We start from the raw sequence: 102,821 nt of genomic DNA, 5'->3' as shown, positions 1-102,821 counted from the left end.
TCCCTCCTCCCTCTCCAAGAAGCACTTCCTGTTTGCCAGTCTTCTGTACCTACCATTATTTTCTACTGTTTATAGCTCTTGGTGGTGGCGGTTTAGTCGCTAAGTTCGTGTCCGACTCTTGGGACACCACGGAGCCTGCCAGGCTCTGTTTCACGGGCTTCTCCAGGGAGTGGGTAGCTATTTAACTTTAATCAGCACACTCCAGGGTGGGTAATTAGCATTTGAAAGGTTAATCAGAAGTCTTCAAAGTTGGAGGCACAAGTGCCTAAAATGCTGCTGCTGCTGCTGCTGCTGCTGCTCCTGCTAAGTCGCTTCAGTCGTGTCCGACTCTGTGCAACCCCATAGACGGCAGCCCGCCAGGATCCCCTGTTCCTGGGATTCTCCAGGCAAGAACACTGGAGTGGGTTGCCATTTCCTTCTCTAATGCTTGAAAGTGAAAAGTGAAAGTGAAGTCGCTCCAGTACTCTTGCCTGGAAAATCCCATGGATGGAGGAGCCTGGTTGGCTGAAGTCCATGGGGTCACTAAGAGTTGGACACGACTGGGCGACTTCACTTTCAATTTTCACTTTCATGCATTGGAGAAGGAAATGGCAACCCACTCCAGTATTCTTGCCTGGAGAATCCCAGAGGCGGCAGAGCCTGGTGGGCTGTCGTCTATGGGGTTGCTTGGAGTCGGACCCGACTGAAGCGACTTAGCAGCAGCAGCAGCAGCAGACTATTGGACAGGCACTTCTGTCTTTGCATAAATGTGGTAGGTCTGTTGAGTCTAGCAGAGGGACACCCATCAAAGTGGCTCCTTTGGAGTCTAGACTTCTGTTTTGTACTTTGTCACAAAATATTGTCTGTGTGCTATTATTTTGTGTACCTGCTTATTGATAAATATTTATGTAGTACTATTCTGTCTGAGATTTGCTTACATTGTAGGACACTATCTTGGGCCGAGGGAGGAGATGAGTACCTCTCACCCATCTTCAGTTGTTGAAATCTGCCAGCATTTACTAAAAGGACCTGATGATTGTGAAGGCCAAGTGCTGCTTATATTCATTCACGATATTTCTTGCATTTATCATTTCCTATCGACTTGCACTGCCACTATCTGAGCTGAGGTATTGACCCTGAATTACTTTAGTAACTTCTATGCTGGTCACCTCTCTGTCAGCCTCACCACAGCCTAACCCACCACGCGGGGGCCCTGACCCCTGACAGATATACTCTGCAGACACTCTGTGTCACTTCTTGGATTAAAATCATGTTATACAAACTAGAAAAATTAAGCCCAAACTTCCTAATCTGGCAACTGAAGCCCTGAGGGGGATGTTCTAAGCCCCAAGCCCTCGCCTGGTGCCATTTATCTGGAAACTAGAACTAATAGGGTCAGTTCTTGGACGTCAGCCACATGGATAGCCAAACACTTGGATATGAAACAGCCACCTGGGAACTATTTCAGTGACAGAATTCAAGCTGCAGTTGCTGATGACAGTGTAATGATCCTAACTGGGACATCCATTCTTCCAACACTTGCTTCTCTGCAGGCAAGATCTGTGTGCTCCAGGCCAGGAATTTCACCAGAGGAGTTAGTTCAGATTAAGAACACCTGTTGAAAATAGAATCATAATTTTTTTAAAAAAGAGGGGCAGCACCCATGGCAGGGGAAATGGATGGTCTTGCCATTTCAGTCCTGTGTAGAAAGCGGGTCACAGATGGCTCCTACATTATTTCTAATTAGTTCTCATTTATTTTTCTCCTACTTCTTTCAATTCTTCAATCCTGTTCTATGGCTAAATCTCCAGTACTCTTGCCTGGAAAATCCCATGGATGGAGGAGCCTGGTGGGCTGCAGTCCATGGGGTCGCTAGGAGTTGGACACGACTGTAGCAGCAGTAGCAGCAGCAGGGCTAAATCAACTCAGGTTCTCCATAAGCAATCTTCTTGGCCTGATTCTTTTTTATTTCTATGTAATACTTTGAGATTACAGTTATTTCACCTCAAACATATAATGAAATCTTTACAAAAACACAATGATGTAAATATTTTCATCACCATTTTATAGATAAAGTATCCAAGATCCGGAGAAACTACACTGTCCCAGTGCAGGGACTTAAACCTTGGTCTTTGGGCTTAAAGTCCCAGGCCATCAAGTACAACTTTCTACCATTCCCCTTTACAGGAAACACAGTCTCATTGTTGCTGTTCAGAGTAAGCAGGGAAAGGATTACAGTGTTTAGTCCTGGTACACTTACTTTAATCATCTGGAAGATCTTTAGCCTACACACCCATACAGTCCAGATCAATTAGTCTCCTCTGCAGTGAGTCCCAGGTAGATTGTGTGCGGTTTAAAAGACCCTCCCTTTCACCTCCCCAGTGATTCTAACATGAAGCAAGGGTTGAGAACCACTGAGTTATTAGTTTCATTAGTGTCGTGATTCTCCAAGTGTTAGAAATGCAGATTATCAGGACCTACAGCCCCCCAGGCCAACTGAATCAGAAACCCAAAGCATAGACCCCAGATTTTCGGATTATGTATCAGAAAGCTCATGACTGACTTCATGGAAGTTTATTTCTAGAAGTAGGTGTTCCAGAGCAGATGTGCTCCTCAGTGTTAAAGTTCTGGATTCCTTCCCCCTTGTTGCCCTTCTATTCAGGGCATAGCTCCCTCCTCAGTTCAAGATGGCTGCTTAATTTCCATCTGTCACTTCTGAATTCTCATCAACAGGAAGAAGGAAGTACAAGAGACAAGAGTATTCCCCCTCACCCCTATTTTAATGACACTTCTTAGAAGCTGTATAAGATATTTCGGCTTATGTCACACTGACCAGTATTTAGCATTTATTGAGTCTGGGAAATGTGCCATGTTTTTGAGTGGCCACAACCCCATCCAAAAACCAGAGTTGTCTTTCTGAGAAATAAGGGAGAAAAAATAATAGGTGACAAGAAGCAGTCTTTTCCAGAGCTTAGCTAACTTAACTAACTTTGCATCTCCTGCCTCTCCTGCATTGCAGGCAAAGTCTTTACCACTGAGCCACCAGGGAAGCCCTCTCTACTGTATCAATGATGATAGATTTTTGATCATGTGGTTGAACCACAATTTAGTGAACGTTTTCCTTAATTTTAAAAGTTGAGGATGCATTTGCTTTTTACTATTGAAAATACTATAATGGTGAGCACTTAAGCTCATTGCATTTGTGATATTATTACATTTCTAATTATTATTTTGATAGATTCCTAGATGGGTAAAAGAATATGAATGTTTTTAGGACTCTTAACTAATACTGCTGATTTTCTTGCCAGAAAGGAATCATTCTGTGTTACTGCTGCCAATGAACTACATTTTCAGCTGCAGAATATTTTGTCTTTGAAAGTTTTTTTTTTTTTTTTTTTGCTAATTTTCCTTTGACATTTAAAATAAGTTTTTTATTTTGGGCTGTGCTGGGTCTTCATTGCTGCATGGGCTTTCTCTCTAATTTCGACAAGCAGGGGCTACTCTAGTTCTGGTGCGTGAGCTTTTCATTGCGGTGGCTTTTCCTGTTGCAGAGGACAGGCTGTAGAGATTGCGGGCTTCAGTAGTTGTGGCGCACAGTCTTAGTTGCTCTGCGACGTGTGGGATCTTCCTGGATCAGGGATCAAAACTTTGTCTCCTGCATTGGCAGATAAATTCTTTACCATTGAGCCACAAAGGAAGCCACTTCTTTGACATTTTGGAAATAATGCAGGGATGGGCATCACTTGCATTTAGTACTTCCATGATGAGAGATATCCATATTTAGATAAATTGCATCTAAACTGGTTATGAACAGTGTGCCACAATTTCATGAACAGATTTCATTGATATGTACCACTAGATGCAACAGTGCCAGGATATGCTATTCTTCAATTTAAAATTTTTTCTTTAAAGTTTTTCTGGCTTTAAATTAATGCTAATGAATTTCTTTTCTTCAGTTACATTTTCAGTCCTAAAGAGCACAGATATGTATTCCTTACAGTACCTAGTCTAGTGTAATAGTGTAGTAATGAAGCTTCCATTGATGAATCAAGCAAGGCTAAGGAGATGGTTTGACATTCTAACTCCTATTCTGTAGCTCATTCCAGTTGGCATCATTCTCCAGGTCACTGGGGTCCCTCCTACCTTGATAATATTTGTGCTTATACAAGCTCCAGATCTTTTGCTCTCTATCAAAGTATTATCTTCTAAAGTTTCAAATTCCTGACTTCCTACTTTCCAAGTAACCTACACTCTGGTACTTTGATCTATACTCATATTTCAATGAAACTAAAAAAACATGTAAGTTCCTTTTTACAGTCAAGCCATTAGACCCTCTGGCTCAAGTCTGTTTCCTAAGCATCTTTCTACTTATAGGCAGGCTCCAGAGATTTAGCCTGCTTACTTCTCTTCTTTCCAGCAAGCATGAATTTTTACTTCTAGGCTGCTTTGGGAAACGTGTTATCTCCTAGGTTTCTAGTGAAAAGGCCTGGGGTGAGTTAAAAACTATAATTGTTTCTGAATTACTTCATCTCTCCTACATGTTTCAGCATGTCTGGGCAAACTCACATCCAAACAGGGGACAGGAGTTTGAGGGAGAACTAAATTAATAATGGCCGTGGCCATGTTTGTATTCTTTTTCCTTAGAAGAAGAGAATGGGAATAGCTAAAGTGGCATTAGTTAACTGTAAGAAAGATTTGTAGGTCTAGGGTATAAATGTAAATAACTTATGGAGATCTATAATAGCCTCAAGCGGAATATATCTCTGTGACAAGTCATTCTCCTCAATGTCTGAATCTCCCCACACCAGCTCAAAGGTATATGGAAAAAATGTCATAAGGAGACTATACTGATTTACTTGGTTGTGACTGCCCCTTCAACAGGTTAGATATATATGCAATTCAAAGATGTATGTGTATTATCCTGGCTCTTTGTGAAGAGTCGTAAATAGGCCCAGAGCCAAGAAACACTTTCAGGCATTGTTTTTGTCTTTTGAGTAATGTTTCCTACCATGTTATGGTTTACATGGGCATTCAAATCCAACAATAAGAACAAATTTATGCTTTACAATCTTCTAATTATTGATGACAAAGTCAAGAGATGGTTCTGCAAGTCATCTGTTATTGTTCAGTGGCTCAGTCATGTCCAACTCTTTGCAATCCCATGGACTGTAGCACACCAGGTTTCCCTGTCCTTCACCATCTCCCAGAGTTTGCTCAACCTTAAGTCCGCTGAGTCAGTGATGCCATTCAACCATCTCATCCCTTCTCATCTCCTTCTCCTGCCTTCAATTTTTCCCAGCATCAGGGTCTTTCCAGTAAGTTGGCTCTTTGCATCAGGTGGCCAAAGTACTGGAGTTTCAACTTCAGCATCAGTCCTTCCAATGAATATTCAGGGTTAATTTCCTTTGGGATTGACTGGTTTGTTCTCCATGCAGTCCAAGGGACTTTTAAGAGTCTTTTCCAGCACCGCAGTTTGAAGGCATCAATTCTTCGGTGCTCAGCCTTTTTTATTGTCCATCTCTCACATTCGTACATAACTACTGGAAAAACCATACCTTTGACTATGGACCTTTGTAGGCAGAGTAACATCTCTGATTTTTAATATGCTGTCTAGGTTTGTCATTGCTTTTCTTCCAAGGAGTGAGCATCTTTTAATTTCATGGCTTCAGTCAAAATCTGCAGTGAGTTTGGAGCTCAAGAAAATAAAGTGTCACTGTTTCCATTGTTTCTCCATTTATTTGCCATGATCTAAAGTTTTTTTGAATGTTGGGTTTTAAGCCAGCTTTTTCACTCTCTTTCACCTTTATCCAGAGACTCTTAAGTTCCTCTTCACTTTCTTCTATAAAGGTGGTGTCATCTGCATATCTGAGGTAATTGATATTTCTCCCTGCAATCTTGATTCTAGCTTGTGCTTCATCCACCCCGGCTCGCAAGGTGTACTCTGCATATAAGCTTATAGCCTAATTCTTCACATTTTAACTTCAAAAACAGGTTTAATTTTTGGTACTGCTGATAGGCCCAATCTTAGAAATTGTTAAAATATAATGCTTCCTTGGTAGCTCAGATAGTAAAGAGTCTGCCTGCAATGCAGGAGACCCAGGTTCAGTACCTGGGCTGGGAAAATCTCCTGGAGAAGGGAATGGAAACCCACTCCAGAATTCTTGTCTGGAGAATTCCATGGATAGAGGAGCTTGGTGGGCTACAGACCCTAGGGTTACATATAGTCAGACACTACTGAGTGACTCTCGCACACAGACACACACACACAATGGAAAACAGTTACCAATATATTCAATTATTAAAGATAATCAGTGACATTAATAATAAATGTTTTATATTATTGCAAAAAGTGGAATAGCTTTCTATTAATTGAGCAAAGGTGTTATGTTTAAAAATAAAATTCACAGTTGAACACTGCTTATATAGACTCAAAATTACTACTCAGTAGTGCCATCTGTAAAAAAATTCCTATTTGAAAAATACATACTAAACTACCAAGCTCATTCTGAAACAAATCTGGGATGAAACACACATTTAAATCTGACTTTAAAATAAATTGACTCCAATTGTTATGGTTTGAATTTCTCTTAAGACAAAATAATTCAAGGAATTAGATCTGGTAGACAGAGTGCCTGAAGAACTATGGACAGAGGTTTGTGACATTGTACGGAAGACAGGGATCAAGACCATCCCCAAGAAAAAGAAATGCAAAAAGGAAAAATGGTTGTCTGAGGAGGCCTTACAAATAGCTGTGAAAAGAAGAGGCGTGAAAGGCAAAGGAGAAAAGGAAAGATATACCCATTTGAATGCAGAGTTCCAAAGAATAGCAAGGAGAGATAAGAAAGCCTTCCTCAGCGATCAATGCAAAGAAATAGAGGAAAACAGTAGAATGGGAAAGACTAGAGATCTCTTCAAGAAAATTAGAGATACAAAGGGAACAATTCATGAAAAGATGGGCACAATAAAGGACAGAAATGGTATGGACCTAACAGAAGCAGAAAATATTAAGAGATGGCAAGAATACACAGAACTATGCAAAAAAGATCTTCATGACCCAGATAATCAGAATGTTGTGATCCCTCATCTAGAGCCAGACATCCTGGAATGCGAAGTCAAGTGGGTCTTAGGAAGCATCACTACGAACAAAGCTAGTGGAGGTGATGGAATTCCAGTTGAGCTGTTTCAAATCCTGAAAGATGATGCTGTGAAAGTGCTGCACTCAATATGCCAGCAAATTTGGAAAACTCATCAGTGGCCACAGGACTGGAAAAGGTCAGTTTTCATTCCAATCCCTAAGAAAGGTAATGCCAAAGAATGCTCAAACTACCACACAATTGCAGTCATCTCACACACTAGTAAAGTAATGCTCAAAATTGTCTAAGCCAGGCTTCAACAGTACATGAATTATGAACTTGAACAAGGTGTTCAAATTGGATTTAGAAAAGGTAGAGGAACCAGAGATCAAATTGCCAACATCCACTGGATCATCGAAAAAGCAAGAGAGTTGAGAAAAACATCTGCTTTATTGACTATGTCAAAGCCTTTGACTGTGTGGATCACAACAAACTGGAAAGTCCTTCAAGAGATGGGAATACCAGACCACCTGACCTGCCTCTTAAGAAATCTATATGCAGCTCAGGAAGCAACAGTTAGAACTGGACATGGAAGAACAAACTGGTTCCCAATCAGGAAAGGAGTACATCAAGGCTGTATATTGTCACCCTGCTTATTTAACTTATATGCAGATTCAGTTCAGTTCAGTTGCTCAGTCATGTCCGACTCTTTGTGACCCCATGAATTGCAGCACGCCAGGCCTCCCTGTCCATCACCAGCTCCCGGAGTTCACTCAAACTCACGTCCATTGAGTCCGTGATGCCATCCAGCCATCTCATCCTCTGTCATCCCCTTTTCCTCCTGCCCCCAATCCCTCTAAGCATCAGAGTCTTTTCCAATGAGTCAACTCTTCACATGAGGTAGCCAAAGTACTGGAGTTTCAGCTTTAGCATCATTCCTACCAAAGAACACCCAGGGCTGATCTCCTTTAGAATGGACTGGTTGGATCTCCTTGCAGTCCAAGGGACTCTCAAGAGTCTTCTCCAACACCACAGTTCAAAAGCATCAATTCTTCAGCGCTCATCTTTCTTCATGAGAAATGCTGGGCTGGATGAAGCACAAACTGGAATCAAGATTGCTGGGAGAAACATCAATAACCTCAGATATGCAGATTACACCACCCTTATGGCAGAAAATGAAGAACTAAAGAGCCTCTTGATGAAAGAGGAGAGTGAAAAAAGTTGGCTTAAAACTCAACGTTCAGAAAACTAAGATCATGGCATCTGGTCCTATCATTTCATGTCATATAGATGGGGAAACAGTTGAAACAGTGACAGCCTATTTTTCTGGGCTCCAAAATCACTGCAGGTGGTGACAGCAGCCATGAAATTAAAAGACACTTGTTCCTTGGAAGAAAAGCTATGACCAACCTATGAAGCATATTAAAAAGCAGAGACATTACTTTGCCAATAAAGGCATGTCTAGTCAAAGCTATGGTTTTTCCAGTAGTCATGTATGGATGTGAGAGTTGGACTATAAAGAAAGCTGAGTGCCGAAGAATTGATGATTTTGAATTGTGGTGTAGAAGACTCTTAAAAGTCCCTTGGACAGCAAGGATATCCAACCAGTCCATCCTAAAGGAAATCAGTCCTGAATGTTTATTGGAAGGACTGATGCTGAAGCTGAAACTCCAGTACTGTGGCCACCTGATGCGAAGAACTGGCTCATTTGAAAAGACCCTGATAAGATTGAAGGAGGGAGGAGAAGGGGACAACAGAGGATGAGATTGTTTGATGGCATCACTGACTCAATGGATGTGAGTTTGAGTGAACTCCGGGAGTTGGTGATGGACAGGCAGGCCTGGTGTCCTGCAGTCCATAGGGCTGTGAAGAGTCAGACATGACTTGAGTGACTGAACTGAAGACAAATTAGGGTTTCAGTTCAGTTGCTCAGTTGTGTCCGACTCTTTGCAGCCCCATGAATTGCAGCACACCAGGTCTCCCTGTCCATCACCAACTCCTGGAGTTCACTCAAATTCATGTCCAATGAGTCAGTGATGCCATCAAACAATCTCTTCCTCTGTTGTCCCCTTCTCCTCCTGCCCCCAATCCCTCCAAGCATCAGTCTTTTCCAATGAGTCAACTCTTCGCATGAGGTGGCCAAAGTACTGGAGTTTCAGCTTTAGCATAATTCCTACCAAAGAACACCCAGGACTGATCTCCTTTAGAATGAACTGGTTGGATCTCCTTGCCGTCCAAGGGACTCTCAAGAGTCTTCTCCAACACCACAGTTCAAAAGCATCAATTCTTCGGCGCTCAGATTTCTTCACAGTCCAACTCTCACAAACCTAATTACTTTTCTCCCTTGGTAACATCTGGATGTCCTTCACTAAAATGCTAGCTATTGTAGCATGGTGGTTTGTTGGGTAGTATGTAATTTGTGTATGTGTGTGAGTGCTCAGTCTCATCTGACTCTTTGCAACCACAGGCCACCACTAATAATCTTGGGGAGCTTTGTGTTCAGTGGATCATGGATTTGAATTTTTATTGTAAACTGTTATGGACGTTCTGGTTTTGAGGAAGAATAAAATTATCATGATACCAACATTCTTTGAATAAACATCATGCTTTTTTGGACTGGTAATTTAGAGGAATGTTTTTCACCTTTAAGTATGTTATTTGCTCAGTTGTGTGCAACTCTTTGCGATCCTTGGACTGTAGTTACCAGGCTCCTTTGTCCATAGAATTCTCCAGGCAAGAATACTAGAATGTGTTGCCATTCCCCTCTCCAGGGGTCTTCCCAACCCACGGATCAAACTGGATCTCCTGCACTGCAGGCTGAGTCTTAACCATCTGAGTTATTTGCTAATAATTTCCAACACCAAGGACCCATCTTGTCTACATTTCTCTTATGCAGTATGTAAACTCTTGAAGAGGAATACCATTGCAGCCCTGTGATCAGAAAAGTGTGGGAAAATGGAGCAAAAGCTCAGTTCTATTTTTTTCTTGCCTTTTACAATCAGAATTTTAGTTTGCACTCTTCTAGAGGGATGAACAACATATCCCTCTTATCTACAATATGTTTGTGATTTGCTAAACAGTTTTTGTCTTGTCTTACAACTTTTTTTTTAACCTTTTCAATTTTTATGAAGCAAATTAATGGAGTTAAGCAGGGGCAAAGGTATAGGAGCAGTAGGCAATCATTCCTAGATACTGATATTAACTCCATGTAGAATGCTTGACATCGTCATTAGATCATGTTCCATGAAATTAGGGGCCTGTGAACATACCACGCCCTGCTATTTCCCCAGCATATTGTACATGGCAGAATTCAAATGTTTCTTCCATGAATAAAGAATTCCTTTACATCGTGAGAAAACCATCTGCTGCCCTAAAATAACTGATATACTTAGGTAATTTATCTTGGATGTAATTTTTAAGGAAAGTAGGATATGATATAGTTGACAAATAATGAACAAGAATTTATGTTGTTGGTTGTCCTTGCTCGTTGGTAAACAGTATGACAATAGGGAGGTCACTTTAGTTCTCTGAATCTCAGTGAATTAATTTATGAAATTAAGGGACTGGACTAGATGAAACCAGCTAGAAAATTCTAAGTCATTTAAGTTTCAAATTGCTCCCTAATTCTGAAATCACTTAGTGAGATTAGGTCAAGACCACAAAACTTTCAATTTGTAAATAACAGACAATGAATATTAGAAAATTTAAAATTTTTAATAAATGTGCTTTGTTCACAAAATGTGAAAAAATACAACAAACACAAACATACATTTTCAGGTAAGCCACCTCCCACCACTTGGCAACTACCATATAAACCACTTGATCTAGTCATAATCCTGAAGAAACCAAGCAAATGATCATTTGTTTTTGAAACATCAAATTGTTTTGGAGAATACTGTCGTGAATGTGACAGGAGGCCCTTTAACTTTATATCCAAATGAAATCATTTTCAAGAGTACCCATACAGTATTAGAAGGCTCTATGGACTTCTCTTGTCATTATGTAGAGAATCTGGCTCCAAGCCACAGGAATGCTTACACTTTAACATTTATATGTTAAATTGGCTTTGGTGGATATTAATACATATTAGTTTAAATTCTGCGCCAACCTAATTTTGAAGATGAATTTACAGTAACAAATGAGATTTATATATCCAAATGAACTTATACTAAATCAGAGTATAGGTTTTTATAAAGAGATATTTCTTTAGAGTACTATTTAAAATACACCATGCACACTTTGGAGCATAAGCAGAATCAACATCTGTAAACAATCAGAAGATTTTATAGCACCAACATTTTAGCTGTAACACAAAGGCTAAATCCAAGGTCAAATACTTATACCAGTCTCTCAAAAGTACGGTTTTACTTTCAAAGCACTTTTGTTTCATATGTTGTTTTCTTTGCCCTTAAGATGGCATTTAGCCCAATCACAGAAAATGACTGTATGCTAAAGGGGGTACTACCAACACACATTTCTATGTTACCCTGAACACAGTACTTTTTTTTTTTCCCCTCCTTCTTTTGGGTGAGCTACAAGATTTGACCTGTAGTACTTAACTGGAAAGAAAGTCCTATTTTTTCTTTATAATTAAGTAATCTTAGTTATTGAAAGTAAATGCAAAACTTCAAGTTACTCCTGGCACATTTGAGCAACCAATATTTATTGCATTTACTCAACTGACTTTTAGGTTAATTACAATCTTGTTACTTTCATTAATTTAGAATTTGAAATTTAATTTGAAATACTGGGTACACATACTCAGCCATTTATATCTTACAGGGTAAATTTTGTATTTCTAAATAAAGTTTGACATTCAAAGTCAACTACAGCAATTCACAATAAGCACAAAAACACTTTTACCAGAGTAAAGAAGTGCAGTTTATGAATTTAGGATCAACTACTGAAAATGCAAGTTTCCTTTAAAAACACACACACATAACATTAACCATGAAATCTGAAACTGTGATATTTCAGTGCAAAAACCTCAGTATGAGGTAATTTTAATGTAATAACCACTTGAAAAAAAAAATCCACACAGTGGCACTCTTAAAAATGATAGTTTACATGACAATTGCTGGCTGACAAGACAATGTGGACTAAATATTCTTAGCCATTTAAACATTTAAACTGATCTTGTCTTGTTGGACATATATTTCTCCTTAATCATTTGCTTCTGATTCAGAAACACAGAAAGGCATTTATCAATGCGGAAAGGGAAAATTCCCACAGCCAACTAATGTTTATATATTCAAAGACAAATTTCTGCTAGGGCTTTAGATAGAAACTAGAATACCAAAAGGTCAAAACCATTTTATGAGATTACCAGCAGAGGGTTAATTTAAAATTTTCTATATAGTTTCCAGACTTGTAGTGCAGCACCTCCTTAACGGAAAGGTGAGGACCCTATTAAGGTTGGTCTAGGTAGAACATAAGCTCTCTTACAAGTGCAAACCCTTTCACAAAGGTGAGTTAGGTCAGTATCGAGTATTATATTGTTCCTTGCTTAAATAGAAAATTTTGTAATGAAACCAAAATTTAAAAAAGTAAAAGTGAATTCTCACAGTTAAATATACTTACCACCAATGCCCAAATCAACAAGAAGGATATGGAAACTCTATTTTGGCAATGGTGTTCACTGTACTGTGCTAATCAAATTAGAATACATACATTAGGGGAAATAGATCCCCAATGTCTGATGTTGCCAAATGAGCAAGAAAGAAAAAGAATCATCATCAATTCCAAAAGGTCTAGGGAATGCTGAATCATCAAAGCCAAAATGGCTTTCTATAACAGGTAACAATTTAGTTAGAAAAAAAGAATAAGATAAGTGCATCACAAAACTACTAAACCAATCTATCTCTGTCACATTTAACTTGTGAGTCATCAAAGTGCAATCTACAGCTTTCTACATACATATTTTAGTTTCTCATTGCAATGGTTTAAGTCAACACTGAGAGGATGAAAATAAAAATACATAGCAAATTATGCTTCATTTTTCACAATAGCACTAAAGAGAAAAAGGTACCTTTCTATAATATCTTAGTGCTAAATGCTAAGTAACAGTGGTTTCTGCTAGGACAGGAGTCACTCTGCATGAAACATTAAGCTTTCTCTATAAGAATAAATTTTAAAATCCAGAAGTAGAAAAAAATAGCAAACTCTGTAAACCTTTGCATTTCTTCTATGCAAACCAGGTTTTAAGTACTGAGTTCATGTTAGTATTTCTGATTAGTGTAAGCAATTAAGTTTAGGAATCTGGACTGAAAGGGTCTTTTGCTTTTATATTAACTTAAAAGTAATATGGGGTCTTCTAGCTCATAGAAAGGAATAGAGCTGGCTTGACTTTCTCCAGAATCTGAGTCATATGGAGCATCAGGGAGCTCTGTGAAACCATATGCTAGTTGTTCATCTTCTATATCTGATCGAACGTAGCAGGAAGGGTTAGAATATTCCTCATCTTCTATACTGTTGAAATCTTGAGGAATATATAACATCCCTGGGTAGTTCCTACTAACCAAGTCACTTGTGGTTTTTAGGGAGGTTTTTCTAAATGCCATCAGATGCATATGTGAAAATTTTGAATACTTGAAACGTTTAAAGCCCAGGGACTCTATAGCAATCTTCCAGCTTTTCATCATCATAGCATGACGGTTCTGATGGGAGGAATCAGGTGTGATGATAAGCAATAAACCATTTAACACTAACAGTTCATGGGCTTTCTTGCAGCAAATCCATCGCTGGTAAGGTGATGGAAAATAAGAAAGAAGAAGAGAAAAAACAACCACATGGAAAAGTTCTCCAGGAAGAGAATCAATAGGGTTTTTCAGCTGCTTCAAAAAGGCATCTATAGCATCTTGCGCAAGCTGGAGTGGTTGCTGAAGCTGCAAGTTCAAGAAGTCACATTTATATACACTCTGCAAAAAGAAAAAAACAAGGCATATTGATAATTTTAAGATTACTTGCATCGAACTACACAAATTTTAAACCAAACTATTTCACAGCATTTCTATATAATTCAAGCTTTAAGTATGTACCTTTCATGTCTAAATTATTCCACTTACACAGTTATTCAACCAAAACTTTTATTCAGAAAAATCTCAGAGAAATTAAGCCTAGAGAATTTCTAGTCATCATTTAAAACAATGTATTTCTGAGAAACAGTTAAAAATACTTTTAAAATATATATATTTTTAAAATATTAAGGCTTTTTTGAAATTTAACTTGGGTAAGAACTTACAGGGATGATTTATTGCTATACTTAGCCATACTTATATTCACTTAAACATTTATAGTTACCTAAAACAGGCTAGTATAAAAATAACTTTAAACAAAAAATACTATGAAATGAAGATGAACCAAAGAAGTCAGAGGACAATGAAAGTGGATTTATAAATTCATAAAAAAGCAAAATACCAAATCTTTTTAAAGTCATGTAAAGCATCTTTTCAATCCTTAACTTTAACCATCTCAAAAGTAGTTTTAATAATATATCTATTGAAATAAACTACACATTAAATTTAACTGAGTCAAGTGACCGTGAAGTACACTACAAGAAACAGCACTGCATCATTTGCTGAATATTAAAATTGTATGAAAATAATCCAGAATAAGAATGCAGTTTTAAAATTAGATAAAAGTAGCTATCCTTTTAGTTAATTATAGTTAACTATCAAAGTTAATTATCAAAGATATGAGCTAATACCTTAGTCCCTTGTTAGTGTATAGACAAGCTGGTCACATTAGCATCTGGACTATCTATCAAGAAAAGCAATACATAAAGTTCTATTATATGGAAGAAGATTGTTTTTCTTCTTTTGTTTCTTTTGGAGGGGAGACTGGGATAGCTTTATTGAAGTATAATTGACGTACAACCTGAAGTAATAACCAACACATTTAAAGTGTATGTTTTTAATAAGTTTTAATGTTTATACACTTTTGAAACCACTACTGTAATCAAATTAAGAACAGATCCAACACTCTCTAAAGTTTTCTTGTGCCCCTTACATAGCCCTTCCTTTTATCCTCCCTGTTCTTTCCTGTCACTAGGCAATCACTGATGTGATTTCTATCACTATAGATCAAGTGTATATTTTCTAGAATTTAACATAAGTGGAATAGTATAGAATAATGTACTCTTATTTTGCCTGGCTTCCTTCATACAGCACAATTATTTTGAGATTCATTCTTTTTTTTTCATGTATTGATAATTTATTCCTTTTTAATAGCTGAGGTATGATACTATATAAAAGATATACCACGGTTTGTTTTTCCATATACCTTTCATAGATAACTTAGTTGTTTCTAATTTTTGGCAGTAACAACTAGAGCTGCTATGAGCATTCCTGTCTTTGAACAGACATGTTTCAATTGTCCTGGCAAATATCGAGGAAAGTAGTGGCTGGATCATATAGCATGTGCATGTTTAACATTTAAAGAAACTCCAGAACTATTTTCAAAAGTGCTTACACTGAATTTTACATTTCTACCAGAAGTTTATGGGAGTTCCAGTTTCTCCACCTCCTCCTCAACACTTGGAATGGCCAGCCTTTTAAATTTTAATCATAGTCATAGGTGTGTAGTAGTATACTGAGGTTTGATTTTGGCTCTTCCTAATGAGTAGTGATGTTTACCTGGGTATCTACTTTGGTGAAGTATCTGTTCAACTTTTTGCGTGCTGAAAAATAACTAGATTGTTAAAAACCTATTTTCTTGTTGAATTTTGAGAGTTCTTTATTATAGATTCAAGTTCTTAATCAGATATATTGTTTGAAAATATTTCTCTCAGATTATGTCTCTTCATTCTCTTAATGATGTCTTTTTTTAAATTGTAGTATTGTTGATTTACAATATTTTATTATTAATAGTTTCAGGTGTTTAGCATAGTGATTCAGTATTTTTATAGATTATATATCCCATTAAAAGTTATTACAAAATAATAGTTATATTCCAGAGTGTTGTACAATATAGTCTTGTTGCTTATCAACTTTATATATAGTAGTTTATACTTCTTCATCATATACTCCTATCTTGCCCTTGTTCCCTTCCCTCTTCCCCACTGGTAACCACAAGTTTGTTTTCTGTATCTGTGAGTTTGTCTCTGCTTTACTATATACATTCATTTATCTTTTAGATTCTATATATAAGTGATAACATATAATATTTGTCTTTCTCTGTCCACTGCTTCACTTAATCTGATAATTTCTAGGTCTATCCATGTTGCTACAAATGGCATTATTTTATTCTTTGTTATGGCTAAGAAATATTCCCATTGTGCATATATATCACATCTTCTTTATCCATTCATCTTGTTGATGAACACTTAGGTTGCTTCCATATCTTTGCAATTGTAAATAATACTGTTATGAACATTGGGGTGCATGTATGTTTTCTAATTGGAGTTTTCTCCAAACACATGCCCAAGAGTGGGACTGCAGGATCATATGGTAATTCTAGTATTAGTTTTTTAAGGAACCTCCAACAGAGAGTAGGTGGGTTCCCTTTCTTTCACACCCTCTCCAGCATTTATTTCTTGTAGACTTTTTAATAATGGCCATTCTGACTGGTGGGAGGTGATACCTCACTGTAGTTTTGATTTGCATTTCTCTAACAATTAGTGATACTGAGCATCTTTTCATGTGCTTGTTGGCCATCAGTATGTCTTCTTTGGAACAATGTCTTTTTAGGTCTTCTGCTCATTTTCTGATTGGGTTTTTAAAAATATATGTAAAGTTGCATGAACTGTTGTGTATTTTAGAAATTAATCCCTTATCAGTAGAATCGTTTCCATACATTTTCTCCCAGTCCGTAGGTTCTCTTTGGTTTCACTTATGGTTTCCTTTGCTGTGCAGAAGCTTTTAAACTTAATTAGCTCCCATTTGTTTACTTTTGTTTCTATTTCCATTATTCTAGGAGACAGATTAAAAAAATATTGTTGTGATTTATGTCAGAGAGTGTTCTGCCTATGTTTTTCTCTAGGAGTTTTATAATATCTGGTCTTATATTTAGGTCTTTAATCCATGTTGAGTAGATTTTGTATAGATGTTAAAGAGATTGAGCATTTTTTTGAACATTAAACCAGTCTTACACTCCTGGAATATATCAAACTTTGCCATAATATATTATCCTTTTTGAAATATTGTTGGGTTCAATATGCTAAAATTTTGTGGAGAACTTTTGTGTTTATGTTCATGGTGGATATGACCTATAGGTTTTTGTTGTTTTGTAATGTCCCTGGTTTTGTTATTGGGGTAACTCAGCAGTGGCCACAGGACTGGAAAAGGTCAGTTTTCATTCCACTCCCAAAGAAAGGCAATGCCAAAGAATGCTCAAACTACTGCACAATTGCACTCATCTCACACACTAGTAAAGTAATGCTCAAAATTCTCCAAGCCAGGCTTCAGCAATATGTGAACCGTGAACTCCCTGATGTTCAATCTGGTTTTAGAAAAGGCAGAGGAACCAGAGATCAAATTGCCAACATCCGCTGGATCATGGAAAAAGCAAGAGAGTTCCAGAAAAACATCTATTTCTGCTTTATTGACTATGCCAAAGCCTTTGACTGTGTGGATCACAATAAACTGTGGAAAATTCTCAAAGAGATGGGAATACCAGATCACCTGACCTGCTTCTTGAGAATCTGTATGCAGGTCAGGAAGCAACAGTTAGAACTAGACATGGAACAACAGACTGGTTCCAAATAGGAAAAGGAGTGCGTCAAGGCTGTATATTGTCACCCTGCTTATTTAACTTCTATGCAGAGTACATCATGAGAAATGCTGGGCTGGAAGAAGCACAGGAATCAAGATTGCCAGGAGAAATATCAGTAACCTCAGATATGCAGATGACACCACCCTTATGGCAGAAAGTGAAGAGGAACTAAAAAACCTCTTGATGAAAGTCAAAGAGGAGTGAAAAAGTTGGCTTAAAGCTCAACATTCAGAAAACATCATGGCATCTGGTCCCATCACTTCATGGGAAATAGATGGGGAAACAGTGGAAACAGTGCCAGACTTTATTTTTCTGGGCTCCAAAATCACTGCAGATGGTGACTGCAGCCATGAAATTAAAAGACGCTTACTCCTTGGAAGGAAAGTTATGACCAACCTAGATAGCATATTCAAAAGCACAGACATTACTTTGCCAACAAAGGTCTGTCTAGTCAAGGCTATGGTTTTTCCAGTGGTCATGTATGGATGTGAGAGTTGGACTGTGAAGAAAGCTGAGTGCCGAAGAACTGATGCTTTTGAACTGTGGTGTTGGAGAGGACTCTTGAGAGTCCCTTGGACTGCAAGGAGATCCAACCAGTTCATTCTAAAGGAGATCAGGCCTGGTGTTTCTTTGGAAGGAATGATGCTAAAGATGAAACTCCAGTACTTTGGCTACCTCATGCGAAGAGTTGACTCATTGGAAAAGACTCTGATGCTTGGAGGGATTGGGGGCAGGAGGAAAAGGGAACGACAGAGGATGAGATGGCTAGATGGCATCATGGACTCGATGGACATGAGTGTGAGTGAACTCCGGGAGTTGGTGATGGACAGGGAGGCCTGGCGTGCTGCGATTCATGGGGTCGCAAAGAGTCGGACACGACTGAGAGACTGAACTGAACTGAACTGAATGGCCTCACAGAATACGCTGAGAAGTGAAGTCATTTGAGCCTGGAGTCTTCTTTTTTATGTGGAAGTTTTTAACTGCCAATTAAAATTTATTTAATACATTGTGAGCTATTAAGGTTATCTATTTCTTTATGAGTGAGCTCTGGTAGTATGTGTCTTCCAATGAATTTGTCCATTTAATTTGTGGAATTTATGGTGTATATTTTTTTTTGCAATATTTATTATCCTTTCTTTTAATATTAGTAAAATATGTAGGATGTCACATGTTTCTCTTTATGTCCTAATTGGTATGCTGAGTGATTTAATCAGTTTTATTGTTCTTCTCAAGTAGCATTTGCTTTCAATTTTTTCCCTACTGTATTTCTGAAAGTTTTTCATTTCATTGATTTCTGCTATAATCTTATCTTCTTTCTTGTATTTTGGATTTAGTATGGGCTTGTTTTTTTTTTTTCTAGTTGAAAATTGATGTCATTGCTCTGAGACATTTCTTATTTTATAATAAAGGTGTTTAGTATTATATAATTTCCTTTAAGTACAGTATTACTTTATTTTTAAATTTATTTTTTGGCTGAGCCACATGGCATGTGGGTCAGTTCTCTGACCAGGGATTGAACCTACGCACCCTGGATTGGAATCATGGAGTCTTAACTGCTGGACTGCCAGGGGAGTCTCTCTAAGTACACTTTAGTGATTTTAGAGGCATCCTATGCATACCTATGTTTTTGATAGCTTATATTTTTATTTATCTTCATTCCAAAATATCTAATTTTCTTAGTGAGTTTTTCTTTCACTGATGTTCTAATTATTCCATCAGTTATTGAGAGAAAGTTGATTAAATCTTCAACTATAATTTTATAAATGTCTGTAATTGCTACTTTATCAGTTTTTGGCTTATGTATTTTGAAGCTTTTATTAGATGCATAAATGTTGAAGACTGTTTTGTACTATTGATGAACTGATCTTTTTATCATGATGAAATAAGCACCTTTATTGCTAGTGATATATTTTACTCTAACATCTACTTTGTCTGATTTTAATAGTGCCATTCTAAGTCTTTTGACCATCCTACTTGTGTGGGATGAAGTGCATTTCCTATAGGCAACATGTATTTGAATCCTGTTTTTTTATCCAGTCTGACAATTTCTACCTTTTAATTGGGTGGTTAAGCCATGTCTATTTAATGTGATTATTGGGAAACTTAAGTTTAAAGGTATAATCTTGCTATTTATTTTCTATGTTTCCCATCTGTTCAATGTTTCCTTTCTTCTCTATATGCCATCTTATGGATTAAAGAAATTTCTTTATGATCCTTTTTATCTCCTTTGCTAATTTATTAGCTGTAACTCTTTATTTTACTAGTTGCTTTAGAATTTATAGTCTACATCTTTTACCTATCATAATATCTTACATCTTTTACCTTCACATAATATCTTACCACTTAATATGTAGTATAAAAACCTATTACTATACATATAGTATATTTCCCTTTTTCCTCTCTTGTGCTATTGTTATCATACATTTTTATATAGATTATAAACTCAATTTTACAGTTGACTCTTGAACACACACCCCGAGTTTTCACTGCACAGGTCCAATTAGACACGGGGTCATTTTTAAGAAATATACAGTCAGTTCTCTGTATCTGTGGACAGAGAACCCAGGGAAGACCTGACTCTAAGGGCTTGAGCATCCAGATTTTGACAGCTGTGGTGGTGGTGGGGTGTCCTGGAACCATTCCCCTGGGATGCTCAAGGCCAGCTCTGTTATTAGCTTTTATCAAATTTGGAAGAATTCTGACCATTATTTTATTTCTTTTATTCTCTTCTCCCCCTTTTTGAGGGAACTCCAATTGTGCTTATATCTGGCCACTTGAAATTGACTCACTGTTTGCTGATGGTCTTCCATTAAAAAAAAAATGTCTGTTTACTTTTGGGTAGTTTCAACTGTTATGTCCTCAGTTTAACTTCTGTAATATCTAATGTACTATTAGTCCCATTTAGTACATGTTTCATATCATACACCATAGTATCCATCTTCAGAAGTTATATTTGGCTATTTTTAATTATCTCTCATGGCTCTACTTTTTATACATATAGAATATAGTTATAACATTCCCATTAATGTCCTTGTTTCCTAATTTTAACATCTGTGGCAGTTCACAGTTGCTTTCTGTTAGAAGACTGATCTCATTGTGGGTCCTATTTTCTTGCTTCTTTACTTGGCTGATTACTTTTTTATTGGATGTCATGTATGGTGAATTTTACTTTGCTGTGTACTGGATTACTCTGTACTGCTATAAATATTCTAACTTTGTTCTGGGATGTATTAATAGTTGAATTATCTGGAGACAGTTTGATTTTTTTGGTTCTTGTTTCCAGATTTGTTTCATGGGACTAGAGCAGCCTTCAGTCGAAGGTTAATTATTCTCCACTACTGAGGCAATTATTAATTATTCTCCACTACTGGGCATCCCTTGTAGCTCAGTTGGTAAAGAATCTGCCTGCAATGCAGGAGACCTGGGTTCGATTCCTGGGTCAGGGAAGACCCCCTGGAGAAGGAAATGGCAACCCACTCCAGTATTCTTGCCTGGAGAATCCCATGGACAGGCTACAGTCCATGGGGTTGCAAGAGTCGGACACGACTAAACCACCACCACCACTGAGGTAAGGCAGTTTTGTGTACTCTACCCAAGACACTGTGATTCTTGAGGTTTTCAGTGTGGCTAGGGGGAACAGGTACTGCTTTCCAGCCTGTGTGAGTGCACCAGACGATATAACCCTTAGATCTTTGAAGTGGTACACCCTCCAGGTTCATATAGTTTTCTCACAGAAATGTACCGGTAAGTACTCAGTTGAGTACACAAGAATAATACTTTGCAGACCTCTGGAATTTTCTCTTTGTGGAGCTCTCACATCTTTGGTACTTTGTCCATGAACCCTAGCTGTCTTGATATCCCACGCCTTTCACCTCTGCCTCCATAATTCAGGGTTACCAGGTGTGCTCTGCTTGGGATCCACTGTTTGTGCCACATACTGGAAACTCTCTGAAGGCTACGTGCTGGTAAAACTGTATGCCTCATTTGTTTTTCCATCTCTTGGGGATCACTGTCCTTCATTACCTGATGTACAGTCTCTTGTATATTATTCTGAATATTTTGTCAACATGTTAGTTGCTGCAGGCAGGAGGAAAGAGGATCAGACTGGTCCCTGTCACTGCATCTTGCTTGGAAGTATAAGTCCCTTCCTTTTGTTTTAAAATTAGTTATAGGGTTCTGGGAACTATAAAAGTCTGATTCTACTACTAAACTTATGTTCTTCTGCCTTCCTTAATGGCTTTGCAGTTGAAAATTTATAGCCCTATCTATAAACAATTTAATATTTTAAGAATAATATTTAAGCTTGAGGTTTAGATTAAATGGTTATCATGTCTTAGCAGTCACTGAAGGATATCTCTAATGTGTGTCTTGAGGAAGGAAGGGGAGAGAATCCATGTGCAAATCCACCTGCACTTTAAACTATAACTCTGGGACTTCCTCTGTGGTCCAGTGGCCAAGATTCTGTGCTCCCAAAACAGGGGGCCCAGGGAACTAGATCCCGTGTGCCACAACTAAGACCTGGCATAGCCAAATAAATAAGTAAATATTTAAAAGAAAATAAAATAAGACTATAGCTTCTGATGGCACAGGAATTCTCTGCAAAGTATTTGTCTACCTTTATAAAGCAGAGATAATAGTAAAGGTTTCTAGCATTTTCTTGTCAATGTTAGTCATAAAGATTTTCAAGCTCATTAAAATTAAAGAATAAATTCATTTAAAAGTTGACACTTCAGGCAGGAATTTTTCAATTATAACAGCAAACTTTTCTTTAGCACTTACTATATAACAGGCCCTTTGCTAGGTGCTTTAAGTACTTTTTCTCAAGTAAACGTGACAATCTTATAGGTATGGTCCATTACAAACTTCACTGAACAGATGAGAAAACTGAGGCTCAGACAGTCAAAGTGAGATTGAAAGTAAGATTTCTTTTTCTTATTAAAGTTCTTATGGAGTACTTAATAAGCCAGGCACTCTTCTAGATCCTGGGAGCATAATGGTGGGGATAAAAAAATTCTCTGACCCTAAGAGTTTATACTGTTTATACTGTTACATAGCAATAAAAATTAGTAAAAAATTTTTTGTACCTGGTGCCATATCAAAAGTTAAGACTGTAAAAGTTATGAATTTATGTCACTGAGGGAAATAAATCTAATTTTAAAAGCAGAGGAAACATTCTTTGTAAAGTTAAAGTAGTTTTATCTACTAAGTACAAATTTGGCAGTCTCCAAGACCCTGCTCTTTACTATTCCATATTAGCTGTACATCACAGTACATTTCAGAAAGAGATGCATTTAAAAAATGAAAATAAAAAATCAAAAGCTGAAACATTACACCTATCTGGGAACTTTGCAACCTACTACAATTTCTTGACTCCAATGACAGATGATAAACAAGAAACAAAACAACAAATATGGTATTGGTCAAATAAGTATTAGTTAAAGAAATGCTCAAATTTTCATAGACTATACATTTATTTTTGAATAGAAAGAGCCTCTTATCGACTTGTACATAGGAAATATATTTGCTATTTCAGGAATGTAAAGATAGTGCTTTCCTTAGTATATATAAAATGTTCAAGTCTCAGAACAAAACAAACAGAACTATGCATACCTCTACAGCAGGTACAATGTCTATGCCAACAGTTAGAAATTCTTCAAACTTCAGAAATGGGTTAAAGCAGCTGCCAACGTCAAGTAATCTGATCTTTCCTGAGGTTTGTAGCAACCTAAAAATAGATTATTTTCAGTGTATGCCTTTTATAATATGAAATAAAATATAAGAAAAATTCAAACGTTTGAGAATAAAAAAGATACATAGACTATTGGCTTTTTGGTCTCAGGATCCCTTTACATGTTTAAAAATTACTGAGGGCCTTGAAGAACTCTTTCGTTTATGCAAGTTATATCTACCAATAATACCATGTTTGAAATTAAAACTCAGTGGTTTAAAAACATTAATTCATAATGAAAATCTAAATTAGAAAGGTAATAAAAGTGAGTTATTGTTTTACATTTTTACAAGTCTCTTTAATGTTTGGCTTATTAGAAGACGAATGGATTCTCTTTATCTGCTTTTCATTCAAGCTGTTGTAATATCACATGCCATGAAATTTCTAGAAAACTCAACCCTAGATTCAAGACAGACTGAAAATAGAAAAGGCAAATGATATTTTAGTATTATTATGAAAATAATTTCCTCCCCAAAGAGACCCTGGAAGGCTCTCAGATTCCCAGATCGCATTTTGAAAACTATAGATGAGAGAATCCATTCACAAATTAATTCTCAGTTGCCAATATGATGATGTCAATGACTTAAGGACCAAAGAGAAAAGCTGTTATAGAATAGTATTTTTGGGTGGGATGATTTGGGAGAATGGCATTGAAACATGTATAATATCATATATGAAACGAGTCACCAGTCCAGGTTCAATGCATGATACTGGATGCTTGGGGCTGGTGCATTGAGACAACCCAGAGGGATGACGGGGAGGGAGGAGGGAGGGGGGTTCAGGACGGGGAACATGTGTATACCTGTGGTGGATACATGTTGATGTATGGCAAAACCAATACAATATTGTAAAGTAATTAACCTCCAATTAAAATAAATAAGTTTATATTAAAAAAAATTTAAAAAAGAAAGTGAACAAATATCTAAAAAAAAAATAGAATAGTACTTTTTAAATAATGAAAAAATTTTATTTTGTGCAGGAGCATGCCTCATTCACAAAAGTAGTAGGAAAAAAGAAGGTGATCAAACTATACATGATCATTAAAGTTAGTCAAATGCAGCTAATATGGATCTGAAGAAGTGAAGTGAAGTTAAAGTCGCTCAGTCGTGTCCAACTCTTTGTGACCCCATGGGCAGTCCATGGAATTCTCTAGGCCAGAATACTGGAGTGGATAGCCTTTCCCATCTCTAGGGGATCTTCCCAACCCAGGGATCAAACTCAGGTCTCCCACATTGCAGGCGGCTTTTTTACCAGCTGAGCCACAAGGGATCTACAGAGCAGCAAATAAGGATGAAGGAAAACAGTGGAATTTTGTTGGTCTAGTTTTCAGATGGTAAAGCAATAATAAAAACCTACTTCAGACATGCATTTTCAGTGATATTTAGAAAAATTTTCTGAAAAAATTATGAGTAGATACTGGAAACATAAAGGAAAGAAATACAGTGAAATAACTGAGTAAATAAATGGAATCTTGGGTTCTTTAAAGTCTATAGGGCACAAAAAAATCTGCCCAGCTTCTGTTCCTTATACCTTGGCTAGTATACTGCCATAGGATTCATTAGAGAGGTGTTAAACTATACTAGGTTAAGCTCCTAGAAAAGGCACTATAAGTCAAAATAATATAAAGATTTTTTTTCATAAATGAATGTAATAAATAGGGGTATGTTTTTAATCAAGAGCCTGATGTCCTAACATTTTATAGAAATGACCAGAATTACCATCTGATCATAAATAAACTATACAGGATCAGTCTGGTACAGGACATGGCAGGTTATAGTACTGTAAAAACAGTATGAACATATTAAAATATTTTTATCAATAAAATTTTATTTAAAAACTCATCTAAAGAGGGGGTTATGGGGTATAAAGAAATAAAAGAATTAGCACTCTCAGCAAAAAGAGCTGCTCCTTGGGCTCAAGAGGTAATTTTCTGTACTGCAACAAAATCAAGAAGTCAATTATTGTGTAGTCCAAGTGACTTGTATAACAATCATCTGTAAAGCTGAATTAAATTTAGTGATACTTGAAATATCACAATACCCTAGCTCCGAGGAAGAAGGTGACAAGCGAACTTCTGTGGTATAGGTTGCAAGCTGTCAAATGGGGCAAAAGACTGAGTAGATATAAACCATGGAAATGCCTGGCATATAGTTGACATTTACTGCTGAATTAACAAATATGAATACTCAAATCATAACCAGTTAGACTAAATGAGAACCTGTAACAATATGTAATGCTAAATACATCACTAGATTGCCATTCTAATCTTTACATGGAGCTATGGTTAAGAACAGGAGTTCTGGAATCAGAGACTTAAAACGTGATTCATGTCTCCATATCACACAGTTCTTTATCTGTGCGATATGGAGACAACAATGATAGACAACAATGATAAACTTAAGAGTTGTTTTCAGGATTAATGAAATAATACATTTATAATGTTTGACCTAATATGTGGTACATGGTAAATGCTCAAAAAAGTGGTAGATATAACATCCTGTTATATTATAAAATCCTATGTGGTTTGTCCACTAATGACCTTCCTAAACATAGTAAAAGCAGAATTTGCCTTACACTATTCTGATAGATCTAGTAAACTAGGTAGAAAAAAATTTGTAATAGTTTTTTAAAAGGTGCCTCTTATAAACTTTCTACCTGAATAGAGTACTCTGAATCATTTAAGTTGATTCGACATTAAATATGAAAGTGAAAGTCACTCAGTTGTGTCTGACTCTTTGCAACCCCATGGACTATACAGTCCATGCAATTCTCCAGGCCAGAATACTGGAGTGGGTAGACTTTCCCTTCTCCAGGGGATCTTCCCAATCAGGGATTGAATCCAGGTCTCATGCATTGCAGGTGGTTTCTTTACCAGCTGAGCCACAAGAGGAGTTTCCCTGGTGGCTCCCAGCTGTGGTCAGTGCCCCTGACACTGTGACAGGCCACAGTCAACCCACGTCTCTGCCAGAGACTCCTGGACACTCACAGGATAGTCTGGATCAGTCTCTTGTGGGCTCACTGCTCCTTTCTCCTGGGTCCTGGTGTACACAAGGTTTTGTTTGTGCCCTCCAAGAGTCTCTGTTTCCCCAGTCCTGTGGAAGTTCTGTAATCAAATCTCACTGGCCTTCAAAGTCAAATCCATTGGGGATTCTCAGTCTTTTTTTGCCAAATCCTCAGGTTGGGAAGTCTGTTGTGGAGCCTAGAACTTTCACACCAATGCGAGAACTTCTTTGGTATAATTGTTCTCCAGTTTGTCTCTTGCCCACACAGCAGCTCTTCCCAGATAGTGGATGGTGATAGTGGTAAAGGACCTGCCTGCCGACACAGGAGGTGTGGGTTCAATTCCTAGACTGGGAAGATCCTCAGAAGAAGGAAATGGCAACCCAATCCAGAATTCTTGCCTGAAAAATTACATGGACAGAGTAGCCTGGCAGGCTACAGTCCATGGAGCTGCAAAGAGACACTTTTTAATACAACTTAATATAATGGAATAACTTAATAACATTGTTCAGTCATTAAGTTATGTCTGACCCTTTGCAACCCCATGGACTGCAGCATGCCAGGCTTCCCTGTCCTTCACTATCTCCTAGAGTTTGCTCAAATTTATGCCCATTGAGTTGGTGATGCTATATAACCATCTCATCCTTTGCTGCCCTTTTCTCCTTTCACTTTCAATCTTTCCCAGCATCAGGGTCTTTTCCAGTGAATTGTCTCTTCGCATCAGGTGGCCCAAGTATTGGAGCTTCAGCTTCAGCATCAGTCCTTCCAATGAACATTCAGGGTTGATTTCCTTTAGCACTGACTGGTTTGATCTCCTTGCTGTCCAAGGAACTCTCAAGAGTCTTCTCCAACACCACAATTTGAAAGCATCAATTCTTCAGTGCTCAGCCTTTTTAGTGGTCCAACTCTCAAATCTGTACCCAACTACTGGAAAAACCATAGCTTTGATTGTACAGATCTTTGTTGGCAAAGTGACGTCTTTGCTTTTTAATATGCTGTCTAGGTTTGTCAAAGTTCTCCTTCCATAAAGCAAGCGTCTTTTAATTTCATGGCTACAGTCATTGTCTGCAGTGATTTTGGAGCCCAGGGGGGAAAAAAAAACCTGTCACTGCTTCTATTTTTTCCCCTTCTATTTGCCATGAGGTGATGGGACCAGATGTCATGTTCTTAAGTTTTTTGAATGTTGAGTTTTAAGCCAGCTTTTTCACTCTCCTCTTTCACCGTCATCCAGAGGCTCTTTAGTTGCTCTTCACTTCCTGCCATTAGCATGGTATCAACTGCATATCTGAGGTTGTTGCTTTCAGTAATACACAATCCATTTCAAATTTCTTTGGTTTAGCTCTGCAATTGTTTTTTTTTTTACATCAAACATATATTTACAGTTTAAACACTAATCACACAGTGAATAGAACATCAAATAAATACTACCCAGGTCAAGAAATAACACTCTGCATCCTAGAAACACAATCTTCCCTGACAACATTCCCAAACCCATTCTATAAAGGCAGCCACTCTCCTGGTTTTAGTGATAAACATTCCCTTGGTTTCCTTTTATAGTCTTCCTACCATGAATGTTTTCTGAGTAACAGTTTCACACTACACATTTGCTTTTGTGACTTTATTCTTTCACTTAATATAAATTTGTGAAGGTCATCTGTATTTCTATAATTTAATTCAGATTCATTGCTGTGTGGTAGTACCTTTTACATAACACATCCCATTGTGATTTTGATGAGAATGGTACTGAGTCTAAAGATCATTTGGGAAGAATTAACATCTTTACAATATCAAGTCTTCTAATGCATGGACATGCTATTATTCTCCATCTACTTAGGCTTCTTTCATTGTCTCCAAATAGCTTTAACAATTTCTCTAAAAGGTCCCATGTATATTTTATTGGATTTATATTTCTTGTTAGCTCAAGAAATTTCTTGTTAGCATCATTTTTTGATGCTATTACTGCTTTCCCCCTATGGATAAACCCTCTTATTTTTTTTTTAAAATTAATTTTTCATTGTTGGTTACAGAAATGCAACTCATTTTGTATAATGATTTGTATCAAGCAGCTTGACTAAGTTTCTGTTATTTCAACTGCTAATCTGTATATTATTTTGAGTATCCTAGTCTAGGCACATAGTTATATGAAATCTGTGAGAAACAACATTTCTTATTTCTTTTCTTGTCTACCCATCCACCCACCCACCCATCCATCTATTTTTTGCCTCACTGCTTTTCCCAGGACTTCTGTTGTTGTTCAGTTGCTAAGTCGTTTCTGACTCTTTGCAACCCCATGGACTAGAGCACACCAGGCTTCCCTGTCCTTCACTATCTCCCAGTGTTTGCTCAAACTTTAGGCCTCTAATACAGTACTAAACAGGACTAATACAAGCAGTTACTATTTTCAGTCTCAGGAGAGACATTAAGTATAAGTTCACCATTAATATATAATTCACTATTAAACGCAATGACTGCTGCAGGTTTTATATAGAAATCTTGATAAAGTTGAAGAACCTCTTATACTTTGCTAGTTCCTTTTGTTAAAAAAAAATTTCACAGAAATCTATGTTGGATTTTATGAAATGCACTCTACTCAGCTACTGAGATATGACTTTAATTTGTTTATGTGATACAGTACACTCAATTCTGTAGTGTTAAATCAAGCCTGTATTATTGGGAATAATCTGATTTGGTTTTGATAAATTATTCTTTTTATATATTAAAGGATTTGTTTTATATATGTATATATAGCTGGTTCTATCTGTGGTGGTTCTGGTCTATAAAGTCATCACAATCACTGAACCATGCTCCTAAGGGAAACAGAAGATTATGCCTCTGATTACAATACTTTAATTATCAGATCAACATATAACTTGGATTTACGTATATTTCTGTTTAAAAATACCTTATTTAATATATATTACAATGCATCAACACTGAACTCACAACCAACACCATTATAACTCATGCCTAGGGGAGGCATATCTAATACAATACTTTCTCTGTAAGGCATAGTACAGCCTTGTTTTTAGATATACTTTGTTTATGCTTAGGGGTCATTTAAAAAGTAAAATCAATAAAAAGTGCAAAAAATGTACTCTAAATAGACTGAAAAAGGGACATTTTTATACTTGAGACTTGAACAATGAGGAAGAGCTTGCCTTGCTCAACTTCAGCTAGGAAGGTGTATGTCAGATGACTTAAATTTTTCGCCACACTGAGCATGTTCACAAATGAGACTGAAAATACCAAGGGTACTGATCTTGGAATTAAATTTTATTGATTAGGTGAATTTGCAGATATGGAATTTTTGAATGAAGATAAACAGTGTACACACACACACACATATTTGCATCTATGTTCATAAGTGACACCAGACTATAATTTTCCACTCTTGTACTATCAAGAGTTTTCATGTAAAGGTTATGCTAGACTCTTAAGGTGAGTGCAGGAGTATTCTTTTCATTCTATTTTTAAGAGTATGTGTAAGAATAGACTTCATTTTCCCTTTAATGCTTATCAGAATTTGCTGGTAAAGCCATTTAGGCCTAGAGTCTTATTTATGAAAAGATTTTTAACCACTAATTTAATTTCTTTATTATTAACATCCACAAAGTTATTCAGTATCCTTCTACTATCTTTTAATGTCTTCAGTATGTATTGCTATATTCACCCTTTTTAATATTGAAATTGGTTATTTGTGACTTTTGTTTTTTGGGATGTACCTCACCCAGAGATTTCTAATTTTAATGGTCATCATAAAATTCCAGGTTTTATATTTGCTGACTTTTTCTACCTTCCTGCTGTTTACTTTTTTCACTTTTTTTGTGGGGAAGGAGCTTATTTGCTGAATTATCTTTGACTTTTTCTTTTTAATTCTTTAAAAATCATTGTATTTATTTATTCACCTTTGGCTATGCTGAGTCTTCACTGCTTTGCAGGTTTTTCTCTAGTTGCAGTGAGCAAGGGATCCTCTCTGGTGGTAGTGTGCAGGATTCTCACAGTGGTGGCTTCAGAGCCACCACAGAGCATGGACTCTGTGGTTGTGTTGCAGCTCTTGGGGTATAGAGCACAGGCTCAACAGTTGTGGCTCACGAGCTTAGTTACTCTGTGGCATGTGGGATCTTCCCAGACCAGGGATCGGACCCGTGTCTCCTGCACTGGCAGGAAGATTCTCTACCATTGAGCCATCAGGGAAGCCCATCTTTAACATCTTGAGACAGACTCTTAATTCATTAGTTTTCAGTTTTTCTTTATACTATAGCATTTAAGCTATAAATTTTCCTTTAAGTGATGCTATAGCTATACCCCAAAGTTTTAATAAAAAGCATTTTTGTGACATTTTTGGACAAAAATTCTTCACAAAAAATATTATTTAGTTGAAAATATTTTTTACTTTTTATTATAATTTTTCAGCTCATGGGTTTTTTGGGGAAGGTTATTTACTAATTTCTAAACCTTTGGGTACTTTCTAATTCCCATTTGGTACCAATTTCTTGCTTAACAGCATTGTCTGTATAATTCAACCCTTTGAGTCTTACTGACATTTGTCTTTTAAATTTTTATAAATTAATAACATTTAAAATATTTACTATAATTTTTAAATAACATTTTTGGTAAATGTTATCTGTACAGTATAGTTGAAATGAATTATTTTGTAGTTTTGGGGTACACTATTTTACATATGAGCCACTCTGGTGGCCTCAGAGGTTAAAGCGTCTGCCTGCAATGCAGGAGACTTAGGTTTGATCCCTGGGTTGGGAAGATCCCTGGAGAAGGAAACGGCAGTCCACTCCAGGACTGTTGCCTGGAAAATCCCATGGACAGAGGAGCCTGGTAGGCTACAGGCCATTGGGTAGCAAAGAGTCGGCCACGACTGAGCGACTTCACTATTTATTAGTAAATTCTCAAACTTAGCATGCACGCAGAGCTTAGAGTTTTTGTCACTTAGACTGGAATGGAAAGCATTTTCTTCAGAGCAGGGGTGTTCAATAACATTTCAGAGAAAGAATCAATATATGGGGCTGTTTAAGGCAGGCCAAGGGAAGGAACTGATTGGAAACAGGATTCATTCCCTGGGCCTGGTTTAACCTGCAAGTGAGCCAGGTGCCTCAGGCCAGAGGGGAGTACCTGGTGGCCTCAGAGGTTAAAGTGTCTGCCTGCAATGCAGGAGACCTGGGTTTGATCCCTGGGTCGGGAAGATGCCCTGGAGAAGTAAATGGTAACCCACTCCAGTATTCTTGCACGGAGAATCCCATGGATGGAGCAGCCTGGTGAGCTACAGTCCATGGGGTTGCAAAGAGTCAGACATGACTTCAATTACCTATTCTACATAGGGCTGTTAAGTTGTTATCTATGTTGTTCAAATTTCTACTGTGAATGTCTGCTCTCTGTTATTGAGAAGATCTCAAATTTTTTTTTAAAGAAGCAGAAAAATATCTCTATACATTGATAAAATAGCACCACCTTCAAACTGTTGTATAAAGATTAAATGAGTTAACTACACACTATACATAAGGACAAGGAGTAAAGAAGTAATAATTACCAAAAGTTTAGTACAGTTTTTTAAAAAAAAGGCTCTGGAAAGAGATAATAGAACTCTATTTTTACTGGTGCTTTACTACCAAGTGACCTTAGAAATTTTACTTACCCATTTTGTGTGTTTCCTCATATGTAAAATGAAAGGTCATTCTAATTCTAAAATTTTAGATCAGTTCTTGATAGAATAAAATATTACCTTCTTACTTATTTGAAATGTCTATATCAATATCCTGCTGAAAATAATCAAATAAACAAAAACTAAGACTTAAAAAAAAGTACACCTGCCTGAAACAGCCCCAGATGTTGATTCTTTCTCAGAAATGTTATTGAACACCCCTGCTCTGAAGAAAATGCTTTCCATTCCAGTCTAAGTGACAAAGAACTCTAAGCTCTGTGTGCATGCTAGGTCTGAGAATTTACTAATAAATAGTGAAGTCACTCAGTTGTGTCCGACTCTTTGAGACCCATGGACTGTAGCCTACCAGGCTCCTCTGTCCATGCGATTTTCCAGGCAACAGTCCTTGAGTGGATTGCCATTTCCTTCGCGCAGGTGGCTGCGAGAGCCGGCGCACTAGGCGCAGGCGGCCGTGAGAGGAGCTACCCTACGTCTGAGGTCAGGGGCAGCGGCCTAAAGTGCCAGGCTGTGACGGTGCAGAACAGCCGAGAGGAGCTACTCTGAGTCTGAGGTCAGGGGCGGCAGCTGGGAGGAGCCACCCACGCCCGAGGCCAGGGCTGGCGGCCTGGAAGAGCATCCCGAGGAGCCCTGGCTGAGCTATCCCACGTTGAAGCGGCTGTGCTTTGCTGGAGCAGCTGTGAAGAGATACTCCACGCCCAAGGTAAGAGAAACCCAAATAAGATGGTAGGTGTTGCAAGAGGGCATCAGAGGGCAGACACACTAAAACCATACTCACAGAAAACTAGTCAATCTGATCACACTAGGACCACAGCCTTGTCTAACTCAATGAAACCAAGCCATGCCTGCGGGGCAACCCAAGATGGGCGGGTCATGGTGGAGAGGTCTGACAGAGCATGGTCCACTGGAGAAGGGAATGGCAAGCCCTTCAGTATTCTTGCCTTGAGAACCCCATGAACAGTATGAAAAGGCAAAATGATAGAATACCAAAAGAGAAACTCCCCAGGTCATTAGGTGCCCAATATGCTACTGGAGATCAGTGGAGAAATAACTCCAGAAAGAATGAAGGGATGGAGCCAAAGCAAAAACAATACCCAGTTGTGGATGTAACTGGTGATAGAAGCAAGGACCAATGCTTTAAAGAGCAATATTGCATAGGAACCTGGAATGTCAGGTCCATGAATCCAGGCAAATTGGAAGTGGTCAAACAAGAGATGGCAAGGGTGAACGTCAACATTCTAGGAATCAGCGAACTAAAATGGACTGGAATGGGTGAATTTACCTGAATGACCATTATATCTACTACTGCAGGCAGGAATCCCTCGGAAGAAATGGAGTAGCCATCATGGTCAACAAAAGAGTCCAAAATGCAGTACTTGGATGCAATCTCAAAAATGACAGAATGATCTCTGTTCATCTCCAAGGGAAACCATTCAATATCACAGTTATCCATCTATGCCCCAAACAATAACGCTGAAGAAGCTGAAATTGAACGGTTTTATCAAGACCTACAAGACCTTTTAGAACTAACACCCAAAGAAGATATCCTTTTCATTATAGGGGACTGGAATGCAAAAGTAGGAAGTCAAGAAACACCTGGAGTAACAGGCAAATTTGGCCTTGGAATGTGGAATGAAGCAGGGCAAAGACTAATAGAGTTTTGCCAAGAAAATGCACTGGTCATAGCAAACACCCTCTTTCAACAACACAAGAGAAGACTCTACACATGGACATCACCAGATGGTCAACACCGAAATCAGACTGAATATATTCTACGCAGCCAAAGATGGAGAAGCTCTATACAGGCAACAAAAACAAGACCAGGAGCTGACTGTGGCTCAGATCATGAACTCCTTATTATCGAATTAAGACTCAAATTGAAGAAAGCAGGGAAAACTGCTAGACCATTCAGGTATGGCCTAAATCAAATCCCTTATGATTATACAGTGGAAGTGAGAAATAGGTTTAAGGGCCTAGATCTGATAGATAGAGTGCCTGATGAACTATGGAATGAGTTCGTGACATTGTACAGGAGACAGAGATCAAGACCATCCCCATGGAGAAGAAATGCAAAAAAGGAAAATGGCTGTCTGGGGAGGCCTTACAAATAGCTGTGAAAAGAAGAGAGGCGAAAAGCAAAGGAGAAAAGGAAAGATATAAGCATCTGAATGCAGAGTTCCAGAGAATAGCAAGAAGAGATAAGAAAGCCTTCTTCAGCGATCAATGCAAAGAAATAGAGGAAAAGAACAGAATGGGAAAGATTAGAGATCTCTTCAAGAAAATTAGAGATACCAAGGGAACATTTCATGCAATGATGGGCTCAATAAAGGACAGAAAGTGTCTGGACCTAACAGAAGCAGAAGATATTAAGAAGAGGTGGCAAGAATACACGGAAGAACTGTTCAAAAATGATCTTCACAACCTGGATAATCATGATGATGTGATCTCTAATCTAGAGCCAGACATCTTGGAATGTGAAGTCAAGTGGGCCTTAGAAAGCATCACTATGAACAAAGCTAGTGGAGTTGATGGAATTCCAGTGGAGCTGTTTCAAATCCTGAAAGATGATGCTGTGAAAGTGCTGCACTCAATATGCCAGCAAGTTTGGAAAACTCAGCAGTGGCCACAGCACTGGAAAAGGTCAGTTTTCATTCCGATCCCAAAGAAAGGCAATGCCAAAGAATGCTCAAACTACCACACAATTGCACTCATCTCACACACTAGTAAAGTAATGCTCAAAATTCTCCAAGCCAGGCTTCAGCAATATGTGAACCGTGAACTCCCTGATGTTCAAGCTGGTTTTAGAAAAGGCAGAGGAACCAGAGGTCAAATTGTCAGCATCTACTGGATCATTGAAAAAGCAAGAGAGTTCCAGAAAAATATCTATTTCTGCTGTATTGACTATGCCAACGCCTTTGACTGTGTGGATCACAATAAACTGTGAAAAATTCTCAAAGAGATGGGAATACCAGACCACCTAACCTGCCTCTTGAAAAATCTGTATGCAGGTCAGGAAGCAACAGTTAGAACTGGACATGGAACAACAGGCTGGTTCCAAATAGGAAAAGGAGTGCGTCAAGGCTCTATATTGTCACCCTGCTTATTTAACTTCTATGCAGAGTGCATCTTGAGAAATGCTGGACTGGAAGAAACACAAGCTGGAATCAAGATTGCCGGGAGAAATATCAGTAACCTCAGATATGCAGATGACACCACCCTTATGGCAGAAAGTGAAGAGGAGCTAAAAAGCCGCCAGATGAAAGTGAAAGAGGAGAGCAAAAAAGTTGGCTTAAAGCTCAACATTCAGAAAACGAAGATCATGGCATCCGGTCCCATCACTTCATGGGAAATAGATGGGGAAACAGTGGAAACAGTGTCAGGTTTTATTATTTTGGGCTCCAAAATCACTGCAGATGGTGATTGCAGCCATGAAATTAAAAGACGCTTATTCCTTGGAAGAAAAGTTATGATCAACCTAGATAGTATATTCAAAAGTAGAGACATTACTTTGGCCGACTAAGGTCCGTCTAGTCAAGGCTATGGTTTTCCCAGCGGTCATGTATGGATGTGAGAGTTGGACTGTGAAGAAGGCTGAGCGCCGAAGAATTGATGCTTTTGAACTGTGGTGTTGGAGAAGACTCTTGAGAGTCCCTTGGACTGCAAGGATATACAACCAGTCCATTCTGAAGGAGATCAACCCTGAATATTCATTGGAAGGACTGATGCTTAAGCCGAAGCTCCAGTACTTTGGCCACCTCACGCGAAGAGTTGACTCACTGGAAAAGACTGATGCTGGGAGGGATTGGGGGCAGGAGGAGAAGGGGACGACAGAGGATGTGAGGGCTGGATGGCATCACAGACTCGATGGACGTCAGTCTGGGTGAACTCCGGGAGATGGTGATGAACAGGGAGGCCTGGCGTGCTGCGATTCATGGGGTCGCAAAGAGTTGGACACGACTGAGTGACTGAACTGAAGACTTAAAAATACTACTATCTAGTGAATTCTCTTGAGGTCTAAATTTCATGAAAATCTATTCTGTCAGATTGTTAATGGACATCTAAGAGCAGCAAAGCTCTAAGGGGCACTTTTTTCGATGTGTCATATATAGGATAAAAACTGTCATAATTACGGCACTCTGTCAGATACAATTCTAATGAACCAAAGTCTTTCACTGGAGGTAGAATGGAAAGGGACTCTTGTCACTTAGGATACCTCTGCTTGAGACTCTCTACCAGCAGTTCTTAATTTTTTGGGTAATATACTTCTTTGAGTATCTGATTAAATTTATGGCCATTTCCCCCTAGAAAACAATACATATATGATACACAAGTCACACTTTTCAGGGTGGTTCACAGACTCTGCTTGGATTATCTTGAGTTTCCATATTTATGCAGTGATGATGAAGACAAAGTTTTATAGAATCACTGTCTTGGTCTGGTACATTTTAGTGGCAAGGAACAGAAAACCACCTAAACTAGCTTAAGTAAAAGGCAAATTTATCTTAAATATGAAAAGATGCCTCACGGAATTCAACTTTAAGAAGTACAGTTGGTCTTCATGGGAACAGAAAAGGTATCAAGGAGATACTTTTTTGTCTCCTCTTTCTTTCCAGAAAACTGCCTCAGTTGCCTACAAAAAATTTCCTGACACTGATGATTAAAAGAGACATGGTTCTGTTAGGTTAGAATAGGAAACAGGAGTCCAGGATGGTGGTGGCTAAAAGACAACAAAGGGAAAAGCCCACGAAAATAGAACAAAGAGGACTGGAGAGAGGACCTCAGGGAGAACAAACAGCCTCCTGGCTAGCCCAATTTACATAGGGCAGGCCCAGGGGGAGGGAAAAACACGTGAAAAGAGGAGCCGAAGGGCCAGGGCTCCCTCCTTTCTTCAAGTCTTTTGGCTGGCATGCCCTCACGCCTCTAGGATGTATTTTCCTGCTATTTTCTAAATAAAATTGAGCTGTAACATGGAGTTGTAACACTGATCTAAGAGTTACATCAAGGTCTGTTCGAGGCCTGAGAGCTATAACACGGTCTGTCCAAGACCTGAGAGCTATAACATGGTCTGTCTGAGAGCTATGACATGCCAAGGGCTCGAACGTCCGTCACTTCAAATTTTTGCTGAGACAAGACAGAACCGAGGCGAATATACTTGCCTGACAGTTCTATACCCGTGAACTACACTATTAAAGTATAACTATTTTTCATTTCAGTTTAGAGTACTTAGTATTTATATACACAGTCAGGATATGGGTTAGATTAATACATAGCATCTGTGAACGCCTCTCTGAGTTTAGCATTCTTTGTTAGAATATGCTCTTTAAATTCCCTTCCAAGACACATATGACTCAGATAGCCTTTCTCAGGTTATACTTTTCATGCTTTCTCTCTCTTTCCATTGAAACCTAGGACTTATTACAGCTATATCACTTTCTACTGAAACATCTCTCTGAAAATAAACATCAAATTCAACCACAATATACAATTTGCCACCATTAAGAATGTTGAAAAGAAATGTGATGTAGGCTCTGTAACTTCATTAAACAGTTGTAATCAATTTTGTGGTCTACGGCAGCACTGCTGGAACGTGTTAGTGTTCTCTGGAGACTACTCTGAGGCATTTCAACACATTTTTCTAAATGTGCACTAGGCTGTAAGAAAGCAAGCCTTTTTTAGACACGCCAAATGTGATTCCAAAGAGACTGAGGAAAAACAAAGTGATTATGCCTTATGAGAAACAAAACAGAAAGAAATGGCTGAATTTACTAATGTTGGTAAGATAAATATTTAGAAGATATTAGTTTTTCTGACCAGGAAAATCTATAGAACAGATCAACAGTCTGATCAGTCAGGAAACAACTAGTTTTCTACAGGACAGCTAATTGAAATACAGTTAGACTGGTTTCTAATTTCAATATATAGGAATCCTCTTCATTTACATTCTGTAAAGTGATAAAACATACTGATTAAAAGACAAAGTTTGGTTAGAAAGTTTGTTATGGTTTCTCTACATTTTATCACCTCTTTCAAATGTTCATTTACATTCCTCAGTAAATTTTCACTTTGCTTTAGATAGATTTATGCAGAGAACCTTAAAACTGTATTATTTGGAAACATTTTAAAATTTAAGAATTCAGTCTTCAACTTCACTTAGTTTCTCAAAAGTGTTAAGTAAGAATCTTGCATGTAAAAATGTATAGGCTATTCATAGGATAACTTTCTATTTAAATTTCTTTCCTATGTTGATTTTTACTCAATACTGCCTTTGTTCTCTTTTCTAAATCAGTTATATTAAAAGACTGTATTTCTTTACTCCTGTCTACCTAGGCTGTTCAAATGATAACTTTCTATTTAAATTTCCTATGTTGAGTTTTACTTAACGTTACTTTTGTTCTCTTTTTCAAAATAGTTATAGTAAAAGATCACATTTTTTTATTCCCTCCCCCTCAATTCCCATCTTGTTGGTTAAGGAGCTTAATAAGGAAAATACTGGATTTTATTTCCTACAAAATTTTCTGTCTGGCATGCTGCCAGTGTCAACAACAGAATCTTGAACACCTCAAGACACTTTAAGAGGGAGCTATAAACTCTAAGTAAAATGTTTTGCTTGTTACATAAGAAAATCTGGCAATATTTACCCAAGTATACAGTTTTAAGCAGGTTTTCAAAGTGCTCTCTTCAAAGCCATCGGTGTTTCCAGAGTCCATTCAAGGGCCAGCAAAGACAGACGTGGGAGATACTGGGTGGTGACTGAAGAATCAAAGCTACTCCATTTTGTAAGGTTCCGGGAAAAGAGCCTTTGGAAATCCCCTGACCTCACCCCACCACCTGCGAACCAATCAGAACCCTTGGCCAGCCCGGGAAATTCGAGTCAAGCCCGGGAAAGGAGAACCAATCAGAACTCAACACCTAACCCTTCACCAGAAGGTGACCAATCAGACCCGGAGACTCCCGTTTTTTGAATTTTTCGCGATAATACCCTATATAAGCAATGTAATCCAGAGTTCAGGGCTCCTCCCTATAACTGCTGTGTCGGTATCGGTGGGAGCCCCAGCTCGAGCTTGGTAATAAAAACTTTCTTGCTTTTGCATCGGATATCGGCTCCCTGGTGGTCATTGGGAGATTTCTCGACTTGGGCATAACATTTGGGGGCTCGTCCAGGATCTCCCACCGGCTCCACGGGAAGACCGATCCGGAGAGTCATCTGCAGCCGGTAAGCTTTTTTCTGTCTTTCTTTTCACTCCTGGTAGGGCCTGGTATCTGAGACCGGTATATGACTCAGGCGGACGCACCGGAGAGTCACCAGTGGGGGTCGTTGGGAGACGTCCCCGACCCCAGCGTGGGGGGACGGAGTGCCCCTGTTCTCTGTAGATGATAGTGGGTGTATTTCTCCTGTCTCTCTTTCTGTTTGTGTGGCTGTTCGTATTGTCTGTGTTAATTTACCAACATCTGACTGATCCAGGGACGATGGGGCAACACCATTCTAGCCCCACACCTCTATCCTTGGTTACCGATAATTTTAAGGAGGTCAAGATGCGCGCTCATGACCTCAGTGTAGAAATTAAAAGGAATAAATTAATCACTTTTTGCAGCGCAGAATGGCCGACCTTCCATGTAGGCTGGCCCTCAGAAGGCACCTCTGACTTGGGAACTTTACACCGAGTCCGAGATATCATCTTCTGACCGAGGATCGGACACCCTGACCAAGTTCCCTTTGTCAGCACTTGTGTCTCCTCGGACAATTCATTTCCGAGTGTTAGACAAGAGCCCAGTTTCGGGCCCTGGAAGGGGTCCCTCTTCCTGCAACAAACGGCGACTCTGGCAGGGACTCTTCTTCGCTGAGACTGACATCCTGACCACTCGGGGTACTCAGGGGCCAGCTTGCCTGCCAATGGACCAGACCCAGCGGCCGCAACTGGGACCCTTTTGTCCCTGGTCTCCTCCTGACGCGGACAACTGGCCAGAGTGCCCCGACCGGTAAGGAACAAGAGACTTTATTGATCTCTCTCCCCTTCCCTCTCTGTTTCCTCTCCTTAACCCTTCCTATCCTTCCCTGTTTTTCTAGTCCCCCGGTCCTGGACGCAGGAATCTGGTCGAAGGGCCCTCAGCCTGAGCTGAGGATTGGAGACTGATCACCTCCTCTTGGCAGAGAACTCGAATTCTGGTTCTAATTTCTGGTAGGGCCGAGTTCCAGTCCTCCCTTCTCTGGAGGCCCAGGGAAAAGTCCCGTAATGCCTGGGTATCTGTAGGTGGCAGGAGACGTCTCTAAGGCCACCCCTTTTGCCCCCTCTCTCCTGCCTCCTCTCCCTTCTTTTTCAACCTGGCTTCCTTTCCTTCCTTGAAATCTTTGATGTTAGTACTTGGATCTGAAGTTCTCTGTCGCTATAGGAGGTTTTCTGAGAGACTGTATTTTTGTATTTAATGGCTTCTCTGGTGGAGCCGAGGTTAAAGCGTCTGCCTGCAATATGGGAGACCTGGGCTCGATCCCTGGGTCGAGAAGATCCCCTGGAAAAGGAAATTTTGCTTTGTCTGGCAACCATGTGGTTTAGACCTGCCGCCATTTTGTTAAAACTTGATTTTCTTTCCCTGTGCCTTGAGACCAGGGCTCTCAGGAACACTTATCTAGACCATCTCTAACTCCTGACACTGAGAGAAAAAAAAGACTTAAAGCTAGATCTTACACTGTGTCTGTCTAAATAAGTCTTGGTAATAATTTTGTATATGATCTCTATTTATTTGGCTTAAAAAAAGGTAAGCGCTTACAAATCAAGTAATTCTAAATTAAACAGTAAATTCCAGGTTTATGTAACTGGGAAATATTCAGTGTTAAATACCTGATATTAATGTTTGTTTGTTGACTTATTTAATATAGACATGTCTTAGAGTACTTAACGTTAAGTAAAATATTTTCATTGTACCTAGGTTTAATATGAGTTAAATATTATATCTGTTACAAGTTTGTCAACAAGAAAATTATCTCAAGTAAGAAAAACTTTGAAAAAAATGTAAATGAGATATGAGCATTTAGATAAACTCTATTAAAAATAATTATGCTTTAGGAATGTCTGTCTAAAATAGTCTGTCCAAACTGGGGTAACTTAAATTGGGTTGTGCTAAACTAAGTGATGGAAGTTCACTGACTAGCTAGCTCATTTCCAAATAGAGCAAAATTTTGAAACATTTATTACTGAACATTAGTTTCCTCTTACAAAGAAGCTAAAGAAATTTGGGACTGTTAATGACTAAAAATAAGCTGGCGCAAAAACTTGAATTTGGCTTTTCTCTCTGTTAGAAGGACACACTTTCTTCAGATGTTGAACTGCATTTGACAATAGATTTAAGTTCATTTGCTTCTTAAATGGTCTGTTCTGTATTTGCTTCTGAAATCCCATATTGTTACTTTGGCTGAGTGAATAGCTATTGTTTTACAGTGACCTATAGTCCCATCTGACTGAGTGCTCAAAACCTTTCTGATATTTGTTGACAAAACTTCCTAAATCATTCTATGAAACACTTTTGGCTTCTAGCTAACTTTGGGGTGCTTCAGAGGGCCCCCGAAGCACCCCAAAGAGAGATATTAAACTGCATTTATTTGGTTGGTTAAATTACATTAAAAAAAGATTATCAAATGAGTAATAAATCTGCTCATATTATAATATAAGGTAAAGTTACTAATACAGATATCCTAAAAATTATATGGAGTTTTTAACATTCTGATATGTCCTGGTATTTTAATGGAAAACCTGATGACTTCACAAAAGTTAGCAAAAGGACTAAATGAACCAGTGAATATGCTTATAACTTTTATGGTTTCTATCTGAAAAATTATGGGGTTAAATCTTATGTTTTCAGGGAGTAGCGGAAATCTTCCTCTCAAACTAATTATGACAATACTTAGGTAAAATTAAACATTATAAACAAAACAATTATATTTTCTATCTGACTCCTCCAAAAATTAAAAGTTCTTAGGTTTCCAGTAAGTTTATCAAATGAGTTAGAAAGGTTTTCTAATGGATACAAAATCTCAGGAAATTTTTGAGACCTTAAAAAGGGAAAAATTCACCTAGATTTGTTATGCAAAATCTGTGGTAAGCCTTTGGTGTGAGTTTCCCAGCCCTGTTTTATTTTAAAAGTTCAATCTGAGACTCTATAAATGTTTCAGCAAAATAAAAAGCCTATAATCAATTATGGTTATAAAAATCAGACCAAAATCAGTGAAAACAGACCTATTTTGCAAACAAACTAGCCTTAATTTGGTTATATTTAATAAAAATAAGGGTAACTTTAAAGAAAAAAAGATATTTCGAAATGTTAAATACCAGTTTGTTAATGGAGGTCTGCATCTAGTAAGACTCATCTCTTAGTTCTTTGCTGTTATATAATGTTAATGTAAAATTTAATTTAATTCTTGAAGAACACCCTAAGTTTGTTTCTGAAGCTTATCTCAGTAATCTATCTTTGGATGAAGATCAGATGCCTCATGACCTGCAACCAGGACTGGAAAAAGACATAATTTAAGGGACTGTCTCCAACATGGATGGAAGGACTTTTTTTATCAGGAGAAACTACACTACACCAGGATGAGAAGACGACGACATCAGAGGTAGACAGCTTCCCCAAGATGCTGGACCTGATTCGTATGATCATTTATGTTTTCTTGACTTCTTAGACCTTTGCATATAAGTCAAACGCTTTTCTATCATAGGCCTGATCCTATGCTAGTTTCAAAATCAATCCAATTGTTGGGTTTGTGGCCAGTAACCTGTGTCTAGTTCTGGGTTACCTTGGTAAATTTCTCTATTACCAGACTCTAACTGGTTGGCCCTGAGAAAATTTACTTAAAAAATTAAATCATACTAAAGATAATCAGTCTAGTGACACTAGAAAACTGGGCTATGTTCCTTATAGACGGTGCCAATATATAATTTCCCTGGAAGATAAAGATTCTACAGGGCAGACTAAGTCAGATAACCTGAAGATATACTAGGCTACATCTAATGGAAGTTCTTAACATAAGTATTACTTGTTACTTTACTAATACTGCTGGCTATGTTACTTGTATTTCACCTGTTTTACAAAATTGCTGTTTCTTACACTGTATGTGTGTGAGGCCTCTAATAAAATAATATATAGCCCCATATGAGATCGATGATGGTAACAGTGTAACTCTAGATATGGCAAGAAGCAACAAGAGGGAATATTCCCCTGGACCAAAAAGCTAGTAAGACAGGTGGTCCAGAGAATTTTAGATACTGTTTTATGGCCTAGTCCAGTAACAGCACATTGAGTGGCCTGTCTACCTGAGAATGGACACTCTCAGCACCATGGGATAAAATGGTCATGAACTGCCCCCCTCATAATCATGATCAAGTTTATGAGCAAAAAGGGGCTCTGCCAACTGAAGACTGACCCTCGCCATCTGCATCTACAAAGATTAAATCATGGCCGCTGCAACTGCTGACTTTCAACGCCCCTGAAAGGAGTTCAGGGTGAAAATCAGGAATGAGGCACTCTGTGCTCTGGGAAAAACTGGCAGAACAGGCCTTCAGATAGTTAGATCTTTTCAGGGAAAGATTTTATGAGTCCCAATTCTTGCATCTTCTCATACCTAGAGAAACAATGACGTCATTAACAGTGAAATCTGCTTTCGCTATTAAGGAAAAGTTTACAATTAAAAGTCAAAATAGAGTAGCTATGGTTCAGATATCCTGGGAAATAACTAGGTGATACTATGGGTGTACTTTCAGATTAGACCTTGTATTGCTAAACACTTGAGTTTTCTGAGTCGTGTCAGGCTTGGATGCCACCATTTTCAAAACAATGTCTGCTGAAAGCTAGCAACCTTACTTTATATAAAACTAGGCAACTGGCTACATGGCTACAAGTTTCCCGGAAGTGCCAGGTCCAGACTGGGTTTAAGATTTTAATCATATAAGACTCAAATCTAAAACCTGGAACTCAAATACTTCCAATTCAGTGACTATACTCCAAGCTGGGGCAGTCCTATGCCCCATTTTGACAGGAAGTTATCACAGTCATAGTTGCCTAGTTCCCTAAAATTAAAACTGAGCGGGACTCTGTGGGGCTCTGGAGTGCAGATCTGTTTTGTGTTCTCCATTTCTTATCTGTAGGATATAGACTTTGTTCAGCCTCCTTGGCCTTCGCTAAATTCCAAAGCCTGGATTCAAACAATTGCTAATCAGGGTCTACAAAAACAGAAACAATCAAAGGTTGGTACAGCCTCCAGACAGAGCCCTGGTTCCTACTCAAAAAAATATGCATAACAATGTCTTTGAGCCCCCATTCAGGTGGAAGATGGTAACTTCAGACTGAACACAAGATTCCTGGAGCACAGCTCTGTTGCCTCACCACCAGCCCATCAGAAGGGGTCACAAAGCCTGCAACCCTCACCCCAAATGTTGCCTTCTGTTTCCGGGGACCAGAGATGACCATCCTGTTAGGTCTCCTGTTTGGCCCTTGTCTATTTCATCTCTGAGAGGGGCCAACTAAATTGCTGTTACTACAAGGGTAGAAGCTGGTTTCAGATGTGGAAAACCCCAACTTAGATCAGGTAGAGAGAGACTTCTGCTCTATTAGGCAGGCCTACGCCCATGCACAGCAGGAAGAAGTTACAGAAGAAAGAGACCTCCGCCCCAATTCCCAAAAAGTATCTTGAGTATGAAGTCTCTCAGAAGGCCTATGTGCTGCGTTAGGGGAAGAACGTTGTTTTTATGTGAATCACTCAGGGGTAGTGAAGGAGTCCCTGGCCAAGATAAAAAAAGGGCTGAGTAAAAAAAAAAAAAAAGAAAAGAAAAATGTCTCAAAATTGGTTTAAATCCTGGTTCAACTCATCCCCCTGGTTCACAACTCTCATACCCTCCTTGGTGGGGCCCCTGATTATCTTGTTACTGCTACTCACCCTCAGGCCATGCTTACTAAACTAACTAGTGGCCTTCATTAAAAACTGCATCAACACGGTGCAGCTCATGATACTCAGATCCCAATATGCGGCCCTACCAATGGTCCCCTTAGCAGGAGACAATATAGAGCTGACCTCAGACCCATGATTGGGTCTGTCCTGGATCCTAGAGAAGGGGGGAATGAAGAATCAAAGCTACTCCATTTTGTAAGGTTCCGGGAAAAGAGCCTTTGGAAATCCCTGACCTCACCCCACCACCTGCGAACCAATCAGAACCCTTGGCCAGCCCGGGAAATTCGAGTCAAGCCCGGGAAAGGAGAACCAATCAGAACTCAACACCTAACCCTTCACCAGAAGGTGACCAATCAGACCCGGAGACTCCAGTTTTTTGAATTTTTCGCGCGATAATACCCTATATAAGCAATATAACCCAGAGCTCAGGGCTCCTCCCTATAGCTGCTGCGTCGGTATCGGTGGGAACCCCAGCTCAAGCTTGGTAATAAAAAGTCTCTTGCTTTTGCATCGGATATCGGCTCCCTGGTGGTCATTGGGAGATTTCGCGACTTGGGCGTAACAGTGACGACTGCTATACCTTTTGCCTGCACCACAAAGTGTCCTCTGAAGAAAATAGTCTATGGCTAAAATGCTGAAATCAATAATCCAGGCCTTATTACCCTACTGGTTTGATATAGAGGAACGGGAAATTAGATTTCCATACAGTATCTTCTTCAGGAGAAAGAAAAGAAGAAAATGCACTATTGAGAGTTAGTATGTAAAATAGCACTGTCACTCTGAATTCATGACATTCATATATATGAGAAATTTTTTCACAATCCAACTTTTAGGGGTGATAGAGAACAAGTAAGTGGGTAAAACTTATTACTAGATACCCTGGATCACATTAAAAATCATTTGGTTCCACCCATCTTCCTGTCTTAATCATTTCTTCAAGGAAAAGCAGAAAAAACTGTTAGACAGAAAACTTTTGATTCTGATTGATGGTGTGGTTTATTATCACTTATTAATATTTAGAGAATACCCAAAGCCAGGATTGAACCTGGGTCTCCCACTTTGCAAGCAAATTCTTTACGATCTAAGCTACCAGGGAAGTCCAGCATTTAGCAACTTGCTCTTAGCATTTCATATAGTCTGTTTCATTTCTGTATGTATCATAAATCCTTGAAATGATTCTTAAACATTACTGATTTTGATGGCATATGTAAAACCAGACAATAGCTTCTTCACATTAGGTAGTAAAGAACAAAAAAAATGTACTAGAAGGAGATTAAGTGTGTGTGTAAAGGTTGTTTATAGGCTAAACAATCTGCACTATGTAGATGAAGTCAGGCTTTAATAAAGAAAAGTGTTAGCTCAGGGAGTTAATGATTTATATCTGAAGGGACAGTTTTTCCCAAAGTGCATTTCACAAAATAGTCTCAGAAGATGCTTTTTTGTCGATAGGTCAAATGAAAACATAGTCTCTTTTTTGAAGAGCTACAGGCATGTAACCATATAATAGCTCTCTAATTAAAAAACTCAGTTTTAATGTCCAAATTTACTTTGTTGACAAACCCGTTTTTAAATTATGTCCTACTCATTTTACAGAATTTCTTGGGAAAACAAAACTTTGAGACTGGAGATAAGGAATGCATAAGAAAGGCATGGATATCTACTTTTTAAGCAAAACATATGAAAAAAACTGAAAGGATAACCCAGAAAATCCATAGACAGAGATCACAGCAGGCTTATGAAGAAGTTAAGTAGAAAGATCTCAGCCATGGCTTCACATGAATGCTTAGATTGCTGCCCTTATTGACAACATTTTTTGTGTTGCCATCATGGTGATCACTGTCATCATATAACAATGGCCACTATATCAGTAATGTAAAATTATTATGCTAAGTCGTTTCAGTCGTGTCTGACTCTGTGCAGCCCCATAGACGGCAGCCCACTAGGCTCCTCTGTCCCTGGGATTCTCCAGGCAAGAGTACTGGAGTGGGTTGCCACTGCCTTCTCCGAAAATTCTTATGAGTAGGTACTATTACTCTCATTTTACAGATGAGGGGAATGAGGCTTAGAGAAGTTAAATACATATTGAAGGTCATTTGCTAGTTAAGTGATTTCAGATGGAATTAAAATCTGATATGTAGTCTGAGTTTTTAACAATTATGCCCACTATGTCTCCCACAGAAGGAAGTACCAGTGTGGATACAACTTAACAGTTGTCCATGCATAAAATAAACATGCTATGGAAATATTTACTATAATCGTAGGTCCGCATTCTAAAAACAAGCTAATCATATGTATTAGTTTTCTATTATTTTGTAATAAACTACCACAAAGTTAATTTAAAAATACAACCTAATTTTGTAGAATTCAGGCATTCTTGGCTGGTACTCTGCTCTGGGTGTGATAAAGCTGAAATTAAGGTTTCAGCAGAACTAGGCTCTTATTTAAGAGTTTTGTGAGGGGAGAATCCAGTTCTAGGCTTATTCAGGTTGTTGGCAGAAACCAGTTCCATGTGGATGCAGGACTTTTTTTTTTTGCTGACTGGTCAGCTTCTAGAGGCTACCTGTACACCATGGCTCATGGCCCACCCCATTTTCAATGCCAACAATAGCACATTTATTCTTATGCTTCAAATCCTCCTGAGACACTCTGTCCCTCTTCTCTTATGTTGCATTTGGAAAAAGTTATTTGTTTTTAAGGGCTCATGTAATTAGATTAGACCCACCCAGATAATCTTGTCTTGGTCAATTGATCGGTAACATTACCAGAAAAAGACAGATATGGAGAGGGATTTTTGCCTCCTTCAGACCACTTTTAGACTCAAGGTGCAACATCTTGCAGATTTTAGACCTGCCAACCCCTACAATCATGTGAGCCAATTCCTTAAAATACATCTGTCTGTCTATATACACTCCCAAACACTATATTAGTTCTATTCCTCTGGAGAACACTAATACACACTTCCCAATAGAATCCTATGTATCTGGTGGTCAAGATTCCTATTTTCATGTAGGGCTACCCTACATGAAATGATGAAGAGATGAGAAGGAGTTTCAAAACACAGAGAAATACCACCGGCATATCCCTACTAACTGTTCCCTAGCAGCATACCATAACACACTGAGTTTCCTTGCTCCCACATAAGTCAACAGATAGACTGAATTATTGGTCTTAATCAAACTAAACCTCATGAAAGAGAAGCTTATCAAGGTTCCTGGCAAAGAAACCCAAAGGTTTAAGATACTCTAAAAATGCGAATGCAAGGGAGTTAGAAACAACACAACACAACAGATCTGACACTTCTATTTCTAGTAAAAAATTTTCAGCTAGATTGAAGCAAAAAAAAATTACTAAATCAGATCTGGCAAGATTAGAAAAATTCAAAATTATAAATAAAGTTAATTGAAATGCAGATTTATATTCACTCATGACCTTGTCCTAAGTGATTAACCTACATTTTTTAACCACTCAAAATTTTATGACTGGGCACGATTCTTTAAAGGCAAGGGTCTAGTGCTTGAGTGAGAATATACTTTATATGTAATAGGAATCTTAAGATACTTATTATAAGATCTTACTATACTCTTACCTGTCTTCTTAAAAATGACTTAATACCTTTTCTTGACATGAGAGATATTCATCATGACTGTTCATCATTTTTACAGATATATAGGACTCTATTCCTACAAAAAAAATTGCCTGTTTCTAGAATTATTTGTTTTCCTCTAAGATAGTTGTCTTTTCTCTCAGTGTCACATTTTGCTATTATGTAACAGACTCTTCCGTTTTCTTAAGGTTTCTAATCTACTATGCTTTGAAAAATTCTCCCCTTTATTTCCTCTTTTTCATTTTTGTGTATGAAGGCCTCCTTCCATGGCAATTACTTGAACTGATCTCATCTTTGTTCAGAGTGGTTAAACTCAAGTGGGTTAAAACTAGATACATTGTTTTTTATTAACCAGGGTAAGAAGCCAAAGAATAGATAGAGATATCAGATTCTCACCGTTTTCTCAAGATATAAAGTATCCCACACAATCCCTCCACCACCTGAGCCCCCCTTTTTAAAGCCTTTTCTTAGTCTGCTTCTAACATTTTAATCCTTTGTTTTTCTTATTAAGAGCACCCATAATGTTGTATTTATCCTCCTTTAGATACTGTGGGCCAACATCAAAGTACTCAATAGTACACAGAACTGAAAAGATATTGTAGGGAAAACAAGAAAATAAAGGAAACAAAGTACTACTAATTTCCGGATTCTAACCTCAATTAAGTTTTCTTTGTTCTAAAATCACAGTTAACTTAATCATGAGATTGGCACTATCTGGGGTTTTGGTTAAAATTCATTTTATGGTCTCTTTTAAGAGAATTCATTCATTCATTGATTTGATGTGTTTGCAACTCACTCTGGTACTCTTGCATGGAAAATCCCATGGACAGAGGAGCTTGGTAGGCTGTAGTCCATGGGGTTGCAAAGAGTCGGACACGACTGAGTGACTTCACTTTTCACTTTCACTTTATGTGAGTTGGGAAGATGCCCTGGAAAAAGACATGGCAACTCATTCCAGTATTCTTGCCTGGGAAATCCTATGGACAAAGCAGCCTGGCAGACGACAGTCCCTGCGGTTGCAAATAGTCGGATATGACTGAGCGACTAGCACTTTCTTTTCAATTTATGTGCAAGGTTACTGTGTTAAGCCCCTGAGTTAAAGCAGAGAATAACAGAATTTGAACATCTGCCCTTCTGAAGTACTCACTAGTACATGGTTTGGAAAATTATAATGGTTAGGAAGATTATTATAATGACTCTTGGGCAAGTTACTAAAGTGATTAACTTAATTCTTTTACAATTCTCTAATCTTTTCTTAAAGTTCTCAACCATTATTTAAGCCTAAAGAAAACCTGGCTTTTAGACACAGACACACATTCTCTTCTGATTTCATGACAGAGTAGATTAATTTACTGTGAATTCTGTCAAATATACAGACTTTCTCTGGTTTTCAAAACCATTTCTACCTTTGGGAATATGTATTCAATCTAGAGCTAATCATAAAAGTACCCAGATCCTGGGAAGAACAGGTTTTCCCACTTAGCAGTCCTTAATGCAAATAAACATTGCCTAAAAGCTTAGAGATTGTGTGAGGTAGACAATGTCATTCTGAAATACCTTACTACTCTACATTCATATTTATAGTTTAAAAGCTCTATGCTATGACCTCTACTGCTACTGGTTTAAAGTTAACATAGGTAACAATGTTTCTTTGAAGGCTAAAAACCACTGCATTGGCAAACTGAGGTAGAAAAGAATCCAGCTGGCTAAGGTTCTTCAACAACTTACATATTTCAAAGAAGGCTTCCATCCGAGGTTCACATTACATCTATGGTCATGTTCTTAAGACCACACTCTTAATTTTAAAATATTCTCCAGAAGTAAAGCAATTATTCTCACACTTTCTATATCATATTATTCAATTGTTTCCATATTTTTCTTTCACTTATTCAAATATATACTAATTACTGTATGCCAGGTAGGACTTCCCTGGTGGCTCAGACGGTTAAGCATCTGTCTACAATGTGGGAGACCCAGGTTCAATCCCTGGGTCAGGAAGATCCCCTGGAGAAGGAAATGGCAATCCACTCCAGTACTACTGCCTGGAAAATCCCATGGACAGAGGAGCCTGGTAGGCTATAGCCCATGGGGTCGCAAAGAGTTGGACATGACTGAGTGACTTTACCTGGTATGCCAGGTATTTCATAGGTACTGATGATATAGTTATAAGGCAAAGTTACTGACCTTAAATTTACACAGCAGGAATATAATTTAGGTAACTGCTCTATTAATAAAATAGCACAAATTATTTTCACATGCCTTTCTATAAGTAAAGCTGAACTGAGAATGGGAAATACACACAATATAATTAATACATAGTACTACACGAGGACTCAGTTCAGTTCAGTTGCTCAGTCGTGTGGAACTCTTGACTGCCACTTCAGAAAACATCATAAATAATATATGATTTGGGAACTGAGGTTATCTGTTCACTCCTCCACATACTGTTCTCAATAGGACTAATTTGGCTATTATCAGTATAGTAAGAATAAGCATAGTAACAATGTGTTATTAAATTTGGTGCAAGGAAATATTCAGAACTCTGTGTAACACTGGGACTAATCTAAAGATTCCAGCTCTGTCTATGGCAGATCCATGGGTAGGTAGTTTCCATGGGCAGGCAGTTTCCATGGGCCAAGTGAAGCAAGGAAATGGATGAGAATCAGGGAAAAGCCATGCCCTCCAGTGACCCAGCAGCCTGTGGCTACAATAGCTATTGCCTGGTGAAACAGAAGTGGTCAGGCAGGAGTGGGCTGAAACTCAAGAAAGCAGTTGTTTATTGATTACAGAGTTTCAGCTCCTATTTTATCTCTTTTAAACAGCAGCTTCCCCATAAGCTTCAAAGAAGGTTTAGAAAGTCAAAGACACTAACCCTCTTCTTCACCATAAATCCTGTCTAGGCCTAAGTACTAGATCTCAGAAGAATTTTATATTTCCTTTGTTTCACTTAACAGCAGTCTTCTAATTTACCGATACTTTTGTTTCCCCCTCTTAAATATGCTTTCAAACAATATTACAGCTATACTTTATCAAAAGAATGAGAGTGTAAGCAAAGTAGGGAAACTTAAATAACACGAGATGAAGGTATTTAAAAACTGGGATTCATGTTTTCCCCTGCACATGCCATTATCAGTTACACCACTTATTGCACTATTGTCTTCATGAAAATAACTGAAAAATTAAAATAATACTTTGATAACGAGCTTAGTTATCAGTCTTAGTACAATGGGGACAAAGATAAAATTCACTAAACCTGCTTAAAGCTGTGAATTTTCAACCTCCCAGTTTCATACTTACTGGGCATGCAAACAACAGAAAAGCTAAAATTAAACTGTGTACTCAATTTTATAATTATTAAAGAACATGTAAAACATACTGGAAATATATTATCACCAATGCTGATTAAAACATGAGGTATAATAATCTTATTTTTTAAGGGAATGGGAATGAAAGATCTCTTACAATTTTCCAACTTTCTCATATGAATCCACTTGATTCTTTTGAAAAGGAATTACCTGCCCATAAAGAGTTTCTAAGTGTCTACAGGTCCAATGCCATTGAGCACACTGAGAGTCTAAGTGAAATTAAATCTGTCCCACCTCTTTTCCCTTGCTCCTGTGTATATTTTGATGTACCAAAACTTTGAAAAAAAAATTAACACTCCTCCTTGGACAAATCATAAAACAGGGTATACTGATTCTGAAAAGCACAATATCTGTTTTTCTTATACTCAGCAAAAAAGAACTGAATTTAAATTAAAATGCAAATAAGCCAACTACTTTGGTGACTTAATACTGTTAGTATTTAAAAATAAGACATGAAAAACAATGGCTTTGCTCTGGGACCACCCTATACTTTTAAACTACCAAGTAAACAACCAAGAGTAATAAATACAGAAATATGAAGTTGAAGAAGTAAGCTAAGCCACCTACTACATTTACATACATTTACCCTCCTTGGTATTATGCTATATTTTTTAAAACTTCACTTTTCCATGTATCTAGCATAGAGTTAGAAATACAGAAGCATTTAGTAAATATTACTTTTTTGAATGACTGAAAACATACCTGCTTAAGTGTTCTGGTTGCTGGGGCTACTTTAGACTTCACCCTACTGGTGACTAGTTTTGCCTTTCAAATACAGACTTTCAGACTGTGTGTAACAAAATAAAAATTACAGTGCAAATTGAAGGTTAAACATTCCACCAGTTAAAATAAAATTTGTCTCAACTGACTTTCCCTCTTGGTAACTGGCTATGATGCTTCTAAATAAGACAATGAAGAATCCAACTATGTTCAATATACCTTATCATGAAATGTACTTTATCTGAAATCTCTGAAAACCACTACTATATGTTTAACAGTTAAAATATGCAGAGTAGTATCCTTAACCATGACTTACTACAGCAATATTTTGACACTATCAAAATGCTATGACAAAGAATGAGTTACACTTAGCAAAATGCAAGTGATTTAAAAATGGCAAAGAAAACATAAGTACCATCACCCTCCAACACTCCATATAAAATTATTAAATGAAAAAAATTAGTAAATGTTTTCTAAGATTCAATACCAAAAGAGCAAGTTATTCTAGTTAACTAGAAAAGATGGCATTAACTAACAAAAAATCCATTCTCTGAGTGTCATGAGTGATTTTAAAAATTTTGTACCAGAAAGACTTATCTACAAAAGGAGGGGGGATAAGAACAAAGCTTTCAAGTAAAGCATTTCCTCTGGAGAAGTACTATAGAGGGGACTTTTATTAAGAAAGTGATTTTCCTGGAGATAAGAAGGGGGTGATGATTTAAAACTGCACCAAAAACAACACAATTTATTCTTCAACCCACTCAATTCTATATATATACATATGCCTTCTGTTCCTTAACTTTAGCCAATTGCCAGCATCTCTCCATTCTCTAATTTAGTTAATGCTATTGTATTAGCATTAAAAATAAATTCAGTTAAATTCTACTTAGGTGATTCAAGATAATAAAAAAAATTTATAGACTTAACAAATACAATATAATACATGTGTTGTAGTCATTTGGGGAAACTCCTGAACTTCCCAAAAGACATTATCCTATCTTAACCTTTTCACTTGCTACCATGGTTCTCTTAAGAACATCTTCTCAATCTGTGTCCAATTAATGATTATCTTTAATTGGATAATCCATACTGAACTATTATGTTCATTATAGTTTCCTTTTCATTCCTATTATACATAAGCACTACCTAAAGTTCCATAACTGAGGTTTCTCTCTTCCTTTCTCTCCTTCTACTATACAGTTTTTCTCCAGACTGATTCAGGTGATATTCTGTATATCCAGATGATATTATGTATTTCCAACAATCAAAATAATCCCAGATGCAGATTATATTTCTATATCTATTTTCTGATTTTTAAAATATTTTCTTTGCCTGAGACTCACATTTTCAATAATATGCAAGATAATAAATATATCCTGTTGAATTCATTTATTTAACTTAACAAGTATCTATTGAGGACCTTGTATGTGTTTTCACTATGCTAGGAGCTGAGCTGCAAGGCAGATGTAGACTTTACCTTCACAGGGTTTACAAAGTGTGGTCTAAGAGGAAAGATAAACCATAAACAGAATAAGAAAAATATAATGCATTGGAGCAGGGGTTTTCAAACTTTTTGGTCTCAGAATTCCTTTCCACTCTTGAGTTACTGAAGATCTCAAAGAACTTTTGTTCATACAGATTATATCAACTGATATTTACTGTATAGAAACAAGCTGAGAAAAAAATTTTTTATTTAAAAAACAGCAAAAATAAAAATCATCATAGGTTAACATACATAATATTTTTGAAAAAAAATCTACTTTCCAACATAAAAATGTTAATGAGAAAAGTGACATTGTTTAACATTTTTTGTTGTTGTTGTTGCAAATCTGGCTAAATAGATAATAGCTAATCATGCCATGATGTTTTAGTTTGCCTTTTGTGTACTTCCCATTTCATCATATGACATAATAGATAATTACTCAAGAGTTACACTGAATACAATTTATAATTTTTATTGTCTCATCACCAACAACCTTAAATTGAAACTGGCCTTTTTTTTAAAAAAAATTGTGGGTTCATGATGAAGAATACAATGACTATTAATATAACTTGGTTTCACTGCCTAGATGCCAGTAATTTTATCTACCACTGCTTCTAACTATCAGTACAAATAGCAACATTGTAAAAAAGGCAAATACTATTTTAATATTAACATGAGATACTTCAAACTCACAGACCTCCCCAAAAGGGCTTCAGAGACTTCTAGAGATCCATGGATCATATTTTGAGATCTGCTGTTAGTTAGAGAAGTATGTAGCTTTGTTGATGATACCGAACCTAGGAGTAAAGGAAGTTCTTCCTCAGAGTGTTGAATGTTTAAGACTACGTAAGGATTAAAAGGAAATTATGCAGATTGAAGGGGTTAAATGCTGGCTTGTAGGAGGGAGGAAAAACACCAGGCAGAAGCTAGAATTTTATATGAATAAAAGGAAGATCAGTATTATCGAGTCATATAGTTAAAAAGAAAAGGTACTAAGGAAATGAAGGGTGCAAAGGTCAACAACAAAGGATTTTTTATGTTATGCTAAGGAACCTGAATTTTATCTCAGAGCAAAAGAAAATCCCTGAATGGTCAGGAGAGTTTGCCAAGTGAGCATCAGGTTTATGTTTCAGATAAAATTCTCAGGTTGAACTGTGGAGAATGAACTGCAGTAAAACTTGAAACAGGAGTCTATTGTAATTGCCCTGGTGGGAGAAGAGAACACAGAGGGGCAGACAGACTGAAATGATATTGATAACTCGGACACTATAACAGAATTTGGTGATACTAGATGTGCAAAGTGAGATAAGAAAGGAGTCAAGAATAAATCTTTAAGTTTTGAGCTTTGGCATACAGACGCATTTAATGAAAAAGGGAACGTTGGAAGAGGAACAAATTTGGGTGATTCAGTAGTAAAGGGGAAAATATTAGCTTGCTTATGATACAAAGGTATCTCACAGGCTTTGTCAACAAGAGGTAAATAACTCCATTGAAGTAACTCATTGATACAGAGAACTGTTAAACTTGCACTGTGCTGTGCTTAGTTGCTCAGTCATGTACAACTCTTTGTGACCCCATGGACTGCAGCCCACCAGCTCCTCTGTCCATGCAGATTCTCCAAGCAAGAATACCAGAGTGGTTTGCCCTGCCCTCCTCCAGGGGATTTTCCCCACCCAGGAATTGAACCAGGGTCTCCTGCATTGCAGGCAGAATCTTTACCAGCTGAGCTACCAGGGAAGCCTTGAGATAGCGAAGGAGTAAAGAAAAAAATCTCTAAGTTTCTAGCTTAGGCATACAAACACATTTAATGAACCAGGGAATACTGCAAGAGGAACAAATTTGGGCGATTCAGTAGAAAAGGGGAGAATATTAGCTTGCTCATGATATAAAGGTATCTCACAGGCAATAACACAACCAGAGAAGTTTAGCAGGCAGCTAGATATGTGAAGATCAGATCAGAGCTCTGATTTGGAAATACAGATTTGGTATCATCATCATATACATGGTAACCAAAATCATGGAAGTAAATTAAGTGCCAAAGGATGATATGAAAATGAAGAGTAGAGAACACAGGAACCACATGTAAAAGGGAAAAAAGGGGATGTGCTGCTATTAGGTTGGTGAAAAAGTAATTGTGCTTTTGGATGAAAAAGTAATTGTGCTTTTGCACTGTGAATTTTAGATCATTATAACTAGGCTCAAACACATCATTATTAATCAAAAGAGGAACAATTATAGTAAACTAATTTTTGCCAGTGAGAAATAAGTTTATTCCTACAACGTAAAAATCTGTCCTCTGGGATTCAATGAACTCTTGGAAAGTATTCTGCTTGTTCTGGAAGCATGTTCCCTGCAAAAAGTTGTCGAGATGGTTGAAGAAGTGGTAGTCAGCTGACGAGAGGTCAGGTGAATATGGAGGATGAGGCAAAACTTCATAGCCCGATTTGTTCAACTTTTGAAGCACTGGTTGTTGTCAGGCAGTTGGGCATGGTCATGGAGAAGAATGGGGCCCTTTTTGTTGACCAAAGTTGGCTGCAAGCTTTGCAGTTTTTGGTGCATCTCATTGATTTGCTGAACACACTTCTCAGATGTAATTGTTTCACTGGGATTCAGAAAGCTATAGTGAGTCACATGGGCAGGAGACCACTACAAGTGACCCTGATTTTTTTTGGTGCAAGTTTAGCTTTGGGAAGGGATTTGGAGCATCTTCTTGGTCTGATGACTGAGCTGGTTGTTGCCAGTTATTGTATAAAATCCACTTTTAATTGCATGTCACAATCCAATCGTTGCTGCACAGAATAAGAGAAGATGACACTTTAAAATGACAACTTTTTTGATTTGTAGTCAGCTCATGAAGCACCCACTTATCAAGCTTTTTCACATTTCCAATTTGCTTCAAATGAGGAATGACTGTAGAAAGGTTGACGCTGAGTTCTTTGGCAACTTCTCATGTAGTTGTAAGATCAGCTTTGATGATCCTCTCAATTGGTTGCTGTCAATTTCCAGTAGATGACCACTTCGCTTCTCATCTTCAAGGCTGTCATCTCCTTTGCAAAACTTCTTGGACCACCACTGCACTGTACGTCTGTTCGTTAGCAGTTCCTGGGCCAAATGTGCTGTTGATGTTGCAAGTTGTCTCCACTGCTTTACAACCCATTTTGAACTCTAGTAAGAAAATCACTGGAATTTGCTTTTTGTCTAACATCATTTCCCTAGTCTAAAATAAATATAAAATAAACAGCAAGTAATAAGTCATTAGCAAAAATACATAAAGTGAGAAATGTGAATTAAAATGACGTATAAAATAACCACATTTATTTAAGAATGCATTCCAGTATCACACAGCAAAGTTCAACAATGCAAAACCACAATTACTTTTACACCAATCTAATATTAAGAATGGACAAGAAATGGACTGATAAAAGGACATGTCCTTATATAATACATGTATTAAGATGAGTTTTTTTTTAAAAGATAGAGAAGAAATGGAAGAGGTTGATTGTTAATAACCACTAAATTATCATTAAGAATTATACAACAGGTAATAGGACATGCCTCTGTCAACCCTCGGAGAAGGCAATGGCACCCCACTCCAGTACTCTTGCCTGGAAAATCCCATGGATGGAGAAGCCTGGTAGGCTGCAGTCCATGGGGTCTCTGAGGGTCAGACACGACTGAGAGACTTCACTTTGACTGTTCACTTTCGTGCACTGGAGAAGGAAATGGCAACTCACTCCAGCGTTCTTGCCTGGAGAATCCCAGGGACGGGGGAGCCTGGTGGGCTGCCGTCTATGGGGTTGCACAGAGTCGGACACGACTGAAGTGACTTAGCAGCTGCCAACCCTATAAAGGGAATAACATTCACTGATATTTTAGGATGAGTTTTACTAGGCTTTAAGTAACTCATTCGGAGAAGGCAATGGCAACCCACTCCAGTAATCTTGCCTGGAAAATCCCATGGATGGAGGAGCCTGGAAGGCTGCAGTCCATGGGATCGCTGAGGGTCGGACATGACTGAGCAACTTCCCTTTCACTTTTCACTTTCATGCCCTGGAGAAGAACATGGCAACACACTCCAGTGTTCTTGCCTGGAGAATCCCTGGGACGGGAGAGCCTGGTGGGCTGCCATCTATGGGGTTGCAGAGTTGGACAGGACTGAAGTGACTTAGCAGCAGCAGCGGCAGCAGTAACTCATTAGAAAATGGTAAATTGTTAGTTAAAACACCAAAGACCCTATTTTCTAAATTACTTTTCTGTAATTCTACATAAGTCTAACTAGCTTTATATTTTTATTAGATCAAATTTAATTCAATTCTAATTACTAAGATAATAAACTGTTTTAGATAGTAAATCTTTAATTTACTATCTATTGAGGGCATAATATACAGAACTATAATAAAAATCTTATAAACTGAGTTCAACAGAATTTGGGGGGAATGTTTTATATCTTACCAAGGAAGCATATTTAGTTTAAGAAGCCCTCCAAAAAGAATTTTTGGTCATCATTTTTATATATACGGTCATATCCATTTCATCTAAGTTATCAAATTTGTGGGCATAGTTATTTATAATATTCCTGTATTATCCTTTTACCATCCATGGTATCAGTAGTGATTGCTTTCTTTCATTTCTAATATTAGTAATTTGTCTTTTTTTCTTGGTTAGTTTGACCAGAGGTTTATTAGTTTTACTGCCCTTCAAAGAACCAACTTTTGGTTCCACTGATTTTCTCCGTGGTTTCCCTGTTTTCTTTCAGATTTCATTAATCTCTGTTCTAATTTTCATTATTTCTTTTCTTCTTACTTTAGATCTAATTTGGTTTTGTTTTCCTAGTTTCCTAAGGTAGAAGCTTATATTACTGATTTTACATCTTTCTTCTTTTCTAATATATGCATTCAATGTTAAAAATTTCCCTCTAAGCCTGCTTTCACTAGAGCTCTTCTATTGTGATAAGATGCATTTTCATTTAGTCCAAAGTATCAATATTCAAAAATTTCTACTGTGACTTTTTATTTGACACATATGCTAATTAGATAGTCTACAAACATTTTGGGCCCTTCGAGCTCTCATTGTTATTGATTTATAGTTTAATTCTGTTGTGGTTTGAGAGAATACCTTCTATAGAATACCTTCTAACTCAAATCTTTCTGAATTTGTTAAGGTGTGTTTTACAACCCAGAATATGGTTTATTTATTTGGTAAATGTTTTGCAAAAAAAAATCAAACTTTTTAAAAGGCATCAAAGTACTTATTTCATATCATTTACAAGTATATATGTACAAGATGAAGCAGGATTGGGACAGAGCTATCTTACTATTAGAAAGAATGGCAGTAACTGGGGCTTGGGATAAAATTCAAAAAGTAACATCTTAATTCTGAACTATAGATGCTATTTAAAAAGTGACTCTAGCAACAATAAATTTTTGGTCTTCATAAAACGTAAGTGAAAAAAGACCAAAGGTATTTTTGCTATGTGAGAACGTATCTGAACCCAGAAATCAAAATGACTTTATTTTGGGTTAAGACGGGGGAAAAAGATAATCTTTGCTATCTACATTTGCAAGTAGCACAGTGATAAAGAATCCACCTACTAATGCAGGTGGATTCAGGTTCAATCCCTGGGTGGGGAAAATCACTTGGAGGAGGAGATCCCAACCCATTCCAGTATTCTTGCCTGGAAAATTCCATGGACAGAGAAGCCTGGCTATAATCCATGGGGTCACAAAGAATCAGACACGACTGAGCAGCCTGCTATGCAAAATCACAAGTCAAACAGATTCAGATAGCAATAAGCACATATAATCCTATAATAATATCTATAAATAAACATCTGACCTTTGACTAGTTCATCTACCTCTCTGAAAGTGTTATGTATAAGAGAGCAGAAATTCTCTTTGGGAAAACTGAGTATTATTTTGTATTGAGGATCACTTTATATTTAGATGCATATAGTGGTAGATTATTTATGATAAAATATAATGCAGAATGATTGTTTCAATAGCATAGGAAGAGCAGTTGACATAAAAATTTTTATACTATATGGTCTCTATTGTGTAAGAAATGAGGCCTATTAAAAGGACTGGAAAGAAATATACCTAAATGTAACCAGAATTGAGTAATAATTTTTCCACATTTTCATACTGTTATCTTATTTAATTTGTAGTCAGAAAAATAATTAATACAACCTGAGAAGTACTGTAATAGAGCTATAAAAAGTTTGCTTTTGGTACCAGAGTATCAATTCTTTTGAGATGTTCAAGTTAAATTCTGAAAGGGAAGATATTTCAAATATATCCTAATGTAATATAGCAATAGTTGATCAGAAAAAGGATATACTGCACTTGCAACTGCCAGTGAGACCAAGCATATACCACTAGGGAAATTTAAATAGTTCCACAATACTAGAATACAGGCTGCAGTAAGAGTAAGATGAATAGGAAGAATAAATATACTTGAACATACTGGGGCCAGATGCTGTATGAAATAGTTTCTAGAATGAAAAAAATCTAAACCTAGCCATCTTAGGCTAAGATGTTTCAATGCTTAACTTCAATATTAAACAATCAATAGTTAAACAATGACATTAATAGTTAAACAATGATGTATAAACAATCATATTTCTTTTAAATACTTAAAACTACTCTTTTTCCTTTAAAAGTAAACCAGAGACTGAAATTTGACTATAGCAAGGGAGAAGCTGGCAAATACACTCTTCAAGAAACAACTATAACAAAGAACACAATCATGAAAAACAACCATTTGAGGGCTCAAACACACACAAACATGTTGCTAACTGTTAATTCATGAAAATTAGCTGAACTTGGTTAACAACAGTGGGGATTTGTGGTGCCTCTGCCTTAAGCCACTCTCATTACCTTCACCCTTTGCTCAGTTGGTATGGAAATTATTTGAGGATAGGGCTGGCTGTGAAAAAAAGCAACTTCACTTCTGGAAAGGGTTAAAGGGATTTTGAGTAAAGAGTGAAAAACACACACAGAATTAAGTAACAAACTTGGTAAGGAACAAACAGGGAATGTAAGCAGCTATGCTAGCTTCAGGTTGCAGTTTTGGTTGGCCTGAACTGTAGACTGGAAGGCTGGTTAGAAATTTAGAAATTCCACAAAGATTCCGGAAATGAGAGACACACAGAAGGGCTACAGAAACTCTTCACATAGCCTTGGCTGGTTGGGAGGCTAAATGAACATGTACGTGTAAGGGAGACCCATGAGGACCTGATGGAAAGCAAAAGGTGAGGCAGACTTGAAAACTGCCTTAATTTTAAATGTACTCTCCCAAATCAACACACATCCACTGGCAAAGGCTGGAGGCCTCACAGGTTTAGAGAGGTGTTTGAGCACAACTTCTGACTTATCATTGACCCCTAATCTGTCTAGACACAGTTGCAACCCTAGCAAACCACCCTAAAAAATTAAAAATAGTAATGTACAAACTGCCAGGGAAACAGATCCCACAAACTAAGTGCAGGCAGACTTCTAAAAAAAACATCAGTACCCATCTTCCTTGTGGGAAAAATCCAAACAGGAGTTCCTATAACAAATGATCAAAAATATATTGGACAGTTTTCAACAAAAAGTGATGAGACATGCAGGAAAAATAGGAAAGTGTAATCCAAATTCTAGAAAAACAGCAGTAAATAGAAAGATTCTGAGTGAGCCCAAATGCTGCATTCAGCCAAGACCTCAAATCAGCTATTATAGAAATGCTCAAAAAATTCAAAGAAACCATGTTTAAAGAATTAAAGGAAAATATGACAATGATGTAACAAATAGGGTTATCTCAACAATGAAACAGAGCCTGTAATAAAGAACCATATAAAAATGCTAAGATTCATATTTTCCATATGTACCTGGTTTTTTGGTAGTTGTATAACTATATAATTTCTTTCTCTCTTTTTTTTGGTCACATCATGTGGAATGTGGGATCTTAGTTCCCCAACCAGGGATTGAACCCATGTCCCTTGTGCTGGAAGTGCAAAGACTTAACCACTGGACCACGAGCGAAGTCCCTATAATTTCTTACACTGGTCAATATTTTTTAAATACTTAAGAACGAATACTTGAGGTATAAGCTGTTTAGCAACTCATTATGCTTTGTAAGCTTTGTAGTAACCTTTGAATAAAGGTAAAGATCTATTCCTACAGAATTAATCAAACATGTGTTAATTTTTTCATGAAATTGTTTATATCTAACTGGGCTTTTCTGGTGGCTCAGATGGTAAAGAATCCACCTGCAGTGTGGGAGACCTGGGTCCAATCCCTAAGTTGAGAAGATCCCCTGGAGGAGGGCATGGCAATCCCCTCCAGTATTCTTGTCTGGAGAATCCCCATGGACAGAGGAGCCTGGTGGGCAACAGTCCATGGGATCACAAAGAATCAGACACGACTGAGTGACTAAGCAAAAAAAAAAAAGAAATACCCAACTAGATATTTCAACATGGTATAAAATCAAAATAACCAAAGGAAATGTTATTAAATCACAGGTGTGTAACTGTTTAAAGAATCTAATTTAATTTCCATGGTTTAGCCTTCAGTGTCTGTCAGGAATGTTTCTAGAATTATTCTAAGGGAGTAATAAAATATTACTTGATTCCACAAACTTATTCTGATACTACCATATATAAATAATTTTAATACTATTAGTAATTAATTACATTGAATACACAGTGAAATACTATTTAGTCATAAAAAAGGGGGAGATCTTGCCATTTTCAGAATACAGATGGACCTTGGTCATTACACTAAGTGAAGTCAGACATGAAAAGACAAATACTATATGATCTTCTATGGAGAAGCAAAGAAAATCAAACTGATAGGAACAGAAATCAGATTTGTGATTGTCAGAGCTAAGGATCTGAAGGTAGGAGATTGGGTGAAAGGTATTTCTAATTAAGTTCTGGAGATACAATGTCCAGCATGGTGACTATGGTTAACAATACTATATTGAATATTTGATAACTGGTGTTAATAAAAGTTCTCATAAGGAAAAAAGGGTAATTAGGTGAGGTGAGGTATGGTTAACTAAACTCACTGTGGTAATCTTTTTACATTATATACATATTAAATCATTTTGTTCTATGTCTTAAACAATGTTCTATGACGACTGGTGGTGGTAGTTTAGTCGCTAAGTCATGTCTGACTCTTGCGACATCATGGACTGTAGCCTGCCAGGCTCCTCTGTCTGTGGGATTTCCCAGGCAAAAATACTGGAGTTGGTTGCTTTTTCATTTTCCAGGGGATCTCCCAGACCCAGAGCTTAAATCCACATTTCTCCTGCATTGCAGGTGGACTCTCTACCATTGAGCCACCAGGGAAGCCCCTATATGTCGATTATATCTCAATAAAACTGGGAAAATACTCATGTATTTATTAAATAAAATTTGTGCCTATATGCATATGTATTACCAGCAGGCAGGTTTTTATATTGACAATAAAATAATGGCAGTTAATTCTATTAATAATCTATGTGTTAGTCACTCAATCATGTCCAACTCTTTGCAACTCCATGGACTGTGGCCTGCCAGGCTCTCCTGTCCATGGACTTCTCCAGGCAAGAATACTGGAGTGGGTAGACATTCCCTTCTCTAGGGCATCTTCCCAACCCAGGAATCGAACCTGGGTCTCCTGCATTGCAGGCAGATTCTTTACCAGCTGAACCACCACAGAAGCCCGATCGTCATCATCGTCATCATCATCAGTTCAGTTCAGTCGCTCAGTCGTGTCCGACTCTTTGTAACCCCATGAATTGCAGCACGCCAGCCCTCCCTGTCCATCACCAACTCCCGGAGTTCACTCAGACTCACGTCCATCGAGTCAGTGATGCCATCCAGCCATCTCATCCTCTGTTGTCCCCTTCTCCTCCTGCCCCCAATCCCTTCCAGCATCAGAGTCTTTTCCAATGAGTCAACTCTTCGCATAAGGTGGCCAAAGTACTGGAGTTTCAGCTTTAGCATCATTCCTCCCAAAGAAGTCCCAGGGCTGATCTCCTTGCAGTCCAAGGGACTGTCAAGAGTCTTCTCCAACACCACAGTTCAAAAGCATCAATTCTTCGGCACTCAGCCTTCTTCACAGTCCAACTCTCACATTCATACATGACTACTGGATAAGTCATCATCATCATCTTCTATCAGTTCTTTATTTGTGATTTCTTTGTTAGTGGACAGCCACTTTAAATTTAATTTAATTGGATTTTGCTGTTTTCATATTTTGTATTACCATAAATATAATTATTATAACATTTAATGAATGATTCTTTCTCAGTTTTAGTAAGACCAATCTATGCTATGGAACTATTAGTTTCCCAGATGCCCCTTAAAAGTTTATGCTACTTTCCTATGTAATAGTATTACAAATTTACATTTCTTAAACTAACACTACCAGAGAAGCAAACTGCCCACTACCTGTTGTAAACCATTATTTTACATTATTAACACAGATATACTTACTCAGTTATAAATTCAGGGTTTGTAAAGCTGAGGTTGGTTAAATGACCTTCAAGTTTAGAAGATTCATGCGTATTTAAGGCTGGGGTGGTCTTAGTGCCGAGTATAGCTCTTTTCTCATCTTTTTCAAGTGCTTTTCTCTTCCCACCATTTTGGAAATATTCTCTGCACACACTACAATGCAAAATAAAGTTATATTTTAACCAATAGGTATGGATATAAAATAAAAATGGACAAATATTACCCTTTATTAATAAAAATGGGAAATTTTCAAATTATAGTTTCATATTTTTAAAATGTCACACAGAGGTTAAGTTTGAGTACCTGTAGCACTTTCAAATTTTTAAAATTACCATACAACAAAGCATGATCATAGATTATGTTTAATAAATTAGAAGTGTTTTTTCAGAAGCACAATACCTATATGTTTTGCTGAACTTTATTCTTAGCTAAAACATAGTTCCTCCAGAAGAGCTTAGATAACTCTGCTATTCAGTGACACATTCAAAAAGAACAGTAGTCACAGTTAATTTTGAGCCAGCTCTGCTGGTAGCACAGCTGTTTTTCAGATCCCTCCTAGTTTATAAAGACAAAGGCACAAAATCAGGTTGCCAATATAGAAAGAAGAGCATAAAAATCTAGTTCAGGTAAAAAAGTATCATGTTATAAAGGTATACATTCAGAAAGAACGAAGGTTTGAATATAATAGTGATTTTTATAATACCTGGAAATTATTCCTACCCATCAAGAGACCATTACTGTTTGTCCCAATTTTTATAATATAAATGAATATTAAAATGCAGATTTTTCAAGATATATTGGAAAATATAAGCCCATATAAGGTTGTTATCTAGAATCAGACACTAATGACTGCTATTAACATTAAATATTAAATGATTTTCTTCATACCTAATACGATTTTGGAGAAGGAAATGGCAACCCACTCCAGTATTCTTGCTTGGAGAATCCCATGAACAGAGGAGCGTGGCGGGCTACTATCCGAGGGGTTATAAAGAGTTGGACACGACTGAGTGACTAATACACAATACAATTTTAGGATGAATATAGTAGGGTACCATGCCTGGGTATGTAACAGGGCAATAAATATGAACCACAGAATCAATTCAAGATATTCGCTAGCTATTAAAGACAAGAAACTTAAAGGAAAAAAGACTGCTGTGATTTACCTCTGGCCCTTGAGCTTATTATATGACAGGAGACACACAATCAAACAATTAACTGATATATTTATCAAAGTTTAAAGTGAATGTGAATGGAAGCTAAACAAATCTTTCTTTACAGAGTCTTAAAGGTGGGCTTCCCTGGTGGCTCAGAGGTTAAAGTGTCTGCCTGCAATGTGGGAGACCTGGGTTCGATCCCTGGGTCAGGAAGATCCCCTGGGGAGGCAAATGGCAACCCACTCCAGTATTCTTGCCTGGGGAATCCCATGGACAGAGGAGCCTGATAGGCTATAGTCCATGGGGTTGCAAAGAGTCAGACATGACTGAGCAACTTCATTTCACTTCACTTCAAACCATTATTATTCCATATAGCTCATTCTCTGAACAAAGATGGACTATTTTTCTCCACAGACACTGCCTGGTACAGTTCCATAAACACATAGCTAGAGAAGAACTGAAAAAGTACTTTAAAACTAATTTTTGCAAGTACAACTATGGTGTCTAAGGAAACAATGCCCATTTCTCCTCACACTTAAAAAGTACTATTAGCTCAATTTCAGTTTGCCTAAATATCTATTAAAGATGTCTTTAACTGATCCTATGGAGATTTAATTTTAACTCAAATTATATACAAGAGTTGAAACTCATTCATCATTAATAAAACAGTTATTAACTACCTATCATGTGCCAGGCACACAGGTGATGGGAAAGCAAATTGAAGAAGACATTGCTGCTTTCAAGGAGCTCAAACTAGTGAAGGAGACAATTATATAATAAAGAAAATACAATTTATAAATATCTATCATCCAGTCTAAAATCAGTAGTATAAAATCTGATTTTAGAAAGATGAGGAGGAATAAATCAGGCTAGGAAGAACGTTAGTTAAGGAGGAAAGTCCTTTCCTGGTAGAGAACAGCATGAGCAAAGTCAAGGAAGAGAAAAGCATCATGGATCCTGCAGAGACAGACATCACTTCAAGGCATGTGAAATTTAAAGTGCCAGGCAGAAAACGCATTGATGGACTCATAAATGAAAAGGCCCTGAGGCCAAAGAGAGGGAGGACAGCCAGGTGACACTTGGAGAGATGAGCAAACTTGAGATCATGAAAGACTGACAGGCCAATGTAGGAATGCGGCCTTTAGAAATCTTACCTAATGACAGAAGTTTACTGGTTTCTTGGAGTGGGGGATAAGGCTGACTACAAAGGTATACATCAGAGCTTTTTAGAGTGATGGAAGTGTTTTATGTCTTGACATGGTGGTTGTACATAAGTGTAAACAACTATCAGTACTCATTGAACTGTACACTAAAATGGGTGTATTTTATTGTATGTTAATTAAACCTCTGTAGGGTTAATTAAATACAGCCTTAAAACCTTGGAATTAATACTAAAAATAATACCTTTATCATATACACAAGGGTAAAAAGATTGCTTACCTTTCTATTATTAGGTGGAACCATACAGAATTGCTGATATTCAATAGTTCTTGATCCACAAACACTGCAAAACTGAACCAAATTTATATGGCTCAATCTCATAATTACCCAGAAGCTAGATGGCAAAATACTTAAAGGGCTAGGATTCCAGATACTCACAGGATAATAACCACTATCTAAATACCAATCTCCATACACAAGTTCCAAAAAATACACAAATCATTAGGATAAGAGCATAAACAGCTCATACCTATGGCATAACTAGGAAACTGGAATAGTACCTAATTATACATGTAATTGGAGAAGGCAATGGCACCCCACTCCAGTATTCTTGCCTGGCAAATCCATGGACAGAGGAGCCTGGTGGGCTGCAGTCCATGGGGTCGCTAAGAGTCGGACACGACTGAGCGACTTCCCTTTCACTTTTCACTTTCATGCATTGGAGAAGGAAATGGCAACTCAATCCAGTGTTCTTGCCTGGAGAATCCCAGGGACGGGGGAGCCTGGTGGGCTGCCGTCTATGGGGTCACACAGAGTCGGACACGACTGAAGTGCTTAGCAGCAGCAGCATACATGTAATTTGGAGATAAAAATCTGAGGCCAACTAAGTTGGCTTTGGAATTATCCAAGTACAGAGTCAAATGAGGACTATGTAAAAGAGGAAGGTATGGTGGGATCTCTAACGTGACAAAAAAAAAAAAACCGAAACAGATAATACCAGCTAAGGTTTACTACCAAGACAGTCCAACTCTGAGTGGAGAAACCTTAAGAATGCAGAATGCAGTGAAATAAAGCATTAGCCACAGGAAGGCCAAAAAGAAAAAGTTTGAAAGGTGAATGAGAAGGGCTGTCGCCGAAGGTGAAAGCCTTGAGAAGGTATTATTTCTGAGGGAGAAAGGAAGCACCATGCAAAAAGCGGGTATCTCTGGAGGTGTGCTGATAAAGGGAAGGAATGAAGCAATGAAGAATAAAGAGCATACTGACATAAGTTATACCCATTAAAAAATTCATACATCAGCCAAAAGAGGACTGTATTTATTAAAAGAACTCCACTTATATATTTATAGCAATCAAACAAGGCTCTATGGATTTAAGAAACCAAGCAAGTCACACAAACCCCTACCTATACGTCCAGAGACACTCCAACGTAATAGTCAAAACACATAAAAAAATGTCCAATAAACCCAGTAACCATACAAGTTTCTATTAGAAGGAAAGACAAATTGAAACTTTTCAGTAGATGGAAATTCTTAAAAACAGAAAAAATAAAAACAGCTATAAAAGAGAAGAAAATTGTAATGTAACACTTCAATGTTAATTATATAATCAAATAATTGCAGATATGAAAAAACATTTCAAATCAGAGATTAACTAAAAAGCTGAGGATAAAGAACTAAATAAATAGCCAGATATTCCATGAATATGAATAGGAAGACTCAATACTGTCACTATGTTAGCTCTTCTCAAATTTATACACTCAACACAATCCCAATCAGAAGCAGAGCAAAATACCGTATCGACAAAACAAATGGCTTCTAAAGTTTACATGGATTGGCAGAAGATCCACAATAGCCAGCACGGTATTGAGGGAGAAGAACAAAGTTGGAGGACTGATACATTCTGATTTCAAGACATAATATAAAGCCATTACTATACTATTATTAGTAGTAATCAGGGACAGTATATTGTTGGCAAAACAATAGACAAATAGATCAATGGGAACAGAATAGAGAGTCCAGATATAGGTACATGTAAATACACTTAACTGATCTCTGACAGAGGGGCAAAGGCAATACAGTGAAGTAAAGATAGTCTTTAAACAAATAATGCTGAAACTGGATCCTGAATACCAAAAATGAACCTAGACACAGACAATACAACCTTCATAAAATTAACTCCAAGTGGATTACAGACTTAAATGTAAAACACAAAACTATAAAACTCTTCAGAGAGTTTTAAAAATTTCCAGAAGAAAATCTAGATGACTTTGGATGTTGTATCTAAAAAGTCATGGTCAAATGCAAGTCACAATCTATAAAAGGAAAAACTGAGAAGCTAGACTTAACTAAAATAAAAATACTTCTGCTCTGCAAAAGACAATGTCAAGAGAATGAGAAGACAAGTCATAGAAGAAAATATCTGCAAAAGATGTATCTAATAAAGGACTATTATCCAAAATATACAAAGAATTCTTGAAACTCAACATTAAGAACATAAACAACCTGATTAAAACATGGGCAAAACACCTAAATGGACACCATAGTGAAGAAGGTATATAAATTTCAAATAAGCTTAAAAAAAGATGCTCCATGTCATATATCATTGGAGAAATAAATGCAAATTAAAATAGCAATGAGCTACTACAATACATTATTATAATGACCAAAATCCAGAACACTAACAACACTGAATGCTGTTGAAGATGTGGAACAAAACTCTCATTCACTGCTAGTGGGAATGCAAAATGGTACAGTCACTTTGGAAGATAGTTGGTAGCTTCTTACAAAACTAAATATATTCTTCCCATATAATCCAGCAATCAAGTTTTTTGGTATTTACCAAAAAAGGAACACTTATTTCTACAAACCACCCTGCACATGGGTGCTTATAGCATTTATTCATAACTGCCAAAATATGCCAGCAAACAAGATATCCTTCAGTTGTTGAGGTTCAGTTCCTAAGTCATGTATGACTGCAACCCCATGGACTATGGCATGCCAGGCTCCTCTGTCCTCCACTATCTTGCAGAGTTTGTTCAAATTCATGCCCATTAAGTCAGTGATGCTATCTAGCCATCTCATCTTCTATCACCCTCTTCTCCCTTTGCCTTCAATCTTTCCCAGTATCAGGGTCTTTTCCAATGAGTTGGCTCTTTGCATCAGGTGGTCTGAGTATTGGAGCTTCATCAACAGTCCTTCCAATGAATATTCAGGATTGATTTTCTTTAGGATTCCCTGGATTGATTGCCCTGAAATACAAGGGATTCAAGAATCTTCTCCAACACCATAATTTGAAATCAACAATTCTTTAGTGCTCAGCCTTCCTTATGGACCAACTCTCGTATCCATGTATGACTACTGGAAAAACCATAGCTTTCTCTATCCCAACCTGTGTCAGCAAAGTGATGTCTCTGCTTTTTAATACACTGTCTAGGTTTGTCACAGCTTTTCTTCCAAGGAATAAGCGTCTTTTAATTTTATGGCTGCAGTCACTGTCTGTAGTGATCTTAGTTTTCTGAATACTGAGTTTCAAGCCAGTTTTTTCACCCTCCACCTTTACCCTCATTAAGAGACTCTTTAGTTCCTCTTCACTTTCTGCCATTAATGTGGTACCATCTGTATATCTGAGGTTGCTGATAATTCTCCTAACAATCTTGATTTCAGCTTGTTGATTCTTTCAGCCCATACACCAGTACATCACATGCACAGCAGTTAAATAGCAGAATGGCAATTATAGCCTTTGTGGTGCTCCTTTTCCAATTTTAAACCAGTCCGTTGTTTCATGTCCGGTTCTCACTGTTGCTCCTTGACCTTCATACAGGTTTCTCAGGAGACAGGTAATACCAGTGGCCTGGTATTCCCATCTCTTTAAGAATTTTCCATAATTTGCTGTGATCCATACAAAGGCTTTAGTGTAGTCAATGAAGTAGATGTTTTCCTGGAACTCCCTTGCTTTCTCCATGATCACCAAATGCTGGCATTGTTCTCTGGTTCCTCTGTCTCTTCGATATCCTTCAGTAGCTGAATGGATAAATAAGCTGTGGTTCACCTAGACAATGGAAATACTATTCACCACTAAAAAGAAATAAGCTATCAAGCCAACAAAGACACAGTGGAACTGTAAATGAATATTATTAAATGAAAGATGTCATTATGAAAAGGTTCAATACTGTAATTCCAAATATATACATTGTAGAGAAGGCAGAACTATGGAGACAGTGGAAAAAAAAAAAAACTAAGTGGTTGTTTGGGGAGGAGGAAAATGGGAGTAGAATGAATTAAGAGCTGAAGCACAGGGGATTTTTAGGGCAATGAAATTATTCTGTATGACACTATAACGGTAGATACTTATCATCACATTTTTGTCAAAACCCATAAAATATATAACACCAAAAGTGAACCCTAATATACACTGTGAACTTTGGATTATAGTGACGTGTCAGTGTGGGTTCATCAACTGTGGCAAAGGTAGCACTGTATGTGGATGGTTGATAGTGGTGTGACTGGCCATATGTGGGGCAGGGTATATATGGGGACCACCTGAATTTTCTGCTCAATTTTGCTGTGAACCTAAAACTGCTTGAAAACAAAATCAAGACTATTTGAAAGGGAAAAAATGATCACAGAATAGATATCATTTACCTCCTGATAGTACCCTAAGAAGGATACAATGTCACCTATGTGATATTCTTACTAATAAGCTTAAATTTGAACCTAATTACAAAGAAACAACCATACAAATCCAAACTGAGGGACAGTCTATAATTTTACTTTATAAAATGTCCATGTCATAAAACACCAAAAAAGAAAAAATCCTAAACAACCCAAATCCCTAAAGAATTTTTCCTAGATTAAAGACGACCACATGGGTAATAACTAAGTGCAATAATACACACTGAAGTACTCAGGAACAAAAGTATTGTGATTTCTTCAGTTGACTTCAAACGGTTCAATACAGTAAAGGGGAAAGGAGAGGGAATAGTGGAGGTGGGGAGAAAAAGAGAAAAAAAGATACAAAATGAGACTAAAATAGCCCAACATTTTTTTCAAAACAGAAGGAAACAAAGTGAGTCAAAGGTTTTATATCTAGCCAAGCTATGCATCTTGTAACAAAACTATTAAAAAAAAATAGCTTTTGGTATGTAATAACATATAATATCATAATTATAAGATATTTTGAAAGCATGAGCTTCATCTATGACTTCAGAGATGTTGGTGAAAAGGCTGGAGGCAAATAAAAAGCATTAAATGAATTTTAACAGATAGTTTATAATGCTGAAGGCCACAATTCCCAATGAAGCAATGTGCTATGTATCATAGCAGCCATCTTTACAAAGCAGAAACTCCATGAAATGCATGGAGAAACAGACACAACTAAAACAGGGAACTTTAAACACATCACTGAGGTATTCTCATTTTTGCTGGCGGAATTAAATGATATAACTTCTATGGAGGGTGATGTGGCAATATCCAAGAAAATCATGTATGTATTTACTCTTTTACTCTGCAATTCCACATCTATAAAGATATAACGTCAAAAATACAAAATGAATATATACAAGGTTATTCATTACAGCACTATTTGTAAGAGAAAAAGCTTGTAAGTAACATAAGATGAGTAAGATATCTATATACTGGTGATGGTCAATTTATGTGTCAACTTGACTGGACCATGAGGTACCTCAGTCAGTCAGTTCAGTCGCTCAGTAAATATCTGTCAAACATTCTGGGTGTTTCTGCAAAGATGTTTCTAGATAAGACTAACATTAAATGGGTAGACTGAGTAAAGAAGATTTGTTCTTTTTAATGGGGTTAGCTGTATCTAATCACTGAAAGGTCTGCATAAAGGAAAAACATTGACCCTCCCAAGTATGAGATTCTTCTTGCCAAACTGCCTTTGGATTGGAACGCTGAATTTTTCCTGCCTTCAGACTTAAACCAAAACAGCAGCTCTTCCTGGTCTCAAGCCTGCTGGCCTTAGAACTGGAATTATATCACTGGTTTGGTTCTCTTAGGTCTCTGGCATGTAAAAATGAAAGGTACAAAAGAGAGTACATGACATGTATCATTTGCAGAGATAAGACAGGGTGTATCCATGTATACACATTGTATGAATTTGCGAATTTCTGCAAAAAGGAGAAAAAAGAAACAAAGAAAATGGAAGGGAGCCTCTTCTGAGTATACCTTTTTTGGTAAAGTTTTGACTTTTCAACCATGTAAATGCCTTATATTTCCCCATGTTAAAAGAAAATAAGAAAAAAACCCATAAAACAAAGTGAAACTAACTGCATAGTAAATTGGTCACATAACTATAAACAAAAGAACTGTTTAAAGTAACTTTCAAACAGTATTCCGACTTTTAGTGAAAGTGAAAGTGAAAGAAAGTGAAGTCGCTCAGTCGTGTCCGACTCTTTGCGATCCCATGGACTGTAGTCTACCAGGCTTCTCCGTCCATGGGATTCTCCACGTAAGAATACTGGAGTGGGTTACCCTTTTCCTTCTCCAAGGGATCTTCCCGACCCAGGGATTGAGCCCGGGTCTCCTGCATTGGAGGGAGACGCTTTAACCTCTGAGACACTTCATTCAGCTTATTGTTAGAAGTAAAATTTGTACTGTAATTTTGATACCATTTTATGTGAACTATAGAACAAAGCAAACATGTTATTGTTATTCAGAACTAAGTCCTTCAGTGTAACAGGAAAGATAAGATAAAACAAAGAAGTTAGGTAAAAAACCTATATTACATTTGAATAGAAAATATCAGTTATGAATTTAAGACTATATATATTTTTTAACTATGTTCACTGAAAAATTCTAGAAGAAAGGACACCCCAGTAGTACATCTCGTGCCCAGATCTTAATTTCTAATTACTATTTTCCACTACAAGAAATTAAGGCTCCTTGATTCTAGGTCTTGACTGGGAAAGTAACGATTTATCTTGTAATAGCTACCAAGACAGTGCTCAAAAGTAATGTCAATACACAGAAGCCAGCTTTGAAGAGGCTCCCACTGGCTAAATATGGAATAATTTAAAAATACACATTCACAGACAAATCAAAGACTGATGGAAAAAGCAAATAAATAACAATCCAGGAAGCTACAATAATATTCCAAATACAAACAAAATCCACCCAAAACCAAACCAAACAAAAAAAGTCACAAAAAACTTACTTGTTACAATTGCAATCAACTATTATTGAAAACCAGTAATTAAACAGAAAGAATTACAAGTATATGCTTATTTTTACCTAGCCTTTCTATAATCATTCCCTGTTCATAAAGGAAGGTTTTTTTATTTACAGAAGAATGACCGCTAATAAATGAAAGGAATGATATGATTAAAAAAAACATTTTGCAACCCCAAATGGAGTAATTTATTTAATAAACAAAATAAACCTGTTACTTGAAAGACTGTTGAGAAACAGAATTGATCCACAGGCCAAAAATGCCAATCTACACATTACTTGCTAATTACAAAGGGGAAACATAAGTTTACAATGGAAGGATCTAGTAGTTACCACTGTAACCAAATGGCAAAATTTAGCATCTCCAACTGTGGAATAACCTGAATAAGAACTTGCTATCGTAATGCAATATGAAGTATGCAGTCCACCTAATAAATATTTTGGCAATAATCTGAGACCTGAATCAACATTTTACTCAACTTTCACTTTAAAAGAAATAAAAGGAGATTGAGGAAATAGTTAAACGGCACCATGAGAAAATAATCAAATAAATTCATAACAAAGACAAAAAGCTAGTTTTGGAGTAGGATACAGACAATCACAAGAGGCCCCTGGTTGTACTATAACTGGGGGGGGGGGGGGGCAGGTGGGGAAACCTATACAATCTAAAAAATAATGTATTAAAAAGAAACCAAGAGAACTGAGGATGCAACGAGATCTAATGGAACTAAATTTCAAAAGGTGACAAGCCCTCCTAGGTGAAGGGATCAGAGGCACGTAGAGCATTTGCAGAAAGGGCTGGCGAATGGTAAAGGATCAAGCCTTCCAAAGTAGAGGAATTTTGTTTGCTTAAAGGAAAAGCAGCCAAGCTTTCAATGGCAGCTTAGAATGATGTGACAGACTGGAAACTTTAAGAAACTCAAATGCAGAGATTGTTCTCCCCCTTCTCCTGCTTTCCCCCTTAGGTCTTTTTGCAAGTAAGGAAAAGGTGGGGAAGAGAGAGGACTCACTGGAGACTTGGAGCGGGACTAAACAGGCAAAATTCTCTGCACTCCTCCATGGGTGTCTTCCCTGATAGCTCAGTTGGTAAAGAATCCATCTGTAATACAGGAGACCCTGGTTTGATTCCTGGGTCAGGAAGATCCCCTGGAGAAGACATAGGCTACCCACTCCAGTATTCTTGGGCTTCCCTTGTGGCTCAGCTGGTAAAGAATCCGCCTGTAATGAGGGAGACCTGGGTTCAATCCCTGGGTTGGGAAGATGCCCTGGAGAAGGGAAAGGCTACCCACTCCAGTATTCTGGCCTGGAGAATTCCATGGACTATATAGTATATGGGGTCACAAAGAGTCAGACATGACTGAGCAACTTTCACTTCACTTCCATGGGTGTACATCCCAGAGTCCTGCTAGACGATGGCACCTGGAATATACACACGACAGGACTCACTCTCATGGCATTTAAAGCCAGAAGTGAACTGAACTATCTAATGAGGTAATCCAGTTTCAACCCAGCTTAACTCCTGATGAGTTCAAAGTGTTCACTCTCTCATCTCAGCTGGCCATCAGAAAAAAGCATACCCTCTCCGGGTAAATAATATTTAAATATTTACCCCAGACTCTTCTAAATACTAGGCTAGTGTATATATTTTTATGATTACCAGACATACAATGAAGCAGGAAAAAATGATCCCTGACCAAAAGAAAAAATGGCCAAAAGAAAACAGACCCACAGATTAACTTTATGTTGGAATAAGCAGACAAGGACTTAAAAATAACTATTATAAATTAAATTACATGGAGGAAAATATTAACTGATGAGATGAAAACATGGAGAACTTTAACAGAAAAATGAAATCTTTAAAGAATAGCCAAATTATTATAGAAGAATCAAGAGAAGTCTTGAAAACATCTCTCTTGGTAATAATAAAATAGAATAAAAAGCCAAAAAGAAAAATTGGTAAGGATATGTAGAATATTTGAAAAATGCCAGTAATCACTTTGAACCAACAATAAAAAAAATACAGAATGTGGTATATTTTACAAATCAACTAACATTTCTTTAAAAATTCAATGTTAGAGAAAACAAAAACAAGAACCTAAAAAAAATCTAACTAACCATACATGAGCCTTGATTTAGGGAAAATACTATAAAGAATGTTTTGGGGATAATACCAAAAATCTGAATTTATGAACTAGATATTTTAAGAAATTAGGAAATCACTGCTGATTGTCTTAATGTATTTACAGTATTATGGTTATGTAGAAAATGGAGATGAAATAGCATGTTATCTGCAATTTACTTTCAAATGGTTCAGGAAATGGTGTGTTTATAGGTTCCTCTGTGTGGAGAGTTAGAAAAGGGAAATTCTTTTATTAAACATACAATTATAGCTTTATATAATGTTTTGTTTCTAACTTAAATACTTCATATTACAAATAAAATTTTACTCATTTTTAGAAGGAAATCTTATGTATAAATTTTTTCAAGCTAAACAGTCAACAAAAATCTCAGGAGGGTAATGTCAGTAAGTCTTATTTCACATATCAAATTCCTCTTAAATTTTAAGTATAAATACTGGAAGCAAACTTTTATCAAACCCCACTTAAAGTTCATCTTAGCTTTCAAACTGACACTGCCCCTCTTAGAATCGTCAGTAGGGAAAGGAATACATATAACCCCAGTTAGAATTACGGATAACTCATTTCCAAATTTTATATTGTTTGAGGTCTTTTTTCACTCCCAAGTTTTAAGTTTAAGGTAAAGCCACTATAACGTCTCTTGTGTTTACTTCCCATAGTAAAATCTTTTTAGTATATTTTGCCACTGTTCTTTTTTGGCAGTTTGATCTAAATTCTTATTAATGTTTGTTTTTAGCAGTTTGACCTAAAAATGACCTCTTTCAGAACACATGGAGATACAATAACTATTGATAACAACACAAATCTGAGGAAAAAGAAGGAAGAGTGAAGTGTGAGGCAGATTCATTATTCAAGAGGAAGGTACAAGTAAATGCTCCTGTGAGAACACCACATATCAAAGTGGTATTTGAAATAAAGTCTAAAAGCCTGCCTGAAGTACTGGAATACTAATTTAAAAACAGTGCTGCTAAGAGCAAAGAGCTGATGGTCTTCAGTAGCGATAGTACTGATTTCCTGATTGGATCACATTATTACTTTGTGTCACAAGGGAAGGAGAAAATGTATAGTCTGTAGAACAGTCAGGTTTATAAACAATTTCTGCTTTAGAAGAGGCAAAAAAAAAACACAAGACACCCAAACATTTTAATTTCAAGCATGTCATTTCTTATGATTCTGGCTCCTTCCTTTAGTTCCCCAACTCCATAATTCTTTGGCTCCACAATCCACTGACAATACCCATCTTTTCACTGTTCCTCACCTACCTCGTATTTCCAGCTCCTTTCTTACACATCATCATGATCACCACATGTATACATCAGCATCGCCCCTGCTCCTCTCTTAAGTCATTACACTCATGTGAACATTAATCCTACTACACCATCTGTCCTCACTCTCTCCCTCTCCAAGAAAACTGTTTCACTATAACTCTGTGCCTTGATTATTGTAGTAGCTTCCTAACTGGCTTCCTTACTAACATCCTTGCCTTTTCTATAGTCTATCTTAACACTACAATTAATTCTTAAAAAATTATTGACACATTTCTAAATGTTAACAAGAGTCGGTTACTTCTGCTTAAAACATTTAATGACTGTTGATCTCATGCAGCATAAAGATCACTGACTTTATAATGGTCCGCAAGATTTTACAAAATCTAGCTATTTGTTATCTTATGTTCTACCACTCTCCCCTTTTCATTCTTCTGTAGCCACCCTGCTCTCATTGCTATTTCTGAAACATGCCAGCGAGCTCCTGTCTCAAGGCCTCTGGACTTGTTCAGGCTTGCTCTCTCACTTCCTTCATGTCTTTTACACATCACTTCAGTGAGGCCTTCTTTTCTATTTACTTTATTTTATTTACTTATTTTTTGCTTTACTTTTCTCATAGCACTTATCACTATCTGACCTGTATATATTTAGTTTATGAATTGTTTCTTGCTTCTAACTCCCACTAGCATTTAAGTTCCATGAGGGCAAGCATTTTATCTGTTTGGTTGATTGTTGTACTTACAGTGCCTCTGATGTGACTGATACACAGTGGACAAACATTTAAATTCTTTATTAAATGAATAAATAAAAGAACTAAGTAAAATACATATTTTTATCTGGGCTATCTGTTGAATGGATGAAATAGGAATTATTATGTAATTTTAAAATGATATTAAAACAAAAACTTTGAATAAAAAATAACTGGATTGAAATATAAACCTAAAGTTACCATAAACTTATTGTCCAAGAAGAAAGATAATGTTTTGCTTTTGAGAATTCATAATTCAGTCAACATATAAATCTGTTCTCATAATTTTACCCCTTGAGAGAAATCATCAGCAGTGTTCTATTTTCTGATGTTTATAACATTAGACGCTTTGCTATGAGAAAATAAACATTATCCAAAGTCAATATAAAAGTTGGAATACCCTGAATCACATATAAAAATTCAGAAACTGGAAACTTATACAGATGTTTTCAGCTTTAAAGAATGGAAAATATTAATTTTTACTTGAATTCAAATATAATTATCTAAAGAAATTTCTATGCTATAACTTATGAATGATGACTCAAGTGCTAATTAAATCTCATATTTTAAATGTAGCAATACTTAAATATATTAAATGTACTTAAAGGTATACTTCTAAAAAGTTGAAACAAAAAATTATAAGTTATATCAAAGAAAAACAATTTGATTAAAAGAGATGAATGAAATAAACCTAGAGAAAGTAAGGCAAGGGGGAGAAACTAAAAGACATCATCTGTTCTAAAAATTTCTATTTTGGTACAATGAATCATATACAGCATTACTTAGACTTAAGAATTTAAATAAGACATCAGAAACCAAAAATGTTAGTTCATAGAAACACTCACCTACAACACCATTCAATACGACCTTCGCCCTCACAAGTTTTTGCCCAATGATTATCTGCCAAATTTTTCATTGCAACAGCATATTCACAAAGAGTTTCCTCATCCTCACAATGTTCTCTCCAGATCTTATCAAAATCTCCCACTAAAAACAAGGAAAAAAAAAAGTTTACTTAAAATATGTCAAGCTCTTAAGTTTTAGCATAATCTAAAATTATTATTTAAAGATGAGTGTAAGCAAAGTCATGAAGCAAAATTTCATGAAGTTTAAAACTTTATAAAATTTGAAGCTCTTTTATGCAAATAGATTCACCATTTTAACCATGATGATTTGACAAGCAAATAAAATTTACCATTTTAAACAGATTTGTGACGCTAGAGCTCTACATATTTATCAGTGTCCTATATTAAAAAAGGTTGATAGGTGAGATAGCAACATACATTAGCATGCAAGTTAAACGTTTGCATTGATATACTTGGATTTGCTCTAGGAATACTACACTTTAAAAAATTATATTCCTAGGGCAAAATGTTGCTAGAGAAATTACCCTGGAAACCTCTCCAAAGTTTTGAGTCTACATAAGATGAATAAAAATTGTAAGGTGACTACATTATCTGGCCACAGTATTACTTCCATCTACTACCTTTTTCTTTTTAATTAAATTAGTGATCACATTTAACATGAAATCTGAAAAATCAATGTGAGTTCTAACAAAGGTATGAAAATGCCACAGCCAAATAAATAACATTAAAACAATTACAAAGGTAAAAAAATAAACAAAAATTATCAACGTGGCTTCAATCAATGCTCTTAAACATAATTTAGGTTCTCTTGCCACGTGCTCAAGTACAGGCAATTGTTTAGTGACACAATAAACTTAGAGATATAAATATGACAACCAAATTTGGGGGGTGATAATTATATTAAGTTCTTTCTCCAGGCAAGACAATTAGTTTCAGTAAGACTTGGGTTTGTTTTTTTTTTTTTTTTTAAATAGAAAAGGAATTATAATAGCTCAAACTTAACAGTACTTATCTATTAAAAAGTTGCAAACCTTTATTGGTTACTTTAAGCACCCAGTTCAGCAGGTACAGAGTTGAAAACCAAACTATTATCCTTCTAGTTTGACCAATACAAGAAAAAGCAATTAAGGGTACAAACGTGCCCTCACACACACACTGCTCAGTTAAGATGAATGTGTATCAGTCTCAAACTTGGTCTGAATATTCCTTTTAAACCCACAAAGGATGAAAAGCTGTTTCTTTTCTGTGTGAGATTATGTTCTTATACAGTAATATTTTCATTAATCACTAATACTTGTATAGTAATAGGGCTCTCATTTGTTATATAGCAGACTGGCAATAAATGGCTATTAGAAATGGCAACCAGTGTTCTTGCCTGGAAAATCCCAGGGATGGAGGAGCCTGGTGGGCTGCTGGCTATGGGGTCGCACAGAGTCAGACATGACTGATGTGACTTAGCAGCAGCAGCAGCAGCAGAAACAATACTTGTGTAGTAACAGGGCCCTCAATTTGTTATATAGCAAACTGGCAAAAACTGGCCATTAGAAACAAGCAGGCAAACAAACTTTTCTAAATCCTCAAAGAAAAACTCTCCAGTTTTAGTAACATCTTTCAGATGTACTTATTAAGTCTCTAAGTAGGACTACAGGAAGTACAGTCTTTGAAACAAATATACTGATTAATGATTCTTCAGTATTATCTATTATGTTCATAAAACTATTCCTGACTTTACTCACCAGATTTAATGCCAAATGGTTCATTAAGGTACAGAATCATTTTCAAGATGCTTTATCATTACTTGAAATGGATATTGTCAATTCTTTTTCAATAACACAAGAGACAACTCTACATGTGGACATGACCAAATGGACAATACTGAAACCAGACTGATTACATTCTTTGCAGCCAAAGATGGAGAAGCTCCGTACAGTCAGCAAAAAAAAGACCTGGAGCTGACTGTGGCTCAAATAATTAGCTCCTTATAGCAGAATTCAGGCTTAAACTAAAGAAAGTGGGGAAATCCATTAGGCCATTCAGATATGGCCTAAATCAAATCCCTTATGATTAAACAGTGGAGGTGACAAATAGATTCAAGAGATTAGATCTGGTAGACAGAGTGCCTGAAGAACTATGGACAGAGGTTCATAACACTGTATAGGAGACAGTGACCAAAACCATACCAAAGAAAAAGAAATGCTAGAGGGCACAGTGGCTGTCTGAGGCAGCCTTACAAATAGCTGAAGAGAAAGAGAAGCAAAAAGCAAGGGAGAAAGGGAAAGATATATTCAACTGAATGCAGAGTTCTACACAATAGCAAGAAGAGATAAGAAAGCCTTCTTCAATGAAAAATGCAAAGAAATAGAGGAAAACAACAGAATGGGAAAGACGAGAGATCTTTTCAAGAAAACTGGAGGCATCAAAGGAACAGTTCATGCAAGGATGGGCACAATAAAGGTCAGAAACAGTAAGGACTTAACAGATCCAGGAGAGATTAAGAAGAGGTGGCAAGAATACACCGAACTGTACCAAAAAGGTCTTAGTGACCTGGATAATCACAATAGTGTGTCAACTCACCTAGAGCCAGACATCCTGGAGTGTAGAGTCAAGTAGGCCTTAGGAAATATTACTATGAACAAAGCTAGTGGAGGTGATGAAATTCCAACTGAGCTATTTCAAATCCTAAAAGATGATGCTGTTAGAGTATTGCACTCAACGTCAGCAAATTCGGAAAACCCAGCAGTGGCCCCAGGACTGGACAAGGTCAGTTTTCACCCCAATCCCAAAGAAGGGTAGTGCCAAAGAACGTACAAACCACTAGACAATTGTGTTCACTTCCATGCTAGTAAGCTTATGTTCAAAATCCTTCAAGTTAGGCTTTAGCAGTACTTGAACCGAGAACTTTCAGATGTAAAAGCTGGATTTACAAAAGGCAGAGGTACCAGAGGTCAAACTGCCAACATTCACTGGATCATAGAGAAAGCAAGTCAATTCCAGAAAGACATCTACTTCTGCTTCATGGACTGTGTGAAAGCCTTTGATTGTGTGGATCACAACAAACTGTGGAAAATTCTTTAAGAGATGGGAATACCAGACCATTTTACCTGTCTCCTGAGAAATCTGAAAGTGGATCAAGAAGCAACACTTAGAATTGGACATGGAACAACTGACTGGTTCAAAACTGGGAAAGGAGTACAGAAAGGCTGTATATTCTCACCCTGTTTATTTAACTTATATGCAGAGTACATCATGCAAAATGCCTGGCTGGACAAGTTACAAGCTGGAATCAAGACTCCCGGGAGAAATGTCAACCACCTCAGATATGCAGATGATACCACTCTAACGGCAGAAAATGAAGAGGAACTAAAGAGCCTCTTGATGAGGGTGAAAGAAGAGAGTGAAAAAGCTGGCTTAAAACTCAACATTCAAAAAACTAAGATCATGGCATCTGGTCCCATCACTTCACACCAAATAGAAGGGGGAAGAGTGGAAGCAGTGATGGATTTTCTCTTCTTGGGCTCCAAAATCAATGCAGATAGTGACTGTAGCCATGAAATTAGAAGATGCTTGCTTCTTGGAAGGAAAGCTATGACAACACCAGAGAGTATATTTAAAAGTAAAGACATCGCTTTGCCGACAAAGGTCCATATAGTCAAAGCTATGGTTTTTCCAATAGTCACGTATGGATGTAAGAGCTGGACCATAAAGAAGGCTGAGCACTGAAGAATTAATGCTTTTGAACCTTGGTGCTGGAGAAGACTCTTGAGAGTTCCTTGGACAGCAAAGAGATCAAACCAGTCAATCCTAAAGGAAATCAATCCTGAATACTCATTGAAAAGACTGATGCTGAAGCTCCAATACTTTGGCCACCTGATGTGATGAGCCAATTCATTGGAAAAGCCTCTGATGCTGGGAAAGATTGAAGGCAAAAGGAGAAGGGAGCAGCAGAGGATGAGATGGTTAGATAGCATCACTGACTCAATGGATCTAAGTTTGAGCAAACTCAGGAGATGGTGAAGAATAGGGAAGCCTGGCATGCTGCCATGGGTTCCAAAGAGTCAGACTTGACTTATCAACTAAATAACAATTATCAATTCTAAAAGACCCTTTTGTTTGAACATGTAAGTTTCACTGTCCTATGTAATGTACATATTACAAGTAAATACATAAACTTACTATATTTTCTGGTAATAGAAGTCATTCAAACAAAGGTTCTATAATCACATATTTTTGGGAAAACCTATGTTTAACTTTAAAAGATTTCCTTTTTTCAAGACTTAGTTTAGATTCTACAGAAGGTACAACTAAGGGAGCCCTAGGAGACAGGAGTGAGGGAGTTGGGGAGAACAAGTTAAGGGAGGAGAAAATGCTAATGCAAGGATGCATAGTTGAGGCTGCTGCTTTGGACAACATGGAAGCATAGAGTGTGCCTCAGGAATTGTGCACCCAAAGGATGGGAGGCTAGAGCATTTATTTTACAGTTACTATCCCCCATTAAGAGTTGCTAACAATCTGTACTTCAACTCTACACTAAGGCACTGAAAAAGGGGATGCCCTCAGTGGGCTCCAGCAGTTTTGGAAAAAGCTGAAAAGAAAGCAGCATTTAAATGGGGATTCTGTCAGGGCTAGTCCCTCTGAGCTCACAGTATCTGACCATCATACCCGAGGACCAATGTTATGTTACACTCCTAAGCCACCAAAGGCAACTACTATAAATTCTCTGAGTCCTTACTATGTCATCGTATACTGTGAAACTATATTCAAAATTCTCTTAAATGCTGACAACTTTTTATGAAGTTTTAAGGCTTACAATTAATATTTGCTCTACTAAAATTTTGAGGAAGGATTCAAATTTGTCTGGAAGCCTATAAACTCAAACTGTTTGCAAACTTCAATTTAGTGTTTTCACTAACATTTAAGAGTCTCCAGATTCTCCAAGTATGTTGATACTGAGACTAACATGATTAATAGTTAGTACATTTAAAATATAACCAAGACTAAATGCGATTGTACATAATTTTCATTTTCTTTACCAGATTTGCTGAAAAAGTACTCTATGTTTAATACTACAGAGAATAATAAAGTTAATGAGCAAGCACTGGCATCAAACAAAAGGGAGAAGACATGTGGTATCTGTTCTCACAGAGATATAAACCTGACATATTCCCTATGGTTCACATAAGCCATTCCAGACCCAGAAGTTTTAAATCATGTATTTATTCAAGTTGTCAAACCCCAACTACTAGGTATAACACTATGTTGCATGTCTGGTGGTTACAAAGTTGAACAAAAAACATAGCCTTCAGTTACTAGAAAATTCCACTTTCCAGAATACCCATGAAAACTTATTTTTAAAATAAATTAATTTATTAAAAACAGAATGGGACAGTCCCATGTTTTTCACAACAGCCCACTGTTTGTTTTTACACCATTCAAAATGATGCTGTTTATGTTTTAAGTAGTATATTTTCAAAATAATTTATGATTTGTGTTCTAAAAGTCAAAAAAAGTTAAGGTTGACCAGTGAGCTGCATATGCAGAAAAGTATGGCGAAGCTCAGTTCTGAGGATTTTTTGTTGTTATTGCTACCTTTTAGTCATTACGTCAACTGGACTTAAAAGATGATCTTATTTAAAAGGATAATATTTCTTTATCAAAAGGTAAATCAAGAATGAAGAACTTCCTGAGGTCTGTGTCCAAGATCTACTCAACAAGAAATGCTTAAGTATTTAAGTTCAATCAATCAGTGCCTTTGAGTAATTAATAATTAGCCTTATAATGATTTTTATATACTGGCACTTGTGACAACTCAAAATCATTGTGATTAATAACCTATTTTCTTACTTATTTCTTACAGGCATCTATAAAAGGAGAGAGAGAGAGAAGGGGGGAGGCAAGGAAAGGGAAGAATTGCACAGAGAAATCTGGGCAATTCAAAATTTATATTTAGATGTTCTGCAGCCTAACCTGAAATTAATCATTAATAAACATTTTCTAGTCAGACTAAAATAATAAATGTAGAGAAGACATCAGTATTCATTTGTTTAAATACATCATTTTAAGATCAAGTTAAAGCTCTGCCAAATCTTTAAAGTCCCATGATTGTCTCATAAAATTCTAAAATAAAGTCTGCATTAACAGGACTATTTATCATATTCTTTCTTTACATTTAGACTTTTAAAAACACGAAAAACTAATTAATAATTCAAAACACAAGTGATGCCAACTTAAAGTTGTGAAACCAAATTCAGCACGAAAATCAATGAATCAAATTACTCTGAAACTTGGTCTTACTCTCAAGATTAAATTGTAATTATTGACTAAACTCACCTTCATAAGCCTATGCCACAACTAAAGAATATTCAATATAAGTTACTTCCAATGAAAAGACAGTAACTAGGAAAAAATAGTACATTCATTAGTGGATTAAAAGACAGAGTTCCATGGAATATAAGAAGGAAAAAAAAAAGCTCATAGATGCAGAGAACTGACTGGTAGTTCCCAAGGGAAGGGGGTTGGGGAGTAGGCAAAATAGGTGAAGAAGGTCAAAAGGTGCAACCTTTCAGTTATTAAATAAATATGTCATCAGTTCAGTCAGTTCAGTTGCTCAGTTGTGTCTGACTCTTTGCGACCCCACGAATCGCAGCACGCCAGGCCTCCCTGTCCATCACCAATTCCTGGAGTTCACCCAAACTCATGTGCATCAAGTTGGTGATGCCATCCAGCCATCTCATCCTCTGTCGTCCCCTTCTCCTCCTGCCCCCAACCCTCCCAGCATCAGTCTTTTCCAATGAGTCAACTCTTCGCATGAGGTGGCCAAAGTACTGGAGTTTCAGCATCAGCATCAGTCCTTCCAATGAAAACCCAGGACTGATCTCCTTTAGGATGGACTGGCTGGATCTCCTTGCAGTCCAAGGGACTCTCAAGAGTCTTCTCCAACACCACAGTTCAAAAGCATCAATTCTTCAGAACTCAGCTTTCTTCACAGTCCAACTCTCACATCCATACATGACCACTGGGAAAACCACAGCCTTGACTGGACGGACCTTTGTTGGCAAAGTAATATCTCTGCTTTTTAATATGCTATCTAGGTTGGTCATAACTCTCCTTCCAAGGAGTAAGCGTCTTTTGATTTCATGGCTGCAGTCACCATCTGCAGTGATTTTGGAGCCCCCAAAAATAAAGTCTGACACTGTTTTCACTGTTTCCCCATCTATTTCCCATGGAGTGATGGGAACTAGATGCCATGATCTTAGTTTTCTGAATGTTGAGCTTTAAGCCAACTTTTTCACTCTCCTCTTTCACTTTCATCAAGAGGCTTTTTAGTTTCTCTTCACTTTCTGCCGTAAGGGTGGTGTCATTTGCATATCTGAGGTTATTGATATTTCTCCCAGCAATCTTGATTCCAGCTTGATATTTGAAAAAAAAAAAGAATTCCATTTTTAGTAATTTTCAGATTAGTTTAGATATTATTACTTTGATAGCAACGATCTTTGTAAGAACCAAGAATAAGAAGCTAAAAAGTCTTTTCTTTTTGCTCTTACTCAATAGCCTCAAGAACAGTTAGATTATAGGTCCAAACTTGAGTGAACCAATGGAATCTCTACACCTTCTCTTTAGAATGGATACTATTCCTTCTTTCTGAATTAACTTCTCTCATGCCATCTAGAATAGAAAATTTCTTTCTTTCAAAACATAAAAGAATTCCCATATTCTTCAAGAGGGTTTACCTCCCTCCCACTGGATCTTCCCTGGTGGCTCAAATAGTAAAGAATCGGCCCGCAATGCGGGAGACCTGGGTTCAATTTCCAGGTTGGGAAGATCCCCAGGAGAAGGGAATGGCTACCCACTCTGGTGTTCTTGCTTGGAGAATTCCATGGACAGAGGAGCCAGGCTACAGTTCATGGGATCCAAAGAGTAGGTCACGACGGAAGGTTAACAGAATAAATGAAGTAAGCCGAAAAACTCACGACCAGGTGGAAACAAGTTCAGCAGTCATTCCAAGACATTAAAACAAAGTGATCAGGAACAGATTATTTACAAACATAGTTAAACCACACACAGACCAGCTTTCTCAGTATTCTTGAGCATTTTATATAGTAGCAAACCTAAAGATGGCACAAAAACATCTAAGATGTTTGATGTTGACGTGTTCCTGAGAATCAAACGAACCACCTGAAAAACTTGCATATACACCTATCGTGCTGCTACTAGTCATTTCTCGGATAAGGGGAAAAATCCAATATTCTAATGTGTTAAAAAGGTTGGATCTTTCATATACAATGTTATTAACAGAAATATAAGAAGCAAAGGGGGCAAAAAAAAAAAAAAAAAAGATAAAGAACAAAAGCTTCAGCAATCCTAATACTGAAGAAGAAAGACACTATAGAACAGTCTAGATAGAAATTCCAGGAACCATTCAATCTTCAATACCCCTAAATGCATTCAAGTGGTAGTAACAATTACACCTTTTATTTTTAAAAGTATGTATTTAACACAAATAATGCTTTCTATATGCCAGATACTGTTTAAGTACCTTACAAATATTAACTCATTTAATTCTAACACCAATCCATTTTGACAGATATTTTACTTTACAGATAAGGAAACTGAAGTACAGAAAGATTAAGTAACCCTCTCAAAGGTACACATCAAACCTGGCAGTAAAGTGCCAAAGTCCATGCTCCTCACCACTGTACCACCTTGCTTCCCATAATGAGTTTCTAATTTATGAACTTTCATGGATATGAACAAAGCTTTGCACTAAAGCAAAGTACACTGACTCTACTAGCCACACACAAATGGTCTTTTGTCAGTCAAATGCAATTACTTAGTCTCTGGGTGGTGGTGATTTAGCCTCTCCAACTGCATTATTTGGTAGATTCCTGGCAGCGATTTCAACTCTGGCTGCACAATGGTTTCACCTGGACGTTTCATTTGATTGGTCTGAAGTGGGAACTGGTCATTTATTTTACTGCTCCCCAGATGAATCCACTGTGCAGTCATGGCTTAAAACCAAGGGTTTATGGCAAGACTGTAAACTCAAAAGCCTGGTGAAAAAATATATAGAGCAACTGAGGCTTGGGGCAAACTGAAGAGACAAATTTAATTCAAAAACAAAACACTGCACGGATAAACGTTTACATTTATAAATATAATTTGACCCATGGTGCATTTTCTGTTTCTTATTGCAAACATATTTATGATGAAAAATTAATTCGAACTGTAAAACTCTGAATACACCCTATACAAGAGATGGAAAGAATCAAGAAAAGTTAGAATCAGTATCTGTTATTCCCCTGTGAAACAACTTTACCTAAATGCATATCACCACACAGATCTTGTTTAGTGTAAACAAAGGACTTATGGAGAATCTTCTGGGACTTAATTTTTATGTAACTGGGAATAGGAATTTCCATATAAATAGAGGAATTTCTGTATAAATAAGTAATACTCAGATGTCCCTGTAAAGGCATGGGGTTCTAAAATAACTTGTGCAATGAGCATCAGTGATTCTACACATAAAGCACAATAAATGAGTACAGTTTACATCAGTGGTTCTCAGATGTTTAGATTTTAAAACCAGCACAAACTTCACCTCAAAAATTTGGGAAGTGAATATTGGGGTTGAAAAATTTTGTGTGTGAAGTTAGAGTATATAAATAAATACAAAGACATATACAAAATTATTATCATACCAACACACACAGAGACACTTACACCACACACAACATCCTTATTAGTTCACATTTTTTGAGAAAAAAAATTTTTTAACCTATACTCACTACTGACAGTTTTAATTTAAAAAGTGGACTGATGTTAATAATGATAATATGGACCATTTCAAAAGACTAAATTAATCTAATACACTCATTTAAGATATGACCATAAATTCATTACAAAAATTTTGTACTGAAAATTAAAATTTAAAAATTATGAATATAAAAAGATTAGATTCAAACCACATGGATATATTCTATATCAGCTTCCTTCTTCTGTGTGTGTGCCTTAAATCTACAAGGCAAGGTGCTAGATACTAGGGACACAAAGATAAAAAGGCAGACTCCTACTCAAGGAACTAAATTTAGTGGGAAAGACAGATAACTGAACTGGTAAGTGATAACTATTGGCTTCCCAAGTGGTTTAGTGGTAAAGAATCTACCTGCCAATGCAAGGAGATGCAGGAGATGTGGGTTTGATCCCTGGGTCGGGAAGATTGCCCTGGAGGAGGAAACGGCAACCTGCTCCAGTATTCTTACCCAGGAAATCCCATGGACAAAGGGATCGCTACAGTCCACGGGGTCGCAAAAGAGTTGGACACAACTGAGCACGCCGCAAGTGATGACTGCAATAAAGGAAAGGTAATGGTATCTTGGGAGCATAAAGGAGCATACTTACTTATGTAAAACCAGTAAGATACTACTGGTATCTTCCAAGAGTCTATCCTCCATTATACATTATCATCACTCCACTGGCCTGTTCATCTGCCCTCAAAACTTTAACAGAGGGCTTCCAATCCTTTACTACCAAGGGACACATCTGAATTAAATCATTACCATTACCATATGACAAGCCAACGTGCCTATCTACTCTTTTCTCCATGCCTCCATCTCAACACACACATTTCTAAACTGGCTGGAAATGGCTATTTATATTTTTCCAGGCAAGAAATCTTGGCATCCTCATTGACTCTTCCCTTTACTTTCACTAAAACTGTTCACTCTGACTTTCAAAAAGTATTTGACTTATCTTTCTCTATTTTCATGAACACTACTTTTACTTCTATTATTAACCTTTAAAAAATACATTGGTGTAAGTCTCCTAGCTTACTTTCATCTAGATTCCTTCCTACTTCAATCTATTGTACTTTAGCTAGGTGTTCAACTCCTTTGCCCACTGTATAATCTACAGAGTTTTAAAATAATACAGATGCCTGTGCTCCACAAAGTTCCACAGGCAATACTAATGTAGGATCAAGGTTGATATCCACTGCATTTGTTGTTACATTTTTTTCCCCCAAAATCAAAGGATGTATACCAATACTGTTGATTTTTACTGTATCTTTTAAAATGTAAAAATTTCCTAAAAAGATACCTTACTACAAGGTGACTAAAAATAACAAAATCAAATAGTTACTATGCGTCCCTCACTGAGTTTATCCATGTTCCCTTTATCTTCCAGTGTTACCGATTACTGTTTTTTTTTTCCATTTTTCTTTCCCTGCTAGAAATGCAGTTCAAACTCTCCTAGCGCAACTAGGAGACTCTCCGTTCTGTGGACAGTTTTCAACTTACTCATTTGGTGATTGAGCAAAGATTCCATCACTAAAAAACAGGGCTTTCAGATTCTGTATCAGAATCAGAAAAGAACATGTGAAGAAAAAAGAGTTAAACGTCACTCGATTAAAAAAAAAAAAAAAAAGTAAAACAAAGGGAATCTGAAGTGTCTTGGGGTCAAAGAGTTGGTCAGTAATTTAAAGCAGTATTGAAAGCCCCCAAAGGAGAAAAAAATTAGGAAAGTGCAACTAAAAACACAGTCTGTTATTCTAATTTTAAAAGTAATTTCAAAACTTTGTTTCATGAAAAAACACTAACAATACATTTATTCTTTCACTTTTAGACCTTTTGATTTTAGTTTAAAATTTTTTCTAATTCAAAGGTTTTTCCCTTCCCCCTACAATTCTGTTTTAGCTGTACGCAAAGGAAAAATCAATCACAAATGAGCAGCTTATCCTAAACTGCTGTTGCAGTACCCTTTGTCTTAAACAAGGAGAATAATTTGAATAATCAATAAGAATTGAACATCTATACTAGGCTATTTAGTAGCTGACTCTTAAAATGCTGCTCAGAGCTGTTAACCTTTGTAACACAATTTTTTTTCCTGACTTAAGTCTACAAAATCAACCTAGTCTGTGTTCTTTTCTGTTTCAGTATCAGTAACCTATCCTATTTATTCTAACTACTTTTAAAATATTATCACTGCTACTAGCAACACTGATTTTTTTAAATGTAGAAAAGTATAATAAAGATCACTCATTAACCTATGTTTTGAGAATATCATTGTTAACAGGTTAACATGCGTTTTAACTTTTTTCTGATTGATAATCTGCACGGGTCTATGTGACAAACTGTTTTAACCTGTTCTGGCATGCAGAAAAAGTAAATTCAGAGACAATTAAATTGATGAAAACTGCTAAAGACATTCACAAAATAGGTTAAAAAAATAAAGGTTTCCATTTATATAAACTCAATCCTTTATCTATAAATGACTGACACCAGAAACACTCCTTCTCATCTCCATTGCTAAACATTTCCTGACCATTTCCTTTTGGTAACTACTTCAGATATCAGCACTGCCTGGAATACTGACCTTTATCTCCAATTCTCACTTTACTCATACAAATAGGCAAAGGATCTCTAAGTGCTGACAGAGGACAGGCAGTAAAATGGAGTAGAGAGAGGAAAAGTGTTAAAAGAGTGCATTAAACTTAACTGCTAGGCTTCACAATCTTATCCACAACCCCCAACCCCAAGCCTGCTCATTGCCACAATAAGCATCAGTTTGCACAAATGCACTGGGAAAGGTAGAGAGAAACTTTTTTCTACCAACCTTATTTTCAATATTATTCCTTCATTTTCAATTTCAATATTATTCTTTCATTTTCAATTCCACTATCAAAGATAAGGAAAGGGAAAACTGTATTATCCAACACTACACTCATTATCCAGGTCTCACTCCTGTCTTTTACTATCTAGAGAATGTTTTTGCCTCTTCCTTCATTCTATCCCAATTTATTTTCTTCTCTGCTGTCACTCCAGAAGAAACCCACGCTTCACATAGCTGTAACTCAGCAAATCATACTTATTATTCCAGGGACTGCCCCATTCTCATCAATTTACATCCTTTTACCCAACACAAATTCTAGGGCTACTTCCTGCTTCTCATTTTCCCTCTCACTCCAAGAACATCTGGAGACACCATTAGGCTTTGAACTGGGTTGGGGGGTGGGCATTAATCTCATAAAATCTGTTAGAATCTCATAAAATATGTTTGGTGCTAATGATGAACTATCCAAATTTCAAGCAAGTTATTTTACTAGTTTTAGGACTCAGCTCACTCATGTATAAAAACGAAGGAAGTCATTTAGATTATCACTTGAAAATCCGGCTGACAAATTTCCAAGCACCATTGACAGGGGTTCTGAAACTATACATCTGAGGTGGAATGGAGTAATTTTCTAAAAGGCACCCATATGAGTTTACTGTTTATTCATGTTTGGGAATCACTAAAGTTCCTTCTAGTTTAACATTCAAAGATTCTATGCTGGAATTTTCACTGCATTTTTTGATAGGAATATTGTTATAAAAGGAGTACAGTTTCCATAATTATTGGTTTTATTTTTTATTTTTATTTATTTATTTTTTTTTGATCACTTCATGCATTTTATTGATAGTCTATATTTTAAATCTGCAGTATGCATAATTATTGGTTTTACAGTACAGGCATGTTACTGATTAAATAGGCCTTTGTAACCTGACCCAGCACCATTTGTATTATTATTTTATAACCAGAGAAGACCTGCAAATGACACTTTAATGACAGTAAGACCTCAAAGTAAAGCATTAAATTAATAAAGCACGAATTCTTTGGTATTATTATATGAAAAATCAGACTTTTTCAGGTGGTGCTTTCACAGATTTTTGTCAAATCACAATTCTTGACCTATATGTCAGAAATAAAGATAGAAAGGGCATGCTTTTTAGGACCTTTTACTTTGCTAGTTCACTGATGGGGCTTTGTATATCATTAAAACCCAGAGAAGTCTAGATCATTGGTGGAATTCAGGGCATTAAAACACCTAAAGAACAGTCTCATTCATATGCTTACAGACTGCCAGGACTTTACCTGCCCTAAAGCAAACTGTATCATTCACTTATGAACTACATGTATCTATCCTAGTTCTGGTAACTTCCAAATACTAATTCTCGTTATAAACAAGCGTTCCCTTGGTTAATATTCAGGCTTAAACACATGCTTCAACATGCAGGAACTAAGAATAAACAGCAGACACGATGACACCTAATTTTTGAATGAATTAATAATGAATAATCAAATTATTATAAAAAGGTAAAAATGGAAATTGAATTATATGCTATCCATTTTTTTCTTTAAAAAGAGATACTTAAGTTTGTACAAAATACACGATAAAGTGTGTCCATTTATTTCCTCATTTTTCCAAATAACCAACAACCTACTGAATGCCATTATGTAAGTGCATTCTCTGAATATCAAGAATGATGCAATCGTTGCTATAGTAACTACTCATTATTGAATAAATTGTGGGTTGGGGTTAAAGCATTCTTGAAAAAGATTTCAATGTCTCAATATGCCTGATAAGTCTCTATTGCTATTAAACAATAACTATAGGTTATTTTTTAGGATTACTATTTAAGCAGCTATTAAAAAATAGAGCCTTGAGTTGTCAAGGGGAAAAAAAACTTTAAAGTTTGAAAAATGAAACACATCACCTACATTCAAAAGAACAAAAGATACTTAGTTTTACTCTTCCAGAGTAATTGAAAAGTGTTTGTAACTCAAAAGTAACATTATCTTAGCTATCTGTTCCTTCCCACTGTCATAATTTTGCTTTTAATCCAAGCTTAACCAAGTATAAGACAACCACTAGAAGACTGCCGACTTCTCTACGTGCAATTAAACTAAAGCCAGAAGAAAGCAAGAAAAAAATTATCTCTCGTTTTGATCTTTAGAAGAAATGTCTCCTGAGCACATGAAAAAACTGGTAATTTTCACTGTCAGTTTCTTATAAAATAGTTCTGTAAGAAAGCTTGTATTTTAAAACACCAAATATAACTGTAGATCCCAACTATAAACAGTTATCAGGCCCAAGCAAAAGCTACTATGGCTTCTCCTTTGCTCAAGATCTTCCATAAGAGGGGTTCCCAGCGATGGCTGTTTCGCGGGGTACCCTTAGGAGGCTTAGTCGTTACATACTATTCATATCTGAAGAATATTTTAAGAATCTGCCCCAGATCTCTTTCTCTCCCGCCTAAATAAACACTAAGATCCAGCATTTAAAGAACGGGATGGAAGCGGGGAGGGGGGGGGCGGCCGGGGGTGGCAAGGATGGAGCCCCTCCCCCTTAGGTGAAGTCCAGTCAGCTAAAAGGCCTGCTGACTTCGCAGCCCTGGAAGCCAATGCGAGGAAGCTCCGGCCCGGGCTAAACCCGCAGGAATGAGGTAGTAAGAAGGGGGTCAAACGCGGTAACAAATCAAACAGGCTGATCAAAGTGCAGGGTGGTCAACTCGCGCTTCTTCCAGTTCATCTTTCTCGAATGGATTTCTGCCTGACTTCGTGTTTGAGCTTCTAGTCTCTCGTAACGATAGACCGCCACCTCCTGTGTGAGGGTCTGGGTTCTTGTGTGTGGTGACAATCTCAGCACCCAGGCTGGGGACAGGGGATGGCAGAGGTGGGGACTCGGCTCCTCCACAGGCCTGGAACTCTCCTGAAGGGCCCTCGAAGAAAAGGGGGCGGGAGGAGGGCGCCTGAAGCCGAACCGAGGGCTCGACCGAGAAGGGGGCGTCCTGGCCTGGGAGAGCGGCCCTGGCAGGGGCTGACGTGCAGCTCCTTCAGGTTGTAATGGTGGCCCCTTGGGGGAGGGGAGAGGTTGACAAGGGGCCGGGGGCGACGAGGGCTCCCCTTCCCCCCGCTCCGTTCGCTGTTTACCTTCCCGGTACTTCTTGCGGAGCCGCCGGTGGACGCTCTTTACCACGCCGGAGAGCTTCTCCTGCTCCAGCTTCCGCTCCTGCTCCCTAGGCGGCGGAGTGCTCGCGGGTCCGGCCCCGTGCTCGCGAGCAGCGCTTCGGCTGCCGGGCCCCGGCTCCATATCGCTGCTGCCGCCGCCGCCGCCGCCCCTCGGGCCCCCGCAGACGCCCGCCTGACGGAGGAGGTGGGGAAGGAGGAGGCAGCAGCGGAGGCAGCAGCGGGAGGAGGCAGAGGAGTCAGAGCGGCTGCCTAGGAGGTGGCCACTTACTCAAGCGCACAAGCTGATTGGTAGACTCTGGAGGGCTGGGCGGAAACGGAAAAGGCCAAAGGCCAATAGACGGAGAGCGCTAGGCCGCACCCGCTTGTTTGGGAAGGCGAGCAGCTGAAGGAGGCGGGGCTTGCAGGCTGAGGTTGCTGAGACAGTGCGAGCTCTAGGCCCGACAGCTCCTCTCCCTTCCCCGCCGCTCCAGGGATCCTGTGCGCAGGCGCTGTGATGAGGCCACGGGAGACGCGCTGCAAGCCATGCGCTTGCGCGACTGAGTTTGCTTAGGTTGGGCATCTTTGCTACCGCCCAGCTTTCTCAAGTCTTCTAGCCATTTCCCTTCCTGAGAGTTACATTCTGGTGTGATGCAGTCAGGGTCCTCTATCTGAGCCTCAGCTTCACCTTGTCAGTTGTAGGTTCCCTTTAGCTGCGTGGCCCTGAGAAGCATTTAGATGACTTGGGAACACGAGAATTTTACATTTTGAGGAACCCAGGCATGGATGGTTTGGTGGGCACAAAACGAGGTCTGGCTACCAAGTGTGTGCGTCCTGAGTTGTGCCCGGCTCCTTGCAACCCTATGGACTATATAGCCCGTCAGGCTCCTCTGTCCATGGAATTTTCCAGGCAAGAATGCTGGAGTGGGTTGCCGTTTCCTACCTCAGGGGATCTTCCCGACCCAGGGATCGAACCTCAGTCTTTGGTACTGGCAGGCGTATTCTTCACCACTGTGCTACCTGGAAAGCCCAAGCACTGTTTAATTCAAGAGCCAGCAGTGAATGATGCCTCTAGTGCTAGAGTTGGGCGGAAAATCATGGGAACCGGGGAAAGGAGAGGGGCAATAAAAAGCGATGTAAGATGGAAGAGGGGAAAGGAAAGCTAGAGAGTCCATAACAGATGTCCTTGAGAACGTCTGTGGTGGCCTGGGTGTCCGAGAAAGTCTGCGTTGGTCTAATTCGCATCAGAACTCTGAGCACTTTTAATGTTGGCATGGGTGGCTTGCCGCCTTTTAAATGGTTGAGAGAGAGAGAGAGAGAGAGAGAGAGAGAGAGAGAGAGAGAGAGAGAGAGAGAGAGAGCGAGAGAGCGAGAGCGCGCATTAGCTTTCAAGTGGTACTGAGGGTGCTGGAGTTTCAGAGATTCAACCAGCTGAGGGCCCTTAATGAATTGTGTTAGGCTGTAGTGTTCCCACCCCATCCACCGCACTGCAGTTGTTGGTTACCTGATGTTTGGAAATTGTTGCAATAACAATCTGATCAGTAATTTTATAAATATAAATGAGGCCTGCATTGTGTAACCATTTTGTATGCCACCTTCTGAATAATGAAGATCTTGAAAAAGGTAGTAGCATTATACAGTCTCCAGAACATAGGAGGACCCAGAGTGTGGAAGTGAAAGGAGAAGACAGGTGAAATTTAAGATGAAAGATATGTCCCTACCCTTAGTGAAGAAGCAGATCAAACACAGATAAACTTCATAAGAACTAAGTGTAGTTATAAGGAGGCATTACACAGACATGCCTAATAAAATGAGAATTCGCGCATGCTAAGTTGATTCGGTTGTGTCAGAGTCTTTTATTTGAGAACCTGAGGACCATAGCCCACCAGGCTTCTCTGTCCATGGGATTCTCCAGGCAAGAATAGTGAAGTGGGTTGTCATGCCCTTCTCCAAATAAAATGAGAATATGGGATCTTATTTGGGGTGGGAATACTTTCATTTGGGAAAAAGAGGAACTTAAAAAGACAACATTGTTTTGCTCTTTCCATATTTTAATATTTATTGAAGGCAAAAAGAGGTGCAAATATTTGAGAGTTATAATCATAGTAAAGAGAGCATTAAATTTCATTTGTACTGAATTGGCTTCCCTGGTGGTTCAGACCACAAAGAATCTTCCTGCAATGCAGGAGACCCAGATTCAATCCCTAGGTTGGTTCAATCCCTTCTCCCTTGGAGAAGGGAATGGCAACCCGCTCCAGTATTCTTGCCTGTAAAATTCCATGGACAGAGGAGCCTGGCGGGCTACAATTCATGGGGTCACCAAGAGTTGGACATGAGTGAGCAACTAACACACGCACAATCATAAAGAGAGTATTAAATTTCATTTGTACTGAATTGTAGTTAAAAGAATTTTTCCCTCCATGCTGCTACTAGCACATGAATTTTTTTGTGTGTGTGTGCATTCAGTTGTGTCCGACTCTTTGCGACCTCATGGACTGTAGAGAGTCAGACACGACTAAGTGACTGAATTGAACTGTGTATAGAAAAATATCCTTGGCAAGAAAAATAACTTGTTTTCTTTGTTCAGTTCAGTTCAGTTGCTCAGTCGTGTCTGACTCTTTGCAACCCCATGGGATGCAGCACACCGGGCCTACCTGTCCATCACCAACTCCTGGAGTTTACTCAAACTCATGTCCATTGAGTTGGTGATACCATCCAACCATCTCATCCTCTGTCATCCCCTTCTCCTCCTGCCTTCAATCTTTCCCAGCATCATGGTCTTTTCTAATAAGTCAGTTCTTCACATCAGGTGGCTAAAGTATTGGAGTTTCAGCTTCAACATCAGTCCTTCAAATGAACACCCAGGACTGATCTCCTTTAGGATGGACTGCTTGGATCTCCTTTCAGTCCAAGGGACCCTCAAGAGTCTTCTCCAACACCACCACAGTTCAAAAGCATCAATTCTTCGGCACTCAGCTTTCTTTACAATCCCACTCACATCCATACATGACTACTGGGAAAACCATAGCCTTGACTAGATGGACCTTTGTTGGCAAAGGAATGTTTCTGCTTTTAAATATGCTGTCTAGGTTGGTCATAACTTTCTTTCCAAGGAATAAGTGTCTTTTAATTTCATGGCTGCAGTCACCATCTGCAGTGATTTTGGAGCCCCCCAAAATAAAGGGGGTTCTCTTGCCTTGAGAACCCCATGAACAGTATGTCTTCTTTGTAAGGAAACTAAATTCCCATAGACAATGAGAAGAGTCAAGATGTAAAAATAAAGTGCATTCTATTTTCAGTATGAATTCAAAACATGTTAATTGATGATGAAAAGCAAACTTATAAAATTCTCATCAAAATCTGGGTGGTGGCACTGAACTAACAAATAGAAAGATTCTGGGCATACTTTGCAAAAGTGTTATACTTTCCATTGCTACATTTACTGAGTTTTCCTATAGGAGGGAGAAGGTTTCACAATGGAAATTAGGGTTCTTTATCGAAAGCATTAATCCTTGGTATTAAAATCTTAAAAGCAATTAGGTTTTAATGTATAATAGAAGTATTCATATTAAATTTATATTTATAAAATACACAATGGTGTACAATAGTGCAAAAGACTTGTTATTATTGAAGAAAGAGATATTCCAAGCTGGGCAAATATTCAGCTCATGGCTATTTACAAATAGAATTTTTAGCAATTCAGTTAAAATAAGGACAAGAAAAATAAAAAGCGGTGTTATTAAAAATATTTATATCTTATTTTTATAGCTTTTACCTGTTAATATAAAAATATCCATGAAGTTTAAGTACTTTTCTTCTAGTAATTCGAGCTTTCAAAATGTAGATGTATCATTAATTTGGTACATGTAGAGAAAATGTTGAAAAACTTTTGCTTTTCATATTTCATTTCAAATTATATAAACTTTTTTTTGGAAAATGTATTTAATGTTTTTGATAGAAACAAACATAGCCAAGAATTGGGAAGGAAAAAAAAAACACTTCAGTGGTGTATTTTCCTTCAGCATGACAGATCATAACTTTAGATTTCTTTCTATTTATTGAAAATAAAATTATTTTCTTTAAATATTTGTTTATAGTTACTGGTATAATGTCATCCCTGTAATTAACATATCTACCAACATAAAAATCTTTAAAATAACACAGATTAACTGTCTTTCCAGAGTTAATATGTAGAATGTGTTGACTAGTATTAATTACAGCAAGTGGTAACCATTAACTATTGCCTCACAACTGCAACTATAAAGTTCACAATATTTTTGTGAGATACTAATTATAAACTTCATTTAATTACCACAGGAAGGCTAATGTAGGAGGAGATTTACCTAGGAAATGGGAAGCATTCTTCCAGGTGATGGATGTTGTCCTTAGAGTAGGACTGAGAGATTTTCTGAATCTTGATTCCATCTTTACGTTAACTAACAGAACAAGGTGCTTGATTTTCTGAGCCTTATTTTTTCTCCTTTTAATGTAAATGAAGAGGTTGGATTAGACTAGTGTTTTCTAAGTTTTTGTGTTCACCATGACTCATAGTAAAAAAAACGCATCGTACATCAGGGCTTGGGATATATGTACATACATATATCCCATATATATACACACACACACATATCCCAAGTCCTGATGTAAAATGTGTGTATATAAATATACACTGTATATACAAATATAAATATATATTATACATATGTATAAGTATATCTATATTGTACATATACATATATAGAGACATGCATATATAATTAGGACAAATGTTTTATCACCAGACAGTACTTACTTTCCCTAAGTGCAATCCCTGGTGATATTTACAATTCTATTTTAATTTTTAAAACTTTGGAGCATACTCCATTGATTTTTATAGTGTTTTAATGAGTCATGGCTTAAAATTTGGAAAACACTGGCAATTTAAAAGATCCCTTTCAACCAGAAACCACTGTAATTCTATGACTCACATTGATTTTAAGAATGCTTTGTGAGGTGTACCTTGCCATGTTGAGGCTACTCAGTGCCTTTTAAACATCATTTTTATGTCTGTGGAATTTCCACTATTATGAATGCAGGCCCAAATAAATGACTAGACTCTGCTAATCATATTCTCTGGAATGAGCTGTCTGTTCAGAAAAGAGCAGAACGATGAAGCAGAAGCTACAGGGAAACTTTTGATTTTTTGAGGGAGACTGTGCTGGTGTGGGTCTTTTAGGATAATAGCAACCGAAGTCCTATCTTCTACTGTCCAACATTTGCCTTTTAAGGCAAAAAACAGTGAGGTGAGAGCTAACACATTAGTAGCTGACAGTGAGATCTGACCTAGCACGTTAGTCGCTGGGTCTGACTTAGGTGTAGATCCAGGCTGGGTGGTCTGTAAGTCTTCCTCACTGGTCCTTCTGGAGATTGAGGGGACAACTGACATCCTTTAAGAAGTACCTTGTCTATTTGAACAACTGGAGTGAGACCTGTTTTTTGTATAGAAATTTCTAGTGAAGAAACATCTCAGAAGAGAATTAGTTGACCTGAAGGCAGTTTTCACTAGCCTTCACTGTGACTTTTGGTGATCTGTTCTCTACTGGGTTCCTCACCTTCCTCTACTGCCAATGATGGTGACTTGTTCTTACTTCACAGTTGTCTGAATAAAAGAAAATCATAAACTGAAAATGTTTTGAATGGTTAAAGAATTACAAAAGCAAATAAATGTGATAGATATCATTTGTTTTTAAGGGACTTGATAAAATTTTACTGGATGCTGGAAGCTAGATTTAGACTTTCTTTTATCGAATGTGCATCAGTCTCCCTTTAGATTTTAATAGCTTGTCACTGAATCATCTTTTGTTTTTCTTTTCCTAAAGAAAAGATCTTTAGAAAACACAGATCTCATCCACAGATCTCGTACACAGATCTCATACTAGATCTGAAATTACAAGATGTTATATGTCAACCACAATACATTTCCCAAAGTCAACTGTTCAGTTCAGTTCAGTTCAGTTCAGTTCAGTTCAGTCGCTCAGTCTTGTCTGACTCTTTTCGACCCCATGAATCGCAGCACGCCAGGCCTCCCTGTCCATCACCAACTCCCAGCGTTCACTGAGATTCACGTCCATCAAGTAAGTGATGCCATCCAGCCATCTCATCTTCTGTCTTCCCCTTCTCCTCCTGCCCCCAGTCCCTCCCAGCATCAAAGTCTTTTCCAATGAATCAACTCTTCGCATGAGGTGGCCAAAGTACTGGAGTTTCAGATTTAGCATCATTCCTTCCAAAGAAATCCCAGGGCTGATCTCCTTCAGAATAAAAATACAATTAGAAATTTTTTTGGAAAGCCAAATCAAAAGTTCCAGCCATAAAATTTTAATAAAAATGATATTTCTAATTTACTTAGAGTTCTGAAAATTCTTTATTTTTAAACTGAACTTTAACAATTCTTCTTTTATTCAGTAAAGATGTATTCAGCCACAGGTCAAAAGTCTCAGTATTGTTAAGGACGTCAATTTTCCCTAAATTGATGTAAAGATTCAAGGTAACCCCAATCAAAGTCCAAGCCATTCTTTTGGTAGAAACTGACAAGTGATTCTAAAGTTCATATGGGGGAAAAAAAAACAGCAAAACCCAGAAGATTCAGAACAACTTTGAAAATGGAGAACAAAGTTGGAGATCTCAAGACTTAGTATATGGCCAAAATAATCAAGAGTGTGTATTGGCTTACAGAGAAACAAACAGATCAATGAAACAGGAAAGAACATTCAGAAATAGACAGATACATGTACAGATAACTGATTTTTCCACAAAGTTGCAAAGCTCACTTCGTGGAGAAAGGATAGTGTTTTTGACAAATGTTACTGGAAAAATTGAACATCCATGTGCAAAACAGTGTCCTTCAATCCCTACCTCATACCATTTATAAAAATTAACTCAAAATAGAATACAGACCTAAATATAAAACCTAACACCAAAACTTTTAGATAAAAATCTTTATGACCTTGAATTGGGCTAATATGGCAAAAAGTTCATGGAAAAGTGCTCAATATCATTGGTCATTCAGTTCAGTTCAGTTGCTCAGTCATGTCCAACTCTTTACAACCCTGTGGACTGCAGCATGCTAGCCCTCTCTGTCCATCACCAGCTCCCAGAGTCTACCCAAACTCATGTCCATTGAGTTTGTGGCGCCATCCAACCATCTCATCCTCTGTCATCCCCTTCTCCACCTGCCCTCAATCTTTCTCAGGGTCAGCATCTTTTCAAATGAGTCAGCTCTTTGCATCAGGTGGCCAAAATATTGGAGTTTCAGCTTCAACATCAGTCCTTGCAATGAACACCCAGGACTGATCTCCTTTAAGTGGACTGGTTGGATCTTCTTGCACTCCAAGGGACTCTCAAGAGTCTTCTCCAACACCACAGTTCAAAAGTATCAATTCTTTGGTGCTCAGCTTTCTGTATAGTCCAACTCTCGCATCTATACATGACCACTGGAAAAACCATAGGTTCGACTAGATGGACCTTTGTTGGCAAAGTAATGTCTCTGCTTTTTAATATGCTATCTAGGTTGGTTATAATTTTCCTTCCAAAGAGTAAGCGTCTTTTAATTTCATGGCTGCAATTACCACCTGCAGTGATTTTGGAGCCCCCCAAAATAAAGTCAGCCCCTGTTTCCACTGTTTCCCCATCTTTTGCCATGAAGTGATGGAACCAGATGCCATGATCTTAGTTTTCTGAATGTTGAGCTTTAAGCCAACTTTTTCACTCTCCTCTTTCACTTTCATCAAGAGGCTCTTTAGTTCTTTTTCACTTTCTGCCATAAG

At 37.5% G+C, this 102,821-nt stretch overlaps 1 protein-coding gene across 2 annotated transcripts; it reads right to left on the bottom strand.

The window, feature by feature from the left end:
• Window positions 1-10,747: 10,747 nt before the first annotated feature.
• SAMTOR (S-adenosylmethionine sensor upstream of mTORC1) lies at window positions 10,748-95,348 on the bottom strand. 2 transcript variants are annotated; one of them, XM_069587988.1, is made up of 5 exons: window positions 95,005-95,348; window positions 79,243-79,384; window positions 64,727-64,897; window positions 23,373-23,487; window positions 10,748-13,969 (listed from the first exon to the last, which is right to left on the bottom strand). In XM_069587988.1, exons 1-5 carry the CDS (start codon window positions 95,162-95,164, stop codon window positions 13,340-13,342), a joined length of 1,218 nt encoding a protein of 405 aa, XP_069444089.1. In that variant the 5' UTR covers window positions 95,165-95,348; the 3' UTR covers window positions 10,748-13,339. The 2 variants fall into 2 exon arrangements, with proteins under 2 accessions (XP_069444089.1, XP_069444090.1); XM_069587989.1 differs by lacking the exon at window positions 64,727-64,897 and having other exon boundaries at window positions 95,005-95,307.
• Between the last annotated feature and the right edge of the window lie 7,473 nt (window positions 95,349-102,821).

Source organism: Ovis canadensis, chromosome 4 (genome assembly GCF_042477335.2).
Source record: "Ovis canadensis isolate MfBH-ARS-UI-01 breed Bighorn chromosome 4, ARS-UI_OviCan_v2, whole genome shotgun sequence".
Classification (NCBI taxonomy): Eukaryota; Metazoa; Chordata; class Mammalia; order Artiodactyla; family Bovidae; genus Ovis; species Ovis canadensis.
The sequence above is the reverse complement of the archived record's forward strand: the minus strand, read 5'-3'. Positions and strand labels throughout refer to the sequence as shown.

What these genes read in the sequence shown, in the direction of transcription:
- SAMTOR (XM_069587988.1), bottom strand. Translation starts at nt 95,164, where the DNA reads ATGGAGCCGGGGCCCGGCAGCCGAAGCGCTGCTCGCGAGCACGGGGCC. An exon ending in CCGCAAGAAGTACCGGGAAG is followed by an intron (nt 79,385 to 95,004) that starts GTAAACAGCGAA and finishes CCTTGTTTTTAG; the next exon opens with TGGGAGATTTTGATAAGATC. An exon ending in CGTATTGAATGGTGTTGTAG is followed by an intron (nt 64,898 to 79,242) that starts GTGAGTGTTTCT and finishes TTTGCATTGTAG; the next exon opens with TGTGTGCAGAGAATATTTCC.